The 144,179-nt window shown below is 39.7% G+C and overlaps 1 protein-coding gene across 1 annotated transcript; it reads left to right on the forward strand.

Annotated features, from left to right (window-relative positions):
* The first annotated feature begins 19,832 nt into the window (after positions 1-19,832).
* RPS9 (ribosomal protein S9) lies at positions 19,833-88,855 on the forward strand. The gene is made up of 2 exons (XM_089447115.1): positions 19,833-20,274; positions 88,326-88,855. The coding sequence occupies exons 1-2, from the start codon at positions 19,906-19,908 to the stop codon at positions 88,611-88,613; spliced, it is 657 nt and encodes a 218-aa protein (XP_089303241.1). The 5' UTR covers positions 19,833-19,905; the 3' UTR covers positions 88,614-88,855.
* The last annotated feature ends 55,324 nt before the right edge of the window (positions 88,856-144,179 follow it).

Consider the following 144,179-nt stretch of genomic DNA (forward strand, 5'->3'; position numbering starts at 1 on the left):
TTGCCACATCATCCAATCCTACCATGTGTCAAAGTCAAACCTGAACTTTGACTTGCTCTAACTTCTGCATATGAGCTCGGATTTGAGTGCCGTTCGTACCGTTGGAATCAGAATGACGAGGTCTCCAATCTGAAGCTAAGTTTATCAAGATTCTGATGCTTTGACTTTTTTTAGCCTAATTTTGAGCACCTGATCACTCCTCCCCACTAGAAGTCTTTTGGACCCCAAAAGATCACTTTCAATTGACTAGCAGGTGAGGGTACAGTTCCCTCACCTTTCCAATCTCGATCCATTGATCACTGAAATGGAACTTGTGATTCTTTTCGTGCCTTTCTATGTACTTGCCTTTAACCTTTTCAAGTTGTACTTGGACTGTTTGATGTACCATTTGGAGTCGTTCAATGAACTCTTTGGCCTTGTCCATGTTACTATCAGTAGCAACATCCTTCTTACCAAGATGATACAATACATTATGATGCAAACGGTAAATAAATTTCTCTACTTGATTCCTTTGACTCAAGCTTGAATATACATCTTGAAATTATGTATTTTTCTTAACATAACTTTCATGTAAAACAAAATGATGCTTGAGGAAAGTAGTTATACAAACTATAGGCCTAGAAATTACATCAACAAACTTGTCGCTTATACCTTTCTTATACCTTTTGACTGAGTGGAATAGTAGAAGAAAACCCATCCAATGGAAGTGCCTTTGTCACTGCAACTTAAACACTTTATCATCGAAAATTTTTGAATGAAAATAAATGGGCTTACCACATTGCAAAAAGACTACGCCCATGGCATAGTCGCATACAACAACCTGAAAATTTAAATGACTGTCTCAAGTCTAGAAAAGAAAGTATTGGAGCTGTACTGATATTTTGTTTTAAAGCATCAAATGCCTCTCGTTGTTTGCCTCCCCACTGGAAGACCTTTTGCACAACTGCCAACGAATGCAAATGAACTACAATAGAAGAAAAATTAACAAAATTTCTCCTCCAACATTGGGTTGCTCCCAAAAAACCTCTTATCCAAATGACTATCTTGAGCCTGCCTGCGTAAATTATGAGCAGAGAAAAAGCGTATGCGGCTTCACAGGGATGTATGATCTTTCACCCGTCTCTGTAGGAATGGAGTCAATACCACCACAGACTGTTACGACATCAATCTTGGAGAGGTCTAACTTCAGCTCACCTTCTCCATGTCCCACGCAGACTGCCAAAAAGCCTTTGGGAACCTGAACATGCTTGGAAGAACCAATTTCATGGCTCAAGTACATCAAAGAAGTTTTATCCAACATATACTTTGACATCTTCAAAAACAAATGTTCTTGACATACGACATCAAGTATTTTTTTCTCATACATGACATGTTCATAATGAAATTTTCTGAAAATGAAAATGTCATCCAAATAAACTGTCATGTCTATAAATAACTTCAACACATCTTTCTTCATATGTGTAAAAGTAGTAGGAGCATGGCAAAGACCGAAAAGCATAACAAGTCATTCAAACAAACCTTGCCTGGTTTTGAATGTCATCTTCCATATATCTCCTTCAACAACTCTACTTTGATGAAAACCACTTCTTGAATCCCATTCAAGGAAATGCTTACCATTATTCTTGGGCGCCAAAACAATAGGTGCACCACATGGTAAAGGAGTACACCGAATGATCCTTTTATTCAACAATCCCTGGATTTGTCTCTTAATTTCTGCGCTTTCCATCACTGACATCTTGTACATGCCAATGTTAGGAAGAAGACACTTTTGTTGCAACTGTAACTCAGGTTGGATTCCCCTCTTGGGAATTAATCCCTTTGATTCCTGAAACATTTCATCAGATTGGTTAACAACGTCAACCAAATCAGTTTTCAAATTCAAATTACAACCATCAAACGCTTCATAATCAATATCATTCTCGGGTTTGATCATGAGAAGCACAAAATTCTTGCTCGAATTCACTAGTCTTTTCATCTGCCCTGCATTAACAAGCGAAAGATTTGTTTTTTTGTTGTGAGCTCTCACAATATATTCTACTCCATTTTTTAATATGTGATATTTGTTTTCATGTCGATGGAAGATAGCTTTTTTGTCATAAAGGTATGGGCTGCCCAAAACGATGCCACAGATATCTAACAACACAACGTCAAGCTCCACTTCATCTATGAATTTTGCAGTGATTGTGAATTTCAGTTTACACTTTCTCGTAACCTGCAATTGCGCATTGTCACATACCCATCCAAGTGGATATAGTTTATGATGTGGAACAATTTCCAGATTTAAACTCTTGACAATGTTTTCAGAGATAAGATTGCCTTGAGAACCGCTATCGAACAACGTATCAATCTTGTTATGTTTCAATATCACCCTTATGTGAAAGAGATCTATTCTCCTCTTTTCATTTGGAATTTCATTATCTGAGTTTGAAGAACTAGTGTTGGCAATGGATTCCTTTCCTTGAAACCCCATGGCTGTGATTTTTGTTTCATCACCCGATTCGGATCACAAATCCTCTTCTTGAGTGATTGCAGTTGTCTTTCTTTTCCTTTGGTTTCATTTCGGGATGAAGCTTCCAACAGTGAGCTTCATCATGACCCTCTCTGGAACAATGTTTACAAATTGTTTTCTCTTCTTCCTTTTTAATGGATGCATTTTTATTTCCCTTGAAACCCTTTTATTTCTCTTTACCCTTAAATGACTTTTTACTACCTTCTTCTGGGGAGTTTTTCCCTCTTGCATCAAGATGAGTGGCTTGCACACACACATCATCTAGATTACTGGGATTAAACATTAAGATATTATGCCTAAGGTAACTGTTTAAACCCCCTATGTATTTCAGCAAAGTGTCCTGTGATTGCAAATCTACACCTAACATCAGAGACCTTTTCTGAATTCTTGGGTGTAATCTTGCACATTTTGACCTTTAAGTTGTCTAAAGTTCTACTAATTCATGACGGCTTTCTGCATATAAGCTAGGGGGTAGAATTGTCTTTTAATTGCAGCAATGAAATCATTCCAAGAAATAGAGATCTTACCGTGTTTTTTAATCTCCTCTCGGGTCTTTGATTCCCACCATACAAGTGTTGCACCCTCCATTCTCAAGGAAGCTAACTGAATCTTTATGTCATCCTCTTGAAGGTTTTGAATCTTGTAATAGACCTCCAACTGACGAATCCAATTATCAAGCTTCTATGCATTCACTTCACCATTATACATAGGCAGCTCAAATTAACATCAAGTTTTAAAAAAGGTGATTTACTAGTTCCTTTTGAAGAATGCTGATGAGTATGAGTAAGGGTTGTATTAGTGGAAGAGGGTGAAGATGCTTGTGAAGAAGAAGATGAAGAAGATGGTGGAGGTTTGTCTCCATTCCCATTACCTCCTTTTCCATTACATCCTCGTGAAGAGCCTTATCCTTTGGGAGGTTTGAAACTTTCTCCTTGCAACCTGTTATTCCTCTCTTCATAAAGGACCTTCACCATCTCTGTCATATCAAAGAAAGCCTTTCTGAAGGTCTTCTTATCTTCTGTCATGTTTGTAGGTTCTCCTTCATGAGACATGATCTTTGGAGTCTCAACTACAACTTGAGGCTGAACTGGTGTTGGATATTGTGGAAACATTTCTCTCCTTCCCCTTGACCCAACTTCAGGGCTTCCAACCAGCTTTCCTTCACCTCTTTTGAGTTTTAACCTTGTAAGCATGACATAAAATTGCAAACAATTAAATCCTTCTTTCACAAAGCAAAACCTAGTGCTCTGATACCAAATTTGATCTGATTTAGAATATTAGTTTGTAGTGCTAAGATATTCCTCAGATTATAAACAAAATGCTTTCATTGTGCTTAAGGATTCATCAATTTTTGCAAGTGAAATGAAGAGTTTTTATGTTAATTTTATGAGCAATTTAACATAAACAAGAAACTGAACAACAACATAAACATGTACATAACATCATCAAAAACACATTACAACAAGCACATGATAAAGGAGTTCACCCCTCCTGGGCTATGTCTCCTTGGTCCAGCTTCCAATGGCTTGGGCCTCTCTATTATGCTCAAAATTGTAAAAATATGTGTTTACAATGCTCAAATGCTTTTGAAACCTGCTCCAATCAGTCCAGAATGATAAAAAAATGGTTATCCAGCCTCTTTTTGCAACCAATTTGGTGTAAAACTGGAGAAGTTATGAATTTTCCTAGTTTTCCCACTATTCGTTCCACAAATTGCTCCACATACGACAGAGACCCACAATTTCGCTCCAAAAATCCGTTAACCGAGCGAGAATTTTACCACGTGGCGGCCATAATCTGTTGACACCAACTGTCCATCGCAAATCGCAATTGGTGTAAAAACCTGACGGTCTTATGATCTTGTGAACACAGCAGGTGATGTGTGATTGCGATGTGGCGGACTCGACGGGAGTATTAACTGGAACCTAAAGTCGCATTGCATCCAAGATCCTTTCGCATTTCGCACTCGGCGAATAACAAGGGTTTTATATATGCGGGACTTTGCACCGTTGTGATTTTCAATTGTGAGATAGCATCGCAACCCGGTACTTGCCGGGGGTCGATTCTTTAACGCCAACCCTTCGTCGATCTACGATTGTGCTCTATCGCATCATGCCTCTGCCCGATTCTTGAAAGCCTTCTTGCCTACCTTATCGCATCGCAACCCTTCCTTGCTTGGGGGCCGATTTATAACGCAAACCTGCCTGCGATTGCGATTTGCGACACGCGAGGGCCAATGGAAGCTTGCCACTTGGCGCCTCCTCATTCGTTGAAGGACCTTGCCACATCATCCAATCATGTCATGTGTCCAAGTCAAACCTAAACTTTGACTTGCTCTAATTTCTGCATATGAGCTCGGATTTGAGTGTCGTTCACACCGTTGGAATCAGAATGACGAGCTCTCCGATCTGAAGCTAAGTTTATCAAGATTTTGACACTTTGATTTTTTTTTAGCCTAATTTTGAGCACCTGATCAAGGTGCCACACAAGTTTCAAGTGGGAGACAAGGTTTGGTTGCATCTGTAGAAGTAATGCCTTGCAAGGGCCCATCAGAAGCTTCACCCACTCCATTGTGGACCTTACACCATCACTAAGGATTTGGGTGACAACGATTTTTAGCTAAGTATCTCCCCATTCCTTGGCATGCACCTAATGTTCAATGTGAATTATCTTCAACCATACTTTCCACCATTTTTGGACATATAAAAAATCACAGAGAAATTGAAACCATCAGAGCTCAACCTATATTGCATTGAACATGCCACATTGGATCAGATCATGGACACACATATTAAGAGTACTTGCCCAACTATATCAGGTTGTCAAAGTAGGTCAGCTCCTGCACGAAGGCAAGTGGCTCAACAGAGGCCAAGTTCAACAGAAGTTTCCCCATCTCATGGAGGCACTCAACACAATGGAGACCATTTCTTCTTAAGGGGGGAGGACTGATCCAGGTGGATAGTAGTGGACACCCCCCTATTCCACTGGCTCACAACACAGTTTTCCTATTTTGGCAGTTTTCTATTTTTGATAGTTTTTAGGTCCTGAACTTTAAGAGCCATTTTGAGGCCCTAAATGATATTTTTTGGGGAAATGGACCAAAAATGGTTGCATACTTTGTTGACAATTAGAAAATGTACTCCTTGAATAAACCATTCCAATGGGTTATCGTGCATGCCAAATGGAGATCATATGCCAAAGTTACAACCTTGGGAAGTTGTCGTTCTAACTCACCCCATTGGGGCCTATAAGCCTCTGGCACTTCATCTCCTAGGGTTAGGCTTTTGGATGTTTAGGGTTTCTCATTGCTTCTTCATTATAAAAATGCCTCTGAGCCTCATTGTAACATAGTTCATGAAGGCACGTTGCTATCACATATCTTCTCAGAGATAACCTACCATCATTCAAGCTAGTTTGCTTTTGTTCTGCATGTATACAGTTTCAACATTTTCCATTTATTAATTGAAGTCCAGTTTCACTGTATATTTTTGTTTTGGTTATAAATCTATATTTCATTTTGTTCCCTTCATAAATCCAAATCAACCACAAAATAGTTTGTGAGTTACTACATGATCTCATCCATTATCCACATGAATGTTGCTAGAGCATTAGTGAAGCCAAAATGCATGACCAACCACTCAAAAAAGCCTTCTTTATATTTGCAGGTTATCTCTCATACATCAGTTTGTTAATTTGGAACCTAGCAATAGCTTGAATTCAAATCAATCAAAGTTGACACCCTTAAGTTGATCAAGGATATCGTGAATCTGAGGGTTCATGAATTTATTCTTGAAAGTGGTTTTGTTGAGAGCTTTATAATCAATATAGAGTCTCAATATCCCTTCCTTCTTCTGCACCAACACAATTGGGCTCCTGCAAGGTGTGGAGCTCAGTCGAATGTGCCCTTTTTGGATGAGCTCATGAATTTGACGTTTTATTTCCTTAATCTCTCGGAGATAACATATATATATCAGACCACTAGGTAAAGGATCACTAAGTATCATGTCAATTGAATGGCCAACCTAGAAGTGCAAATGTACCTGTATAGGTGAAGCAAAGATATCTCTATATGACTCTACAATTTTGTCTAATTGCTTTTATTGTGTAGAGAGGCCCTGTGCTAAGGTTATGGTGGTTGTAGTGACCTTCCTTTCGCCTTCTCACTGAACCATGAAGAGGGCAAACTTTTTTATATGAGAAATTATCTTTTGGAACTATAATTTGAAAATATCAATGAAATTGTAATAGTTGGTACTACCTCTAGTACCTTAGAGAGCTAATATCTTAGAGTAATAATGACACTTTGAAGATGAGACTCATAGACAACATGACGTTTCCACTTATAAGGTTGTCCAAAAATAACATCACAAACTTCAAGTGTGGAATCATCGCATGGTACCTCATTTTTGAAGAGCTTGATGTCGTAGGACAAGCAACATTACTCACTGATGCATATGTCTCATCCTTGGCTCAACCAACCAATGGCACTGTATGGTTGGAAGGTGTGGCATTATCGATAGCTTCAATCTCTTTATAACCTTTTATAAGACTAGGTCTTCTAGCTTTTGCTGTCAATAATGAAAATTAGTAGGGTCCTCTTCACCCACATTTATGACTAGAAGAGGTGCGGCCACTCCTTGGGATATATAACTCTTCTCGTTAGATATTTGCAATCATGATGGTAGCACTGGGTTATGCATCAATGATATTTTTTTATTTATCATGTTCTGAATTAGAATTTAGCCATAGTCTATTTTTTTTCTTTAAGCTTAGCCAACAATGATAGATTCAAGTGACATTCATCAATGTTGTGCCAAGGGATTTTGTGGAACTCACACCACTTTCCAGTGTCCTTCTTCAACTTCATATTACCTTTCTTTTCTTGTGACTTGGGCTAATTGTCTTGAGGTTGGATGTCCTTGCTTTATCCATTATTCTACAATTTAGGGCTACCTTCTCTAAGTTGTTGTTATTATGGATTTACAAACCTTAACTTTTGCTTATTCCTCTACTTAAATTTATGCTCAATTTTGACAACATATCAATAAACGACTCCTAGTGAGGAGATGTCAAAGAAATCCATCTATTTTTAGATGTACTTGTGTAGGCCACTATGTTATCTCAAAACCAAGTGTCACTCAAAGTCTCTGATACCTAGCTTTGAGCACAAGGTATGGAAAATATTGGTGTTCTCCAACACTATTTGGTCTCTCTCATATCATAGAGTTGTCCATCTCGTGTATTGGCCATCATAGTTCCCTGCAGGGTAGAATTCCTCCTTGAGGGCTCAAGAAAAGATTCCCATGTGGGTCTTGAATTGAAAATCATAAAATCATCTTCATTGTGTCTCTCGTAGCAACCTTCCCACCATTCATTGACACGGAGAAGGGATTTTCAAGAGACTTGCGAAGGTGATCTTTTCATTGTCATATTTTTTTTGGATAGACTATCATTCATATTCTATCAAATTTAGTCCTGATGATGGACCCCATTTGGGGTTTGAAATGTCGATAGAATGAACACAATACTGTGGATAATCCGGATCATGCTACTCCAAAAAACTACCACAAAAGCTTGAAATCTAACAGAGTACTATCCCTCTAATATATTTAATTGTTTATCCAAAGCATCTTCATCCATTTAGTCTTCAAATAAGGGGATATCAAAGTTAATTTGTACCTTAAAGGGTATCACACCTTTGAAATTTCCACTTGTTGAAGGTGTCTCGGCTATTGTTGGTAGTTGTAAAAGGATCTAGGCGAAATTGGCTATCACCTCATTCCTCTCTTGCATGAGTGCTTCCTCAAGCAACAACTTGATAAGAACTTCTATTCCATCATCTCTCTTTTCTTCCACCATGGGAGGTTGCTTGGGTTGGTGAGAACAAACGTTCCCAAGTGAAACTAGCTTGAGACTCAACTCTCTGTACCTTACCTTCATTGGGGGCATGCACCGAGAAACAACATGGAGTATATTTCTTTGATATTGTTGATCTAGGTTGTATAAGGAATGAAATGAAAGGTAAGAGAGAAAATGGAAAACACACACATATATTGTAGAGAGAAAAATAATATAGTGAAAACCCAAGTTATATTAATAACAAAATAACATAATATTATAAAACACAAACTGGCTAGAATGGTCATAGCTTATCTTTGAAGAGAGTAAGATGGTGGCTACACTCATTTGCAAAACGTTATTACAATTGACCAAAAGAATGACCTTTTAACATACATAATGTAACACCATCCTCCCACATCTACCCAAGCAACTGGCAAACCGAGGTAAACATGCAACGAGAGGCCACTATGATATGATTCAACCTCCTAAGTCACATTAAGGAAGTGGAACCAACATAAACACACCATACAAACGTTAATCATCAGCTACGGGACCCTCAAGAACTAATCCAATACTTTATACATCTTGCCTTGGGGTCCCACTGAAATTTTGGACAACTTAAGGTTCAACTGCTCCCATGCTATAGCCATGAGGGCGACCAAAAACCCAAAGCCGCTCTCACAGGCCTGCTTGCCAGCGACCAGAGACCAAAAATGTCAGTGCTATGTCAGTGGCTCCGGAATTTGAGCCACTTTTTCATGCCTAGAGCCCAAGTCACTGCCCACATTTGAACCATCTCTTCAAATCAATAAAATAACATGGAAATGACATTACTAAAGCAATCACTTGTTCAAGACCTTGACTGGACCCCTACTAGCCATGACAAGCATTTCGTCAAACATATTACAAATGTGTAATCTACAGGTGTAATTATCAATTCTAAGCATAAGGGTCTCATACTTAGCTGAGAATTGCTAAGAACCATTGATGCCTCAACACATCAACTGCCATTCCATCTATTAGGTCATATATACATTGATCATTCAATTACAAGTAAAAACATGATGAGAGTCACATATGGCTACTGTCATAAAACACATACATAACCAGCATAATAGCAACAAAAATACTCATGAAAGTATAGCCATATAAACCACATACAATCCATCAAAATGCTCATAGAAATACAAGTAGAAATAACCTTTCATTAATGATGCAAAATCCAAATCGAGATGGGACTTCCACGTTCCACCCGATCGTCAAATGGCTGAGCCAAATCTCTCTTCAGCCATTCACCCCCATGCCATATTCTAAGCATGAATGTGGGATCTCATAGAACACATCAATCAAAACTCATCCAGGGCTTCCAGAGGCCATCCACCCCAACCCATCAAACATTGATTCCACCTCACTGTCATACATCACAAAACCATCATCAGATTGGTCCCCATCCAAGCCTTCTAAGGCTTCCAGAGCGTTTGTTCCAACTAAGGCTTCCAAGACTAGTAACTCAACCCACAGCTGTCGTCAGGCTTCCAGAGCGTTTGTCCAACCAAGGCTTCCAGGACTAGTAACTCAACCCACCAAGGGCTTCCAAAGTGTTTGTCCAACCAAGGCTTCCAGGACTAGTAACTCAACCCAAGTTGTTACAGGGCTTCCAAAGCGTTTGTCCAACCAGGGCTTCCAGGAACTAATAACTCAACCCAAGCTAAGGAAACATGATAACCAACCAAAAACAAACAATTAAATTAAACTCACAATCACCATGGTTATCCATGAAATGATAGGCTAGGCAATCCACTGTCAATCCAGACAATCCTCCATACCAATGACAGATCACAACCAAGAAACCACATGCATGCCAAAACTAGTGAAGGAAATATACATGCAACTCAGTACCTGTAAGCAAATTTGATGTAGTAGTTGATCTTGATGCCTTCTTGTGCTTTCCTTCTCTTCCCTTGCCTTCTTGCTCCAAAAATCCAAGTATGCCACACCCACCAAGGGTGCTCCAAGAAAAATCTAAGTCTCCAAGAGTATGAGAGAGAGAGAGAATAGAAGAGAGCTTGAACACTAAACTAACAAAAGGTTACCAACTGATCCTCATAAGCCTTTTTATGAATGAGACCTATAATTTCTTCATTTTCCATTGTTTTCCTTCATTTTCCTCCTCACTTGCAACTTATGACCTTTCACCTCCTTTTTTCGTAATTTCCATTATTTTCATAAATAAATGTGCCAAAAATGCCATTTTGCCTTTCTAAAGCCTTAGCCATTGCCTTTGCCAATTTCCTTAGCCATAAACAATCACAAGTGATCCCCATCACTAGGATTTTGCCCAACATTCAGCTTGGAATAAGTGTCCCATCATCCGTGGTTATTATTTTACCTTTATTTATTTTTATTACATGGAATTTTCACCAGAGTTGTTATAAACAAATAACCCTATAGGTCCAAAATCCTAATCTTAAAAGATGAAGAATCAAAATGTTTGCAAGTCCCAAGGTGGTTAGTTTATACATCAACTTCCCATGGGAGTAGCTTTTTCATATAATCTTTGTCTAGGGTGTGCAATAGATCATTTGAAAGAACTATTTGAGGATTACAACTTTTGGTTAGGGCTAATGAATATGATGGAAACCCTATTCGCCCCTAATAGTGATCCATATTGGATCATTATATTATTAGTCATCCAATTTGATGCTTTTAGAATGGAAAATGTGGAGGAATAAACTCACAAGACTATTTTTACCAATGACAAATTAGGGTTTGAAATCTTTTGAAAGCAGTTTGAGGCATTTAACAACATTTTTTTGGGGGTAAAACTTTGCCGCATAAGCACATCTTATTTTCATTCTACATATAGATACCTTTCCAACAACACAATAATCACCTCAATTGGAGTATGTATGCAAAAGTTATGTCACCTGGAAGTTGACCTTCCTATTTTGACCACCATGATTTGAGAGGATCCTATGTCATCCCTAACTAATCATGGAAAAGGGGCTAGCTACATGATCATGATGAAGAAGACTCTAGAAGAGTCCATATTGTATCTCTAGTTAAGATATGAAGGAGTCAAACTTAACCTTTAGTAGGCTATCAATATCTGTTTTAACTAGGCCATTAGGAGGAAAAAGGGTTCCATTCTATCCCAATACATTTTGTTCCATAAATGAGTAGAGTGGTCGATAATGGATAGAGAAAGAGAAAAAAGAGAGGGTTTGTGTACTGTAGCATCCCACGGGCCATAGGTCTCATTTCTTTGTACTTTCATCCATTTTCATTTGCAACCTCGCCTTCTAGTTAGGTTTTCTCCTGTAAGGGTTTTCCAGGTTATATCTTGTGTTTTTATGATTGTGAGTGATTGTATTTGTGTATCATCTTTATTTTTTTCATTGGGTTGACTTAACTATTCCAAGATGCCACAAAATATGTATATTTCACTATTATTTTACACATACCCATCAAACATGTCTTATGAAGAAAAAGAAAAAGGTTGAACAAACAAGGACACTCACCTAATGCCCAATCAACCATTATATTAGTGGAAGACACCAATTTATTGTATTCTTCCATGAAAAGGAGAGAAATAAAAACAAATAATTGATGATAGTCACTAAAACTATAAAAATATAGAAATATATAATAATATCTCATAATAAAACTTCATTCCAACTATGAGTGAAGATTAATAAATTATTAATCAATAAATTGGAAAACAACAAAAATGTTGATTATGGCACTTAATTCAACATAGATATCAAGCGAAGCGTGTAAAAACACCAATTGCCTAAGAAACCGACTTTGAGAATTCCCACATAAAGCTTAAAATACTTAACCACACAAACTAGTCCACCAAGCTAAATACATTAAGGGTCCCTTGTCCCACAAACAAAAGATTCCCATACATCAATCTTTATTACTAAGCCATATGATAAACTATTTTATAATAATAACATATCTAATTTAAAGTCAAAATTTAGCTAAGTACCAAATTAATGTATACTAGAGCAACCACTTAACTTGTGGTTGATGAATGTTGATACGTGATGACAATGGGGGTATGGAGGGGTGCTTAAAGCTATGTCCTGATGTCAACACCTATACAAAATTGTCTTCGTGTGAGATTATTACCACATGATGACGATAAGGACACAACTACAATATAGAGAAAAAAGAGCCACCTTCACTTTTAGAACAATTAATCTTGATTGTGATGAATGGCGAATGGGACCTAACCTTAACACTTACACCTTATGCAACATGACAACATGAAGTACTACATTCCTTATACATGAATGTCGATTTCCTTGGTTGTAACCAACAATGCATCACAAGTGAGGGAGGTCACCACTACCAACGCAATATGTTAACACTACCCAATGAAGGAGCCTACCTGATCTAGTTGGATATTGGTGGCCACCTACCTATTCCACCTAGACCCCCAGTCGGTTTCATATGTTTCCTTGATTATAGCATCATTTACTATTTTTAGCAGTATTTTTGGGTCTTGAACTTCCGGAGCTGTTTTACCCCCCTAAACGACGTTTTTTTGAGGTCCACTGCAAGCCCATTGTCGTGGGCAAGGGCTTGCCACAAATCCTATAGTACTTGGAGAGCTCTTTCTAACGAGGTATCATACGCGCCAAACGAAGATCATATGGCCAACTTACGACCCCAGGAAGTTGGCTGCCCAATTAACCCCAACGGGGCCCATAAACTCTTGGAGTTCCATCTCCTAGGGTTAGGTTTTCGGTTGTTTAGGGTTTCCCTTTGTTGTTCAATAATAAAAAGGCCTTTGAGCCTAATTGTAACACAGTTCAGAGGCATGCAACCGCCACATCTCTTCTCAAAGATAAGCTACCATCGCCCAAGCTAGTTTATTTCCATTCTGTATGTAAGTATATTTCAGTTCTCTGATGTTAATGAAATGCAGTTTTATTTCTACTACATCTCTGTGTTTATGTTTATATATGTGTTTTGTTGTGTTCCTACATAAGTCCATATCAGTGGTATCAAAGTGGTCTAGTCTTTCTCTTCTTTTCTTTGCATGTCCCCAACGAGGTCAAGGTATAAGGGGTTAGGGCTCAAACTGGTTGAACCTTTGCAAGAATTATCTCACAAACCTCGACAAACTCCCATGGCAAAAGAAAAGAAATACGAGGGAGAAGGAGATCCTTTCAAAATATTGCTCAAAGAATCCCTTGAGTGACAAAGGAACACGATGATGGACAACTTTGCCTAGATCCTTCGATGACTACCCACAAGTGACACATCTTCATCTAGTACTTTAAGGTACAAGTCAACTTTGACATTCCCATATTTGAAGGCCAAATAGATGCAGATGCCATAGATATATGGTTAAATCTCTTGGAAGGATATTTTTCGGTTCATGATTTTTCCAATCGGGAAAAGGTTACTTTTGCACTCCTCAAAGTCACCCCCTATGTCAAAGACTAGTGGGAAACCTACTGTGAACAGAAGGACGAGGGAGAACCTTCATTATTTTCAGCTGCACCCACTTGGAATTCTTTCTGAGACATCATCAAGGAACAATATTACCCTATCGAGAGCTATGATGATAAATACATAAAGTGGACCACGTTGCGGTAGGGAAAGGACCAAGACGTGCTAGAGTTCACAAATATTTTTCATACCCGTCGGACGAAGATGGGTATCAAGGATTCTAAGCGGCATTTGGTACTCAAGTACCGCAGCTGTCTACACAAGTACATCCAGGATGAGATGGAGTTCCTGGATATCTCTTCGCTTGGCGCCACCTATCAATACACTGCCAAGATCGAGCATAAATTTAAATAGAAGAAGCGAGACTTTGGATCTGCGAATTCGAAGCAAGGGAAAGACGCCCCCAAATCGTAGAACAAAGGAAAAAGCCAAGGCGGGGTGACCCAGGACAACCAGCCGAAGTTGCAAGTAAAGAACAACAACATGAAGACAAAGAAGGACACAGGAAAATGGTGTGAGTTCCATAAGAGTCCCACTCACAACACAAGTGAGTGTCAAGCCAAGCAGTCACTGGTGCCCAAGCTGAGGGCTTCTAAATTAGATGCACGTTTCGACTTTGAGTCAGAACCTGACAAGGGGAATAACAAAGGGAAGCAGATTATTTATGCAGAGCCCAGTGCCACCATTACCACCACCAATATCCAGAAGATTGAGCCCGAAGATCCAGAGGAGGGGGAGCGTCTCTTCCACTCACAGATGTGGTTGAAGGATTCTCCGCTGCCATTCATTGTTGACATTGAGAGCCAAAATAACCTCATTTCAGCAGAGGTCGTGAAGCGGTTGGGCCTACCAACCACACCACACCCGCAGTTCCACACCATCTGGTGGCTTCACCAAGGATGAGATCTCCATGCCAGTCAACAATGTTGCCTTCCTTACAACATCAAGCCCTTCATATATGAGGTACTATGTGATGTTGCTCCTCTTGAAGTTTGTGATGTATTATTAGGGCAACCATACTTGTGGAAGCGCCATGTTGTGTATGATTCTAGGCCTTGCACAGCTATTATTACTTTGGGCAATAAGTTATATAGGATACCGGAGGTAGCACCACCTATTGCCATCTCTTTGATCTCTGCGAAGCAATGCAATAAGATCATTTCCCAAATCGGGAAATTTGTCTTCCTTATGATTTGCCCTCAGGGAAAGAAGAAGATTGTGGCCACATCCACAACCTCCAAATAAGGCTCCTCCGCACGACAACAGTAGATGGACAAGGTCGTGGAGGAGTATAGGGACATCTTCACCTCACCCACAAGGGTACCCCTACACTGTCGGTCAAGCACTCCATCGATATGACTCCGGGCGCATCGCTACCCAACAAACTGATCTATCAACACTCTATTCTTGAGAACGATGAAATCAAGAGGTAGATTCAGGAGTTGTTGCAGAAAGGGCACATCAGACCAAGTTCGGGAACCCGATCATGTTGGTATAGAAGAAGGACGAGACCTGGAGACTTTTATTGAATATCAGACATTGAATAAGATCACTGTCTAGAATAGGTATTCAATCCCACAGATTGGTGACCTTCTGGGCTAGCTCAAGGGGGACAAATATTTTAGCAAGATTGACTTGAAGTCCAGTTATCACCAGGTACTAATTGAACCCTCCAATGTGTGGAATATTTCCTTCAAATCCAAGGACCGCCTTTTCGAATGGTTGGTCATGCCTTTCAGGTTGACGAATTCCCCCGAAACCTTCATGAGGTTGATGGAAGACCTCTTGCGACCCTTCACCAACTCATTCATGGTAGTGTATTTGGACAACATCCTGATCTTCAGCTAGAGTTGGGAAGAACACCTTCACCATATTCATCAGGTCCTCCAAACCTTGCGTCAACACAAATTGTGTGCCAATTTGGAGAAATGCACTTTTGGTATGACCCATGTTTAATATCTAGGGTACATTATTAATGAGTGGGGTGTGCATGTAGACCTAACCAAGATACAATTTATTCAGGATTGGCCAGCCCCAACCACTCTTATAGAGCTCCACAACTTTCTAGGTTTTGCCAATTTCTACCACGGGTTCGTGTTGGGTTTCTCTCATATCACTTGGCCTTTGAGTCAAGTCACCAAGGGCGGAGCGAAAACAAAGTTCTTTTGGTTAGAATCCCAACAAAAGGTGTTTACCAAGTTGAAGCATCACCTCCGCTCTACACCAATACTCACATTACTAGACCTGCAACAACCATTTGAGATTGAGATAAATGCCTTCGACTATGCTATTGGTGCAGTTATTATCCAGCAGGGGCATCTGGTGGCATATCATAGTGAGACACTTTCAAACACAGTCCGAAAATATCCCACCTATGACAAAGAGATGTATTCCATTGTGCAGGCCTACCAATGATGGAAGGATTACATTCTGGGGAAGGAAATGGTCATCCACATAGACCACCGAACCCTGCAGTTCATACAGACACAAGGAAAGTTGCAGAACGATCGCCATAAAAAATGGTCCACATACCTGCAACAATTCCATTTGAACATTAAGTACAAGAAAGGAAGCACTAATAATGTTGCAGACTGCCTTAGCCAACCATCGGTCTTGGCGCTGACCAGTGTGCTCGACTCTTATGGAGACGATAATTCATAATGGCCACATCTTTACAAGAGTGATCCAGAATTCAACACCACATACCAGATGCTCTTGGAAGGTAAGTAGGTTCCAGATTTTCACCTCTAGGACACGTTATTATGCCACCTGGGACATCTCTGTGTACCTTCAAGCAAGCATGGCAAGATGATTTGGGAGTCGCATTACAGTCAAGTTGCTGGACATTTTGGGGTAGAAAAGATAGTGGCAATACTGCAAAAGTATTTTTATTGGTCAAACCTTCGACAAGATGTTGGAAAGTACATCAAATCCTGCACTGTCTGTGCCATTGCCAAACCTACAAGAAAGAAGCAAGGCTTGTATACTCGTTTGCCTACTCCTATCCAACCCTAGGAATCCATCTCCATGGATTACATGTCGGACCTTCCTTCTACCAAGCATGGAAACGACTGTGTTTTTGTGGTTGTCGACATATTCTCTAAGATGACCATTCTGGCGACCTGCAAGAAGAGTATCTTAGCAGAAGCCACTGCTAAACTCTTCTTTGAATGAGTATGGGTACAATTTGGGATCCCACAATCCATTATCTCAGATCGAGACTGTTAGCTCCTAAGTGTATTCTGGTCAAGCCTCTGGTCATTGTTGGATACCAAGCTCACTAAGTCCATGACCTTTCACCCCCAAACTGATGGCCAAACAGAGGTCATCAACAGGATGATCATGCACATCCTGTGCATGTACAACTCGAAGCACCCACACACATTGGATGAGAGCCTCCCCTATGTCGAACACAACTACAACAGGGCTCTCCACAACTCAACTGGCCACAACCCCTTTCAGGTGGGACTAAGATTCTAACCATTATGTCCCATTTATGTTGCCATACCATTTGCAGCTTCTAAGGCAGATTCAGCTCATGTCTAATTCGAAGCTGACAGGGCTAATAAATTCATTGAGCGCATTCAACACATTCGCCAGCAGGTCCATGACATATTGGACATAGCAAATTCAAAGTGCAAGCAACGTCATGATCAACATCGGGTGACACACAAGTTCCAGGTGGGCGACAAAATTTGGTTACATTTGCAGAAGGAGCGCCTCACTGGGCCCCATCGCAATCTTCACCCACTCTGATATGGGCCTTACACCATCACTAAGGCTGCAGGGGACAATGGTTTTGAGCTCGACATTCCACCATTCCTTGGCCTACACCCAATATTCAATGTGGACCGTTTGCGGCCATACTTCCCCCCATTGTTGGACACATCCGACATTGCTTAGCATTTGACACCAACAGAGCTCAACCTAATTTGTATCGAACAAGTCACAACTGATAGGATCATGGACACACTAATCAAGAACACTCGCTAACAGAGGATCCAACTATATTGAGTTGTCAAAGCAAGCCAACTCCTTCACCAGGGGAAGTGGCTCACCAGAGACCAGGTTCAACAAAAAATTCCTCACCTCATGGAGGCTCTGCACCCAATGGGGACCATTGCTTCCTGAGGGGGGAGGACTGATATAAGTGGATATTGGTGGCCACCTATCTATTCCCCCTAGACCAACAATCAGTTTCATCAGTTTCCTTGATTATAGAAACATTTACTATTTTTAGCAGTTTTTCGGGTCCTGAATTTCGGTGTTGTTTTGAACCTCTAAACAACATTTTTTTGAGGTCCACCGCATGCCTATAAACTTAGGCAGGGGCTTGTTGCAAATCCTGTAGTACTCAGAGAGATATTTCTAACGAGGTGTCGTACGCGCCAAACAAAGATCATATGGCCAAGTTATGATTCGAGGAAGTTGGCTGCCCAACTAACCTCAACGGGGCCCACAAACTCTCGACATTCCATCTCCTAGAGTTAGGTTTTTGGTTGTTTAGGGTTTCCCTTTGTTGTTCAATAATAAAAATTCCCTTGAGCCTCATTGTAACACAATTCAGAGGCATGTAGCCACCACATCTCTTCTCAGGGATAAACTACCATCACCCAAGCTAGTTTATTTCCATTATGTATGTAAGCATATTTATGTTCTTTGATGTTAATGAAATGAAGTTTTATTTCTGCTGCATCTTTGTGTTTATGTTTATATTTGTGTTCTGTTGCGTTCTTGCATAAGTCTGGATCAGTACTGCTACTAGCACAAGATGCCACCACTACTCAACAAAGGAGCCTGCAATTAGAGCAATGTGAACCATTGGTAGGTAGACACAAGTGTGATATGTAGCAATTTTTTTTGCTAAACCCTAACATATATGCAATTAGCCTTTCATTAATCACATTAAACATACATTTATGTAATTACAACCTTCTATCAAACAATGACGACGAAAATATTCTTTACATCTTAAATCCTAACCACACATTTTTTTTAATGTGGTTCATAGACACTGAATGACCGCTACATCCACGGGAAAATCCAATTAGATCAACCCGAAGGGATCTACCTGTCGGCCAAACTAGCAAGGCCTAACCCCAAGGGTGTCAAGGAGATTTGATCTCGTGACCTCCCGATAGGCGAGGTACTTAGCAACATGAACCCAACCAACTGAGCTATCCCTTAGGGCTAAATCCCAACCACACATGTCAACACTATCATTAAAAAATACTTCCCTTTGACACCCCATTTCCAATAGGAGTACACATTTAAACATAATAATCTTTTATTTATGGGACAAGAAATCATTTTCAATAATTATTTCATTACTTAATTTATAAAGATACATGGTTGGAAAAATTGTTGTTGATCTTTTCTACTCGGGTTCTATTCGTGTAGATTGACATGTTAGCCAATTATAATAAAGTTTGCTGTCAGATAAGACACCTCAGCTCTTGTTAAGTCATATAATTCTTGCAAGATATTAACTTGCAAATTATTGACACTAGCCTACAAACAAACATGTACCTCACTCATTGCCAATTCTTCTAATTTTTTTTCTCCTTTTATTCTAAACAAAAATACACCTACTCAACTCTTATAAACCATATTATATAAACTAATAAATCACATTTCCACAAATTTAAACTTATAATACAAATTTATAAAATTTCCAAATTCCTTTATCCAAAGACATTTACTCCTTTATCAATTACTAATTCTTTTAAATTCCTTTTTCCACCCTACTAACTACTAAATCACAGCTCAACCAATTTAAGTTTATAATAAAATTCTAATAAATCACAACTCAACCAATTTAAATTTATAATAAAATTCTAATAATAAATCACAGCTCAACCAATTTAATTTTATAATAAAATTCTAATAAATCATAGCTCAACCCATTTAAATTTATAATAACATTCTAATAAATTTTACTTAACAGATATAAGGGAAGAGTTTTTTGCGACTCCAAACTCCCTTATCCAAACAAATTTAACCTGTATACAATTACGCACTGTTTAAAGTTTGATCTTATCACTACTATTAGAGGCGATGGTGCTAACTCCTGACCATCAATAAGGATGGCAGCGGCGATAGCTTCTCTGGCTGCCTCGTTTTCTGGCTTTCACGTAGCCGAAATCCACAATCCAGCAAAATCCCTTAACAAATCCTTCCTGGGATTATCTCTCAGAGCCCAGAATCTCAAAGCCCACAAAAGACCGATTGGACTGCATTTGAATGGTGCCCCTGCGATAAGAATGACCATTGCAACAATACCAGCACCAAGCGACCTTGAGATGCAGGACCTCCCAAAATATGTGAAGTCCAGGCTGCCCGGAGGTTTTGCTGCCCAGAAACTCATGGGGACTGGTCGAAGGAAGACTGCTGTGGCACGTGTCGTCCTCCTGGAGGGCTCTGGGAAAATCATCATCAATGGCCGTACTGCTCAGGTCTCTTGCCCCCTTCGAACCCTTATTGTAATTGGATTTTTAGGGAATGGGTATCTATATTTATACATATTCACATGAATGAAACCGGTATTTTACATGTGCTGGTAATATAATTGTTTTTCGATGAATCTAAGGGTGAATTAACAGTGTCTTCTGTTTTAGCATACATTTCTGAAAGTAGCGTTGTCTCTTGGAAAGAAACCCTTGCAAGATGCATGTCATGAAGAACAACATTTCAGTAGGGAGCCCATTTGACTAGGCTGAACGGTGGATGTCTTGTATAGAAAGCATTTGCCAATATAGTGTCCCTGCCTAGGTTCAAAACTCAGTTTACGAGTATAGTAAGGCAAGGCAATTGTGGCTTGTGGGTAGTTGCGCCAGACTCAAGGCAGTCCAGGATCAATACCCACTGCCACCACATTATTCACTCCTTTCACTTTACTCTGGTGCATTTCCAGCCTAAGGGCGGTATCCTTGAGAAATTTGGTTTGTCATTGAAGTTCTCGTACCTTGGATGTTACAATTGAATGCAGGTTGTATCGTGAAAAAGTTATTGGGAACACCAAAAGTAGAGCCTTTGGAGGGATGGAACAACAATGCACTGGTGCCAAGACAATAGGTTACGCAGTTAATGTATTACTGAATTGGGTTCCGAAGAATGATATGGAGAAATCTGTCGGGGGGCTGAAAAAGATCAACATATCCTACAGATCAATCCATGTTGATGAAAACAACAACGAAGGGGCTTGATAAGTAACTTACATCCTTCAACTTTCAGAAGTGACGGAAAAGTCAAATAAAACAAACAACCAATAACAACAATGCGCAAAGCCGTTTAGTTGCAACGTATTCTGAGTGATTTCAACATGAACCATTTAAAAGATTAGAATGAGAACTCAAGGGTTTAACATATGAAACACTTTCTTACTCTCATCCTCAATTACACACTTTGGGTTCAACAGCAGGATCCACGAGAACGTACAATCGAGAGTGATCTTCGAAAAACTCATAAATGCAGTCTCTAAAAACATTACTGAGATGGGTGGAGGATACTTGCAGACTTTAGAATACAGTGGTGGAATAAAGGCTAATGGCATAACATTCCAGGCAGAGAAGAAAAAACCTGTTTTGGTGGAGAAAATGTGCATATAACGCCTGTAGAGTTCTCTGCTGGTTAGTGAAGAGTGTCCTTTTAATTAATGGAAAGTAAACCATTTTTCTTGATGCAGCCATGCCTCAATGAAGATTTCATATGTTGATTGAGCCCTTCCATGTCTATGGATAATCAGTCGTTTCTTTTTCCAATGCAATCGGCCCTTCTTGTGCAGGGGTATTATAAAGAAAGCATGGGAACAATTAATGGCCAATAACCACTTCACATTTCATTATGGAGGGAAATGGGTAGCACTCTGATTCTTCTGTTTGAAGACACAGTGATAGTAAATTTACTACTAGGGCCAATGATGCGGACAACTTTATTAACCTTCCTCATTTCTTCTTTAGGCTTGCTTGTATAGTTCATGGGTGCCCCTGACTTCTTTTATACAAGATAATCGACCTTTATGATGACCGACTGAAGATTGGTTGTTGGGAGGACCTTTATTTTGTATAGCTAACTGCTACATCCTTCCAACGAGAAATATGCAAGCATGTCAGTTTCAAAAGTGCTTCTTACCTCCATGCATGCCTAGAATGAAGATAGTTGGGTTTCATCTATTAAAGTAATAGACCATGACATGTTTCATGTAAAGAGGGCACTTATTCTTTTGAAAATATGGTGGGTTCCACATGCATGTGGCATCAACTTCTTGGACCATGTCATTGGACTCTTCACCAAGGGCTTACTAATGAGCCATTACAGGCCTAATTCAACCATAGTTTACAAATTGGAACCGGGCTTTGAACTGGCTATCCTATTTATTAGAGTTCGAGCTGGGACTGGATCGAACCGGATTTGAAAAAAAAAACATAAACTAAATAATTTTTAATGAAAAGAAATATTATAAGATTTCAAATTCCAAACCATTAGAGACAAAATATGTAAAGTTTGCTCCTTTATTTACCATGTAATGGTAAATATATTAAAATGGCACTGAGTGCAGTACATATCAGCAACGAAATACATAATCAATGAGGCTCTAAATGGCCTCTAGACTCTAGAGCACAAAAACAATGTTGCTGCAAAACTTAGGGCTACTGCAGAACTCTCCAAGCTCACATATGCTCACAAAAACTCTAAATGAGAGGTGTGAGGCAAATACGAGGGGGAGGGTTGGTTTTATAGCCAAGGGAGGTTGTTTTGGGAGGGAAACAACCCTTGATTTCCTCCAAAACCACCTCAAAACCTGACAAAAACTGCCACCATGGGTCCCCCATATGTGTGAGAGCTGGCTGGCCAGTTATGGCCCATGGGTCCTGTTATCGATTCAATTACCTATGTTGCTAAGGTCTTGGAAACCAAAAAATCGTAAAAACCGGGAAAATATTGGTAAAAATCGACAAACATTGGCTTGGCGAAAAAATCGTGATTTGGAGATAAAATCGGGATGTTATCGAGATGTTCGCAACACTGTTGGAAACCTGCTGGATGGACACACACCGGGCAGGGACCCACTATCACCTCAGCCCAAGCCCCCGCCATTTAGTGCCAACACCATCTAAATGGCCAAGGGAGGAGTCCCTAATATAACCCCAAGTAACTTCAAAATAAGATCAGTGCCTTACATGGAGTTGCCTAGAGTGGAGACATTCACTTCCAAGAGCTATCTACTTGTAAATATGTGACAATAACAACAGAAAACTAAACAACAAAATTAGTAGCACCAAATAACTAAAAATATATTGTGTATCCTATGGTTTTTGGTCTAAAGGAAAATATCTAGCCAAATAATTATTTTGTGAGTTGGGTTGCTGGCTGGAGAGGTATGAGATGAAACAACTTTCCGTTCTACATAGCAGACTGTGAAATCTGCAAAAAACGCAGGAACAACAATCTGATTTGACTATAACAACCACCCTACAAGTGCCTTAGCACTTCCAGATGATTAGTCTAGGGGTTGAGAGGTATGAGGGTTAATTTTGAGGCATTTGGGGCCTCCTCTCAACCAAAATTTTACTGAAAAGTGAATTTCTAACAAGGTAGAAATTAGTTTTTAGAGTTCTAGGTGAAAACCTGTTGAGAAATCTAGGGCATCATATGGATTAGGTTTTTTAGGTAGATTTCTCTTAGACTTTGACATTTTCTTGTGATTGCTCTTTTCTCCTTCTTAGTTCTTCTTTTAATTTATTATGTTCCTTTCATCAAGACAAATGCCAAACAATGAAGATCATAACAAGAGACACAAGATGTAGGCACTCAGCCAGGGCTGTTGGACACCTAATCCTAAAGGGTTAGCGTGGAAGTTGAATGGACAAGCAGTCCAAGAGACCTTGGGATCTGAATCCCAAGAGTCACCTATTGTACTATAAATGTGTATCTTATGTTAATAAAAATATGCACTCACTGATTTATCTTTCCTATATTCTATGTTTTCCATGTGAGTTTAACATGGTATCAGAGCGGGCGAATTCTGGCCCTGCTCATATTTGAGCCACTTGTTTTGTGGTCTCTATGTAATTGTCATTTGTGCAGACCTTCCAGTTCTGCCCATTACCTATAAAGCTCCATTAATTCATTGTTGGCCAGAAATCTGCTGACTCTGGCTATTTTAAGCCTCTCTGTCTGACCGAAGAAATCATACCTGCGCTCTCTCTCTTCTGCGTTACTTGCGCCCTCTGTCCTTTAAATTATGCCTGCGCTCTTTACTGTCTATAAACCTGCTGTCCTGAGAGCTGCTGAGTCCTGAGCACTACTCTGACATTGATTCTCTGGCTCTGGCTCTGCCTGGCCTGCGCCTCTATCCTGAAGACTGCGCACTATCCATAATTATGCTGCTAAATGTGCGTTGTTCTCAGTGATTGATACTGAATGTATGTTGATGCGTTTTAAGTAAAATCGTTGCAAAGTCCGCCTTGGCTCTGGCCTGAATGTGCGTTGATGCATTTTAAGTAAAATCGTTTTGCAAGTCCGACTTCTTTTGCGGAATCTCTTCGAATTCTCCTCGGCTGGTAGGCGACTGAGAGATGGTTTATCGTAGGCCTGTGTAGGTTTGGGTATTTGGTATCGTATTCTCCAGAAGGTTACGGGCTGATACCATAATTTTTTGTGATCAGTAGGCGACCCAAAACGAGAACAAAATGCTGGTTCACTTACGGGCTGACCCAAAACGTGTAATGTCCGTATTTTGTCCATAATTTGCAGAGTAGAGGCAACATTACAGTTTTTTCAAGATAATTATTTGACCGTTTTTAAGAGAATCAAATCACCTTGTGGTCGTGGGTTCGGGCCCCACGGTGGGCGCCATGCCTTTCCTCCATGAAACTCGCATTGTGTTAACTTCTATTCCATTGGGATCTCGCAGAGCCGTGAGGGCTTCTAAGATCATGTCATCATAATCGCACCTCAGGGAATGATTTCTAGCACTTGCGGGAGTGCTCTTAGGAGTATAGATAACAATATCTGTTGAGGAGGGTATTATTGCTTCGGATTTTATGAGCATTGCAGTACCTGGAGCGGATTTAAGACCAGGCGACCAGCGGTAAACACCGGTTGTTTGCGGCGCTGTTTGACATTAACTCCAAGTTTCTTTTTATATATAATCAGTCCTTTTCATTTATTGCTTTCCATGACGTTGCTCGGAGATGGAATGTGAAGTACCAGAGGATTTAAATAAGCAGCGCATTTAAATAAGCACTTGCACAGTTTTTTGCTGTATTGAAGGACATGGTATAAGTTTTTTATAATGCTGTATCAGAGGATTTAAATAGGCAGCGCATTTATAAAAAAAAAAAGGCAGTTGCACAGTTTTTTTATAATGCTGTATTGATTGACATATTGGTGAAGTCTTTCAGAAGTTTTCTCTGCAACGAAGGTATAGAGATTGCTGCCGCTGCGTTGGAGGTCTCTATGTTTAGTGCGCGTTGAATAGTTTGTGTTGAGGAAAAGAATTGTTGGTCGTTTCTGTTCAAGTCATTTTGAATAGTTTGTGTTGACAAAGAGCATTTGTGCGTCGTTTCTGTTCAAGTCACTCTGTGCTGAGGAAGAGCATCATATCATGTTGAAGTGATTGGCCAGCAACGAATCACCACTTCAGGATGACTACCATCTTCACGATTATCGGCACCTTCCACTTTCAGGTCTGACGGACTTGTGAATCGGAACAACTCCCAAAAGCTCTTCAACTTCATGCAAGGTCGTGTTAATGAGATTAATAGTAAATACGCATTCAGTGCTTATGCAGAGGTGCTGTTGATGAAGGTTCCCATGCTAATGTTGTCTTTGAGAAATAGGTTGCATAAGTCTTGAGTTTGGATTCTTTGGGTTTATGAGTTTGTAGCCATATTGCAACTCAGACGCTGCTTTCAGTACAGGATATTGTTTCAATGCAATCTTTCGTATTTCTTTTTCATCCTTGTATACAACTGCAGCTATATTTCTAGTGAGAGCGCCCTCATACAAGAATTTTCCAACGGGAGTATCCTTGCCTGCAACCATGATCTTGGCTGTGGTGCCCCCACTTATAATGTTGACGGGATACCATCTGGGAACATTCTAAGTCTTGAGATTTTGTGTAATTGTGGGCGGGTGTATTCAGTTGGTTCTGCTGAGCTGCTGAGAGTGAACGCTTGATGACGAGGAGGTCCCTCATTCTGTTCTATTGCATCAGAAAAAAAAACACGAATATTCACATCCTATAAATCTAACGACTGTATATCTTACAGACATTTCATGTGGCTATCCAAGATTTTCGTTTGTTGTGGCCTTGACCCGTAAGCAGCGGCTATCGAATTTACAGAAGGCGGTCTCGGAGATTTCACCTTCGCCGTCGTCCTGCGTGCGCTGGAAGAGGCGACCAAAGAAATTGACAGAGACATACAAGGCCTGTAGGAATCAACAGAGATGTCAGGACGGAAACTCTGCCCGGAGTTGAACAGTGGCATAGATGCATCAAAATATGCATAGGCTATTCTCCATCTTCATGAGGGTTGCAACACAAACTTCAGTGATGTATTGATCTGTTTGGAGTTATTAGTTCATCAGTCTCTAATAATCTCTTGAATATTAGCTGTTCATCTGCTTCCAATCTCTGTTATTATTTGAGTTAACATCAGAGGTATATGTAATCCATTCCTGTAGTTGAAGTTCGGATCTCAAAGAAGGAATAAGTCATTTAGTTGTGCATCCATACAAAGTGTATCTTGGTATACCTGAGCATTTTAAGGGTGAAACATATCTATTGTATCTGTTTTGGAAGGACTTTGAACCCTTCATTCTTGCTGGACACAAATCTGTTTGTGATTGCCTAAATTCTTAGCTGGAATTAGTTGAGTGTTCATTTCTTTGTTGAGACAATGGCTAGATTTGATGATGTATTAGAGTTACTGAATACACTAATACACTCCACTATTGGTGGGAAGGTAAATGTTAGCAAAGAAACTCTTTGTGACATTCAGACATGCTTATATAATGCACAGGAAAAGATTGATTTTTTACAGCTTGAATCTCAGCTTCAGCAAGAAGAAATAAAACAAAGGAGTCATCATTCTGAACCTGTTTTTGTTCAGAACAGTGAAATAGACTCCCATAAGCAGCAAGTTCATTCAGATCCAGAAACCAATAAAGCAGCAGTTGTACATGCAGATGCAGAAACTCAGTTTGCATTTCCCAAGCCCATCATCAGACCTTGGGAACAACTTGTCCACAACAAGCACAGAACTGGTCTTGGATATGACAAGGACTTGTCCTTTCATATTCCAGACTATGCCAAGCCCATTCAGTTTCAGAGCGCTGGATTTATTCATGACAGTTCACCTGCTTCTCATGACAGTTCAGCTTCAGCTGTTCCAGATTCTGCCCCTCTTCCACAGCAACAACAACAACAAAAACAACAGATCGTGAAATGCCAACACTGTGATCGAGTTGGCCATTTGAAAGATCACTGTTTTGATCTTCATCCATGTAAGCACTGTCATAAAACCAACCATTCTTCACTCAGATGCTTCAAAAACAAACGTCCTGCAAGAACAAAAATTCATCTTGGATGGATCGCTTCTTGGCAATGGGCATCAACAACCAAGAAGATATTCCAAACACATGTCAGAACTTGTTCCAGAATATTGAACAGTCTTGCAGTTGAGTTTTCTCCATCTTCTCACCTTGTACCTGACAGGGGGGGAAATGATAGTCATCTACAAGCTTCAAAGTCACATCAAGCGAGCCTGAGCCACAACCTGCCACACCAGTTTCAGAGTTGCAGCCAGAGACAAAGATGCCCGTGAACATGACTTCAGTTGGATTGAGAACACTTCCTCTAGCAGAAGACTTCAGCTTCTTGCCAGTTTTGGAAGAGTTCAGGAATTGCATTAAGCATTCCAGAGTTGTTGGTCATCCTTAAACCATCACAGGTTGAGACTTCCCTTTACAGGTTGAAGTTTTACCTTTTATGCGGGGTGAGACCTCCCTTTCATGGTTGAAGGTTTCCCTCTTTAAAACAATAGGATCACTTCCTCTAGCAGAAAACTTCAGTTTCTTGCCAGTTTTGGAAGAGTTCCGAGAAATGCACTAAGCATTCCAGTGTTGGTGGTCATCCTTAAACCACCGCCCTTTTTTACCAACATTTCATAGAGCACATTCAGCCTAGTGCTGCCATGCATTTTTTGCACATTTTGTATTACAGCTCTCTTCTTGGACTCATACATAACCCTTCGGATTAAGGGGGGAATGTTGGACACCTAATCCTAAAGGGTTAGCGTGGAAGTTGAATGGACAAGCAGTCCAAGAGACCTTGGGATCTGAATCCCAAGAGTCACCTATTGTACTATAAATGTGTATCTTATGTTAATAAAAATATGCACTCACTGATTTATCTTTCCTATATTCTATGTTTTCCATGTGAGCACTCAGCCAGGGCAAAACCCCTATCTAGGGGAAAACCTAGTCCAGCTCTTCCACTAGTATATACAAATCAAGATGAGACAATCCAAGACCCTTTATACCTAGACAAAGACCTCCTCCAATCACCAAGTCAACCCTTCCTTCCAGTGGATGATCCCTGCCAATGTCTTCAAGTGTTAACTTCTCAGATGCAGCTTCAATCCAAAATTTTGGCCCCCAGCTACATAATTTTGGTCCCTAGCTTTAGAATTTTTGATTTGCAATTGATTCAGAAATTTTGCCCCTAGCGTCAGTCCAGTAACTTCGCATGTGTGAGAGAGAGATGCCCAAAAACTCGATTTTTGTCTTCCCCTATTTCTGTTAGAAAATTGGAAAAGCAGAAAGATTTTCTTATACTTGATAATTACTTGTGAGATTCTTGTGTTTTTATTAACTTTCTTATGTTCTTCTTTTATCTTAGTTCATCAAGCAATTACCAAAACAATAGCATGAAGATCAAGGACACCAGATGTAGGCGGACAACCATGGCAAAACCCCAATCTTGGGGAAAAACCAGTCAACAACTCTTCCTTCAATAGTTTTCCTGAGATAATCCAAGACTCTTGACATAGACACAAACTTCCTCCACACCATGTCAGCCCTTTCCTTTTCCATTAGACGATCACTTGGTAGTACTGTCTTCGACCTAGATGCGACAATAGTAGCAGCAACACTTCGATGCAGTAGTATCTTCACCCTAGCAACTTCGATCTTAATGCAACAACTTCGACCTTGAAGCACTTAGCTTTTCGACCTTGAAGCAACACTTCTACCTTGGAGCAACACTTTGACCTTGATGCCGTACTTCAACCTTGATGTTGTAACAAATCTTCTTGATGCCTATTACCGCTCAAACTAGCAGGGGACCTAAAGGGGATCTTTAAAGGGCAAATGCTAGACCAAGGGCAACAAATGGAGAGTTAGCCCACTGTCACCTCAGCTAAGGCTCCCTTCTATTTATGGACTTACACTGATGGGAGGAGACCCAGTATATTATGGAGTCACCGATGAAGGATAAGTCAATGAATGGATGCAGAGTGACCAAAATAATCCCTTTCCAGAAGAGTTTGAAAGAAAGAGCTTGCTTGCTTTTTAAGCAAGGTACATGTCTTCTAGGAGAAGGAAGGGAGGATTTGAGGGTTAGGTTTATGGGATATGACTTGTGAAGGATTTTCCCAATCCCTAAAATCCTTGTTGAAATTGGTATCCTGGATGGTTCTTGAAGAATTGTCTTTTCGAAGGAACGAGACCACACGAGACCAAGTGGACCTAGTCTAGGGTAGGAGGAAAGAGTGTGGGAACCAATGATGTTCTTACCCTAGACAAGGTGGGGAAAGGATCAAAGAAAGAATTTTCACTTAAAGGTGTTGAATGGATCTAATGAGGTACTAGCCTTAAGGATGCTAGGGCAAAGTTTGATCTTGGAGCTAGGGCTTGGCTTTTCTCACAACTCCACTATCAAAATGGCCTCAAATTTGGAGGAGGTTTTGAGGAAGCACCAACACAAGAGGGGCTAGGAGATCGAACTTTTTGGAGTTCTAGTTCATCGAGAAAATGATGCCCGAGGTGACCCAACTTGGCTAGACCTAGGAAAAGGTGAAAGAAGGCGGTTTAAGGTGACCACCTTTTGGTAGATTAGTGCCTTAGTCTTGGGAGAATGGAGTCTATGATGAATATGAGTGAGGACCTTTGGTTCTTGGTCAAGGAGGCCTGAAGACTACTTTGCTAGCCTTCTAGGTAAAAAAGAAGCAATCTTGCAGCTTTTATACTTCAATGTGCAAAAGGTGATGGCTTATAAAGATCAATTTGTTGATAAAATTACTCCTAGGAGATTTCTTTCATATTACATGGCCCACACATTGAGAGATGTTATAATAGAGACAAAATTCCACAATTTAAAGCAGTAAATGCAACAATTCGCCCTAAGAATAGCGAAAATCCCAGTCCAATGTATATGGAAAAGTAAACAAGAATAACATTTAAAAACATGTACTTACATGTAATAGAATATATCCAACCATCCACAATTTGACAAGAGAGAAGCTCCAAGATAAGATAGACCAAATTCACACATCAAAATTCATCCATAAAGCTCCAATTCATCCACCAAGAAAAAGTGTGAAAATCTCAAGAGAGAGAAAATATCCAATCCAAAGTGATGATGAGTAAATGAATTCATCTCACTTGTATTTATACAGTAATGAGGAGTTCAAATTAGCCTCCTTGGCCTACATAAGCCCCAAAAATAAAATAATGTTCTAATATTCTAACTTTTGGTGACAAGCCCACCAAACTAGCTCACAAATGAAAGAACAAGCCTCTCAAGAGGTCAAATAATAATCTATGCATGTCGTAGGGCCCTCTAAGAGGCCTAATGAGGTCCATGGGTGCCATAATGAAGAGTAAGACCCTCAAAAGTGATGGACAAGGAGTTGGCCCCTTGTTCTCCAAACAATAAACCTGTGGTGCTCCCAATGGGTGTGGGGGCACAATAATAATCTTGTGGGTCTCCAAATGAGTCGAGGATGCTTGTAGATTGTTTACAAGGGCTCTGATGATGGTGTAGGGGATGCCACATCATCCTACAAGTCCTGGGTCAGCTGCCAAGTGCATGATACATTTTTGGGGCCGACTAGGCTAAGGTGAACCAGGTGCATCATCCCCGTCCAATGGGAGTATCTCGAGCATCTCTGATCATCCTCAGGGATCCATGGAGTTCTGTCTATTGCTGTGGAGGCCCATGGCTCTCAACACACACCCTACATGTGCCAATTGAGCCCTCTGGAGGTTTAGGACCTGGTATAGGGAGACCAAACCCAAGATGGAGACCATCTGCAATCCTGCATAAGATCCAATGCTTCCCCTAGCCTTCCAGTACAACAAGTCATTAGAGAAATCGAGTAAATGAGCTTACCAATCATGGACCACAGGCGGGGACTTCATAATGGCATGGCCTTCCATAATGGGCTTTGGGGTGTGCCGATGTCTCATAAACTCCAAATGCGGTTAACCAAGAATCCTGTTAGGTGGTTTCTACTTATAAGGGGGATAATATGTTCAAGGTACATCCTTCAAAAGGTGGTGGCATGTGACAGATAGGTGAATGAAGTAGGGGATGAGAAGGGGCAGCCCTGGGCCACATGTTGGGGTACAAGGGTAGCTAATAAAAGAGAAGCCCACACTTGGGTTTATAATGTATAGGAGGGAGCAATCATGGTACATGAGGTGCCCCAACCTTGATTTTTCCACCCTTCTTTATATGCCTTTTGCCTTTTTATGATTTTCTTTGATTAACTGCTCGGGGCTCAAGGGGTAAGAGCATGATGCATAAGATATAGCAGTGAATACCCCCTTTTAAGGTGGGGCGGTTCATTGCCCACCAGAAGTTGGGACAATCATGGGTTCCTATATGATGAAGGAGGTTCATAAAACCTGTAGGAACCAAGGTGATGGCCATGATGATGGGGTAGAGCTCATGTATTGGCTTTTTCCCATGTGCTAAATGTGTTTGTCTGAGCCATCTTTTGCATTTTGTGGTGCATTTTCCTGTTGAATGTGGCCAAATATGTTTTTGTCTTTCTTTTTAGCTGTATCAACCTTCGGTCATCATTCCAGGCCATGACCCAATGTGTGGCCAAGGGGAAGGGGCAAGCTAACCCTATGTGGACCCAGTGGAGGAATAATGAGTGGAAAGGGAGTAATATAAGCGGATAAGGGAGCAGGACCATGGAACCAAAATCGGGGTTTCTCGTGAAATACCATCCCTAAAGCCAAATGGCCAATAAAAAAGATCCCACAGGACTAGAATCCAAGGTTAATATCCAAAAGGGGTCTAGGGGACAAGAGCACAACCCTAACCCATTCTTTCCGCCGAATCCTCCCATTAATCCATGCCCAGAAGTGTTCATGATAAGCAAACTACAATATTCAATTACCAAATGACAAGGCATGCATACCTTTAGGTTCGGGAGGCCCACCTTCAAACATACGATCATAGCAGATGGGCGAGGGACCACATGGCTAGCTTAGGTGGCGGAGACATGGCATGCATACCTTTAGGTTTGGGAGGCCCACCTTCAAACATACGATCATAGCAGATGGGCGAGGGACCACATGGCTAGCTTAGGTGGCGGAGACATGGCACAATGAGCTAGCTAGTGGCTGCTCGCTATCGGTTGAGGATTGTCTTGGAGAAAAAAATGTTCCTAGAGATATCACCCACAAAATGGTGGGTAACATCTGGCTCCAACTGGAACGTGATCTCTCTCGAAGTGGGCAAAGCTACTCGAACGGGAGGTCACGAAAACTCCAACAATCTCTTGGTTATCGTAGACTTGTCACCTGCACATATAATAGATGGAAAAACACGGGGTAGCATGCTTTTGCAGCGTCTCATGATCGCACATGCTATATGTTAGGCCATAAAATCAACATAAAATAAAACATGCAGACATGCACCTAGCTGTCATGAGAAATATCATATGATGTTAGTTCTAATGAGAAAATGAGCATGCAATGCATCATATCCTAACATGCAAGTAGTAAGGCTAATACTAAGTATAATCATAAAGGCAATGCAACCAACATATTATCAAGTCAATATAAATATGTGTGCCTAAATGATTACTCATGTAGCACATCCCAAAGCAAATGCAAACCCAAACACATGGAGGATGCTGTGGGCGGGAGGTGGGAAAATATGATGCCCACACATGGATGATTATGTGAGAAGAGGTAAGAAAAGGATGTAATCTAGTCCGTGAGATCTTCTCTTGCAACCAAAATATAGAGATGTCAACAACCAAGCTCATAAACTTTTGATGGATGGCAACCTCTGGCATATCACTTCCACCATTGTCCTTATTATTTATGTCATGGCTTATGACCTTCATTGGGTTATGATTAGTAGGAAAGGGAGGCCGAGGAGATGGAGAAACACAAGTAGGTTGCAGATGATGATTACATTGGAGGGGGGAGACTATGGAGTAAAAGTATAATCAATGAAGGGCTTCTCCTTGACACTATACTCGGGAGGGGGAAGGGCTCATAGTTACCTGAGGTCATATGACCAGGGGTGATGGAATCACTTGGTGAAGACTCAAGATGATGACCAATAGGAAAAAGGGAGAAAGAAATATTGTATTCAATGGGTTGTGCTTTCCCAAAATCATAATCTAAAGGCTCAAGTGATTTGAACATAGAATCATACTCAGGAGAAGTGGGAGCCTTATCAATTCCCTTAGTATCAAAGATTGGTTCTCTCCTAAAAGGAAAATTGATCACTTCTAATTGCCCCTCTTTATGCAAAGGAAAATGAAGATTCTTCTTCCCAAGGGTATCAATGGGTATGTCATCATAAATAGTGCTTGAGGGGAAGGGAAGACCAATCTCATCCTCATCCTCCTTGTCGGTGTCATAAATGGGAGCACAATCAAATTGAGGACCAACAATTTCCCATTTCTCCTTTTCAATGTGGAAATAATCTTCAATGTCATCTTTCAAGGGGCTAATGGGATCATCTCTCTCAAGGTTTTCAAAAGAGGATTCATTGGGAGTAATATCCTTGAGAAAGGTAGGGTCAATATCAATTTCACTTTCCATAAATTCATCCTTCCCAGCACGTGTCCTCAAAATCATCATTTTCATCATGCGGACCCAAGGGGGATTCGTCTTCTTACTCATTACCCAGATTCTTAATGTCTTGATGATGCGCGATGAAGGCTTCCTCTTGGATGCTTAATGTAGGGTGTACTTGAAAATGTCTAAGAAAGCCATCAACGAACTCTTCAATAGATGAGATGCTCCTAGGTTCATGATCATGCAACCATGAGTTATGACCACCTAGAGATCCCATGAACAATAACATAAGGACATATTGGTGGACAACCTTTTCTCTTGAAGCATGTGCATTAAATCTTTCTAAATGGTCAATTGCGGAGAGTGGATCACCATCAAACACAGGCACCCCATGTACCTTCCTTCCTGTGACATTATTAGGATGCCCAGGGATGCTAGCAATGTCCAAAGCGGGAAATTTATCGAAGAATGACAACCTATTTGAGGTATACATGAAAAACATGTAGAAGTCGCCAGGGCGAAATTAAAGATGCCTAGAAAAATGCTTGCTTCACCCAACAAGCATCAACCTTAAAGTTCAATGAAGAACTAGGGCTTTGTTCTTCCAATGAAGTCACTAATAATGATATGTCAATATGTCGTATGGGGAACAAAACACACGTTTCGTGTCCCCAGCAACAACGCCAAAATATTACCCCTCAAACTAGCAGGTGACCTAAAGGGGATCGCTAAAGGGCAAATGCTAGATCAAGCGCAACAAATGGAGACTTAGCTCACTGTCACCTCAGTTAAGGCTCCCTTCTATTTGCGGACTTTCACCGATGGGAGGAGACTCGGTATATTATGGAGTCACCGATGAAGGATAAGTCAATGAATGGATGCAAAGTGACCCAAATAATCCCTTTTCAGAAGAGTTTGAAAGATAGAGCTTGCTTTCTTTCTAAGCAAGGTACAATGTCTTCTAGGAGGAGGGGAAGATTTGAGGATTAGGTTTACAGGATATGACTTGTGAAGGATTTTCCGAATCCCTAAAATCCTTGTTGAAATTGGTATCCCGGATGGTTCTTGAAGAATTGTCTTTTCAAAAGAACGGGACCACACGGGACCAAGTGGACCTAGTCTAGGGTAGGAGGAAAGAGTGTGGCAACCAATGATGTTCTTACCCTAGACAAGGTGGGGAAAGGATCAAAGAAATAATTTTCACTTAAAGGTGTTGAAACTTGAATTTATCCAATAAGGTACTAGCCTTGGGGATGCTAGGGAAAAGTTTGATCCCGGAGCTAAGGCTTGGATTTTCTCACAACTCCACTGTCGGAATGGCCTCAAATTTGGAGGAGGTCTTGAGGAAACACCAACACAGGAGGGGCTAGGAGATCGAACTTTTTGGAGGGCTAGTTCATTGGGAAAATGATGCCCTAGGTGACCCAACTTGGCTAGACCTAGGAATATGTGAAATAAGATGGTTTAAGGTGACCACCTTTTGGTAGATTAGTGCCTTAGTCTTGGGAGAATGGAGTCTATGATGAATATGAGTGAGGACCTTTAGTTGTTGGTCAAGGAGGCCTGAAGACTACTTCACTAACCTTCTAGGTCAAAGAGAAAAGATCTTGCAACTTTTATACTTCGATGTGCAAAAGGTGATGGCTTATCAAGATCAATTCGTTGGTAGAATTACCCCTAGGAGATTGCTTTCATATTACATGGCCCATACATTGAGAGATGGTATAATAGAGACAAAATTCCACATTTTAAAGCAATAAATGCAACAATTACCCCTAAGAATAGTGAAAATCCCATTCTAATGTATATGCCAAAGTAAACAAGAATAACATTTAAAAACATGTACTTACATGTAATAGAATATATCCAACCATCCACAATTTGATAAGAGAGAAACTCCAGGATAAGATAGATCAAATCCACACATCAAAATTCATCCATAAAGCTCCAATTCATCCACCAAGAAAAAGTGCGAAAATCTCAAGAGAGAGAAAATATCCAATCCAAAGTGATGATGAGCGAATGAACTCATCTCACTTGTATTTATACACTAATGAGGAGTTCAAATTAGCCTCCTTGGCCTACATAAGCCCAAAAAGTAAAATAATGTTCTAATAATCTAACTTTTGGTGACAAGCCCACCAAACTAGCTCACAAATGAAAGAATAAGCCTCTCAAGAGGTCAAATAATAATCTATGCATGTCGTAGGGCCCTCTAAGAGGCCTAATGAGGTCCATGGGTGCCATAATGAAGAGTAGGACCCTCAAAAGTGATGGACAAGGGGTTGGCCCCTTGTTCTCTAAACAATAAACCTGTGGTGCTCCTAATGGGTGTGGGGGCACAATAATAACCTCATGGGTCTCCAAATGAGTCGAGGATGCCTGTAGATCGTCTGCAAGGGCTCTGATGATGGTGTAGGGGATGCCACATCGTTCTGCAAGTCCTGGGTCAGTTGCCAAGTGCATGGTACATCTTTGGGGCGGGCTAGGCAAAGTTGAACCAGGTGTATCATTGTTATACTCTTAACCTACAAAAGATACCCAAATACAAAATATGCGAAGAAAGATACCCAGAACATAGAATAGTGAGAGACAACAACAAATATTTTATTATTCAGAAAGCAATGTTCACTGGCCTCTTCGAGGGGGCAACCTCCAATAGAGCAGGGCTCGATACAAAAATAGGACACGATGCTCCTCGCAGGGAGTCTCTATCCTTTATATATGACTCATACATGTAATACCATGGATCAATACCATGGGTTTTATTAATACCATCTATCTAATACCATGGTCCATTTGCAACTAACTGTGGTCCCGTCATTAATTGCGGGTTAACCACTTACAATTATTAATATGGGCTTTATTGACTCTTTACTATGACTCGATCCCATTACATAAATAAGGGGGTTAGGGTGGGACCCTAACATGCCCTCCCCCTTAAGAATAGTCTTGTCCTCAATGCTGAAGCTGCGGAAACTGCTGAAGAATAGTGGCTGGTTCCCAAGTTGCATCTTTCGGAGAGGTGTCTTTCCACTTGACGAGAACTTCCCTAATCATGCGGCCACGCAGATGCCTTTCTCGTGTGTCTAGGACCTGTTCAGGTTGGAGCCAGATTGACCCTTCCTCGTCCAATTCAGGTAGACTGGTTTGAATTCTGCAATTGTTCCCCACTTTCTTGAGGCATGAGACATGGAAAACTGGATGGATTTTTGCAGTAGGTGGAAAAGCCAGCTTGTAGGCTACTTCTCCAATGCGCTGAAGTACTTGATATGGTCAGTAGAATTTTGGAGATAGTTTCTGACAACCCTTGTTTTTGAGTGATGTTTGCTTATATGGTTGCAGCCTCAAAAAGACCTGATTCCCTTCTTGAAATTGGCGCTCTGAGCGATGCTGGTCTACCTGTTGCTTCATGCGGTTTTGAGCTTGATGAAGATTCTCTCTAAGATGGGCGAGCATGGTTGCACGGTTTTGTAGGAGTTGATCCACTGCTTGTACCTTTGAGCCCAAATTGATATAAGAAGTAGGGGAAGGAGGGAGTTGACCATATACTGCTTCATAGGGAGTCATTTTGGTGGTGGCATGATAGTTGGTGTTATACCACCATTCAGCGAGAGGTAACCATTGTACCCAAAGACGTTGCTTTTCTGAAGTGAAACACCTAAGGTAGGTTTCCAGACATTTGTTGACGGCTTCCGTTTGACCATCCGTTTGTGGATGATAAGAAGTACTGAATTTTAGTTGGGTGCCTTGTAGCCTGAAGAGTTCCTGCCAAAAATTACTAGTGAAGATCGGGTCGCGATCGGACACAATAGAAGTGGGCATGCCATGCAATTTGAAGATTTGATCCATGAAAGATTGAGCGACCAAAGTCGGTGTAAACGGGTGGGGTAGGGCGCAGAAATGAGCATACTTCGAAAGTCTGTCCACAACCACCATGATGACTGACTTGTTTCCTGACTTTGGAAGACCTGTAATGAAATCCATAGAAACCTCCGTCCATATTGCTGTCGGGATGGGCAACGGTTGTAATGTGCCTGGTGCTTTGACAGTCTCCCCTTTGTGGCATTGACAGACATCGCATTCTGCTACAAAAGTGAGGATGTCCTTTTTCATGCCTGTCCAAAAAAATGATCTTCTGGTGCGAGCATACGTCTTCTGAAAGCCTGAATGTCCTGCAATGGGGGATGAGTGCAATTCTGCCAAAATGCGACTTTTGAGGGTGGATGTTGGTGATATTACGACTCTATCCCTGTAGCGAAGAATCTCATCTTGCCACGAGTAGCCCTTGGTGGAATTTGGATCCGCCTGCAATTGAGAAATGAGTTGGGAGAGCCCGGGATGTGAAAACCATTCCCTGCGAGCTTCTTCAATCCATTCTGGAATGGGAAGGGAAATTGCTAGCAGGGTACTTCCCTCCTCAAATTGGCGAGATAATGCATCTGCTACACTATTTTCTTGCCCTTTCTTGTAAATGATCTCATAATCATATCCCAACATTTTGGCGAGCCATTTATTTTGTTGTGGGGAGGATAGGCGTTGCTCCAAAAAATATTTAAGACTGTGATGGTCTGTGCGGATTTGGAAACGTCGCCCCAATAAGTAAGGTCGCCAGGTCTCTACTGCATGTAAAATGGCCATCATTTCCTTCTCATAGGTAGATTGGCCCAGATTCTTCCCACTTAGTTGTTGGCTTGTGAAGGCCAAAGGTCGCCCTTCCTGCATTAAGACCGCCCCAATACCCGTACCCGAAGCATCACATTCAATGACAAAAGATTTGGTGAAGTCAGGTAGTGCTAAGACTGGAGTGGAACACATGGCATTTTTGAGAGCTGTAAATGCCTGTTGTGCGTCCTCATTCCAGAAGAATGAATTTTTCTTCAAGAGTTGAGTGAGGGGCTTCGCTATGCGACCATAATTGCGGACAAATTTGCGATAATAACCTGTGAGACCCAAAAATCCTCTCAGGCTCTTCAAGGTCTTAGGTTGAGGCCAATCCTGCATTGCTTGGATCTTTTTGGGGTCCACCTTGACACCTTCACGCCCCACAATGTGGCCCAAATACTCAACTTCTTCCATGCCAAACGAACACTTGGACATCTTGACAAATAATTTATGCTTGCGGAGCAGTTGCAAGAGTAGATCTACATGCTGAAGATGTGCGGCCCAAGTGCAACTATAGATGAGGATGTCATCGAAGAAGACAAGGACAAATTTCCTGAGATATGGTTTGAGAAGGTGGTTCATAAGGCTCTGAAAAGTAGATGGGGCATTACAAAGACCGAATGGCATGACCAGGAACTCATAATGGCCTTCATGAGTTCGGAAAGCAGTCTTTGGAATGTCGACTTCTTTCATGCGAATTTGGTGGTAGCCTGAGCGAAGATCCAGCTTAGTGAAGAATTGAGCCCCATTGAGTTTATCCAGCAAATCGTCAACCACCGGGATGGGAAATTTATCTTTGACTGTCAACTTATTGAGGGCTCTGAAGTCTGGACACATGCGCCACTCCCCATCTTTCTTGAGCACCATGACCACCGGTGATGAATAAGGACTAATGCTGGGACGAATGACACCTGCTTCCAAAAGTTCCTTGATTATTTTTTCTATTTCATTCTTTTGGGTGAACGGATATCTGTATGGGCGCACATTTGGGGGTTGGGCCCCTGGAACCAAGGTGATGCTATGATCATGTTCCCCTCTCGAGGGTGGAAGCTCATGAGGCTTGTCAAAGACCGGCAAATGGTTATTTAAAATTTGTTGCATCTCAGGATGAATCGGCAGAGACTTGGTTTCGACTGCCTGGATGGCATTAAATTGAGCTATAACTCCATGATGGCCCTTTTTTAGCAATTTTTCCATCCTATGCGAGCTGATGATAGAGGGAGCTCCCGCCTGGAGTCCATGGAGGGTATGTGTGCAGTTGTTCTGCTTAAAACTCATATATAACTCCTGGAAATCCATTGTGATTGGCCCAAGAGTGCGAAGCCATTCAGCACCGAGGACAATGTCGTACCCTCCCATGTGTATGGCGAACATGTGGGTCTTCAACTGATAATCCCCCATTTGAAGTTTGACATTTTCACAGCGGCCTGCACATTTCATTGTGCCTCCATCCGCAATTTGGACTTGGAAGTTAGAAACTGCTCGTACAAAACAATGCACTGCTTCCGCGACTTTTTGATGGATGAAATTATGTGTACTTCCACTATCAATCAAGACTACTACTAGGCGATGTTTAATAAAACCTCTGATTTTGAGAGTTTGAGGTGAAGAAATCCCGGCCAAAGCATGCAGCGAAATAACTGGTTTGTCAGGGACATTGTCCTTTTGGTTGTCCTCTTCTACCGCCTCATGTTCCTCCAGTGGTGGATCTTCCTCCGATGAGCTGTAATCAGTGGCATCAATTTGAAAAAATTTGGGCTCCTTGCATTTATGACCTGGGGAGTATTTTTCATCACAGTAGTAACATAATCCTTGCTTTCTTCTTTCGGCCATTTCTGCAGGTGACACCTTTTGAACCTTAAGTGTTTGAGTCGTGCTGTGAGCCTGTGGGGGGCGACCCTTAGCGGTGAAATTTGGGCGACTGTACTGCGCTGCTAACGCACGTTCCACGTTACGAGGCTACCTTACAAGCCTCGGTCCATGTGGGAGGGTGGTGCAGTAAGACTTGGGCTTTTATGGCTTCTTTAAGACCGCTGATAAAACATTCCGTGTAGAACACATCTGAGAGACCCCTAGTGCGGAAGGCTAAGGCTTCAAAGGCTGTAATATATTCATCCACTGTGCCAGTCTGTCGGAGCTTAGTAAGACGACCCAAAAAAGAAGATTCCTGGTCAAAGCGTTCTGTAAGAGCTTTTTTGAAGGAGGTCCAAGTCATAAAAGGTCCATTGCAATGTTGATGCCATTCCCACCATTGCCACCTTTCATTGTCCAAGTACATGCTGCCCACCATACGCTGAGTCTTATTATCTAAGATGTTATTCAAATTGAAATACTGCTCCATTTGTGCTATCCATGCTGTCGGGTGAGAACCATCAAATTTATGCATATCCAACTTGGGAGGTCGCAGACGGGATTGTTGGTGGGGGCCCCCGAGGTGAAGAGAGTGGCTAGACTCACCCTCACTGTGTCCATTGCCAATATATGCCTCCTCATGGGCTTCCTCCTTGCCCTTCGGGATTATGCTAGTTAGTCGGTCAAGCTGAATTTGGAGGGATTGCAAGGATTCTTCAAGTTTGTCCATCCTCTCATTGGCCATAGCTTGAGCTCTAGTTTCTACCATGCACCGACCTGATGTTCTTGAAAATTGGGACCGCCCAAATTTTTTTTTTTCACTAAGAATTGAATGGTACCACCGTGCTCAGCTCGTCGTCCTGATTCTGATGGGCTAGATCACCAATAAGCGCCCCGGGAGATCTCAGTTTTTTCTGAAAACTCCTAACGGAGTTTTACTCCTTCCTTAGGAATACTGCAGTAGCCAAATCCTCAAAATGTCAATGCTACCAAAAGTCCTGCGAAAATCATGCCCCGGTATAGGAACCCCACACAACTACTTAGATCAGGTGGATCTGAGAGATCTGAATGGCGGATCGGATAGCTCTGAGTGGCGGAACAGATTGCTGCTGTGGATCTGATGGATCTAATAGATCGGAATGGCTGGTCTGCTAACTCGAAACTGCGGGACTGATGTCTGCTGCTGCTGCACCCCTTTGCGCGAGCGGATCTGGCAGAGATGATGCGTGATCCCCAGATAGAAAAGGGAACTATGGTCTCGAGGAGTGTCAGGTGCTACAGATCGCAATATACATAAGGGTCTGATAGTAGTACTCGGCCCAATGTTTCAGGGCTCTAACTAAGGAGGATCAACTGTACCCTTAGCCGTACAACCCGACTACCCTATCGTACGGGTGAGTAATCTCTCCGAGTGCTGTTCTCGGTGTACTGTAACAGCAAGACGACCGACGGTTTATTGATGGCGAGGTTGCAGAGGAGCTAGGGGGCTTCCGATATACCCAGAAGGTACTTGGAAGATAGCCCGTACGCGGTTCTGTCTAATGCGCTACTACTCGAAGGGGTACCCACAAGGGTTACAAGGGAGTCCAACAAGCGTGACCACCTCTTGTATTTCCTGCGTGCATGCCTCCCCAAATCCGTAGGTTTATGCGCTCAACGACAGATCCCGTGGTTTAAAGACGCCGGAACACGTCTCTAGCCAATTTTTTTTTTTTTTGCTAAGAAATGGAGATCCCACCCGCCCTGGAAAGTGCTCTGATACCACTTGTTATGCTCTTAATCTGCAAAAGATACCCAAATACAGAATATGCGAAGAAAGATACCCAGAACATAGAATAGTGAGAGACAACAACAAATATTTTATTATTCAGAAAGCAATGTTCACTGGCCTCTTCGAGGGGGCAACCTCCAATAGAGCAGGGCTCGATACAAAAATAAGACACGATGCTCCTCGCAGGGAGTCTCTATCCTTTATATATGACTCATACATGCAATACCATGGATCAATACCATGGGTTTTATTAATACCATCTATCTAATACCATGGCCCATTTGCAACTAACTGTGGTCCCGTCATTAATTGCGGGTTAACCACTTACAGTTATTAATATGGGCTTTATTGACTCTTTACTATGACTCGATCCCACTACATAAATAAGGGGGTTAGGGTGGGACCCTAACAATCATCCTCGTCCAATGGGAGTATCTCGAGCATCTCTGATCATCCTCTGGGATCCATGGAGTGCTGTCTACTGCTGCGGAGGCCCATGGCTCTCAACACACACCCTACATGTGCCAATGTAGCCCTCCGGAGGATTAGGACCTGATATAGGGAGACCAATCCCAAGATAGAGACTATCTGCAATCCTGCATAAGATCCAATGCGTCCCCTAGCCTTCCAGTACAAGTCATTAGAGAAATTGAATAAATGAACTTACTAATCATGGACCAGAAGTGGGGACTTCATAATGGCCCGCCCTTCCATAATGGGCTTTAGGATGTGCCAATGTCTCCTAAACTCCAAATGGGGTTAACCAAGTATCCTATTAGGTGGTTTCTACTTCTAAAGGGGATAATATGTTTAAGGTACATCCTTCAAAGGGTGGTGGCATGTGGCAGATGGGTGAATGAAGTAGGGATGAGAAGTGGCAACCCTGGGCCACATGTTGGGGTATAAGGGTAGCTAAGAAAAAGGAAGCCCACGCTTGGGTTATAATGTATAGGAGAGAGTAATCGTGGTACATGAGGTGCCTCTACCTTGATTTTTCCACCCTTCTTTATATGCCTTTTGCATTTTTACGATTTTCTTTGATTAATTGCTCGGGGCTCATGGGGTAAGAGCATGATGTATAAGATATAGTATTGAATACCCCCTTTTAAGGTGGGGCGGTTCATTTCCCACCAAGGGGTTGGGACAATCATGGGTTCCTATATGATGAAGGAGGTTCATAGAACCTGTAGGAACTAGGGTGATGGTCATGATGATGGGGTAGAGCTAATGTATTGGCTTTTGCCCATGTGCTAAATGTGTTTGTCTTGGCCATCTTTTGCATTTTGTGGTACATTTTCTTGTTGAATGTGGCCAAATATGCTTTTATCTTTCTTTTTAGCTGCATCAACCTCCGGGCATCATTCCAGGCTATGACCCAAGGTGTGGTAAGGGGAAGGGGCAAGCTAACCCTATGTGGACCTAGTGGAGGAATGTGGATCCAGGTGGGAGAGATGATGAATTGGGTAATAATGAGTGGAACGAGGTAATATAAGTGGATAAGGGAGCGAGACCACTCAACCAAAATCAGGGTTTCCTATGAAATACCATCGCTAAAGCCAAATGGTCAATAAAAGAGATCCTACTGGACTCGAATTCAAGGTTAATATCCAAAAGGGGTCTAGGGGACAAGAGCACATACCTAACCCATTCTTTTCACTGAATCGCCCCATTAATCTATGCCCAAAAGTGTTCATGATAAGCAAACTACAATACTCAAGGCATACCTTTAGGTTTGAGAGGCCCACCTTCAAACATACGATCATGGTGGATGGGCGAGGGACCACATGGTTGGCTTAGGAGGCGGAGACATGGCACAATGAGCCAGTGTTCCACGGGGACTCGCCCCCACCCCTAGGGGTTTAGATTCCTCGCTCCCCCACGCTCCGGGGACTTGGGGACGAGTAGGGGACGTTTCCCCACGCTCCCAAAAATGAGGAAACTCAGGGGGACGTGCCAGGGAGTTGTTTCCCTTTCCTGAGGGGGCGTTTCCGAAAAGGGGGACGAGGGGGGATGTGAGGGGACGTGGGGGGGCGTGGGGGGACGAGAGGGGATGGCGAGGGGGGACGAGGGGGGACGAGGGGGGACGTGGGGGGGCGAGGGGGGACGAGGGGGGACGTGGCACACGTTTATGCAAAAAAAAATGATTTTAATTAACTTAACGCTAAAACTAATCTTTAATTAACAGTTAAACTAAGCGTAGGGTTTTGGAATTTAGCTGTTTCATGTTATAAAAACCGCAGCGTGAACACAGAACAACACACTCACAGCCTTCACTGAGCGCTCCACTCACAGCCTTCGATTTCACTGTTCAGATTCCAGAACTCCTCCCTCCCTCCGGTCGAGCATCGTGCGAGCAGCACCTCCCGTCGAGCATCGTGCGAGCAACACCTCCCATCAAGCATCGTGCGAGCAGCGCTGCGTGCGAGGAGCGGACTGCTACAGCCTAACAGGTAAGTAACAGTTCATGAGCATTTGCGTAACTGCATTTACATCTCTGCGTTCACTTGATTTGATCAAGGATCGAGCTTCTTATTTTAATCGTTATACTCAGAAATTTTAGATGACCGGGACCATCAGATGCAAACAGGCTGCTGAGAGGTAATGCATTGTATTCACTTGCTCAATCCCATCCGCATGACACCGAGACCTTTTCTATAATCAACCTCAACGTGTATTGAGTTACTATGCTTCAAAGGGGATGAATATGTTTGCAAGTATTAGCTAGTCTGAAGTGCAAAAGTATGTAGCCTTAATGCCACCGAAAATTAGAGTGATCCACCTATAGTACAAAACTTAAGCTTTGATTTGGTGCTTCAGTAGAGAACAGAGAAATTCACTTCTTATTTCTGGAATTCGAGCTAACAAAAATTGAGCTCTAACTTCAGAGTTCAAGGCCGAAAGCTTGGGATAGACCTTCATCGTTCAAATGCTATTCTAGTAGACCTGTAATCAACCAAACAACAAGAATGAAGCCCTAACCCTTAAAAGATTCCTTCATTTTGCTCTTGTAGGGTGATCAAACAGTTCAAATGATAATTCGTTAATATCTTCACATCTTTTTATATTTTCATCAAGATACATCACATCTCAATTTATATTCTAAGTAGGAGCAAAGGATTTCTCATATGAACGTTGGAAGGGATTTCAATTTTCATGAACGTTGGAGGTAATACTTCCTTGTGAATGAAGAAAGAACCATGACTTTAGACTCCCATGTCCCTTATCCAAATGTAATCCTGTACTGTAGGAACCTGATATCTGCTATTGAATTTTCCTGATTTAGGCTGCTGTTTTTTTTTTTTTTTTCATTTTTTTTTAATTTCTTTTTTTATCATTATGTTTTGAGTGTTCACTGTGTTTAAAAAAAAAAATTGAAACTGTTTTTGTTTATAATTTGAAACTGTTTTTGTTTATAATTAGAATTTTAAATTTATTATTTTATATGATATTAGAAATTTAGATAATGATATTCATATCAATGATCATGCTTTGCAGCTTTTCAATTCAAACCAAATTGTCATAGTGGACTCAATTAATAAATTATATTTTATATTTATAAGTTTTTAAGACCTTGACGCTCCCCCACGTTTCCTAAAAAATGGTGGGGAGCTTTTGCATAGGCTGCTCCCGCGCCCCCTCGCTCCCTCGCCCCCTCGTCCCAGAACCTTGGTGGAGCATTGCAATGAGCTAGCTAGTGGGTTCTGGCTGCCGGCTGAGGACCATCTTCGAGAAAAAAATTCTCCTAGGGATATCACCCACAAAATAGTTTGTAACAATGCCGTCACAGAACTTCGACCTTGATGCCGTATCCCAGAAAATCACACGTTTGAGAGAGAGAGATAACCCAAAACCTTTAATCCTTCAATTCTCGTTCTTCCAATGTAACTTCACACTTTTTCATGACTTCTTCTAGGAGATCGAACTTGTGTTAATGATTGTCCTTCGAATGAATCAAACTGCTTCAATATATAGGCTTCTGGTGTGGTTGAATTACCTTTCTTGAGGCCGACTTGGTGTGGAGGTGACATAATTCATTTTTGACTCAAAAATAATTCTTTTTAAATGATTCAAAAGCCCAAGAAGGGTCTCTTTAAATGTACAACGACTCTATTGACTTAGAATAAATCTTAGAATTCCTCAATGGGGACTTTGACCTAAAATATGATGACCCAAACATTAAACCCATGCTTTAATAAGTCATAATAATAATAATAAAATTTCTTTTCATTCTTTTTCATAAGTACATTTTATTATCACTGAAATACAATTATGAAGACCGAACCTAGTTACATTTTTCAACAACTTCTTCCTTCTTTCTCCTCAACTTCGTTTTCCTTTTCTGCCTCTTTCTCTTGTAGATCGAACTTGTTTTTTGTGTGCGCCTCAAATGAGTTGAGCTGCCTCTCTATATATACTCCTTCAGTTGGGTCGAATAGCCCTAATCCAGGCCGACTTCATGAGGACAGGGTCGATTTGGTGTGGAGGTGACAAATGACACTTTTGACTCAAAAATATTTCTTTTTACATGATACAAAAGCCCAAGAAGGGTCTAATAAAAATGACAATGACTCTATTGACTCATGACAAAACCTAGAAGCCTTCAATGGAGTCTTTGACCTAAAAAATAAATAAAAGAGCATGAAACCCATGCTTCAATAATAGTTTTTTTTTACAATAAAATTTTTGTTTTGACAAATACAATTATGAAGATCGACACTAGTTACATTCTTCAACAAAATCCTTGTGGTTATTTCACCTAGAAATTCCGAGATTTAATTGTAAGCTTTAAAAGCGGTTGGAAATGACTTGAAAATTACTCTAAATACACAAAATATTGATTTAATCACTATAGAGTAAAAAAGAACTTTTTAGGATGGATTTACTTATTTGTATAGCTGAAACCCTCTCTGAAATTTGCAGATCCAACTTGGTATAGCAATGTAATCGTCAGATCTGCAGTGCCAAATCGCTAGATACAAGTGCAAAATTATCTTGAAATAAAACTTGTATCTATACTTGGTTAGATGTACAATAATTGAATAAACTCTAAATTCCCCAAGGAAAATGCTTCCTAGAATGATAAAAATGAAAAATTAGCAAGCTTAATAAGCTAATATACTTGCAGAAAAATAAACGATTTGATTTTTTAAATATAGAGATAGTTGTTGTATAATACTAGTACCCTTTACTTTACCTCACCTTTGCCAAAATACGAAGTTAACACCCTCTTAAGTCGATATTGCCCATTGAATTTAGGGGAGCGGGTTTGATCTCAGAAAAAGTCGCACCCACTATTGCTTAACATTCTTGGCGACTTTTGAATTTGGTTAGGAGCGGCCTCTCTGAAAGTTACATCTCTAGCCTTCAACTCCTGTTAAAATTGGCAACTAGGGCCAAACTCCATGTGGGTCAGCTTATTTATGGCAGCTGATATTTTTATTGGATCCCTCTCATCGAGAGGTGTAGGATTGATCTAAAGATCATCCGATTCCGATAAGTATTTATGGAGATATGAATTTATTTTGATTATGGAATTATTATCAAGCTGACCAGCAACTTGAGTAGGCTCAGAAGCCCAATAGACATGCCTATTCATCATCTACATTTTAGTATAAATTGGCAAGGACTTGAAGTCATTTGCACACACATTCTTGAAGTGATCTCCTCTCCATGTCTTGGGTTTTTGGAGAAGGAGAGAACAAAAAGAATACACTGGCCTAAGAAGGAGCCCCAGTTGCAGATGATGCCCTAGCTGATCCAACGCAATCAATTACTTATACGCTGTTCAAAAGGAGACCTCATATGCTGTTCAAATACGCTGGATGTGATATGCTGTTCATATACGCAGTTCATAATGGAAGTGATACAGTGTTTATATGCTGGACATATTACGCTGTTCATAGTTCATGATGAGGATATATACGAAGATATTTAAATGCAGGCCATGACATACATACGCAGGCAAATGGAGAAACCCTACATACGCTGAAATGGATGCTGAAATAGACTGCTCACCAACGCAGCAAGATATATACAGGCCATGATACATACAGGCAATACAACGCAGCAAGAACGTAACATGATATACACGCTGTAATATAGAACGCAGTTGTAGAGACTCTTGTACGCTGGCATAAGGGACACTTGGAGATATGTTCATGCAGTTAAAGGGAGCCACAGTCAAGGGTGAAAGCCGCAGTAGGAGCCACAGTCAAGGGTGAAAGCCACAGTCAATATAAGGATGCCATAGTCATGACAAACCACAATTGCAATTTGGACAATCAAGTCTCGGTCAACTACTTGATGATCACTACCTATGTCAATGTGAGAGAGGGTCATAGTAATACATCCTGGGCATAACTATACGGATCTGTCTATGTCACAAAAAACATAGCAAATGCAATGATGACATATACGCTGTCATCTATCACAGTGCATGAAGACTCATGACCTTGAAGACTTGATGGGCAGTAATGTTGATATAGTACTCAATGGTATGACTGTAATTGTGTCAGCATATTCATTGACATGACATGGCATGGAAGACACACTGTATAATATGGCAGACAACATATATGTCATGGGCAGCATGAAGCATAATGATCATGGGCAACATGATAGATGAGATCATGGGCAACATGATGCATGATGCAGCGTAATGGTGCTACACGATAATGTGCAGCAAATGGACGAAAGGCAGCACTACGATAGGTGAAGCCGTCACCTTGGAGAATCAGTTGAAGCAGAATGTCTTCAACTGATCTCATCGTTATAGGAGATGATCTATGCTCAGATCTAGATAAATCAAAGTGTTGACTTCTGTTGTAATTGTACTATCTCTCTCTCTCTCTCTCTTTGCTGAACTATGAAGAACATAAAAGAAGAATTGATCAAGGGTTTCCCCACATTGTGGGGTTTGTCCCTGGCTAGCGCCACATCGTGTGTCCTCTTGTCTTGGCTTGTCTTCTACGATTTATGTTTATGTTCTATCTGCAGTTTACTTTAATGTTGATGTGATTGCTAATCTGGAAAAGATGTCAAGCTAACTGTGAAAATTTTAAATAAATTGCTTTAGCATAGAACATACGTAAACTTAACATGGTATCAGAGCTGAGGTGAAGACAATGCCCAAGCAAGAGTGAAAGAGCAATCACCAAAGACAGTTGGGACAAGATAAAAGGATCAATGGGTTCCTCATCCCTCTTCAAATTCACCCTGGGTGAAGTCGAAGCAGAGAATATTATCAGAATGGCGCAGCGGAAGGTTCTGATGACCTACCTAAAGATCACTTCATTGGGAAGTTCGGATCTAAGGTTGGAAGGAAAGACAAATGCCTTGGTTACAAAAAGTTCGGTCATTATGCAAAGAAGTGTCTGAATGGCAGAGACACTTCTCTTGATGAAGATAAACAAATCATTCCAGGGTTAAGGGAATGACAGGTAATACAATTCATCAAGGAGAAATGGTCAACTCTTCAAAGAAAGCAAGGAACCCCAGGCACTTCATCGGATAGATGGGTGCACTCTCTAATTTGATAGAGATGGAAACAATCGTGGAATTATACTTGGAACCAATTCCACCTATCCTGGAAAGGGTGTAGGGAATGCTACCTCTCAATTGAATGTGGGTAACTTGATTCATTTACAAAATCTCTTTTATGTACTTGATCGCTAGAAGAACTTGATGTCCATTTCAGCAATGGAAGTCAAAGGTTACAGGGTGGCACTCATCGATGGAAAGGTACGTGTTTGGAAATAGATTTTTTTAAAAGATGTTTTTGAGTTTAGGGTTGTATCAAGTTGCAGGAAGTCCACTGGGAACCATGTCCATTGACACAGCACCGGAGGTCTGTGAGTCAGATGATGACAGGGATGCCTGAATTCAAAAGGAGCATGAAGGTACATGTCTGAAATGTACTGAAGGAAAATCTTATGAGGGGGACCATTCCCCTCATGCAGCAGGTCCACAGGTTTGAAACAACCCGAGGAGTTTGAGATTCATGATCGGGAATCTCATGTATATAGGTGGAAGAAAGTCCTCTATGGCTTGAAGCAAAACACCTCGGCCGTAGCATGAGAGGATTGATAGCTGTCTGATGAAGTTGAGATTCACTAGGAGTGAAACCGATCCAAACAATTACTCAAAGGTTGTGGATGATAGACCTCTCATACCAGCACCTATGTCTGACAGGTGCAGACCCTCTCATTTGTAGGAGACAGAGGGAGTTGGATTCCGAATGTGGAAAGATAAACTGCAAGCCTGTGACTACCTCGAGGATCTTAACTTTCAGAAGTTACATGGTAGTGATGTCGGACCAGATTTGGGAAATGCCTCTAAGTTTCATAAACTCATTCGCGTTGATGTTCTTGGTGAACCTCCGTCCGGACATATGTTTTGTAGTTAGTATGGTGAGCTCATATTTGGTTGAGCTTCATTGGAGGTGCCTAGAATCTTCTGAGATATCTTCAGGGCACAATCTCTCATGGATTGAGATACACTGCCGAAATATTTCAAATGCTGAGTGGGCAGGCAATGTGGAGGATCACTAGAGCACTTCTCAGTGCTGGTTCTCCTTGGGATCTGCTTCGATATCCTGGTTGAGCAGGAAGTAGAAGTCGGTGGCTTTGAGCACCGCCGAGGCAGAGTATATTGCTGCTAGCATGGCTACCTGAGAGGCAGTCTGGTTGTGGAAGCTCTTTAGTGAGCTGTTTGTACACATGATGAATACCCTGTGACAACCAGAGGTGGGATTCGATTATAGAGGAATCCCGTATTTGATGATTGCTCCAACAGATAAACATCAGCTGCTGCCTTATCTGGGATATGGTAAGTCGATCAGCAAGGAGGCTCCATCGCATTGAGACTGATGTACAGGTCGTTGACATTTTGACGAAACCCCGGGGAAAGATCAAATCTGTGATTTTCCCGTACGACTTGGAGTCGTCGAGAGACCCTTGTAAAAGGGTCCTGCATGTTGCATACATTGAGCTCTGGGAGCTCTGGGGGCTTGCGATTCTTACTGGAACAACATACGGCCACAGGGTGACTCACCCTCCCCTGGTGGTGTGCACTGGAACAAGATGATTCGCTCTCTTGTGGGACAAGATGATTCGCTTTCTTGTGGGACAGGATGATTCGCTCTCCTGTGTAGCAGGATGATTAGTTCTCCTGTGAGGTCTGGATGATGTGTTCTCCATGACAAATTGTAGCAGGATGATTAGTTCTCCTGTGTGGGCGGGATTGATTAAGTTCTCCTGTCGAGGCATCCTACCCATGTAGTCTGGGACTCATGGGAAGTATCTCTCATCTAATCAATGAGCAGAGAAATGAAGATAGGGACCATAGTAGTACCGATGGACGCATCACTGTATCTACCGTACTGTCACTACTCCCTATGCTAGGATGACCTTCATTGATCTAGGATCAATGATATTGGTCTGGGACCAGTGGTACATACTCTGAGACTGACTTCGGGTCGGTTGAGACTGGTCTGGGACCAGTGGTACATACTTTGAGACTGACTTCAAGTCAGTGGAGGACTGGTCTGGGCCCAGTGAGAGTGGTACATACTATGACACTGACTTCGGGTCGGTTGAGACTGGTCTGGGACCAGTAGTACACTCTGAGATTGATAATACTGGTCTGGGACCAGTAGTAGGAGTGGTACCCACTATGACGCTGACTTTGGGTTGGTTGAGACTGGTCTGGAACCAGTCGTATGCACTTTGAGACTGACTTCGGGTTAGTGGAGAATGGTATGAGACATTCTCGATTAATTCTTCTTCTTCATGGTTCAACAGAGTTGAGTAGAGCTGAGCAGAGCCAACAGAGCTGAGCAAAGCTGAGTAGAGCAGAGTTGAGCTGAGCAGAGCATAGTTGAGCTGAGCTGAGCAGAGCAGAGCTGAGCTGAGCAGTGTAGGGCAATGATGGCAGAGATGGTACAGTCGGACATATGGATCAGCGGATGGAGTTCTCCCTAGTTGAGAGGGAGTGTTAAAATTGGCAACTAGGGCCAAACTCCATGTGGGTCAGCTTATTTATGGCAGCTGATATTTTTATTGGATCCCTCTCATCGAGAGGTGTAGGATTGATCTAAAGATCATCCGATTCCGATAAGTATTTATGGAGATATGAATTTATTTTGATTATGGAATTATTATCAAGTCGACCAGCAACTTGAGTAGTCTCAGAAGCCCAATAGACATGCCTATTCATCATCTACATTTTAGTGTAAATTGGCAAAGGACTTGAAGTCATTTGCACACACATTCTTGAAGTGATCTCCTCTCCACGTCTTGGGTTTTTGGAGAAGGAGAGAACAAAAAGAATACGCTGGCCTAAGAAGGAGCCCTAGCTGCAGATGATGCCCTATTTGGTCCAACGCAGTCAATTACTTATACGTTGTTCATAAGGAGACCTTATACGCTGTTCAAATACGCTGGATGTGATATGCTATTCATATATGCAGTTCATAATGGAAGTGATACAGTGTTTATACGCTGGACATATTATGTTGTTCATAGTTCATGACGAGGATATATACGAAGATATTTAAATGCAGGCCATGACATACATACGCAGGCAAATGGAGAAACCCTACATACGCTGAAATGGACGCTGAAATAGACTACTCACCAACGCAGCAAGATATATATAGGCCATGATACATACAGGCAATACAATGCAACAAGAACGCAACATGATATACACGCTGTAATATATAACGCAGTTGTAGAGACTCTTGTACATTGGTATAAGGGACACTTGGAGATATGTTCATGCAGTTAAAGGGAGCCACAGTCAAGGGTGAAAGTCGTAGTAGGAGCCGCAGTCAATATAAGGATGCCACAATCATGACAAACCGCAATTGCAATCTGGACAATGAAGTCTTGGTCAACTACTTGATGATCACTACCTCTATCAATGTGAGAAGAAGGGTCATAGTAATACATCCTGGGCATAACTATATAGATCTGTCTATGTCACAGAAAACATTGCAAATGCAATGATGACATATATGCTGTCATCTATCACAGTGCATGAAGACTCATGACCTTGAAGACTTGATGGGTAGTAATGTTGATATAGTAGTCAATGGTATGACTGTAATTGTGGCAGCATATTCATTGACATGACATGGCATGGCATGGCATGGAAGAAACACTATGTATAATATGGCAGACAACATATATGTCATGGGCAACATGATGAGATCATGGGCAGCATGATAGATGAGATTATGGGCAGTATGATGCATGATGCAGCATAATGGTGCTACACGGTAATGTGCAGCAAATGGACGAAAGGCAACACTACAATAGGTGAAGCCATCACTTTGGAGAATCAGTTGAAGCAGAATGTCTTCAACTGATCTCATCGTTATAGGAGATGATCTATGCTCAGATCTAGATAAATCAAAGTGTTGACCTTTGTTGTAATTGTACTATCTCTCTCTCTCTTTCTTTGCTGATCTATGAAGAACATAAAAGAAGAATTGATCAAGGGTTTCCCCACATTGTGGGGTTTGTCCCTGGCTAGCGCCACATCGTGTGTCCTCTTGTCTTGGCTTGTCTTCTGCTATTTATGTTTATGTTCTATCTGCAGTTTACTTTAATGCTGATGTGATTGCTAATCTGAAAAAGATATCAAGCTAACTGTGAAAATTTTAAATAAATTGCTCTAGCATAGAACATACCTAAACTTAACAACTCCTATGTGTGGTGAATACCAACCCATGCACAAATCAAAGCTCCCCTCTAGAGATGGCCCCATTGCTTGGATTGACTCACTTACAAAAGAAAAGAACTCAATTGGGGTCATCCCCTAGTTGGTCCTTTCCATTTGACTAGATAGCACCTCAATGTCAATAATTGTTAGCCTTAGCGTAATTTTATTAATCACCAACAATAGTTAGATTAAAATAAACCCCAGAACAACATCAAGAAAAAGAGTGAAAAGTTAAAACGAAATTCATTCCACACTGTGCATAAAAATTCACACGAGGGTTTGCAAAAATGAGCTCTTTATTTTGATAACGCTTATTTCAATTGACACAACAATGTATTGAGGAGAGGTTAGCCTTTTATAAAACAATTTGCAATGGCTAGAGAATGGCTAGCTAACGACTAGTTTCGACGACTCCTCAAAAGAGTAATTTACTAGTAATCCACAAGTTGGAGTCTTAGTAATATTTTAAAATATTACAATATAATTTTTAATTCACCCATTAGGGGGCCGACTTGGACAAATTTCCACAATTTAGCCCAAGATTCTCTTTGCTCATAGTAGTGTTATCAGAACCGGACCGAACCGGCCTGTACGATCGGTTGGAGGGAAAAATTGGTTTGGATTGGCCTCTTGAACTGTTTTTTCGCTGGTTTGATATCGAATCGGCCAGTTTTGTAATAGAATTGGCCGGTTTAGTACTGAATCGACCATTTTCATTGAACCGGTTAGTTTGGTAAAGCCACGTACAATGCAACATGTGGGGCCTAATTTGTTGTTGTTGTTGTTGTTTTTTTCTTCTTCTTAGTTGACTATTGGCCGATAATAGGTGCCTAATATTCAAGCCTATGGCGCTACTATTGCTATGCAATTCATGGTAATGTTAAATTCTTAAAGTAAAAGTGACATTTTCCTTTATCTTTCATTTTCATCCTTTTACTTAAATTTTTAACGTTACAATGAAATGACTCAAGATGTTTGAGAGTGGTTTTGAAGTCATTGGATTTCATATGGAGAAACTAGAATTTTAGATTCCACTCAAAATCCAGTAGACTTCACAGTTTTTCAAGATTTTAGGATTGGGGGGATTGCAATATTTCCATTGGATTTTGTCATGTAGGAGGCTATGGAACTAGTATTTAATCAAGAGCACTAAGCCCTTCTATGTACCTTGATGTTAGTGGCATTGTTGTTAAACTCCTCTATCATGCTCCTACTAAAAATGTACTCATCACTCAAACAAAATTTTGAATTGACTTGCTAAGCATTTTCTATCTTATTTTAATGCTTAGAGGGTGATATAAATGATGAAGATCCCAATATAGACAAAGATTTTGATGATATGTAGGTAGTTGTTGTAGCATGATTTTTTTCTGGATGCTAGAGGCCATCTAGGGCCTGTTTTTGATGTATTTTCAGTTTAGAGATGGATTGCACTCGGTGTTATTTTGGTTATGTGCATCCTTACATGCTATATAAATGAGAACTTTTGCTTATTTTGCACATGAATATATATGTTTTTCTTTAAAATTTGAATGTTTTATGTTTTTTTGGTTGATCGGTTTTTTGGTCTGGCTTTTTATCAGTTCTAGTCCAATTCTAACCGGTTCTCGGTCCAAGGGGTTTGTCGGTTCGATCACTAGTCCTATTCTGATAACATTGACTCGTAGTCCATGATGGTTAATCGTCAAAATAGTAAACATTAGTAGCTCAACGTTCCACTTGGACATCATTAAAGAATTCACCTTTGAAGAAGAAATTTATTTTCTAATGGCTACTTTCTTGGTCCATTGCTCAACTAATTGGTCCTTTGGGTCTCTAATGGCTAGTTAGACCCTCTAGTGGTTAGTTGACTTCACCAACAATTATTTTTGACTTGACTTTTCCCTTTGGTAATTTGACTTAGCCACATGGAAGCTGGATCTCCAATGCCCTTGACTCTCTGACAATTCCGACACTTGGGTATGTTGAAATCGGCCTGGATTTGAACTAGGTATCTCTCATAATCTTCATATCTTGCCTAACATTGCCACATCATCACCTGCCTGCCACATCGTCATGCCCTGTGTTGGAGCTCTAACACTCGTGGGAATTTGGAGAAATTAAGACATGGGTTTTGTTCCTCTCATTTTGTAGACCAATTTTGACATATTACATGTCAAATTATGTCAATATTTGCCCCTATAAGCCTCTTGGAAACCTGTCCTGCCACATCATCATGCTCAAGTGGACAATCCCTAACACCCTTGAGGTTTTGCAAAATTTGAAACATGGGTTCGTTCCTCTCATTGGGTAGATCCCTTTTGACGTAATGCATGTCACAAACAACCCAATGTTGCCTTTGTTCTATCACTTGGAAACCTGTTTTGACCTGTTGACCAAGTTTGACTAAGCTATAACTAGCCACTACTATCTTTGAATGGAAAAAATTCGGTGTGGCATGGATTCCTCTCTTCAAACTACACATTTTGAGATGAAGTTGTCTTTTTGACAACCAGGGTCACTTTGCATTTGGAACCATGAATTGCCTTGAGAAATGTGAAAGGTTGTCAAATGAGGCTGCCATTCTCTAAGAGTTGTCATGCGGAATACTGCACTAAAGCCAAGGTCACCTACAAACTCCATAGACCACAACCATGTGGAATGACATAGGTGCACCTTGATGTGGGCTAGACCGACCCCTACACTAGTGATCACCCCTACAAATGCAGGCTCCCATAAAACCATGAGTTCACAAGAGAGGCCATACAAGGCCCTTTAATCCTGTATAGGACAAGAGTAACCTGAAGTGAAACTTCAAGGGACCAACCATGGTCTAACCAAGACAACAAGATACAAACTCTAAAGGCATGACACAAGTATGGGATACCTAATTATAGACCCTCACATGGTTTTTACATCACTTTGACTTGTGACCTTGGGCTTACAATGGTGATGATAAACGTGGATTTTTTTTATGTACCCTTGCTGACATGCGGGGTAACAGGTTCCTCGCGTGTGTGAGAGTTGGCTGGCTGATTAGGGTTGGTTTGTACAGTTAGGTAACAAATCGGTCCAAATTGGGCTTGTTTCCACAAAATCTAGTAGGCCTTGTGAGGGGACTCACAAGGCGAGGGCCAGGACCTATGGCAATAATGATGAAGGATTACCACTGTCACCTCTGCAATGTTCCTTCCATTGTTTAGTGGGATTTCACCATAAGGAGGCTTCCTTGTATTCACCTATAAGGATATTCTAATTAGAGGGCTCAAGGTGATATTAGTAGGCTAGGGAAGGATACCTTAATGATGGAAAAGGCTCAAATCTTCTCTATAAAGGAGCAAGTATACTAACCCTATACTAGACAAGGACTTACTACAAGCTAGAGCTTATTGGTATGCAGTGATAAAGGAGTACTTAGACATGTAGAAGTTAGAGAAAGAGTTTACTTAGTAACTAGATCAATAAAGCAATACGGGGAACTGTTAAAATTGGCAACTAGGGCCAAACTCCATGTGGGTCATCTTATTTATGGCAGTTGATATTTTTCATGGATCCCTCTCATCGAGAGGTGTAGGATTGATCTAAAGAACATTCGATTCTGATAAGTATTCATGGAGTTATGAATTTATTTGTGTTATAAGACAATTCGTCAAGGTTGGCCAGCAACCAAATAAACCCCTCATGTGCTCAATGTTTTAGGATAAAAGGAGATGACTTGAGAGTCATTTTACACACAACTTCTCTCTTGATTTCTCTCCACTTGTCTTGGGTTTTAGTGTGAGAGAAATCTAGGAGGAAGAAGCCCTAACGCTGCCCTACGGAGAAGCCCTAACGCTGCCCTATGGAGAAGATAAAGCTCTAACTGCAACAAGGGATAGGCTTGTTGTAGCAAGCCGCAGTCCCTTATACACCTACAGGTCTACGTTAAGGCTAATAAGGAGGGCGTAAGGGCTAGTTGTGACTGCTGGGGTATAACAAGCCAACGTGTGGTTTAGGAATGCTAGGGAAGGGTGATCATAGCCTTGGGACAGATGTTGTGAAGGCTGTCCAAACAACTGTTAGAATACCCTTACCAGTCCAACAATGTGGCAATCAGAGAATCCCCTAACAGTGAATTGATGTAAGTGCAACAACATGATATAATAAGGTGTGACAACATTGTAATAAAGGTGCAGCATGTAAGGGACAACAACAAGACATGGTGTTGCAATAGCAATTGGGACTGCAGCAAGACATGGTGTCGCAATAGCAATTGGGACAACAACAAGACATGGTGCTACAAGGGACAACAACAAGACATGGTGCTGCAATAGTAATTGGGACAACAGCAAGACATGGTGCTGCAAGGGACAACAACAAGACATGGTGCTGTAATAGCAATTGGGACAACAACAAGACATGGTGCTGTAATAGCAATTGGGACAACAGTATGGCAAGCAAGGTGCAGCAAGCACATGGTGGCAAAACAAGGTGCAACAATGGCACATGATGGTACATGATGTAGTACAGTGATGGGTACTGTCATGATTGATGAAGCATGATAAGATGCAACATTGTGATGATGGGTACAGCATGGTGCAGCACGGTGAGGTGTAGCATGATGACGAGATGCAGTACGATGATAGGTGAAGGAGTCACCTTGGAGAATCAGTTGAAGCAACATGTCTTCAACTAATCTCATGTATCATCTTCTTAGAGATGATCTATGCTCTTATCTAGATAAGTCAAAATGTTGACTTCTGTTGTAAATGTACTATCTCTCTCTCTCTCTCTCTCTCTCTGTGTTTAACTATTGAAGAACATATAAGAAGAATTGATCAAGGGTTTCCCAACATTGGGGTTTGTCCCTGGCTAGCGCCACATCTTGTGTTCTCTTGTCTTCTTTGATTTATGTTTAAGTTCTATTTGCAGTTTACTTTAATGCTGATGTGATTGCTAATCTAGAAAAGATATTGAGCTAACTGTGAAAATTGAAATAAATTGCTCTAAGCATAGAACATACCTAAAATTAACAGGAACCCTCATATAGGCTTCAAGTTGAAGCTTGGCTAGGCTTTAGGGTTTCTAGGGAACAATTTTATTTGGGAAGGATGACATCAACCCTATTAGGGGAGGATTCAGCACAACAAATGCTAGATTTTGCATTTAAAAGGTCTAAGGAGGCAAACCTTAGATTTTCATCCACAAACATCCACCCAAAATAACCCTACAAGCAAATCAGCCTTAGAAAATCCCTAGCAACTTGCCTTAAAAAGCCTAGGAGAGATAAAAGAAGGGAAAATATTTTAGTTTTAATGATTTTTGATCAACACAACGTTGGCTAGTGCCTATTCTAACTTGGGCAAAGGGTAAAGTGAAAAAGACCTAAGGATTCCCTAAGTCTTTTGTCCAAATAGATGTTGAAGAATCTAGGGCAAGATGATAATAATGATTCTTCTAACTACGATAACTACTTATGATGTCTTTTCACTTATTAGGATTAACTTCTTCTTCTTCTTCTTCTTATTATATTGTGTTCTTCAATCATCAAACGACTACCAAAAACAAGAAGATCAACAAGATACAAGTACACAAGATATAGTCTCCAAGCCAGGGAAAAAACTCTCCTCTTGAGAGGAAAACCTTTCAATCTCTTCTTATAGATTCTCTATTGGCGAATACCAAGACCTTTGACCAACACTAAAGCCCTTCCAAGACCAAGATCAGTTTCTCAAGAAATGTGCTTGCTTTACTGCTTTCCAAACCCAGCAAAATCTCTTCCGGTAGTACCTCTTCAACCTCCAGCCACATATTTTCGGCCCTAACTGCAGATCTGCAACTTCGACCCCTCGACAATAGCTGCTACTTTGCATGTGTGGATAAGAACTGCTTCTTCTATGCCTCCAGTTGCCTCGCTTGACCTAATTTGACTTCTGGATCTAGAAGGGGACTTTGTTGACCCTTCTTTCAACCCTTTTTCATCATATCGAGCCCTCACAAGGAAACCCTAGCGAAAAGCTACAGAATTTCAACCTTCTTCTTCGCACGTGTGGAGAGAAAGAGAGAGAGAGAGACCCAAAACAATTTTCCTTCTTCTTCTGCCTTCTCCGCTATCTTTTTTGCTTCTTCCTTCGCTTGAGAGAGAGGATTGATTGTGTCCAAATGAGGTTGAGTTGCCTCCTATATATAGGCTTCTAGGAGTACGAATTCCAACTTCTACGCCAACTTGACAGGTTGGCAGGCCGACTTGGTCTTGGAAGGCTCAGTAAAATACAAAAATATTTCTTCTTACAATTTACAAGATGCCCGATGGGGTCTTCATATTATGACAATGTCCCTATTTGACTTCTTGACCTAGGACACTGCTAGAAGCACTTTCAATTAGTGCTTAACCTATAAAACAAATTTCCTGGGCAAGAAACCCAAGCTCAATAATAATAATAATCATTTTTCTTTCTTTTATAAAATACAAGAATCAAAAGTACATTTCATATTTATGAAGACCGAACCTAGTTACACTTTCTTCAACACTCCCTCTTAACTAGGGAGGTATTCATAAATGGTACATGGCTATTCTCAATACTGAAGAGATCTCATAAGAAGAGTCAAACTAGTAATCCATCTGTATAGCATCATTATAACCAACATTGTCACATAGCAAGGCCTTGACTAACAACTCTATCTCTCAATAGATCAGAGCACAATGTTGGTGAGACCAATGATTATAGACACCTTCATCATTGTCTCTCAAGGTACATACCCACCCGGGTGTTCACCGAGTATGACCTTCTAGGACTATTCTTATCTTGGGTCCCCAACCCTCAAAGAATATTGGTCCTCTTGCCTACTCTTATCTTGGATGCCCTACACATCCTCAAAGAGTATCAGACGCCGGATGATTACTCAATCCTCCATTCTTTCTTCCAAAATGAAGAAAAAAATGATGTGTCTATCTCTCCCTCTCAACTCAACTAGGGAAGATATGTCAACCAATCCAAGCTTGTTTCTAAAATACACAAGCTTCTTATTGGGAAGAGATTTTGTCAAAATATCAGCAGTTTGATCATTAGCTTTCGAATGTAGTGATACTTGTTGTTTATGTGCTTTGTCTTTCCGTGAAATGCCGGGTCCTCAGATAGTCTTATACAACTGGTATTATCACAATGTATTGTGGTAGGGTCTAACGGTCCTACAAACAAATCAGATAACATCTTCTTTAACCAGACCGCTTCCCTGCTTACTTCACAGGTTGCAATGTACTCGGCCTCAACACTACTCAAAGCCACCGTCTCTTGCTTTCTGCTCATCCAAGAGACCATGGAGGATCCCAGTCTAAACATCCTCCTGTAGTGCTTCTTCCATCCTTCTCGCTGCCTCCCTAGTCAGAATCAATAAATCCTTCTAGATGAACATCTTTTCCTTTTTCGTACTTCAGGCAGTAGTGGATGGTTCCCTGCAGATATCTCAGTATATGCTTGGCAACTATCCAATGATTATGTCTAGGCTCCATTTGAAACTCACTGAGAGCATTCCCTGAAAAACATGTCTGGCCGAGTATTTACTAGATACATTAGAGAGCCAATCAGTTGTCTGTACTTAGTAGGATCCACTGGATTGGATTCAGAATTCCTTAACATTTTCAAGTTTGTGATCATCAGAGTTGTCATGGGTTTGCATTCCATCATATCAAATCTTTTCAATAACTCGATCACATACTTTCCTTGTCCCATGTAGATTTCATTTGGTTCCTGCTAGACTTCCAGTCCCAGATAATAATGCATAAGTCCTAGATCACATCGTATTCCGCTTCCAACAACTTCTTACATTCTTGAATTCTTTCTTCATCACCGGTTATTAGAAGATCTTCTACATATAGGAGAATGATGACAAGCTTATCATTCTCTACTTTGATGTAGAGATTGGGATCTGCCGTGCTTTTCCTGAAACCTAGTTTTTGCAAGTATGCATCCATTCTAGCATACCATGCCCTAGGAGCTTGCTTGAGGCCATAAAGTGCCTTCTCCAATCTGCAAACATGAGTTTCTCTATCCTTTACTTCGAATCCCAATGGTTGTTCCATGTAGACTTCATCATCTATGGTACCATTCAAGAATGTTGTTTTGACATCCATTTGATGTATCTTCCATCCCATTGATGTTGCCAGAGATATCAGAGATCGGATTGTGGTATACCTTGCTGTGGGAGCAAATGTCTCTTCATAGTCAATGTCTTCTTCCTGAGAGAAGCCTTGAGCCACAAATCTAGCCTTGAATGTATCTATACTTCCATCTGCAATATGCTTGATCTTATACAACCACTTAGAGGTTACCACTGATCTGCTTTCCAATCTTGGGACAATTTCCCAAACTCCATTCTTCATAATAGATTGGTATTCCTCATTCATTGCATTCTTCCATTCTTGGTGTTTGGCTGCTTCTTCAAAAGTGGAAGGTTCATCTTCAATGAGCTTCGACATGTATGCTGCATATCTTAAGTATATTTTGGGTTTCTTGCTCTCCCTGAATCTTCCTCTTGCGATGTGACCTTCTGCTTCTTGAAGTGTAGAAGTTAACCAGTTAGGTTTCTTTCTTCTTTTAGGGAGAGAGATTGGTTCACTGGGACCTTCTTCTTCATGATGAGAGACCTCTTCTTCCTTAGCAACTTCTTCCTCAAACATAGGAAGATCCTATCGGATAGGAGATCTTTGGCTTTCTTGAAGGCAATGCTCTCATAAAAAATTACATCTCTGCTTACTTCTATTTGATGTCCTTCCTTTATGTAGATCCTGTAAGCCTTGGAAGAGTTGCTATATCCAACGAATATTCCTTTCTTGCTTGCGAGATCTAGCTTCTTTCTTTTGTCCTTGGGAATGTGAATATATACAGGACACCCAAATATTCGGAGATGATCAATTTTTGGTTTCTTCCCAGTGAAGACTTCTGCTAGAGTTATATTGCCAAGTGACCTGTGAGGACTTCTATTTCTATGTATACTGCAGTCTTCGTTGCTTCTACCCACAAAAATTTCAGTAGATCTTGATCATGGAGCATAGCCTTGACACTTTCTTCTATGGCTCTATTCTTTCATTCATCTACTCCATTCTGCTTGGGAATGTGTGGAACTATAAACTCCCTCTTAATACCAGCCTCCTTACAGAAAGCAACGAGTTCTTTGGAAGTATACTCACCTCCATTATCTGACCTTAAAATCTTTATTTTTCTTTCTGTAAGATTTTCTACCTCTGCCTTGAATTCTTGAAATTTGATGAATACTTCGTGCTTGGATTTAAGTAGATAAACCCAAGTTTTCCTTGAATGATCATCGATGAAGGTAACATAATATAGATGACCTCCAAGTGATTTAGACATGGGACCACATACATCAGAGTGGATGAGATCTAGAATCTCTTGAGCTCTAGATGTACTATGTGCAAATGGTTTCTTTGCATTCTTTCCCCGGGCACAACTTTTGCAGACTCCTTCATGGTCTTGTTTGAGATTTGGTATCCCATTTACAATGGAGTTTAGAGTTGGTAAGATCTTGTAATGAAGATGACCTAATCTTCTATGCCAAAGTTCACACAAACTTATCTCAATGTGGACAAGTGCTTGACTTAGAGGAGATGAGAGTCTGTAGAGTCTTCCTTCTCGAACCCTAATGGTTCTAGCTTTTTCAATGCTTGAATCTTTAGCCTAAACTACTACTTTACCATCTATAAAAGCAACCCTATCTCCTTTTTCTTCTAATGATGAAATGGAAATAAGATTTTTGCACAAACCTGGAACATATAGGATGTTGTTGAGATGAATGTTACCTCCTCCTTCCAGCTCGATTGATGTAGATCCAATGCCTTCTACCGGATAACTCTTGTTGTCACCAAGCTCCACAGAGTATGAGGACTTCCCTTTGGATAGGGTTTTGAGTTGCTTGTGAGATCCAATCATGTATCTTGAAGCTCCACTATCTATCACCCATATATTTTCATCTTGAAATGTTCTAGTGAGGGCTGATAACAATCCTTCATTCTTTGAAGATTTGAGATCTTTGGAAGAGAAGAAACTATTCCATACTGCCTTGAAACTTTGCTTGATGAGACTTGCTAATGATGAACACTTCTTTTCAAGCCTCTTCATAAGAGAGTTGACCTTCTTCATGCCCTGTGCGAACCATAGCTCTGATACCATGTTGAAGAATCCAGGGCAAGATGACAATAATGATTCTTCTAACTACGATAACTGCTTGTGATGTCTTTTTGCTTATTAGGATTAACTTCTTCTTCTTCTTCTTATTATATTGTGTTCTTCAATCATCAAACAACTACCAAAAATAGGAAGATCAACAAGATACAAGTACAAAAGATGTAGGCTCCAAGCCAGGGCAAAAACTCTCCTCTTGAGAGGAAAACCCTTCAATCTCTTCTTATAGATTCTCTATTGACGAATACCAAGACCTTTGATCAACACTAAAGCCCTTCCAATACCAAGATCAGTTTCTCAAGAAATGTGCTTGCTTTACTGCTTTCCAAACCCAACAAAATCTCTTCGACCTCCAGCCATAGATTTTCGGCCCTAACTGCAGATCTGCAACTTCACCCCCCTGGCAGTAGTTGCTACTTTGCACATGTGGATAAGCATTGCTTCCTCTATGCCCTCTAGCTGCCTCACTTGACCTAATTTGACTTCTGGATCTAGAAGGGGACTTTGTTGGCCCTTCTTTCAGCCCTTTTTCATCAGATCAAGCCCTCACAAGGAAACCCTAGCTTCACTGTAGAAACCCTAGCAAAAAGCTGCAAAATTTCAGCCTGCCTTCTTCTCACGTGTGGAGAGAAAGAGAGAGAGAGAACTAAAACACTTTTCTTTATTTTCCTTCCTTCTTCGCTATCTTTTCTGCTTCTTCCTTCGCTTGAGAGAGAGAGGATTGATTGTGTCCAAATGAGGTTGAGTTGCCTCCTATATATAGGCTTCCAGGAGTACGAATTCCAACTTCTAGGTCGACTTGACAGGCTAGCAGGCCGACTTGGTCTTGGAAGGCTAAGCAAAATACAAAAATAATTCTTTTTACAATTTACAAGATGCTCGATGGAGTCTTCATATTATGACAATGTCCCTTTTGACTTCTTGACCTAGGACACTCCCAGAATCACTTTCAATTAGTGCTTAACCTATAAAACAAATTTCTTGGGCAAGAAACCCAAGCTCAATAATAATAATAATCGTTTTTCTTCCTTTTAGAAAATACAATAAACAAAAGTACATGTCATATTTAGTAGACCGAACCTAGTTACACTTTCTTCAACAATAGATCCACTCCAAAACCCTTGCACACCTAGCTCGACCATAAATGACCTCCATGAGATGGTTAGTACCAACCATAAGGGCAATGACTATCTTGAAATGGGGACTAAGAGGATGGGTTAGGACAAGCCACAATGGTCTAGAGAAACCACCTAGATGAAAAAAACACTTTATGTAAATCTTTAAGCAATGAGAATAGTCTACTACAATATATAAAATACAATGGTCACACTTTTGGCTGATCATGATGCAAAATACAAATCATCGTGATGGCACTATTGATCAAAGAACCCTAGGCTTTGACATCATCTGAATATATACATGAGATCAACTTAGATATTGGAACAAATTTGGTGAATAAATTAGGTACTTTGAAATGAAATTGAAGGATAACATGACGGATGGGGACATTTCCCTCAAATTCTTTGTTTTAAGTGGAGCTATTGTTATTGTCTTCCTTTGATACACTATCTTTACCCTTTTCCCTTCTTCTCAAGGTTGTAGAGGTTGCTCCCTTTTGTTTTCAATTGTTTTGTCTTCTACATCTAGGAAGGAGGCCCCCCCTATGATGTAGCCAAGATTTGATTCCTTGATTATTAGATTAGATTTACCTACTTTTCTACCCTCTACCTTAGCTGTTTAGGATAATTGAGGGCCCTGGACTTCATAGGGATGATATTGGGGCCCTGCTTGCTCCTCCTTTCTTTTTATGCTTGTGTCTTGTTACTCATGTATATACAGGGGTAACCATAGGAGAAAATTTTCACCTATGATGTAGATTCCATCCAGTAGCCTCATGTGCCCCTCTGGCAGTAGCCTCTTAGATGCCTCTCACGCATAATTGGTTAGCCCATTCATTTGATCAACATGTTCATCTGATGAAGGTGGGTCAATAACCATGATGTACATTAGCCATTGTTAAATACAAAGTGCGTACAATTAATGTTTTAGGCCTCTAGGAAAGGATCGTGGGTTGAAGTCAAATAATGGATCATGATGTTTGGAAGTCACACTTGTTGCCTTATTTCACCTTGCCAATCATCTTTTCCTTCTAGTCCAATGTAAGCACTTTGGGGCTTTTCTTTCACTATCCAGGAGGTGCACGAATAGGAGGCCTATATAGAGATATCATATCCATATCTTTCCATATTTAACACTTTCCATCTATTTCTCACTTTGTTGTCCTCTCTTTTGGGTTGGTTCTTCGTAGTCACTTGTACTAGTTCCTTGCTTGGCCTCATCCTATGAGAAGAGGGCTTAGAAATACGCAAAGGTTGATGCAACTGCAAAAAGAAAGAAATAAAAAGCATGTGTCAAATGTTAAAATGCAAAAAAGTGGCAGGATGAATTATGATTAAGAGGCAAGTTAACTTGAACTCGACCCCCTCATGTAAGGCCATCACCTTAGCCCCATGCATGTCATGATTTATCAAAATAAAAGGGACTTCAATAAACATCCCAACCCCTATGAGCAATGAATTGTCCATACTAAAGGGATTCTGAAAAGAAATTGAATAAAGCATGCAATGCAAGGCAATTAAAGCAAATAAAAAGGTTAATTAAAGGGTGGAAAAAGTAGTGCCAAGGAAAAGTGATCCAGGGGGATATTGGTGGCCACCCACCTATTCCACTTGGACCCCCAACACTATTTCTTTCAGATTGTTTCTTTCAGTTTCCTTAATTGTGGCACAATTTACTATTTTTGGCAGTTTTTTGGGTCCTGAACTTCAAGAGCCGTTTTGAGGCCCTAAACGACATTTTTTTTGGAATTGCAATCTAAAGTTGTAGTACTCGGATACTAGATAGATCTTTCTAACGAGGTATCGTACGCGTCAAACAAAGATCGTATGCCAAAGTTATGACCCTGGGAAGTTGGTGTACCAACTAATCTCAACGGGGCCCACAAACTTTTGGCACTTCATCTCCTATGGTAGGTTTTTGGATGTTTGGGGTTTTCCCTTGTTTCTCAATAATAAAAAGAACTGCGAGCCTCATTGTAACACAGTTCAGAAGGCATGTAGCCCCCACATCTCTTCTCAGAGATAAGCTACCATCGCCTGAGCTAGTTTATTTCCATTTTGCATGTAAACAACATTCAAAACTTCGTTATTAATGAATTGAAGTTCTGTTTTCGCTGTATCTCCATGTTTCTATTTATATCTGTATTTCATTTCATTCCTGCATAAATCTAGATCAGTGGTATCAAAGCGGTTTTCTCTCTCTCTGTTTTTCTGTGCATGTCTCCAACAAGGTCGGGGTATAAGGAGTTAAGGCTTGAACTGGTTGAACCTTTGCAAGACCAACCTCGCTGACCTCGACGACCTCCCATGGCGGAAGAAAAGAAAGACGAGGGAGCAAGAGATCCTTTCAAAACATTGCTTGAAGAAGCCCTCGAGCAACAAATGGACAAGATGATGGACAACTTTGCCCAGATCCTTTGGTGGATGCCCATAGACGACACTTCTTCATCTAGTAGCCACCCTGGAGGCGCCACTCCCTTAAAGGTACAAGTCAACTTTGACATTCCCATATTTGAAGGCCAGATAGATGTAGATGCTGTAGATAAATGGTTAAATATTTTAGAAGGATATTTTTCGGTTCATGATTTTTCCAATAGGGAAAAGATTACTTTTGCACTCCTTAAAGCTGCCCCACGTCAAGGACTAGTGGGAAACCTACTGTGAGTAGAGGAATGAGAGGGAACCCTCACTGTTTTCAGCCACACCCACTTGGAATTCTTTCCAAGACACCATCAAGGAACAATATTACCTTGTTGGGAGCTATGAAGATAAGTACATAAAGTGGACCACACTGCGCAAGGAAGGGACCAAGACGTGCCAGAGTTCACAAATATTTTTCATACCCTTCGCACGAAGTTGGGTATCAAGGATTCTGAGCAGCATTTGGTACTCAAGTACCGCAACTGTCTACACAAATACATCCAAGATGAGATGGAGTTCCTGGACATCTCCTTGCTTGGCGCTGCCTATCGATATGCTGTCAAGATTGAGCAGAAATTTAAACAGAAGAAGTGAGACTTTGGATCTGCAAATCCAAAGCAAGGGAAAAACGCCCAAAACTGCAAAACAAAGGACAAAGCCAAGGCAGGATGATCCAGGACAACCCATTGAAGCCGCAAGCAAAGAATAACACTACGACGACAAAGAAGAACACAAGAAAGTGGTGTGAGTTCCATAAGAGCCTTACTCACAACACAAGTGAGCGTTGAGCCAAGCAACCACTGGTGGCCGAGCTAAAGGCTTTAGGGTCACATGCGTGTTCCGACTCTAAGTTAGAACCTGACAAGGGGAATGACAAAGGGAAGCAGATTATTGATGTGGACCCCAGCGCCACCATTGCCACTGCCAAGATTTAGAAGATTGAGCCCGAAGATCCAAAGGAGGGGGAGCGTCTCGTCCACTCACAGATGTGGGTAAAGGGTTTGCCGTTGTAGTTCATTGTTGACATCAGGAGCCAAAAGAACCTCATTTCATCTGAGGTCGTGAAGGGGTTGGGCCTACCGATCACACCACACTCGCAACTGTACATCATCGGGTGGCTTCACTAAGGACAAGATCTCTATGTCAGCTAACAATGCCACCTTCACTACAGCATCAAGCCCTTCACGGATGAGGTACTGTGTGATGTTGCTCCTCTTGAAGTTTGTAATGTATTATTAGGCCAACCATACTTGTGGAAGCGTCATGTTGTGTATGAGTCGAGGCCTCGCATTATAATTATTACTTTGGGTTGTAAGTTATACAAAATACCAGAGGTAGACTTGCCTACCACTAGCTCTTTAATCTCTGCTAAACAATGCAGTAAGATCATCTCACAGATTGGGAAATTTGTTTTCTTTTTGATTCGTTCTCAAAGTAAGGGGAAGATCGTGGCCACATCCGTGGCCCCCGTGAAGGGTTCCACCCGACAATAGAAGCAGGTGGATAAGTCGTGGAAGAATACAGGGACATCTTCTCCTCACCCACAGGGGTACCTTCGCACCAGTGATGATAATATCAACGAGATATTGCTGATAATCGAAAATATTGCGATATTTTCAGCATGCCGGAATATCGCCGAGAAAATATTGTGATATTTTGGCTCCCAAAAATATCGCGATATTTCCGAGATATCGCCGATATCTCGGCAAAATATTGTGCGACGATAGAAAATATCGCTGGGCAGGCTAGGTCGTGGCTAGAAAAAGGGAAATTTGTCTTTTTTTCTTCATTTCTGTTTCTGAGTGTTGGAGAAGGAAGGGGAAGAGTTTTTTGGTGATTGTCAAGGAGGGATTGAGGATCAAACAACGATTATCACCACCAACTAAGATTTTTTTGTGGATCAAAGATTGAAGAACAGTGAGACAAACTTCATTTCTTCCATTAACCGGTATGTTCTTAAAAACCCCTATGTTAATGATTTTTTCATAGATTTAGGGTTATGCTTGCTTGCCTTTTTGCCTACCTACATTTTATTTCTTTGTTTTTTTTTTCCATTTGCTATGATTTTCATGCCCATGAGCCAATGCAAGGGTTTTCTCCATATTTGGACAACAAGCTTCATTTTTTTTTTTCAACTTTCTTATGCACCCTCTTATTTCCATTTTTCATTCACATTGCAAAATGCAAATAATGTGGTAATTTTTTTTAAATGAGGTGGTTATTACTTATTATTTTTTGTGTTGGGGGGTTTAATGCCAATTTTTTGTTTTTTTTTTTTGTGCCCTAGGTTTGAATTAGTTCACTACAAATATCAAATATGCCAAAAGCCTTGGACCCATTTTGGGAGTATGGGGAGCTTGTTGGTGGGGCAAATCGGGGATATATATCATGCAAATTGTATGGGACCAAGATGTCAGGAGGGGTTACGCGATTGAAATACCATATGGCTAGACTCCCTGCACATGATGCTGATGTAATGCCTTGTATGGTTTCTAGTGCGGAGGTTATACAAAAAGCTCTTGAAGCAATTGCTGAACAAGACAGAAAGATAACTGTTAGGGAGAGGGCATTGGTCTTAGATAGATAGCTGCTAGTTTTATTTGTTTTGCTACATATAAGTTTATAACTCATGATGATGAGATACTTTTATATATGTGATGTTATTTTGTTTGAGTCCTTGATTGGACAATTATCAGGGATCAGCAGGATATGTGATGTTATTTTGTTTGAGTCCTTGATTGGACAATTATCAGGGATCAGCAGGATTTGGTATCACCTTTGAAGTTTGATGTATCATTTCTATTTGACATCATATATATCAGTGCTTTTTTCATATTTATGTGCCATTGTGTTTAGTTCATGTTGTTATTGCTTTATATGTTTAAAAATCTGAAAAAAAATGAATATATTATGCATTTTTTATGCTTGCTAATATTTGCCGATATTGCCGATAAGATGTTTTCTGGACCCTTGCTGATATTTTGCCGATACCGATATTATCAACACTGCTTTTCACTGTCAAGTCAAGTATTCGATTGATCCGACTTCCAAAGCACCTCTACCCAATGGGCTGATATATTGCCACGCTATTATGGAAAATGAAGAAATAAAGCGGTAGATCCAAGAGTTGCTGTAAAAAGGCACATATGACCAAGTTTCTCATCTTGTGGGAGCTCGCTTGTACTTGTACAGAAGAAGGATGAGACCTGGAGACTCTGCATTGACTATTAGACACTAAATAAAATCGCTGTCAGGAACAGGTATCCAATCCCACATATTGATGACCTTCTTGACCAGCTCAAAGGGGCTAAATATTTCAGCGAGATCGTTTTAAATTCTGGTTATCATCGGGTTCTAATAGAGCCCACGGATGTATGGAAGACCGCCTTCAATTCCAAGGAGGGCCTTTTTGAGTGGTTGGTCATGCCGTTCGGGCTGACAAATGCCCCTGCAACTTTTATGAGGCTGATGGATGACATCTTGTGACCCTTTACCGACTCGTTCGTGGTTGTATATTTGGACGACATCCTTATCTTCAGCAAGAGTTGGTAGGAACACTTGCAACACATTCGACAGGCCCTTCAAACCTTGCGGCAGCACAAACTATGTGTCAACTTGGAGAAATGCACCTTTGGCATGGGCCAGGTCCAATATTTGGGTTACATCATTGATGAGCAAGGCGTGCATGTCGATCTAGCTAAGATTCAAGTCATTCAAGATTTGTCAGCCCCGACCATTCTAATAGAGCTTTGCAGCTTTTTGAGCCTTGCCAATTTTTATCGAAGGTTTGTGTTGGGATTCTCTCATATCACATGGCCTTTGAGTCAAGTTACCAAGGGTGGAACGAAAGAAAAGTTTTTCTGATCCGAGTCCCAACAAAAGGTATTTTTTGAGCTGAAGCACCACCTCTGCTCTACACCAGTACTCACATTGCCAGACCTGCAACAACCATTTGAAATTGAGATAGACGCCTCTAACTATGCTATTGGTGCAGTTCTCACCCAGCAAGTGCATCCGGCGGCCTATCATAATGAGACACTTTCCAACACAATTCGGAAATACCCCACCTACGATAAAAAGATGTATTCCATCATGTAGGCTTGTCGGCAATGGAAACATTACATTCTGGGGAAGGAGACGGTCATCCACACAGATCATGGACCCCTGCAGTTTATAGTATATACAAACCCAAGGGAAGTTGCAGAACGATCGCCAAAAGAAGTGGTCCACATATATGCAACGATTCCATTTGAATATCAACTAGAATAAGGGCAACAACAATCATGTTGCTGATTGACCGAGTTAGCCACTGGTTGCAACATTGACCATTGTTCTCAACTCTTGTGGCCATGAGACGTCTAGATGGCCGCAACTATAAAAAATGATCCAGAGTTTGCCACCACATACAAGATGCTAGTGGATGGCAAGCAAGTTCCAGACTTACACCTCCAGGATGCATTATTATGCTACTTGGGCCACCTTTGTGTTCCTTCAAACAAATGTGCCAAGCTGATTTGGGAGGCACACTACAGTCGGGTCACAGGACACTTTGGTGTGGAGAAAACTGTGGCCGTACTACAAAAGCATTTTTTCTAGCCAAACCTTCGATAGGATGTTGGAAAATACATTAGATCTTGGACTGCTTGTGCCATCGCCAAGTCAACTATTAAGAAGCAAGGCTTGCCTACTCCTAACCGTCATTGGGAATCCATCTCCATGGACTATATGTCTAGCCTTCCTTCTACCAAGCATGGCAACAACTGTGTATTTGTGGTCGTCGACAAATTTTCTAAGATGGCCATATTGGCTGCCTATAAGAAGAGTATCATAGCCGAGGCCACTGCCAGAGTCTTCTTTGAACGAGTGTGGGCACATTTTGGGATCTCGCAAGCCATTATATCAAATTGGGATAGTAGGTTCCTAAGCGCATTTTAGTTGAGCCTTTGGTCATTGTTGGACACCAAGCTCACCAAGTAAACTGCATTCCACCCCTAGACTGATGGCCAGACAGAGGCCGTCAACCGGATGATTGTGCACATACTACACATGTACAACTCTAAGCATCCGCAGACATGGGATGAGAGTCCTACCTATGTGTTGTTAGGATATTTTGACACATAGGAAATAGTTCAACCGATGATCAAGTTGCAGAGATCTTTACAAAGGCTCTCACAGAGGTGAAGTTTACTAAATTTCGATTTATGGTTGGAGTTCAGGAAGTTGTCATTAAGGGGGGATAGGCTCTAATGCCTCCTTCATTCTCCTATTGTGTCATATTTGTACATCCTTCAATCCTATCACAAGTTGTTCTTAAGGTGGGATGTTAGGATATTTCGACACATAGGAAATAGTTAAGTATAACTTGGTCTAGTGTAGAGTTAGGTAAAGTGTGTTTCTTTACTATGTACTTTTGTAACTTAGAATTTGACGGTCATGATATGTTCTAGACATGAAGTGATCCGACGGTTCATTCTCTCCTTGGTATTACCGACACTTGATTCGTGGCTTAACACCCAATTGGTCCATGGTCTCTATTTAAAGAGCATGGAGGGTCATTTGTAAGGTGACCGTTCATGAGAGAAGCTTGTGTAAATTTTCTTTCTTTTACATTAATAAATTGCCTGAAGTGGGCGCGTTGGCTCAGTCTGTGGATTGTTTCCCTCTTTGAGGGTTTTAACCACGCCAAGAATACTGGTGTATTGACCTATGATCTGTTTGTGAGTGGTGTCCTTTGGTGTTCTGTCCGAGGAACTTACCCTGTAAATTCCTACATGTGTAACATAGCTACAAAGCTCTCCATAGCTCGATTGGCCACAACCCCTTTGAAGTGGGCCTGGGATTTCAACCATTATGCCCCCTTGATGTTGCACTATCTTTTGCAACCACGTATGAAGAATATGCCCATGTTCAGTTCTAAGCTGATAAAGCCACTAGGTTTATTGAGCACATTCAACACATCCGCCAACAGGTTCATGACATCATGGAGAAAGCCAATGCCAAATACAAACAATGACATGATCAACATCGGGTGCCCCATGAGTTTCAGGTGGGCGACAAAGTTTGGTTGCATCTGTAGAATGAGTGCCTTGCCGGAGCCCATTGTAAGCTTTGACCACTCCGATACAGGCTTTACACCATCACCAAGGCTATGGGAGACAATGCTTTTGAGCTTAGTATTCCCTCATTCCTTGGCTTGCACCCGTATTCAATGTAGACTGCCTTCGACCGTACTTTCCACCATTGCTGGACACATCAGACATTGTTGAGTAGTTGACACCAACAAAGCTTAACCCGAACTGCATTGAACAAGCCACAACTGCTTGGATCATGGACACACAGATCAAGAACACTCACAAACAAAGGATCCCACTGTATCGAGTTGTTAAAGCTTGCCAACTCCTGCACCAGGGCAAGTGGCTCACCAGGGAACAAGTTTAGCAAAAATTTCCCCATCTCATGGAGGCACTCAATGCAATGGGGACCATTGCTTCCTAAGGGGGGAGGACTGATCCAAGTGGATATTGGTGGGCACCCACCTATTCCACTTGGACCCCAACATTGTTTCTTTTAGACTATTTCTTTCAGTTTCCTTAATTGTAGCACAATTTACTATTTTTGGCAGTTTTTTTCGGGTCTTGAACTTCTGAAGCTGTTTTGAGGCCCTAAACGATGTTTTTTTGGAAAACGGGCAAACTCGTTGCTTGTGGTAGGGGTTTGCAGTCGAAAGTTGTAGTACTTGGATAAATCTTTCTAATGAGGTATTGTACACGTCAAACGAATATCGTATGCCAAAGTTATGACCTCGGGAAGTTGGTGTATCAACTGACCCCAACAAGGCCCACAATCTTTTGGCGCTTCATCTCCTAGGGTTAGGTTTTTGGATTTTTGGGGTTTTCCCCCTGTTTCTCAATAATAAAAATGCATGCGAGCCTCATTGTAACACAGTTCGGAATGTAGCTGCCACATTGCTTCTCAGAGATAAGTTACCATCGCCTGAGCTAGTTTATTTCCATTCTGCATGTAAACAACTTTTAGTACTTTGTTATTAATGAATTGAAGATTTGTTTTCGCTGTATCTCTATGTTTTTTTTTATATATATCTTTCATTTCATTCTTGCATAAATTTGGATAAAAAAGGTAACTCAAGTAATGCAAGCGATCCCTCCAGAAAGGTGCTCATGGATGATGGTCTTGCATAAACAATGTATAAGACTATGACACCTCTCATAAAGTCCATCCTTGACCATATCACTTATTCACTTATGCCTATTGATTGAAGGGTCGGCCTAGGAACTGTTCCTCCCCTCGTGTTTGGAAGCACCTAATAGGGGCAATTGATGACCCTCTCGTACCTAATTTTGTCAACATCTATGAGGTCTTAAACTGTTGTGAAGTTTGAAGGAGATACTTAATGTGATATACTTTATGGCTTTGACTTTAAATATAGTCCACTTTTTATGCTTCATCGAATCTTGTATTCATGTAAGTTAATCTTACTTGATTCCTTGAGCTTATGTTTGATTATGATCTAGACATGGTTATGGTCCTTTCGGTGGATATTGGTGGTGTTTCTCTTGCACTTCATTGATGATGCTACATACACTTTGGAGGGTGTTCCACTTGATGATGGCGTGGCACACTTCTGCATCATCTAGACCTGGGAGATTTCATTCTTGAGCTAGGACATTGCACATATGAGATGATATGGTACCTTGTACATGACACGGGGGCTTGGATGGATGATGTTGGGCTTGGGGAGGCACCTTCTTCATGATGAGATGTGACCCTTGGACGAGGAGACATGCCTTTTGATGGTTCATTGTACCTTTTGAGGAAAGATATGTCTTTTGAAGATGACGTTACCCTTCTTGAGGCTTTACACTCACGTATGACCTTTTTGAGGGCATTTTTCATTATATTTTCATTTTTGAGGCTACTTTGGGGGTTAGATTTGGACATATCTACCTTGTATCATGGATTTTTATGTTTTTAGGGATTTTAGTCCTAATTTAGGCTAAGTGCTTGGTTTCCCTAGTATAAATAGGGGAGTGCTAGCCTTCATTTTATCATTGCACACTTGAGAGATGTACTTCTCTTGGATTATTTGTCTTTTTCTCTAATTCGCTATGGAGCACTAGTTGAGTGACTTTTTTGGGGACTTGTTGAAGTGAATTTTGCACTCTTTCATGGATGGATTATGGTGAAGCTTGGATGAATGCATGACAAACCTACAAAGTGGACTTCTTTTATCTTGGTTGTTTATGGATGATTGCAATTAAGTATTAAGCAAGTGGGCATGGTATTTTGCTTTCATTATCCTTCTTAGACAAACCATTCTTCCAAGACTTTGAGGAAGTAGCAAGTGGGCTCCTTCCCTTATCTCATCTTTGAAGATTGAGAACCTTGATTCAAACCCTAGGAAAGTGAGTGGAGCTACCCTATTCTTTTGAGTCTTGAATCTACTCCAAATCTATCAAGTTTGCTATTCCTAGACTCCATTAGCCCTAGATGAAGAAAGACACTAGTCCTATGTCTCGTGTCAATCACTTAAAGCTCTAAAATTATTTTCTATATTTGTTATAAGGTAAATTAGGATATAATTACAGCAAAATCAAATATTTGTAACATTTATTGTCTTATATGTTATTTTCTTAGGGTTAGAAATTGTTTAAAACATATTGGAAAAGCAAAAGTGTCATATTGGGTGCATTTTTCAGCCATAAATTAGGGCTGATGTATAGGGTTTTAATTGCTGTTATATGTCTTTTAACAAGAGAAATTGTTGTAATTAATTTCTTGTTTAGTCTTATATTTAGCCCTCAATTTTCACTTTATTATCATAGTTTCTGGGGCTAAATTTGCTGCTGTTTTAAACTAGTTGATTTCTGCAATTGCTGATTTTACATGCTAGTTTACTTCAGCTAAAGGTGATTTCTTGATTGTGTGTTTGGGGACCTTCTTTGAGCCTTTATTGGTTGACCTAAGCTTCTAGAAGAGCCATTGGTCCCTTTGAACTCTATTTTGGAAATTACTTACAAATCCACCTTAAACCATTATTGCTTAACCTTATTCCTTGGTAGTAAATCCTGGTAGAACTCTTAGAGGGAACTTAACTTAATTTGATTGGGTTATTTGATCCGTCAGATGTACTAGAGAAGCCTCCCTTGTGTTGGATTGTATCCATCACTAAAATGAAGGGAGTAGTTGCTAAGGTGACAGTGGTGACACTTCCATTGTGGTACATTGACTAGGTCACTTACTGAGTCTTTGCACTAAGTTGCTAGATTTTGCTATAACATGTCTTAAAGCCATATCTATTTTGGCTTTTAAGCCACCAATCTCCAAGGTTACACTCTTTTGTAACATTATACATCTCATTCAAAATTCTTTTAGCTACAACAACCTTGTCTAACCTTGATAACATGAAGGATGGTAGAAGTTCCTCCCCCCTTACTAGCCTAGTCATCTCCCTTACCAGCTCTACCTAAGCTAACATGGTATCTAGCTTCTTTTCCATATCTTCTTAGAGTTTGTTTGCACAACTTGAAGGAATGAGCATGAGCAACATATCATCCATAGTATTTTCTTATGGCCTCTTGGGACAAGCATGTTTTAAGTGCTGACATGTCTTGCACTGCCACACTTGAAAGGCATGTTTACACAATCAAGCATTTGTCTAAACTCTATCCCCACTTCTATGTCAATCCCATTAAGGAGACCATCCCCAACTCAACGTAAATGATATCCATGGAGGTGCTCTCCATTCTTTTAGTCTTCTTAGCAACAATGATGAAACTGCCAAATCTATTATTAATAACTATAAAAATTTCTGAACGCCAGAGTTTCAAAGATAAATAGGGTGGCTTTACCCATATAGTGGCTAGGTTAGTTTTCCATCTCAATGGATTGAACCTAGATTGCTGGTAGTTCAGGGTTAGGACCGAATTCTCCCATAATTATGTATCTTTACCAATTTTGATTTTCGTGTTCTTTGGATATTAAAAGGAAATTTATGTATCCTTTGAGTACAGTGAAATTTTTTGGAGTATAACCTAATTTATTTTCCCATTTTTTATCTATACATTGCTCAAGGATTTCCCCCTTATCCTTTTAGCAAAGAAACACCTAATCATTGTTGTCTTTGGTATTGTAGGGTTTTCTCTTGGATTGATTCATAATCTACACAGTCTTCTTCTTCATTTCTTTCCTTTCTAAGTTTGAGAACGCTTGCCTTCTTTCTCCTCCTACTTCTTTTATAAATTTATTCTTTCGTCTAGGGGAATATGCTTTTTATTTGGAAGCCATTTCCTTTCTTTTGTGATAAAAATCCTTTTACTTCTGGGGGATCCAATACATTTGGGATTTATGTTTTGACAGGTTATTGTATACTACTTGTTGAAAATATTGGACTCTACTTTAGCTACAAAGGAACCATAAGGGAAAAGACATATAAGGCTTAATTGTAAGGGTGTTGTGGTCCTGTAAGGCTATGATATTCAGAATGGCGCTGTCAACACAGGAAGCTCTTTCAACTGTGAAAAGCTTCAGTTGCAAAAAACAATGGTCTCTGCAATTCATCTAGCCATTTATGGGAGGATGTATTCGTCTGCTCGATCTACCTTCCTCTTGATTTATGAATCCACATTTTCCTTCAGGAATAGGCGACCTTACAATTCCCATTTCATGATCTACTGTAGTCATGTCTTTGAGTGGATGGACTAGACCACCGCTTGCATGATTGAATTGATGTCCTGGGGGTCAAAATTGTTGAGAAACCTATAAGGCAATAGTTAGGATGTTTCTCTTATACTTGATAATTGCTTGTGGTGTCTTTTTACTTTTTCTTACTTATTAGCTTCTTCTTGTATTATTATGTTATTCTTATCATCAAACAACTATCAAAACAAGAAGATCAATAGTACACAAGAACACATGATATAGGTTGCAAGCCAGGGCCAAAACCTCTCCACTTGAGAGGAAAACCCACAAATCTCCTCTTCTTATAGATTCTTCAATTGACGAATTCCAATAACTCTAGACCAAGACCAATACCCTTCCAAGACCAAGTTCGACCTTCTTGATGATGTGCATCCTTTGTCCAATTCAAGCCTAGTCAAATCTCTTCCAATGTCACAACTTTGACCCCCAACTACAAAATTTCGGCCTCTACTGCAGGTTTGAAATTTTCGGCCCTTCCAGCCACTGCTGCCTTCACATGTGTGAGCTGAATTAGGGCTTCCAGGGCATCTCTAGACCTTCGCTTGAGTTTCTCTTTCTTTTAGGGCTTGCGGATGACCTAATGAGCCTTCCTTTGACCTTCTTTCTGCACTTTCTCCAAGTTCTATCCCGCAACAGAAAACCCTGGCCCAACAGCAGAAACCCTAGTCCCCTTCCTTCACATGTGTGAAGAGAGAGATAGAAATAACCCAAACACTTGTCTTCATCCTTCTTCGCTGGCCTTTTTCTTCTCCTTCACTTGAATGATGAGAGGATGAATTATGTCCTAAGGAGGTCGAGTTCCCTCCTATATATAGGCCTCCAAGGTGGATGAAATGCCCTAAAATAGGGCGACTTCTTAGCTGCCAGGCTGACTTGGTCTTGGAAGGTATCTTGACACTTTAAAATACAAAAATAATTATTTTCACAAGTTACAATGCTTTGATGGGGTCTTCCTTATATGACAATGACTCTCTTGACTTCTTGACCTAGGACAAACCCTAGAAGCACTCAATGGGTGCTTGACCTCTGAAATAAAAGACCTTGAGCATGAAATCCATGCTTCAAAAATAAAAATAATAATTTTTCTTTCATTTTACAATATACATGACTCAAAAGTACATTTCATATTTAGGAAGACCAAACCTAGTTACACATTTTTCAACACTCCCTCTTAACTAGGGAGATATTCATAAATGGTACATGGACATTGTCAATTCGAAGAGATCTTATAATAAGAGTCAGAAACCATCTGTTTAGCATCATACCAACTAGCATTGTCACATAGCAAGGCCTTGACTAACAACTCTATCTCTCCACAATTTCACAGCACAATGTTGGCGAGACCAATCACTGATAGACACCATCATCATTGTCTCTCAAGGTACATACCCCACCCGGGTGTTCACAGGATATGTCTTTCTAGCATTGTTCTTATCTTGGATTGCCAATCCTCAAAGAATATCGGTCCTTTACGACTACTCTTCTCTTGGATGCCCTACCTCATCCTCAAAGAGCATCGGATGCTAGTGCTTACTCAATCGTCCATTCTTTCTTCCCAAAGTGAAGACAAGAATGATGTGTCTACCTCTCCCTCTCAACTAGGGAGGATATATCAACCAGTGCAAGCTTGTCTCTTAAGTACACAAGCTTCTTATTAGGAAGAGATTTTGTTAATATGTCAGCTACCTGTTCATCGGTGGAGATATACTGTAGCTGCAGCACACCATCCTGCACCAGCTTTTGAATGTAGTGATACTTGTTATTTATATGCTTTGTCTTTCCATGAAACACTGGGTCTTCAGACAACCTTATACAACTGGTGTTGTCACAATGTATCACTGTAGGGTCCATTGGTCCTTCAAACAAGTCGGACAACAACTTCCTCAACCAGACAACTTCTCTGCTTACTTCATAGGCTGCAATATATTCAACCTCAGACTACTCAAAGCAATTGATTCTTGCTTTCTGCTCATCCAGGAGACCATGGAGGATCCCAAACTAAAACATCCTCCAGTAGTGCTTCTTCCATCCTGCTCACTGCCTCCCCAGTCGGAATCTATATCCAATCAAGTGGACATCATTCCTCTTATCATACTTTAGGCAGTGGTGGTTTGTTCCTTATAGATATCTCAATATATGCTTGGCTGCTATCCAATGATCATGCTTAGGCTTGACCTAGAATTAATTGAGAACATTCATTGTAAAACAAATGTCTGGTTGGGTATTTACCAAGTACACATGTGAGGCAATCAATTGTCTATACCTGGTCGAATCCACTGGGCTTGATTCAGAACTTTTTAGCCTCTTCAAGTTTGTGATCATGGGAGTTGTCATAGTTTTGCAATCAATCATGTCAAACCTCTTCAACATCTTGATCACATACTTTCTTTGACCTAGATAAATCTCATCAGGTCCTTGCCAAACTTCTAGTCCCAAATAATAGTGCATTAGCCCTAGATCCTTCATGTTGAATTCTGTTGCCAATTGTTTCTTGCACTCTTGAATACGACCTTCCACACTTGTCATGAGAAGATCATCCACATACAGAAGAATGATTACGGGTTTTTCCTTCACAACCTTGATATAGAGATTCAGATCAGCAAAACTCTTCGAGAAGCCCAATCTTTGTGGGTATGCATCCATCCTTGCATAACATCCCTTGGAGCTTGCTCAAGGCCATACAATGCCTTCTTTAACCCGCAAACATAAGTTTCTCTATCTTTGAGTTCAAATCCCAAGGGTTGCTCTATATAGACTTCTTCATCAATAGTTCCATTCAGGAATGCAGTCTTGACATCCATTTGATGGATGTTCCATCCCATCGATGCTGCGAAAGAGACCAGTGAACGTATAGTTGTATACCTTTCTGTAGGTGCAATTGTCTCTTTATAGTCGATGCCCTCTTGTTTAGAGAAGCCCCTAGCCACAAATCTTCCCTTATATTTATCAATACTTCCATCTGCTGCATGTTTAATCTTGTAGAGCCACTTGGAAGTTACCACAGGTATTCAGGCCTAGGTACAATCTCCCAAACTCCATTTTTCATCAATGATTTATACTCTTCATTCATGACATCTTTCCATTCTTGATGTTTGACAACCTCTTCAAAGGTGGATGGTTCTACTTCTATTAGCTTTGTCATATAGGCTGCATACCCAAAATATCTTTTGGGCTTCTTATTTTCCCTAAATGTGCCTTTGGCTGCTCCATGTCCCTCTGCATCTAAAAGAGTAGATTTCAACCAATTAGGTCTCTTTCTACTTTCAAGGATGACCACAGGTTGCACGGGTTCACTAGGACCTTCATTTTCATGATTTGAATCTTCTTCCTCCTTGCTACATTCCTCTTCAAATATCGGAAGTTCTTTGTCCCATCGGGAGGTCTTTTTATTTCTTAAATGCAATACTTTCATCAAACATCACTTCTCGACTGACTTCTATTTGGTGTCTTTCCTTTATGTGGATCCTATATGCCTTTGAAGTATTACTATAGCCAACAAATGTTCCCTTCATGCTTGTAGGATCCAACTTCTTTCTTTTATCCTTCAATATGTGATTATAGAGAGGACAGCCAAATATTCAGAGATGATCCATGCTTGGTTTCTTCCCAATGACTGATTGTTCAAGAGTCATGTTGTCTAGTGATCTGTGAGGACTTTGATTTTGAATATATACAGTAGCCTTTGTTGCTTCACCCCACAAAAATTTTGGCAAATCTTGATCATGTAACATGGCTCTTACACTTTCTTCAATAGATCAATTCTTTCATTCTACAACTCCATTTTGTTCGAGATTGTATGGGACTATCAACTCCCTCTTAATCCCAGACTCCTTACAGAAAGCTATGATTTCCTTTGAAGTATATTCTCCTCCATTATCAGACCTTAGAATCTTTATTCTTCTTTCTGTAAGGTTCTCCACTTCAGCTTTGAATTCTTGAAATTTGATGAATACTTCATCCTTGGATTTCAACAAATAAACCCAAGTTTTCCTTGAATGGTCATCAATGAATGTCACATAATATAGATGACCTCCAAGAGACTTTGTAGACATAGGACCACAAACATCAGAATGAATGAGATCCAAAATTTCTTTTGACCTTGAAGCACTGCTTCCAAATGGTCTCTTGACATTTTTTCCTAATGCACATCCCTTGCATACTCCTTCATGATCCTCCTTGAGTTCGGGGATGTCATTCACCATTGAATTTAGAGTTGGTAAGATTTTGTAGTGAAGGTGACCAAACCTTCTATGCCAAAGTTCACATGGGCTTACTTCAATGTGAACCAAAGCTTGAGAGAGAGGAGTTAGTAATCTATAGAGTCTTCCTTCATGAATCCCAATCATCTTTGCATTTTCGATGCTAGAGTTTTTATCCCATACTACAACCTTTCCATTTATAAAAGCGACTCTATCTCCCTTATCTTCTAGACATGAAATAGAAAGTAGATTCTTTTGCAAACCTGGAACAAATAGGATGTTGTTGAGATGAATATTTCCTCCATTCTCTAGCTCTAGCGAGGTTGATCCAATTCCTCTTACAGGATAGCTCTTCTTGTCACCAAGCTCAACGGAGTAAGAGGATTTTCCTCTTGATAAGGTTTTTAGTTGCTTGTGCTCACTTGTCATATGTCTTGATGCTCCACTATTGATTACCCAAATATTCTCATCTTCAAATGTGTCAGTAAGTGCTGAGAATAGTCCTTCGTCCTTTGTAGATGTCTTGGTCATATCATTCTTGATAAATAGAAGATTCCATAATGCCTTGATGCCCTTCTTGAGATGACTTGCTACCATAGAACACTTCTTTAGAAACTTCTTCAAGGGAGTAGTGATCTTCATCATGCCCTTAGCCAACCTTAGCTCTGATACCATGTTGAGAAATCTATAGGGCAATAGTTAGGATGATTTCTCTTATACTTGATAACTGCTTGTGATGTCTTTTTTACTTTTTCTTACTTAATAGCTTCTTCTTGTATTATTATGTTATTCTTATCATCAAACAACTATTAAAACAAGAAGATCAATAGTACACAAGAACACAGAATATAGGCTGCAAGCGAGGGCCAAAACCTCTCCACTTGAGAGGAAAACCCACAAATCTCATCTCTTCTTATAGATTCTTCAATTGACGAATTCCAAGACCTTTAGTCCAAGACCAGTACCCTTCCAAGACCAAGTCAAACCTAGTCAAATCTCTTCCAACAACACAACTTCGACCCCCAACGACAAAATTTCAACCTCTATTGCAAGTCTGAAATTTTCGGCTATTCTAGTTACTGCTACCTTCGCACATGTGAGCTGAATTAGGGATTTTAGGGCTTCTCTAGACCTTCGCTTGAGTTTCTCTTTCTTCTAGGGCTTGAGGATGACCTAATGAATCTTTCTTCGAACTTCTTTCTGCACTTGCTCCAAGTTCGATCTTGCAGCAACAAAACTCTAGCCCAGCGACAAAAACCCTAGTCTCCTTCCTTCGCACGTGTGAAGAGAGAGAGAGAAATAACCCAAACACTTGTCTTCGTCCTTCTTCCTTCTTCGTTGGCCTTCTTATTCTTCTCCTTCCCTTGAATGATGATAGGACGAATGATGTCATAAGGAGGTTGAGTTCCCTCCTATATAGAGGCCTCCAAGGTGGATGAAATGCCCTAGAATAGGCCGACTTCTTAGCTGCCAGGCCGACTTGGTCTTGGAATGTATCTTGTTAAATACAAAAATAATTATTTTTACAAGTTGCAATGTACCTGATGGGATCTTCCTTATATGACAATGACTCTTTTGACTTCTTGACCTAGGACAAACCCTAGAAGCACTCAATGGGTGCTTGACCTCTAAAATAAAAGACCTTGAGCATGAAACCCATGCTTCAAAAATAACAATAATAAATTTTCTTTCATTTACAATATACAAGACTCAAAAATACATTTCATATTTATGAAGTCCAAATCTAGTTACACATTTTTGAACAAAAACTCGGGGGCTTGAGTTGTGTTCCTGTCACTTTCTCCGTATTTGAATGTATTTATCACATCAGCTGGGTTCATTATTGAGGATTCGACATTGCACCTTGAGTTCAGCCCGGAACTCTCATTTCCTTGTGATATTGATCATTCTGTGGTGGTTTTCTCCATGAACTTGGCATGGAGAGTTGCAAAAATACCTGGGGTGTACTTCTAAAGGTATTTTTCTTAGGGAATAAACTGAACAACTTCTTCATCTCACCACTTACACTATAGTCAGGATCTTCCAAAATGCCTTGATACTTCTCCTTCCAAGCCCCAGGCACCTCCTACTGGGTTGCAAGATGAGATTTCATTACTAGATCTCCATGGGATCTTGCAAATAGTACATCATTTCTTCATCTTCTTCCTTTATTCCTCCCTCAAGATCTCCTGGCATATTCTACAAAAATGGCAATTGAACATTACTAGTAAACCTTGGTTGTCCAATGTTTCTCTTGTTTTGATGCCGTAATTGCTTGTGCAGAATGAAATTTCACTAGCCATCAAAGTTATAGGACTGTTAAATGGAGCTCTGTTTCGTGGATCTGAAGCATGCACTTCATATAAGTTTAAGAGGAAAATATGGATCCAGAATGCAGATCAGAACATCTGGAATCTTCCTCAGAAGGCCAACTTAGCATCTGGTGTCAAAGAAGGCAAGGGCAATTTCTCTGGGAATGGCCACCATGTCTTCCTTGCTTCCTTCCATGGCTAGCAAATGCAGATGGTCCTATGCCCTATTGAGATGAGAAATCCTCTTCCATCCTTTGCTTAAGCAGTACACTGCCTACCCATCTAATTACATCTATGCCCACCTTTGTTACAAGGGTCACACAAGTTGACTCTTTTCATTGTTTGCTACTGTTAGCACCTATCAATTTTCGGAGCTAATATGGAAAATTGAAGTAAATTTGCTCTCAGCATAGAACATACCTAAAATAAACACTTGTCCTTTCAGGCATTAATGCACACATCTCTGCTTAACTATAGAAGCATGACATAAGTGCCAAAACCATAATTTAAGGTATGTTGTCCACTGTCCCGCATTTCATCATTGTTGTCAGTTATCCTTTCATATTTGATTCTTCTCTTAGGAAGCTTCAATACATCATACCACAATGAAACATACCTGTACTGATCTCTGACCTTGATTGCAAGAGATTCATGCTCAGGATTGTGACATAGGAGAGTTCAAATAAGAGCGGAATAAAATGGTGACTGTAGCTATAAGAATTATAGAAATGTGACAAAACTTGAGAAACCAGACTGTCACAAGACTTTGGGCTTATTGTGACACTGCCTTCACGTGCTGCCTTAATGTAGTCACAACAATCTCAGGACCGAATGTTTTATTCTTAAACCACACTTCAATTTCAAATACATACCTGGTGATGCATGCTTCAGAAATTCAGATGGCAATTATGGATCAGGATTTGTAGATCAAATAGTGTGTATTCCTTCAATCAAGGATTCTAGCCCTGCTGCGACAAGGAGTCCACAGATTCACAATGTCTCTGACTCATTTACAATAAGGACTGCTTCGGAAGTCTGTCATAATTAAGGGCTAATCCATACCATAATTCTGAGCCTCAATGTTTCAATCACTGTCTCACCTAAGTGACATCAATAGGACCGCAGGCATATAAATATAAGCTATTAAGAAATCTAAACTTTTCTATTGAAGCAAATTTCCAGAATAATATCAAGCCAAGTGATTAACTCTAATATTGATTTTCATGACTTTCTTCAGAATTTGCTCACAGCTGTAATGGCTTTGTCCTGGTCCCAGGATGATTCAGAGATCTGAAATGGATCCATGCTTTAAATTAGGTACATAACTAAGGCTGAAAATATATCCCTTGGTCCTTGAAATAATCCTGTATGAGAATAGCTAATGAATGCCCTTCAATTTACTTCAGGATTCTGCTTCAGACTTGATGATACGAACAGTAACTTCAGGATTTGAAGATGGCAGAGTTGAAGGATCTCGAATTGTTCAAAGTATTGAGCAAGGATTGTTACTTCAGAGAACTGCAATTTCCACCTTCAGATTTCCAGAAGGAGATCATGAATTCTTATCAACAAACTTCTAAGTGATTGCTCTTTCTCTTACTTGGGCTTGTCCTCACCTGAGCTCTGATTCCATGTTAAATTTTGATTAACATGTTCTTTGCTTAGGACATCACTTCAATGATCTACATCAGCCCATGAATTAGTCCATCTTATTTCCATTAGCAATCAAATACATCATCTCATTGACAGTAACTGAAGAAAGAACATAAACAATAAATGAGGAAGACAAGCCAAGACATTAGAACACAAGGATATGGCTCAAGCCAGGGAAAAACCCTTGATCAAATAGTACAACACTTAGATAAATAGATGGCTCAAAATGCAAAGCTGATGACAAACTGTTGTAGAAGTTTGATCAAGTTAGGGTTACATTCAGTCTACCACAGTCTCACATAATAGGATCAAAACACCTCCTTTTGACTGCTTCAATCTCAGTGAAAACACCTGTCACTCTTTGCTGCCCTTCACGTCCTTTCTCAATACTGTTATAGGCCTTCACAATGACCCTACAGCAATCTGATTGCTACAGCAAGGAAGATCAATCTTCTAACCAAAGAAAATATCCCTAATCACTGTGCTGCTCCTTGGAGTGACTGCGGCAAGGGTGTGTGAGCCTACCTAGCCTTCTCGGCCTACTCAAACAGTCCCTCCACCTGACTGTTACCTGCAATAAGGACTGTGGCCTCCTTTTAATGACAGCGGCTCAGAAAGGGAGGCCCTAACCGAGGCCTTTCGTCCATCAAACAATATGCCAGCTGCTACAGGTTCAGCTCCTACCTGCGGCCTTAGGATAAGGCAAATGTCCACACAAATATGCATAGAAGATACGTGTAACATGCCTCTAGACTGCCCAGCTGGTGCGGCTTCATCTCCACAGTAAACTTGGATTATTTGCTCTCAAAATGATGCCCTATCTCAAGCTCAGACCTATGGCAATACACCAGTCCTTCTGCGGCCTTCAGTCTTGTGGAAGATAAGCCACAACTCATCTCAAAACAGCCCAGAACTATACCCATAACCTCGAATCTGATTGTTTCAGCCCTAAACAGTCTTCAAGAGGTGCTCCAACAGCCCTCTTCTGCCTTCGCTGAGTTTGCCTCTAATCTGCGGCCAAAACAGAGATTAACCCCTGCAAGTGCAAGCTCCAAAATACTCAAGAAAATATGTGTAATGAGGTTGGAATCCTCCTCTATTTATATAAATCGTGGTGGGTGAAGAGACACGTTGCTTGGGTTTCATGAGCCTACATAAGGGTGAGGCTGATCTTGGGAATTAGCACAAGAGAATACAAAAATTCAAAATCACACTTCTGCTTGTCCAAATGAGACAATCTTTATATCGATTTTGGTCCTCTCGAAGAGAGGAATTTAATGCTGCAATTATCTTCCCCAGAGGAGCTGTCCAAAGTGGAATTTGGCCCTAGTTGCCAATTTTAACAAGGGCTATATTTCATGAAGACACCAAGGACAGCAGTGATGCTACTTGTAACTGAGGTATGACATGAGGCAGCAGTCATGCAAGACCCAAACATGACATGTCACGTTCATTTAATACTGTAATACAAAGTGAAAGTATAACTGCACCTTAGCTTCACTTGTGGGTTCCACTGCCAAATTTAGCACATTTCTAAATTTAGCAGAACCCTTCCATCTCTAACTTCAATTAACTGGTGCTGCAACTCGTAGCTACTGTTGGCTTTTCTTTTGTTGTGAGTGCCATAGAATCTGTTATCAAATCTACTGCTGGAAAATCACTGGAATTTCTTTTTTAAATGCTGAAATCAGTGATGCTGGTTTATGATTATCTCTGCTGTTCTTTTCGTTGTTGTTTGCTTCTATCAGTTTCCAGATTTGCAAAAGAAATATAACAAAATTAGATTCCAGGTTTGGCTGATAACAATATTAATCACTAATATTTACTCAATTTATTGGTTTGTAATGTGCAGGAATACCTTCAAGGAAATCCACTTTGGATCCAGTATCTTAAATATCCTCTTGCAACTCTAGGTTATGAGACCAAGTATGATGTCTTTGTTAAGGCAGAAGGAGGTGGGCTTTCTGGTCAGGCACAGGCAACTTTATTAGGAATTGCTCGTGCTTTATGCAAAGCAAATCCAGACAACAGGGACCCTCTCAAAAAGCAAGGGCTTTTGACAAGAGATCCTAGAAAAGTTGAAAGAAAGAAAGCTGGTTTGCACAAAGCCCGCAAAGCTCCACAGTTCTCAAAACGTTGAGTATTTCACCTTACAAGTGAAACCTCTTCGAGCTGTGTTCAGTTTATTTGCATGGAAGGTCTTGTACTGCATATTTGTAAAGTTGACATATTAACCTTTGATCTCTAGCAGAGTTTATTCAATTTTATGTCTTGAATTTTTAATCTCGGGAGTTAAATGCCTAGTGCCAGGAAACATGCTGAGAAGAATAATGCGGTCTTATCTTAGAATTGGTTTATGTGATGATTTTCTGATTCTGATGATGACTTACAATATGTTGATGGCTCGTCGTGTGACTGTACTGCTCTTTGGTTTCCATCTTTCTGTATTAACTGCCCATCAACATTTATTGAAAGCCATTCAACAGTGATGAGCAAAGATGTGAATCTCTTCCAGGCAGAGTTTATCTCCTTGAATATTCAGTCACCTTTACTATAGGAAACTAGAAGCCTAAAGAAATTTTGTTTAGAGAACTATTTTAATACTGGATGCAGAGGTTTTCCTAGAATGCTTTACCTAATTTTAAAATAATAGATCGTTGCATCCTCACTTGAATGCAGCTGTATCTGTTTCCATTTTAAGTTCCAAAATCTATTATCCATATTCATTGTGACAAGGTCTTTTATTCTGGTTAGAATTGCTATGTGGATGTCCTTTTTTATAGCACCTACCATAAGCAGAATTTTCAATTTTTTATTCAGCAGTTTGCAGAAAAAATAAATTTGGTGGGGAGAATTTAATTTATGGGTATAAAATAATTGCTGGGACTATTAAATCAGACCTGGTATTAAAAAATTAACAAGTTTCTCCTCTACAAATGATGGCTAACTAGTAAGGATGACAAGATGAATAGAAGGAAGCTAGTAGGTTTGAATTGATCAAACGTTGCTATGTCTTATGGGATCCTAACGAACAGGCAGATCATCTGGCTGATATGGCCACTCAGGTGGATAATGGACTTTTAAGAACCAGAAGTGGGGTTTCATCTTTTCATATTCCTTAATTGTTCTATGGTTATGAAAACACTTTACTGGAAATCCAAGTGGCATTTCATGTGGCAAGAGCAATTAAATAGGGGAATTGGGCATTCAAGGAGCATTACCCCACCGCTACAATACCTTCATACACTCATGGTTAATGCTGAAGCAAGCGAATCAATTGCAAAATGCTCAGATTCTTTCACATGTAGGATAATGGTTTTGGAGGATTATCCTAGAATGCCTATAGGGGAGGTTCTATGGTTTCTTGAATTATGGTGGATTTCTTTGTTTGGAACTGGTTTGAATTGGGCTTTTCTTTCCTCCAACCTTGAGGTGTCAACACGGCTATGTTTCTGGGATCCCAATTTGCTTGGATGGCTCATTTGGTGGCTTGTTGAACCTCATGTTGTTTGCCAATTGGACTTGCTTAGGTGACCTAAATTTGTGGCTCATATTTTGCTGTTTCCTCTGAAGGCTCTTGTGAAGCACCTCCCTTAGTGTGAAAAAACAAAAGTTAGTGTTGCAAAGTTATGTGGAACAAACTTTGATTTTGAAGGTCTTTTGCTTTGTTGTCGTTTGTTTGAGGGGATGTTGGAAAAAGGTCTGGTCATTAAAATGGTAGTCTATTAGTTGACCCTCTGAGAATTGGAAGGGGGAATTTGCAAGTGTTATTTAGTGATTCCAAAATGGAAAATCACTCACATTAAACATGCCCACTGTCAAACCACTGATATCCATTGAGTTTTAAGAGGACAGAAAGTCTCATTGCAAAAAATAGGAAATTGATTTTCTTTGTGACTGGTAGGATGCACTCTCAGGAAGAAATTAAAATGATGAATATGCCTTCATCATGGAAACTAGGTACAGTCAGAAGAGGCAAATAGAACCCCTTCAAGCTGAGTGCATTCCTCTTTGTCAAACAGTTGTGAATCTAGCTAGAGGTCCCACTTATGTTGCTTCAAATGCCAGACTGTTTTTGGGTTGGTTGATCAGAAATCCAAAGGAAAAGAGGTTGTCCATCAGCAGCATGACAATGTGGAAATGATGGGTATGTACCAGGATGTCAAGTCATATCAAAGAAAGAAGAGGAAGAAAACAATCAACATGCCTTTATCCGGTATTACTGTTTAATATTTAAATGTTTTGCAAATTTTGTTTAATTTTAGGTGTCTTCTATAGAATTTATATCAGTGGTATCTTTTCAGGCTCCTCTCGAAGGATTGCAGTTTATTTAATTGATAAGTTTCAAATCTTTTTGACAGTTTCAGAAGTTCAATTTTTGGAAGAGACTATTTTTGTGTTGTTATGCTGACCAGTGCATCTGCAACAATTTCTGATGCAACATAGCCCATTCTTGTTAAAAAAATAACCCATGCTCTGAGAATCTTCAATGAGGAACATCTTGAGCAAGAAAAGGTCCACTTCAGAAAGTTCTTTAAGGATAATGGGTACAAAGAATAGTAAATAGGGAAGGCCCTCTTGAGGGCACATGAATAAATAAGATAGCAGAACCCAGAACCCAGAAAATTCAGAAGCGGCAAAAAAGGTTTTTCTTCCTTATATACAAGGAACAATAGACAAGAATGCTTGGATTATAAAGAGAAAACACATCAAGATTATAGTTTTTCCTCCTAACACTATTCAGAAATTACTCAAATCAGTTAAGAATCTAGTGGATCCTAAGCAGTACAAGGGGGCCTATAATGTCCATGCAACAAGCCATGTGTTGGTGCAAGGGAGTGTTTGATTCGAGTTAAGATGAAAGAGCATGGAACATACATTCAACATAATCACACATGCTCTTTGTCCCTTGAGGAGCATTATAACAAAACCATCCACCTCGTTTGCTTGTAGAACATCCCAGGGTAGTGAAAGTAAACTACTTCTCAAACAGGAGCATAAGGGAGGCAATAGAAATTGAGAAGGAACACGATAATTTGAATTGGGCTAACACCCTCAAGATCAGAAATATTTGGTTGCCCATCTTACAAGGTCAGGGTAACAGGTAATCAGGTAATGTATCTTCCATGATTAGCATTTCGATTCAATTACAACCAGCAAAGATCCATCATAGCTCTAGACCTATCAAGTGTCAAGAGGACCAAATCTGTTGATATCCAATCTTCCTCAAGTTTTTCTCCCTCAAAAAGGTTTGCAACTCGATGGATTTGATCCTTCTCAACACTTGATAGATGCACAGTTAAGATGGATCTAGGATGGTTATTAGCAATTTAGACTTATAACATGTTAAACATTACATATGGGTCAACACGATATCTCATGAAGAAAGCAGAAGTCTATTTCATATTGATTTAGAAATTACCTACATTAGAATATATAGCAGCAAATCGCTTTGTAGTTCTCATAATTGAATCACTGAACGAAAAAATAATTGAAACCATAAAAAAGCAATAGATATTATTTGGGAAATTAATTACTAGCATATAAATTTTAGAATATTACTTTATAGTGATAATGATGAGGCTGGCAGCTGTTTTTCTCCCTTCCTTGTTTATTGACACTAAAATAAACCAAAAAACAGACAAAAAATACAATATACCTTCTAATTGTTGAAATTTCGAGAATCGGGCAATTAATGCAAATCTGAAATTAACCCTCACATCATAAGTTTCCTGAAACTAATCCCTGTGAACTTTCAGGCTTGGGGCTTAATTGAATATTAATTTACAGCAGCAATCAGCAGACATTATTTCACTTCACTTCAACCCAACACACTAGTCAGCCGAAAAGAAAGATTCAAACAAGTGCCAACAAATTTTATCCCTTAGGGCACACTTTTGCAAGCATATACAAGATCTGAAAATCACTTTAACCCAAGTAGATTTCACAGTAGAAAATACTCTCTCTTATCTTTAAGTTATATTTCAAAACACTTTAACAATTTCAACCCTATGTTATTGTAAATCAACATGAACAAGTGCTAGAAATGACCTAATCTTGAAGAAAACACATGCTAAAAATCAAATCTGCAAAAACACAATTTTGAATAGCTAGAAGCTTCTCATATATATATATATATATATATATATATATATGAGCTGAAGCACATGTACATACCACAGGTTTATCACAAAGTTAGCAGAACTCTATCCCTCCAAACCCTAGTGAGGGAAAAGCATGAAAGCCCTAGCCACAACCAAAGATCCAGAGCAAGCTAGCATCAACACGGGGAAGCCCTCTCCTTGACATCAAAGAAAAGCTTGTATCACATAAGCTCTCCACACAAGCGTCGTTGCCTTCTTGATGGTTTGTAAACCTTATCTACATTGCATCACACAAGTACATGACAAGACAACTATAGCACTAGCCTCCATCTCTACATGTCCATAAACCCTAGGTCTTCAACTCATGCATCAACACAAGTACCAAGACCTCCATGGAACATCAAGGAGACAATAACTGAGTCTTCTTCCAAGCAAAGCATCATACCAAGCTCAAGACTCATTAAGCTCATCTCTCCATGATCTTGTCCTAAAGTCACATCCCACAAGAACAAGGCTCCAAAAACATGCAATTTGTTAGCTAAACTCTCCATGTCTTTTACTAGGGTAGAAACCCTATTGCTAGAACAAGAGCCATGATAATCATCATCATCCCCTGTGTCATGTTCTTCTTGAGGGTTGACATGCATAGCATAAAACCTAGCATCACACAAGAACAATCTCTTCATGAACATCCAAGGTGTTTCTCCCTTTGTCTTCTCCTAGGGTTTCCTCCCAAACCCTAGCATCATGCTCCTAGGGTTTCCTCATGAACCCTAACGTCTTATTTCCTACAAGACACCTCCAAGGCAATAAAGTATAATAATGAGAATGAACATAAGAGCTCTCTCCTCCCTTATATATACAATAGATGAGGGAGGTTAACATAAAATAAAGACATGTCTCCATACAAGTAACCAAGAAAGCAACCCCACATGAACCACTCTGCAATATAAGAATGTACATGTGTCAAACAAAGATTTATCCAACTTGCAAACTAAAATGCCCTTCAAGCATGATCCTCCTTGGGCTCAATGCCCCTCCTTTGTTGATTTTTCTACAACATGAATAGTAGAAACCAATTTCCTGATCTAATAATTACTACCTAATGATCTTTAACAATTTATCTTATGCCACTGATATCATTGGGCAATTATACACGGAAAATCTCAACAATGAGTGCAGTAAAAACAATAAGATTATCAAGGGACAGTCATGCACAATAGAGACTACACATTTTTCCCTAGGAAACCCAAACTTGGGAGAAAACCCCGCAATTTTTCTCCTAGGAGAAATTATTCTCGAGCAAGGTCTACAATTCCAAATTGACTAGAAATTTGTGCCAAAATCCAAGTCCAAATAGCATTCAAACCTGGTCAATTCAACCTCTATTTGCTCCCATGTGCCACTGATTTAGAATAGAGATGATGTGATGAGTGAGTGATCAAGTTGAAGTGTCATATCATGTATATATACAAGTCCAATGGGTCAATTTTAACTGAGTGACACACCTTTTCATGGTGGGGTTGACTTGTCTTTTTTGACCCTACATGATGCCCAAAAGTTTTTTGTTTTTTGTTTTTGTTTTTGTTTTGTTTTTTTTTAGTTTCCACAAATCTTCTAGGCCAACTTAGATAAGCTTTTGGCATGTGGGAATACCTTCCGATGCTACACAAAAATTAACACTCCCTCTTAGTGAGGGAGGTATTCTCCTTGGTTGCAACAAATTTCCCCTTAGTTGAAATTTCTCCTCTGTAAAAAAAGTTCACGAGCTTGCTATGTTATGCAGGTCTATAAATCACTCCATCCTAGAGTAAGGAGTGACTCTTCACATGCAAGTCTATAGATCACTCAACCCTGGAGTAGGAAATGTGGGTATCCTAGGCCATTTATCCCCAGCCAAAGTCCTTTATGGCTTCTCAGGTAAATGTACTAATCTCCTCTGGTCAAATCAGCATGACCTAGCCAAAGTCCTTTATGGTTTCTCAGGACAGATCTTCTCTTGGGCAATTCACCCCTAGCCAACTAGCCCAACCAAAGTCCTTTATAGGTTCTCAGGTGAATTACATCTATCTCTTCTGGTCAAATCAATATGACCCAACAAAGTCTTCTAGGTTTTTAGGAGAAGATCTATCCAATCTATAATTGCCCTAGGCCATTCACCCCAGGTCGAATCAACATGACCCAACCAAGTCCTTTAGCTTCTCAGGTGAATGTATCCATCTCCCTTGGTCAAATCAACACGGTCCAGCCAAGTCCTTCTAGCATCTCAGAAGAAGGTTTGCCCGATCCTGCAAAGACATCAACACTCCCTCTCAACAAGGGAGACATTGTTTATTATGCCAAGATTTTCTTTGAAGTATACAAGCTTCGCTTTAGAATGTCTGCAATTTGCTCGTCTGTGGATATGTATTGGAGCTTCACTTCTCCCTTCCGCACCATGTCTCCCACCATGTCTCGGGTGAAGTGATATTTGATCTTCGCTTGATCAAATAGCCTTGCGAGTAGCTTCTAAAGCCAAATTGTTCACTGACTTGCAACATTGGCTGCGATATACTCTACCTCTATTGTACTGAGTGCAACAGAGGTCTACTTCCTACTAAACTAGGATAGTCAATCCCAAGCTGAAACAACACCCCTGAGGTGATTTTTCTTGTCCTCTGAACTCCCTGATCAATCTAAATCCGTACATTCTTTCAACCTCACTCCACCACCTAAGACATATCTCATACCATATCCAACTGTCCCACGCAGGTACTTCAACACATGCTTTGCTGCAACCCAATGCACATGCCTCAACTCAACTATAAATCGGCTTTGGGTGCTCACTGCAAAGCAAATATCTAGCCTTGTGTTAATCAAGTACATCAAGGATCTAATCAACTTTCTATACATTGTGGATCCACCAAATTTGAATTTGAAGCAGAATCACTCTGCTTCTCCAGATTGGTCACCATAGGTGTAGTCATGGATTTGCAGTCCATCATACCGAATCTTCTCAAAATATGGACAATGTACTTCTCTCGAGGAAGATCTCATCTAGTCTCTGATACACCTCCAATCCTAAGAAATGTTGTCTCTAGCCAAGATCTTTTATTTCAAACTTTGAGACCAACTCCCTATGACACTGAAGTAGGTCTTCCTATGGTAATCTTGATCACTTCTTCTACCATAGAAGGAAATCCTCTAGCCATTGTTGCTCCCTTTGTCACGTAAGAAAATCCTTCTACTACTATTGCTACCTTTGTCACGTGGGCAAATTCTTCATCCACTATTGCTCCCTTTGTCACATAGGCAAGCCCTTCTGTCATTATAACTCCCTCTATCATTAAAGCATATCATGTTGTCTGATGTGGTTCCTTCGAGGAAGGCATATGGCTCCTAGAGCCCTCCTATCTTTGAGCATCTTGATAATCTCAACCCATGACATCCTCTTGGAAGGTTGCTCCTTTCACTGTACCTTATTGCCTGCTTCCTCAGAACTAGAAGCTCTTTTGGTTGTCTGGCACAGTCCTAGATGTCCTAACAATCTATGCAATCCTCCCTCTTGAACACCAATAACTTTGTTGAGTCTGTGCTCAAGCCCTTAGATCATACAAAAAACTAATCATCTAGTGACTAGAGCAAAAAATATCCTTGTAGTCCACTCCCTTTTTTGGGAGAACCCTCTTTTCCCAAACTTCTTAATGCTACCAGCTGCAAAAAAAATAAACATAATAGTAATAATCAAGGAAAAAATATGAAGTACTTATCTCTTGATTAAGGAAGAAACTCTTGAGGGTTATAGGGAATTGTCAACTCCCTCTTGATCCTTGCCTCCTTACAGAAATCAATGAAGTCCATCTACAACCTCATCAAGCTTGGATTCCTTTGACGTCTTTTGAGGTGGATGCTCATGCTCAACATCAATTGTTGACACATGTTGTTTTCCTTTTCTTTTTCTTGCATGAACTGTAAGGGAAAGGGTTTCTTCATCCTGCAGATTCATAAAGCTATCTAACCTCATCAAGGGATCAATAACAAGCCAACACCAGGTCATTCCACATGCTATCAAGGAGATAAACCAAGTATGCATCACATAAATTCCACTTGCATCCAATAGTCCAAGTCTTGCTCTAAGATTTCATCCCACAAACCCTAGGAATTTCTCATCTAAGACTTCAATACAAATCATAACCTCCAAGTCTCCTCTAGGGTTTACAAACCCTAATTCTTCCAACTCATGTACCACACAAGCATAAATGCACCAAAACAAATACATTAATAAAGACTCCTTAGCTCCCTCTTGCTATAGAATAACTTCCTTTTGAAGTATATCTTCCATTATGGGCTTGTTCCTTCAGTCCACGATCTTCAATACCACTTCTTGTCCTTTTTGTAGCTCCTATCCTTTGGCCGCTAAAGACTTCTTTGGTCCACAAAGATCAACTCCTTTATACCTCTTTCTTGTGGCCTTGGTCAACTCCTTTAGGCCTATAGCTACCTTGTAGTCTTTTGTTAGCCCTTTGGTTCCTTATCAATTGTTGTACCTTGAGCCAAACTATTCTGTCCTCGGCGTGCACTCTGCCAACTCTCGTTGTAGGTCTTGTCCTCCAACCACCAAAAAATTACTCCCGAGTCCTTTCTTGCCTCAACAAACTACTACAACAACCTAGAACCCCAAGCGACCTCCTTAACAGACCTTGGCTAGGTCTGATTTGACTTGGGCTTGTTATCTAGGCTATAGCTAGCTTTAAATAGCCTTCCAACAACTCCTAGGCCTGTGGCCTTTACTCCTATCGCAGTCATGCCCTTAAACTCCTTGTGGATGCCCTTGTCAGGCCTACTAACTTTACGGTCTATACAACAAAACTTAGATTAGCCCTCCTAACAACTCCACAACCTCCTCCTCAACCTCGTCCATCTATTTTAGGCCTTGGTTGCCTCCTTGTAGGCCTCGGCCTACCCTCAACAACCCTCGACCCCATTTTGTCCAGCTGCTATCCACGAGTGGCCACCTTTTCTACAACTATAGCCAGCTTGCAGCGAGGCATGCAATCAAACAAACAACAGAACCCTCAGAGTCCAAAATAGAAATATGCCTCAACTTGTCCTCTTGATGCTGGTTGTGGTTACTCCAAGGTTTGCAGCTATTCTACGACTGACTTTTGTAGTTTCTCTTTCAACAAAGCTCTGAAACCATGTTGATCTTTTCTACAACATAAACAATATAAACCAATTTTTCGATTTGATAATTAGTACCTAATCATCTTTAACAATTTATCTTATGCCACTAACATCATTAAGCAAGTATACATAAAAAATCTCAAAAGTAAGTGCAGCGAAAACAATAAGATCATAAAGAGACAACCATGCACAATAGGGACAACAAATTTTTCCTTGGGAAACCCAAACTTGGTAGAAAACCCAACAAATTTTCTTCTAAGAGAAATTATTCTTCAATAAGGTTTACAATTCCAAATTATTTAGAAATATGTGCCAAAATCCAAGTCCAAATACTAGTCAAACCTAGTCAATTCAACTCCAGTCAATTCGGCCTCTATCTGCTCCCACGTGCAATGGATTTAGAAGAGAGATGATGTGATGAGTGAGTTATCAAGGTGAAGTGTCATATCATGTATATATACAAGTCGAATGGGTGAATTTTGACCAAAGGACACACCCTTTCATGGTGGAGTTGACTTGTCCTTTTTGAACCTACATGATGCCCAAAAAAAATAAAAATATTCCACAAATCTTCTAGGCCGACTTAGGTGACCTTTTAGCACACGAGAATACCTCCCGATGCTACACAAAAATCAACATCCTCCAAGATGGTGCACTCTCCAACAAAATGTTAGTTCAATGCTCCCTCTTCCACAATGGTTTACTATCTTTAAAGGGGAGGGGCATGTTAAGCCCTATATAAGACCATGTTAGCCCTAAAACCGCTTCTTAAGCCTCAAATATTGAGTGGTTACATTTCTATTGTTATATTGTTATGTAGGCTAGAACCTCTTATTGCTCCATTTTATTATAATTGTACTTGTACCCTTTGTCTCCTATACATATATATACTAAGAAGACCTCTTCTTAGGATCATCAAATATTGTCTTGTACATTGTCTTCATTATAAAAGGAGGTATCCCCCTCAAAGAGGACTATAATTATTAGTTTCCTATCATTTTTAAGGTGCAAGGTTCATAATAGAGCTCTTCTAATTGTGTGCCAAATGCCCTCTCATGTGTGCAAATGTGATGACAAAGTTCCAATGCCCCTTCTCAACATACATCTGAGCCCATCCTTAACCTCCATTAAGTATGCCTCTTGCCCCAAGCATCCTCAAGTCAAATGTCCAACCTACAAGGTATATATCACATTGTCCTAAGCTCCAAGGTCTAAGTGCCCTCCTCCAAGTGCCCAATACTCCTAAGTAGGTACCTACCCTAATCGAACAACACAATCCCCTACTGTGTTCGCCCAATGGATTGATCATCATGTCGATTAAGGTAAAAACCACCTAGGTAAAGGCATTATGCCAACTCTCTAACCAAGGTTAGGCATTCACACAAACTGAGCCATTCATAAGTGCATAGAGCATCCCCAAGGAACTCGAAGAAACAACACTCTTCTAGCAAGGTGAAAACAATTTTGGAGTTACCCCAAAAGCTTACACTCCCTTTACAAGAAAGTGTTTTTCATAACACCCATTAAGTCCCTCTAAATCTATATCTTGTAACTCTAGTGTGCCTCCACAAGTTGAAAGAATACTCCTGCATCATGATAGAAAGTCATACATGCTTTGCAAGAGTTACACCCTCCAATATAAGTCCACACACCTTATCATCCAATCAATCAATGTTGATAAAGGTGTGTCACTCTCCAAGTAATTAACAAAGAAATTTGCAACTCAGTCTCCAAATGGGGAACATGAAAGGAGAACACAGCAAGACAACTTAGTTTACACCACCAAACTAAGCTACTCTGCTAAAATTGGCGACTAGGGCCAAAATCCATGTGGGTCATCTTATTTATGGCAGCTAATATTTTTCTTGGATCCCTCTCATCGAGAGGTGTAGGATTGATCTAAAGATCATCTGATTCCGATAAATATTCATGGAGTTATGAATTTATTTGCGTTATAAGACAATTCGTCAAGGTTGGCCAGCAACCAAATAAACCCCACATGTGCTCAACGTTTTAGTGTAAATAGAGGTGGCCTTCAAGTCATTTCAACACACTTGGGATCTCTTTCTCTCTCTACTTGTCTTTGGGTTTTAGTAGGAGGAGAGATGCTAAGGAATAACGTTGCCCTGATCCAGACTGCCGGAAAGCCGAAACTGCGGGAAAAGCCGGAAAAGACGGAATTGCGAGAAAAGACGAAAAATCCGGAACTGCCAAAAAAGCTGGAAATGTCGGAACTACCATAAAAGTAGGAAAAGCCGGAAATGTCGGAAAAGCTGGAAAAGCTTGAAAAGCCGGAACTGCCAGAAAGACGAAATTGCCGGAAAAGCCGAAAAGCCAGAAATGCCGTAAAATCCAGAACTGCTAGAAAAGCTGGAACAACCGGAAAATCTGGAAATGCTGGAACTGCCTGAAAAGCCAGGACTTCCGGAAAAGCTGGGACTGCCGGAAAAGCCGGAACTGCCGGGACTGTCGGGACTGCCGGGAACAACCGGAACTACTGGGAATAGCCATAACTGCCGGAACTGCCAAAACAGCGGGAGCATTTGTCTCCAAAGGAGAGCAGCATGCAAGGGACAACTAACTAACATTGGGACACTTGTATGGTACTTAGCAGCAAATACACCAAGCATGCAATGTTACAGCTAGCATGCAAGGGAAAACTAGCATGCAACAAAAAGCATGCTAAGGACAACAAGCATGCTAGGGACAACAAGCAAGCAAGGGACAACAAGCAAGCAAGGTTCAACCAACACATAGGTCAGGATGGAAACATGGTGCAACAATGGCACATAATGCAGTACAATGATGGGTGCAGTCATGATTAATGAGGCATGATGAGATGCAGCATAGTGATGTTGGGTGCAGCATGATGATGAAATGCAGCACAACGATAAGTGAAGGAGTCACCTTGGAGAATTAGTTAAAACTGATCTCATGTATCATCTTCTTAGAGATGATCTATGCTCTTATTTCGATAAGTCAAAGTGTTGACTTTTGTTGTAAACGTACTATCTCTCTCTCTGCTGAACTATTGAAGAACATATAAGAAGAATTGATCAAGGGTTTCCCCACATTGGGGTTTGTCCCTGGCTAGCACCACATCTTGTGTCCTCTTGTCTTGGCTTGTCTTTTGCGATTTATGTTTATGTTCTATCTGCAGTTTACTTTAATGCTGATGTGATTGCTAATCTGGAAAAGATATGGAGCTAACTGTGAAAATTGAAATAAATTGCTCTAAGCATAGAACATACCTAAAATTAACATGGTATCAGAGCTGAGGTGAAGACAATGCCCAAGCAAGAGTGAAAGAGCAATCACCGAAGACAGTTTGGAAAGGAAAAAAGGAACTGTGGATTCCTCATCCCTTTTCAAATTCACCAAGGGTGAAGTCGAAGCAGAGAATATTATTAGAATGGCGCAGCGGAATATGGCCTACCTAAAGATCACTTCATTGGAAGACCGGATCTCAGGGTGGAAGGAAAGGCAGATAACTAGTTCGGCCATTATGCAAAGGAGTGTCCGAAAGACAGGGACACATCACTTGATGATGATAACAATCATTCTAGTGACATCTTCATTGATCAAAGGAATGACAGGTAATGCAGGTCATCAAGGAAATGGCCGAATCTTCATAGAAAGCAAGGAACCCTAGGTATGAAGAATCAAATATTGTTTCTGATAAGATAAAAAAGCGTTATCTTGTATTGGCCCTCTCCTTCAGACTCTTTGGAAATCTGGCTTATAGATTGTAGTGCTTTAAGGCACTTCATCGGATAGATGGGTGCACTCTCTAATTTGGTAGAGATGGAAACAATCATGGGATTATACTTGGAGCCGATGCCACCTATCCCTGAAAGGGTGTAGGGAATGTTAACTCTCAATTGAATAAGGGTAACTCGATTCATTTATAGAATCTCTTTTATGTACCTAATCGCAAGAAGAACCTGGTGTCCATCTCGGAAATGGAAGTCAAAGGTTTCAGTGTGGCATTCATCGATGGAAAGGTACGTGTTAAAAAATATAATTTTCAAAGATGCTTTTTCTCATGGGCTTAGGGTTGGCAATTTGTATCAAGTTGTAGGATGGTCCATTGGGGATCATGTCAATTGACATATTGCATCTATAACACCAGAGGTCTACCTGTGGGGCCCTACCTGATGTGAGTCAAATGGTGATAGGGATGTTTGAATTCAAGTAGAGCATGAAGGTACATGTCTGATATGTACTGAAGGAAAATCTTATAAGGGGACGATTCCCCTCATGCAGCAGGTCCACAGGTTTGGAACAACCCGAGGAGTTTGAGATTCATGATCGGGAATATCATGTATACAGGTGGAAGAAGCCCTCTATGGCTTGAAGCAAAACACCCCGGGTGTAGTATGAGAGGATTGATAGCTGTCTGATGAAGCTGAGATTCACTAGGAGTGAAACCCATCCAAACCATTACCCAAAGGTTGTGGATGATAGACCTCTTATACCGGCACCTTATGAGGACGACCTATTTCTGACAGGTGCAGACCCTCTCATTTGTAGAAGTAAGAGGGAGTTGGATTTCGGATGTGGAATGATAAACTGCAAGCCTGTGACTACCTCGAGGATCTTAACTTTCAGAAGTCATATGGTAGTGATGTCGGACCAGATTTGGGAAATGCCTCTGAGTTTCATAAACTCATTCGCGTTGATGTTCTTGGTGAACTTCCATCCGGAAATATGTTTTGCAATTAGCATGGTGAACTCATATTTGGTTGAGCCTCACTGGATCGGTGCCAAGAATCTTCTAAGATACCTTCGGGGCGCAATCTCTCGTGGATTGAGATACACTGCCGGAAATATGAAACTGCATGATTATTCAAATGTTGACTGGGAAGGCAGTGTGGAGGATCACTAAAGCACTTTTTAGTGCTGATTCTCTTTGGATTCTGCTTCGATATCATGGATGAGCAGGAAGCAGAAGTTAGTTGCTATAAGCACCACCGAGACCAAATACAAGCTACGAGTATGATCTCGTGTGAAGTTGCATGGTTGCAGAAGCTCTTAAGTGAGCTGTTTGTACACATGATGAATACCACTGTGATTCTCTGTGACAACTAGAGGGGGGATTCGATTATTGAGGAATCCCGTATTCAATGATTACTCCAGCAGATAGACATCAGATACTGCCTTATCTGCGATATGGTAAGTCGATGAGCGAGGAGGCTCCATCGCATTGAGACTGATGTACAGGTCGCATACATTTTGTCAAAGCCCCGAGGAAAGGTCAAATCTGTGACTTTCCTGAACGACTTGGAGTCGTTGAGAGACCTTCTTATAAGGGCCCTGCATGTTGCATGCATTGACCTCTGGGAGCACTGGGGGGCTTGGGGTCCTTACTGGAGCAACATTCGACCACATGGAAACTCACCCTCCCTGGTGGTGCGCTATGAACAAGATGATTAGTTCTCCTGTGGGTCGGGATGATTAGTTCTCTCGTGGCAACTGTGGAACAAGATGATTAGTTCTCCTATGGGCCGGGATGATTATTTCTCCCGTGGCAACTGTGGAATAGGATGATTAGTTCTCCCGTGGCAACTGTGGAACAAGATGATTAGTTCTCCTATGGGCCAGGATGATTTGTTCTCCGTGGCGACTATGGAACACGATGATTAGTTCTCCTGTGGGCCAGACTGATTTGTTCTCCGTGGCGACTGTGGAACAAGATGATTAGTTCTCCTGTGGGCCATGATGATTAGTTCTCCATGGGATCCACTGATAGGATGATTCGTTCTCTTATGGACAGGATGATTAGTTCTCCTGTTGAGGCATCCTACCCATGCAGTCTGGGACTCATGGGAAGTACCTCTCATCTGATCAATGAGCAGGGAAATGAGGATAGGGACCATAGTAGTACTATCGATGGACGCAGAGCTGTATCTACCGTACTCCCTATGCTAGGATGACCTCCATTGATCTGGGATCAATGAAACTGATATGGGATCAGTATGAGTGGTTTGAGACACTCTCTTGTGACATTGATCTGGGATCAATGAAAATAATCTGGGATCAGTATGAGTGGTTTGAGACACTCTCTTGTGATATTGATCTGGGATCAATAACACTGAATTCGGGTCAGTAAGAGTGACGTGACACACTCTCTTCAGATGAAATTGACTTCGGGTCAGTAGAGAATGGTATGAGACATTCTCGATCAATTCTTCTTCTTCATGGTTCAGTAGAGCAGAGCAAAGCAGAGCAGAGCACAGCTCAGCAGATCAGAGCAGAGCAGAGCTCAGTAGATCAGAGCAGAGCATAGCAGTGCAGGGCACTGATGGCAGAGATAGTACAATCGGACATATGGATCAACGGATGGAGTTATCTCTAGTTGAGAGGGAGTGTTAAAATTAGCAACTAGGGCCAAACTCCATATGGGTCATCTTATTTATGGCAGCTAATATTTTTCTTGGATCCCTCTCATCGAGAGGTGTAGGATTGATCTAAAGATCATCCGATTCCGATAAGTATTCATGGAGTTATGAATTTATTTGTGTTATAAGACAATTCGTCAAGGTCGGCCAACAACCAAATAAACCCCACATGTGCTCAACGTTTTAGTATAAATAGAGGTGGCCTTCAAGTAATTTCAACACACTTGGGATCTCTTCCTCTCTCTACTTGTTTTTGGGTTTTAGTAGGAGGAGAGATCCTAAGGAATAATGTTGCCTTGATCCAGACTGTGGGAAAGCCGAAACTGTCGGAAAAGCTGGGACTGTTGGAAAAGCTGGAACTGTCGTAAAAGTCGGAACTGCCAGAAAATCCAGAAAAGCCGGAACTGTCGGAAAAGATGGAACTGCTGGAAAAGCTGGAAAAGCCAGAACTGCTGGAAAAACCGAAAATGCCGGAACTGCTAGAAAAGCCGGAAAAGCCAGAAAAGCTGGAAATGCTGGAAAAGCTGGAAAAGCCGGAAAAGCTGGAACTGCCGGAAAGATGGAACTACCAGAAAATCTGGAAAAGCCGAAAAGCCGAAAAGTTGGAATGCCGGAAAAGCCGGAATTGCTAGAAAAGCCAGAAAATCCGAAAAAGCCAGAAATGCTGGAACTGCCGGAAAAGCCGGAATTGCAGGAAAAGCCAGAATTTCCGAGACTGCTGGGAACAAACGGAACTGCCGGGAACAGTGGGAATAACGAGAACTGCTGAAACAGCCAGAGCATCTGTCTCCGAAGGAGAGTAGCATGCAAGGGACAACTAACTAACATTGGGACACTTGTATTGTACTTAGCAGAAAATACACCAAGCATGCAATGTTACAACTAGCATACAAGGGACAACTAGCATGCAACAACAAGCATGCTAAGGACAACAAGCATGCTAGGGTCAAAAAGCAAGCAAGTGACAACAAGCAAGCAAGGTGCAACGAACACATAGGTTAGGATGGCAACATGGTGCAGCAATGGCACATAATGCAGTACAATGATGGGTACAGTCATGATTAATGAAGGATGATGAGATGCAACATAGTGATGATGGGTGCAGTGCAGTGAGGTGTAGCATGATGGTGAAATGCAGCACAACGATAGGTGAAGGAGTCACCTTGGAGAATTAGTTGACGCAACATGTCTTCAACTGATCTCATGTATCATCTTCTTAGAGATGATCTATGCTCTTATCTAGATAAGTCAAAGTGTTGACTTCTGTTGTAAACGTACTATCTCTCTCTGTGTGTGCTGAAATATTGAAGAACACATAAGAAGAATAGATCAAGGGTTTCCCCACATTGGGGTTTGTCCCTGGCTAGTGCCACATCTTGTGTCCTCTTGCCTTGGCTTGTCTTCTGCGATTTATGTTTATGTTATATCTGCAGTTTACTTTAATGCTGATGTGATTGCTAATCTAGAAAAGATATGGAGCTAACTGTGAAAATTGAAATAAATTGCTCTAAGCATAGAAAAAAAATTAACATACTCCCTCTTCCTCTCTAGTAGGAACTCCAAAAGAATAATGAACATACATGAAACTAAAGGAACATAACCTTGGATCACTACTTGCTAAACTTTGAACTCACTCTGGAGTCCAAAACAAGAAGACAACAACGACTTGTAAAAACTCCAGAATTCCTAAAGTCACCATCACAAGATAAAAACCTTTTGGAACCACAATAATAGTTGGTTAATGCATCTGACAAAGATATTCACTTCTCCAACAATCTAAGAGAAGTAGATTGGATCTATAATATGCGCAAGATAAAATATGGATACATGTCAACTCAATGATCCTAAAATACATGTCTGAGGGAAAAGATAACCACAACTTATAAAGGGTCGTCATCAACTTCAAGCACATGAATCCCTCTCATTCGCCTCATAACCTCTAATAAATAAATCAACAACTTCAACAAGGTCACCTCCCTCTTATTCAAAAACTCTTGAAGCAAAGAGTATCATCAAGGCCAACCCCCTCTACCTAAGAAAATCCAACTTGTCATTGGTACTCATCATTACCCCCATTAGCTACAAGCTTCCAATCACTCATTAAATCCACCACCATAGGTTTTAAACCTATCTCCAAATTAGATCTTCTATACAATCCTTCAATGCCAACACTCCAAGACAAAAGTTCGTATATAAGGATACAACATGAAAGATCCACTTGTCAAAATCGAGCACAAAGTACAAATGCACAGGGGCACCAATAGATTAGTGTCACACTAGCTAATACATTCATGATCAATATCTCCATAAATGTACAATATGTACAACCAATACTATCCCCAAGGGATGTTGGAAGCTCCCTTCATTTGCAACAAGCACCAACACTAGCAATGTTGCCATTCTTGAAACCCTTGTGTCACAACTCATTAAAACATGTCTACCGATGGTGATCAATCTATCACAGAATAAATCAGCCCATGTTAGTCTCCAAAAATCAGAAAACAATTAAATAGTCAAACATGCCCATCATAGGTATCAATTCACCCCAAGCACTACTATTTACTAAACAAGTCATCCACCCATCATAGGTTATTCTTCGCATCACACCCACTAAAATAGAGATCACATACCTGCCATCAATGAAGTGGATCCTCCACCTATCACGAGTGGAAGCACAATGACATCTACTAGAACAAATCAACCACCTACTGCAAGTCCTTTGAAAATAAGTCCATGACATCCATAAATGAAGTAGAACACACTAGTATCTATATGAACAATCAACCACCTATCGTAGGTCCTTTTGGGCATCTCACCCACTAAAAAGAATTCCATAGCAACTATCCATCTAGTAGATCTACCATATATCACAACTGAAAACACACTCATCACAAGAGTAATGAGGGTTTCAACTTTCAACCCATCCAACCCTTTAGGGGTGCACGTGCTCATCTTAAGCAACCTTCACCACCCAACCACTGCCGAGTACAACAATAATTGAAATATCCAGCCTTCAAATTAGTAAGAAGGCAATCTCAGTCAAATCAACTTTGGTTCCATGTTGAAATTTTAATAATGGGGGAATTCATACAAATTTGAAATTTCACCTCACACCAAAAGTTTCTCAAATCTAACCCAAGTAACCTTTCAGCCTTGGGTTGATCAACAATAAACAATAAACAATATTTCACTTCACTTCAACTCAACACACTATGCAACTCAAGAAAAAAGATACCAAACCAAACAAATTCCAACAGGTTTCAACCCTTGGGGCATGCTTTTCCAAGGATGTACTACATCTAAAAATCACTTTAGTGCAATAGATTTTACAACAAAAAATCTACTCTAATATTCAAATTATATGTTAAATTACTTAACACTTTAAGCCAAATGTTAAGTCAAATCAACATGAATAAGAAGTGCTAGGAATTACCCAATCTTGAAGATAATGCACGCTGAAAATCAAATATGCAATTACAAAATGTTGGACAACCGGAAACTTCATATATATAAATAAGAAATGAAGTTCATGTACACATCAAAGCTTTGCCACAAAGTTGGTATAACTCTAGCTATCCAAACCCTAGTGAGGAAAAACCATGAAAACCCTAGCCACCATCAAAGATCTAAAGAAAACTAGCATCAATACTGACAATTTCTCCTTCGCTTCAACAACAAGCTTGTATCATACAAGCTCTCCACACTAGCATCCCAATCTTCCTTTAGGGTTACAAACCCTAGCTATGTTGCGTCACACAAATATAGGGCAAGAGAACTCTAGCACTAGCCTCCATATCTACATGTGCATCTTAGGGGTTCAACCCTCAAACCCTAGGCCTTCAACTCTTACATCAACACAAACACCAAGACCTTCGTGGAACATCAGGGGTACAATAATCAAGGCTTCTTCAAAGAAAGGCATCACACCAAGCACAAGGCTGATTAGTCTTATCTCTCCATGATCTAGCCCTAGCCTCACATCCCACAAGAGCAAGGCTTCAAAATCATGCAAGGAACTACCTCAACTCTCCATGTCTTACTAGGGTGGAAAACCTAACACTAAATAAGAGCCATAACCATCATCATCCTCGAATTCATGTTCTCTAGGGTTTACATGCATATCATAAAACCTAGCTTCACAAGAGAAAACCCTAGCATCGCATAAGAACAATTTCTGCAGGAACATTCAAGACATCTCTCTCTCCCATTGTCTTCTCCTAAGGTTTCCTAATGAACCCGAACATCATACTCCTAGGGTTTCCTCATGAACCCTAGCATCTTACTCCCTATAAGACTCCTCCAAGGCAATATAAAGAATAGAGTACAATGATGGTCTTGAATAAAAGAGCAATCTTCTCCCCTATATGAAAGATAGGTGGGGGAGGGTAACATAAAATAAGGATATGTCCATACAAGTAACCAACAAGGCAACCATACATGGACCACTCTATAATACAAGGATGCACATATGTCAAACTAGGGTTTATCCAACCCCCAAAGTGAAATTCCCTCTAAGAATGGTCCTCCTTGGGCTCAACACCCCTCCCCCAAGATGGTGCATTTTGCAATAAGTTGTTAGTTTAACACTCCCTGTTCCTCGGTAACTTGATACACAAGGGCCAACTATCCTCATGTAAGGCACTCCTCTAACTGTGTGCTACATGTCCTCTCATGTGCCTAATGCTAATCTCTTCTCTAAATCTAGGCTTACCTTAATTAGATGGATTATGTCAAGAGATTAGACTCTTTGGGAGGATAAACTTGTAGACCCAAGGAAAAGAGCTTAAGGGAATGATTGCACCTCCGATGGGTGATTAAAAAGGGAGGAAAATAAAACCTATTAGAGATAACCATCAAGGAAACAAACGTGCACTAGTTGAATGAGATATTATGCCAATGTGATAAAAAAGCTTCAATGTTCCTCCTCAACGCACGTGCCCAAGTTCATCACAAACCTCCATGAAGTATGTGAAGCATCCTCAAGTCAAATGTCCAACCTCCAAGATATATATCACATGGTCCCAAGCTCCATGGGCTAAGTGCCCAATGGTTCTCCTCCTAGGTAGATACCACCCCTGATCAAGCAACTGACTCCCCCATTCTATATGGCCAATGGTTTTGTCATCATGTTGATCAAGGTAACAACCACCTAAGTAAGAGCGCCATGTCAATTATCTAACTAATGTCAAGCATTCACCCAAATTGAACCATCCATATGTCCATGGGTTATCCAAGGCAATGTTGTGAACATCGCGAATTTTTCGGTGATTTATTTATTTGCAAAAAATCGCAATCCGATCGTTAAAAATCGTGGACGCGGAAACAATGAGTTTAAAGGACCGATTTTTTGGTTTTTTGTGTCTTTTTTTTCTTCTTCAGACAATGGGAAAGTTTGAGAGCTGAGGAGGAGAAGAAGTCATCTACAAGGTCAGGAGAGGAGAAAAGCGAAGGAATTTAGCATCCAAAGCAATAAAAAATCGAGTTTGGACCAAGTTTCTTCAGCAAAGCATGGTTTCCAGGTATGGGCATCAAATTTGGCCATTTTTTTTTGTTTTTTCTTGTTTTTGCTTGGGTTTCTATAACCCATTGATTTTCAATGACTTTTGAGTGGATTTGATTGTGTGTTTTTTTTTTTTTCATTTTTGTTACACAGAGTGGAGAGGGTTCATTTTGGTAAAATATGAAAAAGCTTGATTGTTAAATTTATAAGTTTAATTTCTTCTTATGCCCTAGTTTTTTTGCATAATTTTTGCTTGGGTTTGAATGTGCATTTTTTTCATTATTGTTGCATTGAGTTTAGTTTTTTTTTTTTCTTTAAAAAATTCAATGTGTTGTATGTAAATTTTATTTTTATTTTTTTAACTTGCAACTCTTCTTGTGCCCTAGGTTTAAATTCAAACTTCATCTTACATTAAAACTCAAGAGTTCAACAAAGTTACAAACACGCCAATAAAATTGGACCCTCTGTGGGAATTTGGTGAACCTGATGGAGGGCTTGACAGATCAAACTTGACTTGCAAGTTACGTGGGAATCACATGACAGGGGGGGTATACAGTTTGAAGTATCACCTTGCACAAATCCCTCGGCATGAGGTAGGGCCTTGCTCAAATACAAATCCGGAAATAATCCAAAGAGCCCTCAGATCATTGGAAGAAATAGAGCAAACCTGTAACGACCACTAGTCGTATACGCAACGGAAATATTAAAAAAATTTGTAGAAAAATACATCTGTTGTAGGAGTGTAAATTGTATATTATATACAGAATTGATGTAGGATGATACAATACAGGGTCCTGTATATATAGCCATGTAAGTACCCTTTCACTAACGGTCATTTCCTTAGGGACATACCTTTTCATTAATTTCTAACTAATTAATCATTAATCTTATTTGTTGTCTTTTCATTATTTGTGTTTATTTTATATAAATTTAGTTTGTTACATTGCCTTCCCCTTCAAAAAGCTTTGTCCTCAAAGCTTACTGATGAAGGATCGATTCTCTTTTGTTGATCAACATATCTTCTTATTTCCGAGTTTTCATCTTTGTTGATACAAGACAATATGATGTTCTGACCGATAAACATAATTGTCGTACTGAAAACGGATCAGACCATCCTAGATTAATCTTCTCGAAAATCTTCTGACCCTTGGAGCTATGTGGTGAATAGTTACCGTATGAATGGATTGAGATCACTTCAGTATTATTCGGAACATAAGTTTGTTGTTTATGTTCTGCGTGATATATATTTGTAGATTTATTAAGGCGTCTACTCTTGTGATTCAGATGTAGATAAGGAATTTTTCTTGTTTGAACTCCCTTAAATGTTTTTATGGAAGTTTCTTGATTTCCATTAGGCATTGTTGTTGTTGACTTAAATACTGAATCCTTATTTGGGGTGTCTTCTATTTGAACGACAACCTCTGAGTATGTTTTTACTTCAATAGGGTTTGGATTTTCCTAAATTACGAGATTAGTGGTATTGATGTTTGTTTCTTCAGTTTGGCCTGCTACAACTGGAGATTTTGATGCTTCCTTTGCGACAAGTTCTTTGAACCTATTCGTCAATGATTTCTTTTCGTCCTTAAGTTTTTTAATCTGTTTGAACAAATTTTGATTATGATTTTTGAGACGTAATCATTCATCATTCTCTGAACCAACTTTATTTTGGCCTTCACGCTTCTCGTCTTCTAAACACTTGATTTTTCTACTAATGTTTGGCTAAGGCTATTTAAACGTAAATTGTCTTCTTATTGTTCTAATAAATGCTTGTTGAGTTCCTTCTTTGATGCTTTAGCTTTCTTGACTTGTTCGAGTAGTTTTTCTTGGTGATCTCCGAGGCGCGAAATTTCTTTGTCTTTGCTGCAGATGATTTCTTCAAGCTCTTTTTTCTTCTTTGATAAGTTTTTTTGTTATCTTGAAACATCAAGTCTAAGATATCCTGAAGGTCTTCTAATGAAGATTTTGTTGATTTTGATTTACTTGTTATGTCTCGAAACATGACCATCTTCCCTTTATAAGGAAACATCAAAACTTGTTTCTCTATGTTTAACATGAATGTACCCAAATCCTTAAACCACGGTTGGCCGAGTATGATGTTTGTATTTTTATCTGTCCTTACAACATGAAATCGATATATGTACTCATAATGACCTATTGTCACTTGTAGATCACTAATTTTATACTCTTTTTGGTCAATAATATTTTTCTTTACACCAATGCTTAAATTTGGAATTAATAGTCGATTTTCCAAGTTGATGTTGATATAATTTTTATCGTTTCTTGGGTTGATAACGACATTAACTTCTCTTCCTTGGATACTTCCTTTTAATATAATTACTCTGTGATCTATAACTGAAAAACCATTATAGGAAAACCTTTCTTCCTTCGTCATTTTAGAATTGAGCTCCATCATTTTTTTTCAATGATTGATCCCATTTGTTTTGTCGAGATGACTTAAGGTATTATGTAATCTAAATATATAAAATTTCTTTTAATTTGATGGATTGTGAACACTTAGCTATCAATTGGAATATTCTCCAAATTCACCTTTTTATGTTTTATAAGAATATATATCTTCCCTTTAATCCACTAAGGAATAAAATTTAATACTACCCTTTTCTTATATTCACTTATATATATTTGAATGTTTCTCTTTATACTTATATAAAGAGATATGCTTTCACGTAACCTTCTTAATTTTTAATATATATATATATATATATATATATATATTTAAACTTTATATTCTCTTTTTTTTGACTTGAACTTTTCTTTAAAATACCCCTTTATAATATAAAACTTCTCTTTATATATCTTTTATTTATAATCTTTTCTTTTTCTTTTTGAAAAGTTACAACCCTAGTGAAATGGGCTATTCATCTCTTTGGGGTATAATATAAAATATATGTCCACTTATGTTCCTTTGACTCGGTTAATTTTCTCCACGTAAAAGTAAAACTTACCATTCACATATAGAGGTTTTTTATTCCTTTTGTTTTTCTTTTACCTTGAAAATACCACGGGAAATTACCATGGGTTGCTAAAACTGTTAGGCCCTTATACTAGTAGTGTAACACCTTATTGTTATTATTACAACCCCCTTATTATATTGTTGTACCCATGTAGTCCCCATATTGTTATTATTGTGCCCCATAGAAGCCCACTATTGTTATGATTGTGCCCTTACATTATTATTGTTATGTTTGCTCTGATTATATTATGACCCCTTAGACTCCTATATATAGAAAGGAGGCCTTGTCATTTGTATCATCAAAGAATTGTTCATTTGTGTAATGTAAAGGAGGTTGTCCCCTCGAAGAGGCTTATTTCTAAGGCATTCATCTATCTTTTCTATATTTTTGTGAGTTGGTTTCATAACATTTGGTATCAGAGCTTTGGATTCTAGGGTTTCGCTGCTCCAAAACAGGTCAGCGTTGAATTTTCACTATAACGTCTTTTCTGCGATGTTTCAGAATCTACAAAAAAAACTCATTTGAGAAGAAATCATGCTGAATATCGTGTCCGAATTTCAGATCTTGTCTCGCTAGATTTGCGGAGATATGATCTGCGGAAGTTAGGGTTTTTTCAAGCTCCAAAATTTCATCTAAAACAGGTCATCGTGGAATTTTCACTATACCTTGTTCTCTACAAAGTTTCAGAAGCTAAAAAAAAACCCATTTGAGAAGAAAGCGGTCGAAACCTCGGGTCTGAATTTCAGATCTTGGCTCGCTATATTTTCGGATATATGATCTGAGGAAGTTAGGGTTTTTGCAGACTCCTGAATTACATCTTAAACAGGTGACCTTGGGAAAATCGTCATAACCTTCTCTCTGAGCATCATATTGAAATTTCATAAGAAGTTGCAGAAAGAGGACGAACTGTAGTTTTCTCTATATCGGTTTCAGGTCCTAAGGTTGTGTTGTGGTCACAACCACCACCCTATTAAAACCTGCTCTGGTAGCAAATTTGAATGGGGCCCCTAGAAGTTTGATCTTTCATTTCTCCAAATGATAACTCTTCGAATGATTTGGTTTTTATCCCAGGGATTTTAACCATCTGCCAAGTCAAATCTTCAATTCTTAATGGTTAAGACCCCCTTGAATAAGTCTCTGCGACATGATTCATTTATAACCCAGTCTAGCCCTTCATTCATATCCTTCATCGGGACTTTTTCAGTCCTCATAAACCTTCATGGTGCTCTATGCCCACACATATAACCAACCCCCACTCTTTACTATGAGTGTATGTGGACTCAACCCACAAAACCTTCTATTGTGCCTTTATCTCTATTATAACGCTTTTGTAATAGAAATACTTTGCAAGCATATGCAACTTACCCTTTCTGTGCTTTTTCGGTCTTTATACATCTCTCGATCCATGCCTCCATCGCATATTGCTTTTCGCATTGGCAAAGGCTAAAGGTCCATCTTCCATGAATAACTGCGATGCGATCAAGTCTCTGATCGCATCACATCTCAAAATCGGCGCTCTCAACCAATATATAGGCCCAAGCTTCAAACATTTTGCGATATGGCGGACCCGCCGGGATCATTAACTGCATCATATATATTTTCGGGTCTGGCCTATCGCATATTGCTTTCGGCGGAACCCAAGGTTTGTACATAAGGTGCTCTGCGACATTGGTGGACCCTCCAGAATTATTAACCATAACACATATACTTTTCAGGTTCAGCTTATCGCATATTGCAATTGGCGGAACCCAAGGCCCATACATAAGGCGCTTCGTGATGTGGCGGACCCGCCGAGATTATTAAGCGCAACATAATATGATTTCGGGTCCGCTTCCGCCATCGCAATATCGGAGTTCGGCAGTTCAATAAGCCCGGTTCCTCTCCACTGAAATGATGTGATGCGATAGTGTTTCGTGGACCCGATAGGGTATGGGTTCCCGTCTATAATATTTCAAGTCCGGATTTTGGATCCGATCTGTGTTATGCGCTGATTTTAAATGTAAATCGGATATATGCTTGCGGGAATTAATCAATGCATGAATTAAAAACCCAGGGCTGACCTGCTGTTAACACGACTTAAGAAATAAAAAGAAACATGCCAGATCTATTAAAACTCAGAGATTTCAAAGGTAAACTGATATTCCTCTAATACATGGAATGATGCGATATGGCGGACCCGCCGGGATTATTAAACACCGCACATATATTTTCGGGTACGGCCAATCGCAAATCGCAATCGGCGGAACCAGGGGTGATGTTGCATGTGACTGCTCGCTATGATGTGCGATTGCGACTTGATCACATCGCCACCTTGGCTGAACCAGGGGCCGATTCTTTCACACTTGTTCCTTTTGATTTTATAAAAACTTTATTGAGGGCAAGATGTGTTTTTTAGGCATGTTTGTCATATTTATCATAACCATAGCTAATATGAACTATTTCTGCAGGCGAAGACCAAGATAAGAAAGGTGAGTTTGAGTGGACCCGATAATGGATAAATGCGATTTATATCAAGACGACACCTCTGTGCCATCGCTGTCAATATTGCAAAGACATACTCTGTAAGAAAGGGATACGAACCGCCATAGTACATAATGGAGGCACACTCTATGTTCAGTGGAAGCACTCATGATAGCGCTTATCCATCAAGATGTCATTTCCTCCAGATACACCTTAAAGCATGCCAGATGTAGGATGATGAGCACAATGTCTTCAGTTTCCTTCAGGAAATGATAGGGAATAACGTTCGCTCCATACAGGTGCAGAGAGATGACACGCAGTCATGCTCTCTTAATCGACATCCTTTCATTTCCCCCAAAAACTAAAAACGCCCCAGCAAATGTAGCCTCAAGGTGTCGGCAGTCGGACGGACCGTTCTACATCCGTATATTTAATTTGTATATTGAATAAGCCGGGAGATGGAGGGTCAGGGGGATACAGAGAGTCAATTTCTTCCTACATAAGTATTACCTCTGGAGATGGAGGGAGGACTTTTTTTTGGGCAGAACAAATTTGATTTATTGTGCTAATAAAGGAGACTGTTTGGGTCAAGAAGGAGCCTTTTTTCAGATTTATTTTCCTCTTCTTTCATGTGTTTAGAATTAGGGCGTTGTTACTGGCATAAATATAAATGTGTTTTGTTTTGTGCATATTGACAACAGAAAGTTCGTGACTAGTCCTGGTTATTCAAATATGATTTGTTACCATGGTTAATTCATGAGCAGTTGCTGATTCGAAACCTTGTTAAACATCAGTTGCAAGTTTTATTTGTATGGAAAGGAATGTGTATTTCTGTATAAGTGATTAGATTGCAATAAAGATTTAATACAATGTTTTTCATTTGTGAATCAATAATTGATTCATTTGGACTTGGAATCTATATATGATGTTTAATCTCTTTTTGTTATGCTCCTGCAAGATAGATTAGAATAGTTAGGATTAGCATAAGTAGTTAAAATTAGTGAAGATAGGATTTGATACATATAGGTTAGCTGTTTCTTTTGTTGATTTAATTGAAGTCTTCTTCCAAGAAGCAATCTTTCAACAACTATAAGAGTTTACGGGATCCTTTAAAACCTGTTGGAACTAGCCACTCCAAACAAAAGCGGATTTAATTAGGGTTTGCGATCGGGTTAGTTCCCCTTGTTGGCATAGCGAACATTCGCCGCATCAACAAATTGGCGCTAGAAGGAGGGCCTGAACCACCATCCACAACTTTTTATGATTTCATCTGTAAATGTCACGCATGGATTTGAAAAGATTAATATATGGATTGTAAAGGTCAAAAAGATCATTTCGCTCATTCAGAAGATCCTCATTTCGAAGAAGTAGAGATCCCTCTAAGTCTCGTGTTTGGGTCACCCAAAGAAGAGAGACTGTGGGAATATCCTATCACTCAGGAACAACCAGTCAGAGTACTTACTCGGGCTTACACTCGTTCCCTCTCTCAGCTCCCAATATTTCACTCTTTACCTCCGACAATTAAAAGAAAGCCAAGGATCTGTCCCATAAACGAAGAGACATTTGCAGCCCCTTCTCTTGAAGATATTGTGCTAAAGTCCTTGCAAAGTATCAACACTCCTTGGGAAGAAATTCCTAAGGATCCACTCTCTGAAGGTAATCCCTGGCCCGATTTGGGAAATCCTAATCAAGAAAGCCTCGAAGAAACCTTCAACCAGAACCTCACTATCCATAATATGGCTAACGTTTCTCTTCCAGGAGGAAATTAACTTCTACTGGGTGGGAACCAACCCCCACCTCCCACGAGAGCACTCCCTCCCTGGCTTGCTTAGGACACCGTAGCGATACCTGGGCAGCAGCATGCCTTACCCAAGAATACAGAAAGAGTATTGCCTAAATTCGACCCTAAGTGGGGAGACACTACTGATAACCATATTCACTCTTTCTTCCTAGCCGTGCGCATGTTGGGGGTAGCCAATGAAGATGTAGTATGTCTCTTATTCCCTTTTAATTTGATTGGTGTGGCCTCCACATGGTACTTTATCTTGAGAATAGGATCGATCACCTCATGGGTCGCCTTTCTAGAGGCCATTTTAGACAAGTTTGGCAATGAAAAAACACCTGCGGCCTTAGTTTTAGAACTATCCCATTTGAAAATGGAAGCCAAAGAAAAGGTCAAGGATTTTAACATCCGGTTCAACACTTTGTTCAACAGAATCTCGGCTAACGCTAGACCTACTAAGGAGATGCTCATGGAATTCTACATCACTGCTCTCCCTATCCCTACTGCGATGTGGGTTAAAAGGAGTAACACACAAACCTTATAGGGTGCTATCGATGAAGAAGTAAAAGTCGAGAATGAAATGATCAGTCTCACGGCATGTCATCATACAACCGAAGAAAAGAAAGCCTCTCAACCATCCAAGAAGAATAATGGGAGTGATAACAAAGCGGCTGAGATCAAAGAAAAAGATACCACAGATGTGGAAGGTTTGCATCAGATCATTAAGAAATTGATGAACACAGTCATCGATATGAAGAGGAACTCTGGAGAAAGTACAAATGGGAATGGAGGAGATTATAACAACAAAAAATCCTTCAAACCTTTCTATCGTAAGAAGATAGAAGGTGGTCATGGCCAACTTGCACTGCCTGCTCCACCCAATGAAGGGATTTTAAATACGGAAGAGCTAGCTCTTATCGGATCGCTCCTTACCAAAGAAGAACCTATAGTGGAGCTGGAGCCAGAACAAGAAAATGAGGAAGAATACCAAGTAGAAGAGCCCTTGGACGAAGAATCTCAAATCAATGTACTATGGGATTTCTATACAAATGAGAACGATGACGACAAAGGAGTTAGTATGGCAGAAATCCACACTAATGAAATCCACACACGAAGTAAAGGGCCACTTGCGGGCGTGATGAAGCCTGTAGACCAGACAAAGAAAGATGTTCGCCCTTTGAAGGCATCTGCTCCCAAAGTTCCTGTTGAGAAGGGTAGACCTAGTGGTGATTCCAAGAGTACTCCAATTGCAAACCATCCAGAGAAAGGTAATACACCTTTGACTACAACGAAGGCAACTCAAAATGGTAAACTCCCACCTAAGAATGGAAAAACCGGTATGTTTACTTTGCCCTACCCTGTTTATAACATTGATTACAACATTGTGGATGATCTTAAGAAATCTCGAGCTAATATCACATACTTCGATTTGCTAAAATTAACGTAGCAAAGAGATCTGCTCTTGAAAGCCATGAATGAACGAAATTGCAAATCTTCCACCATTCCGAGCAGCCAAACCAAGAAGTCGGTGTCCAAACCTATTAGTACTCCCAGTACAACCCAAACACCATCAGCTATGGAAGCCACTCTATCAAAAATGAATCAAACCCCCCAAGATGTCAGTGCAGCCATGATAGGAAGGAAATCAAAATCCATGACTCCACCTTTCCTTATCACATTTGAGATCTTCAACATGAACGTACACAATTGCTTGGTAGATTTTGGTGCCTCGTCCACTGTTATGCCTTATGCTATTGCTAAAAGACTTCACGCAATACCCGAGAAAACTAGAACTCGAATTATGCAATTGGACAGAACGAATGTGAAAGTAATTGGGGAATTGAAAGATGTGTTGGTTTGGATGGCTACCAAACCATAGTACACACAAGTCATTGACATAGTGGTAGTCGACATACCCAAGGCTTATGGAATGCTGCTTAGTAGGGACTGGTCAGCAAAACTGAATGGATATTTCTCAACTGATTGGTCCCATCTCTTGCTGCCTCAGAAGGGAAAAGGTGATATGCTGAGGGTTGATCGAGAAAGATACATGAAGTATGTGGTGACGGAACTAAATGGCCCCAATGAACCTGTAATGTTTACCAACTCTATCCTTGGGAATTATAGTTTCGACATTTGTGCCATCGAAACTTGTTTCGGAGAATTCCATGCAGAGACAGTTGAAGAAACTGTGACAAACACACAGTTGGAAGCTCTCCCCCATAGTCCAATTGATGAGCCACCCTGTAATATAGTAGATAATAGGACCAATTTCGTAGGAAGCAGTTCATTTAATGGAACATTAGTTTCTATTTTCTGGACACTCTACTTTGATGTCTTTAACTGCCTTGAAGGTGCAGGTGCTGGGAGCATCTCATTGACCCGCAAGGAAACCAACATCTGATGGCCAACCGATTGGAGTTCGCATGCACCAATAACAAGACTGAATACGAAGGCTTGCTGCAGGGCCTGAAAAAAGCCATTGTTATGAAGGTAAAAAATCTTAAAGTTTTTGGTGACTCACAGATAATTGTGGACCAGGTAAGGAAAAGGATACACTGCAATTCGCCACACCTGGTAAGATACCAACATGAGGTATGGAGCTTAATTGACAATTTTGATTCTTTTAATATCACATACATACCTTGAGGGAAAAACAAGATGCCGATTTGATGGCTGGTATGGCTGTGAAACTTTTGCCTGATCTTAGACTAAACAAGAATAAATGTTACTTTGAATTGATTTTCAGACCATCTTTGCCTAATAACATCTCGAATTGGCAGGTTTTCGAAGGTGACGAGCAAATCCTTGAGTTCCTGCATGGTGAAAAAACATTCAAAAACACAGTCATTGATGAAAAAGAGCATGACAAGCTTATGAATGGGAGTGGATGAGGAAAAAAATTAGCTCAATATAATTCCCAAGTCAGTTGTCAAGATGGAGCACCTGTATGACGTGCATGATAAATTTAAGAAGTTGACTAACTGCACAACGCATAGCTCATCCATGAAGTATGAATCGGTCAACCTTGGAAGAGAAGAAGGCCCAAAAATTGTTAATTTGGGCTTGGGATGCTCTCCACGAGAAAAGGCTGCATTTGTTACGTTGTTTAAATAGTACAAGGACGTCTTTGCATGGACATATGGCGGCTTAAAAACCTTCGATACCAGCGTTATGCAACATGTGATTTCGTTGGATAAGGATGTTAGGCCATACCAACAAAAGCTTCGCAAGATGCATCCAAGCCTGGAATCGTTGGTGAAGAAAGCATTAAACAAAATGCTGGACGTAGAAATCATTTTTCCTGTCAGGCACACCCGCTGGGTAGCCAATCTCGTGCCAGTAAGAAAGAAAAATGGAGACATCAGGTTATGTATCGATTTCAGAAACCTGAATAAAGCATCACAGAAAGATAACTATCCTGTCCCTTCTATGGAACATATTCTTCAATGCGTTTCCGGGTTTGAAATGTTGTCCCTATTGGATGGTTTTTCGAGATATAATCAAGTGTTGGTATCGAATGGAGATCAGCTTAAGACAACCATCAACGCTAAATGGGGCACTTACGCATACCGTAAAATGCCGTTTGGACTTATTAATGTGGGTGCCACATTTCAGAGAGCTATGGACATAACTTTCTGAGGATTGATTAACATATCAGTAGTAGTGTACATGGATGACATTATTGTGTATTCGTATCACAAAAGGGATCATATTTATCACCTGAAACGGGTTTTCGAAAGATACCAAAGATATAGAATATCGTTGAATCCCAAGAAGAGCGTCTTCGCAGTTGCAGAAGGGAAACTATTAGGTCATATCCTCTCTAAAGAAGGGATTGTTATTGATCCTGAAAGAATAGACACCATCATGAGAATACAACCCCCTGCAAATAAAAGGGCAATGCAATCTTTCTTTGGGAAAATTAATTTCGTTAGGAAATTCATTTCAGGTTTCGCAAAAATAGTGTGTCCCATGCAGCTAATGATGAAGAAAGACGTTGTGTATAGGTGGAGCGATGAAGCTAAGAAATCGTTTCAGCGAATTAAGGAGGCCATCGTAGAAGCTCCTGCGTTAGTCAACCCCAATTTTGGACAAGGAATTCTTATTGTACACTTTCGCTTTTGATGTTTCATATTCCGCAATCCTCACCCAAAAAAAAATGATGATGGTAATGAAGTCCCTATTTCTTATATGAGCTCTAATCTTCAGGGAGCAGAACTGAACTACCTAGATGCGGAGAAACAAGGTTTTGCGGTTTTTAAAGCCGTAAAAAATTTCCGCCCTTATTTATTAAAGGCTATGACTAAAGTAATCGTTCCCCACCCTGCTGTAAGAGCCCTCTTCGTGCAGAAAGAAATGGGTGAACGAAGAGGGAATTGGGTAATCGCCCTTCAGGAATAAAACCTTGAGATTAAGCCATTGAAGATAGTTCGAGGGCAAGGATTGTGTGAGCTTGCGGCAGAAGCCTTGGCGGATAAAGAAGGGGCGTCCGAAGAACTAGAAGCGCAGAGCATACATAATGTGGATTAATGAGACGCTGATGTGTGAGCGCAAAACGTCGGAAGTCCCTTTGGACCTTGAGTCGTGGTATTATGACATACACTTTTATTTAACATGGGGATCATGTCCTGAGCACATGGATGCATCACGAAGGAGAGCACTCAGATTAAAATCTAATCAGTATCACTTGGCCAATGACACATTATACAGGAAAAATTATGATGGAGTTTGGCTGAGGTGCTTGGAAAAGGATGATGCTGATCATGTCTTGAAAGAAATGCACGACGAACCAACAGGTGGTCACTATGGAGGAGAGACCACTGCTCACAAAATATTAAGAGCTGGATATTATTGGCCCATAGTGTTCAGAGACTCGCATGCCTACGCTCGGAAATGCAAGGTATGTCAAACTGCCGTAGGACGAGAAAGAAAGCCAACCGTTCCCCTCAGGCCCGTTATGACCTATCGTCCGTTCCAGCAATGGGGCCTAGATGTCATAGGTGAGATCACTCCGAACTAGCAGCATAAGTATATACTCACGGCAACCAACTACTTCACCATATGGACCGAAGCCATCCCGCTTCAGAAGGTTAACGAAGACGAGGTAATATATTTTATTAAGAAATTTATTATCAACATGTTTGGCATCCCGGACGCGCTCATATTTGATAATGCTTCTTACTTTTCATCACTAAAATTGACTGAATTTGCTATTGATAAATCAATTCGCATAAGGTATGCATCAAACTATTACCCCCAGGGAAATGGAGTTGTAGAGTCCTCAAACAAAAACCTCATCCACATAATCCGTAAATCTGTCGCCGACAACCAGAGGAATTGGCACAATGCTCTAACAAACACCCTTTGGGCCGATAGGGTCACCCCAAAAGTAGCATTAGGAAACTCCCCATACTTCCTCGTCTATGGACAGGAAGCCATCTTACCTCCTAACGTTACCCTTCCCTCTTTACAGCTCTCCCAAGCTTCGAGAGGGACCCCTTCAGCCTTCAAAAAAGGATCAACCAACTGGTGAGGTTGGAGGAATTGAGAGATAAAGCCAGAAATAAATTTAGAAATCACCAAATGATTGTAAAGAGATGGTTTGACTGTCATCTGGCAGGAGATAAAGATTACCAAGTAGGAGAGCTAGTCTTGAAATGGGACAAGTTGAGTGAGCCAAAAGGTAAGCACACGAAATTCCAACACTTATGGCTGGGCCCATTCCAAGTTGAAGAAAAAATCGGTCAGGGAACTTACAGATTGAAAACTTTACAGGGAGAAACTGAAAAACTCCTTGTTAATGGCCAGCATCTTAAGAGATACTTCCAGTAGCCACCACATGGTGGCTACCTCCTGAGTAGGTTAGGATTCATTTTATTTTTTCTGTTAGCTTAGTTACATTTTCGTCCCGTCCTTTCCTATTTTACGCAAAGTTTATTTTCCTTTTGAATTTCAGTTCTTTTTTGCCAATTGATTTTGGTCCTTCAGTCTCATTTTCACCTTTATAACTCTCTTCAGATTTCCCTCATTCCCCACCTTTAGCTTTTTGCCTCCCTCAGTAACCTGCTGATGAGTCTGCCAATCCAAAATTCATCGTTACCTTGCAAATAAAGCAAACTTTCAATGAGCCTATGAGAATTGGAAAATCAGTGGTGAAATTCAAATTAGAGCCACTCATTGGCATCTGTTGGGAACTAGGTAGGATCTGTTGATAACCTGGATACCGGAGCATGTAGGGGCATCTTTATAAAACGAAAAATGTGTAACCACAGCTGGACTGGCATGGTGGAACGCTGCATTTTTAAAATCCCATCCAGACCTAGCCTATACTTGTCTATAAGGTTTACAGTCATTCTCCATTGGTTCTGTTCAACACACTAAAATTTCCAATATCTGTCATATACAAGTAAACCTCCTCTCATGGGCTAAGCTCACTGTCGTATATCCTGTGGCAAATTTAATTCTGCTCTAGTCCTTGTGCCTAAAACTAGAAGGACTTTTGTAAAAGAAAATGAAATGTTGAGTCCTTGTGCCAAGCTGGAAGGACAGGTTGTTTGGGAAGCCGGTTAGAGTAGGGACTGTTGTTGGACTCAGAGTACCGGTTGACACAGCAAGCCCAACCTTCCTTAAGCGGTTTAAAAATATGGCATGATCCATGACTGCACCCAATTCAATCACACGAAAGTATAACACTAAAATTCTTACATAAAGTGCAGATAAACATATCTACATCAAGTTTGATGAGAAATAAAGAGCTGAGGTACACACCTAAATAGGTATTTACAGACCGGTAATGGTCTCGAAAGGATTTTGAAAGTAGAAAATAGTTAAAGGAAGGTCAATAAATCCCATAATACGACCATTGGAGAATGCCTATCAAAACCCTATCAGTAAGTAGAAGCTATTTGTCTTTATCTTGCCTAAAGCTATTAAATGCTGAAGTGGAACCCATGCCTATCTGTCTATACAGTTTTCATTTCAAGTTTATCTTAACATCCTGATGTTCTACGGATCCAGAGTTTATTTGGTAACAAAGATAACTGGTTCGCCCAGCGGTTCGCCATTTGTTGTGGTCACAACCACCACCCTATTAAAACCTGCTCTGGTAGCAAATTTGAATGGGTCCCCAAGAAGTTTGATCTTTCATTTCTCCGAATGATGACTCTTCGAATGATTTGGTTTTTATCTCAGGGATTTTAACCCTTTGCCGAGTCAAATCTTCAATTCTTAATGGTTAAGACCCCCTTGAATAAGTCTCTGCTGCATGATTCATTTATAACCCAGTCTAGCCCTTCATTCATAGCCTTCATCGTGACTTTTTCAATCCTCATAAACCTTCATGGTGCTCTATGCCCACACATATAACCAACCCCCACTCTTTACTATGAGTGTATGTGGACTCAACCCACAAAACCTTCTATCATGCCTTTATTTCTATTATAACACTTTTGTAATAGAAATACTTTGCAAGCATATGCAACTTACCCTTTCCATGCTTTTTTGGTCTTTATACATCTCTCGATCCATGCCTCCATCGCATATCACTTTTCGCATTGGCAAAGGCTAAAGGTCCATCTCCCATGAATAACTGCGATGTGATCAAGTCTCCGATCGCATCACATCTCGCAATCGGCGCTCTCAACCAGTATATAGGCCCAAGCTTCAAACATTTCGCGATATGGCGGACTCGCCGGGATCATTAACTGCAACATATATATTTTCGGGTCCGGCCTATCGCATATCGCAATCGGCGAAACCCAAGGTTTGTACATAAGGCACTCTGCGACATTGGTGGACTCGCCAGAATTATTAACCATAACGCATATACTTTTTGGGTCCGGCCTATCGCATATCGCAATTGGCGGAAGCCAAGGTCCATACATAAGGTGCTCTACGATGTGGCAGACCCATCGAGATTATTAAGTGCAACATAATATGATTTCGGGTTTTCTTCCGCCATCGCAATATTGGAGTTCGGCAGTTCAATAAGCCCGGTTCCTCTCCACTGAAACGATGCGATGCGATAGTGTTTCACAGACCCGATAGGGTATGGGTTCCCGTCTATAATATTTCAAGTCCAGATTTCGGATCTGGTTCTGTGTTATGCGCCAATTTTGAATGTAAATTGGATTTATGCTTGCGGGACTTAATCAATGCATGAATTAAAAACTCAGGGCTGACCCGCTGTTAACACGACTTAAAAAATAAAAAGAAACATGCCATATCTATTAAAACTCATAGATTTCAAAGGCAAACTGATATTCCTTTAATACACGGCGCGATGCGATATGGCGGACCCGCCGGGATTATTAAACGCCACACATATATTTTCGGGTCTGGCCAATCCCAAATCGCAATCGACGGGACCAGGGGTGATGTTGCGTGTGACTACCCACTATGATGTGCGATTGCGACTTGATCGCATCACAACCTTGTTTGAACAAGGGGCCGATTCTTTCACACTTGTTCCTTTTGATTTTATAAAAGCTTTATTGAGGGAAAGATGTGTTTTTTAGGCATGTTTGCCATATTTCTCATAATCATAGCTAATATGAAATATTTGTACAGGCGAGGACCAAGAGAAGAAAGGTGAGTTTGAGTGGACCCAATAACGGATAAATGTGATTTATATCAAGACGACACCTCTCCGCCACCGATGTCAATATTGCAAAGACATACTCTGTAAGAAATGGATACGAACCGCCATAGTATATAATGGAGGCACGCTCTATGTTCCATGGAAGCACTCATGATAACGCTTATCCATTAGGATGTCATTTCCTCCAGATACACCTTAAAGCATGCCAGATGTAGGATGATGAGCGCAGTGTCTTCAGTTTCCTTCAGGAAATGATAGGGAATAACGTCCACTCCATACAGGTGCAGATAGATGACACGCAATCACGCTCTCTTAATCGACATCCTTTCATTTCCCCCAGAAACTAAAAACGCCCCAGAAAATGTAGCCTCAAGGTGTCGGCAGTGGGACAAACCGTTCAACATCCGTATATTTAATTTTTATATTGAATAAGCTGGGAGATGGAGGGTCAGGGGGATACAAAGAGTCAATTTCTTCCTGCATAAGTATTACCTCCGGAGATGGAGAGAGGAATTTTTTTTGGGTAGAACAACTTTGATTTATTGTGCTAATAAAGGAGACTGTTTGGGTCAAGAAGGAGCCTTTTTTCATATTTATTTTCCTCTTCTTTCACGTGTTTATAATCAGGGTGTTGTTGCTGGCATAAATATAAGTGTGTTTTGTTTTGTGCATATTGACAACAGATAGTTCATGACTAGTCCTGGTTATTCAAATATGATTTGTTACCATGGTTAATTCACGAGCGGTTGCTGATTCAAAACCTTGTTAAACATCAGTTGCAAGTTTTATTTGTATGGAAAGGAATGTGTATTCCTATATAAGTAATTAGATTGCAATAAAGATTTAATACAGTGTTGTTCATTTGTGAATCAGTAATTGATTCATTTGGACTTGGAATCTATATATGATGTTTAATCTCTTTTTGTTATGCTCCTGCAGGATAGATTAGAATAGTTAGGATTAGCATTAGTAGTTAAAATTAGTGTAGATAGGATTTGATACATATAGGTTAGTTGTTTCTTTTGTTGATTTAATTGAAGTCTTCCTCTAAGAAGCAATCTTTCAACACCTATAACAGTTTACGGGATCCTTTAAAACCCGTTGGAACTAGCTACTCCAAATGAAAGCGAATCTAATTGGGGTTTGCGAACGGGTTAGTTCCCCTTGTTGGCATAGCGAACATTCACCACGTCAACAGGGTGAAACTGTGACATGTGGCACTTCGTACCAGTTCACTCCACTGAACCAGTCTATAATCAGGTCATCGTGGGAGATTTGACATAACTCTTCATTGTCGAATCCAATATTGATAAGACTTGTAGGGTTAGAAAGATCGCTCAGAGGGCTACTGCAGCATGAAATTCCAAAACTTGGAGTTCTAAAATTACAGATTTACAGTCATTTCAAGATCGAGCTCCAAAAATTAAAAAAAAGCGAGATGAGGAAGTTAGATGGCAAGGGTCCAGTAAAATGGATACTACATATGGAGAAATATTTTGATCTACATGGTTTACCATTGTTACAAAAGGTACGTATTGCATCTAATTATTTAGAACCGAATCAATTTTTATGGTATAAAGGGCTTTGTTCTCATAAACCACTTGTCACATGGTCAATTTTCACGGAGGAAATGATAGCACATTATGAGGATACAAAGAGAAACACCAAGTTCTTTCGCCAATTGATAAATCTCAAACAAAGGGTTTCAATGGCAGAGCACATTGAGGAATTCCAAAAATTGAATATAAGGGAAAATGATATTCCAGAGAAGCAGAGGATTGATGTCTCCATAGGGACTTTAAAGGATAACATTCAACATGAGGTTCGTCTTTGGGAACCTGATTCATTGGAGAAGGCATTCAGGTTGGAAAGAAAAGTGGAAAGCAAAATTATGGCAACAAGGAAGTCTACCCCTCACAACTATAAATATGGAAGTGTTGTTTCTCCTAGCCTTCCATAACCTACAAGGTTTACACGACAACAATTGGAAGAAAAAAGAGAAAAAGGGCTTTGTTACGTTTGTGATAGCAAATACACTAAAGGTCATAAGTGTGCTGAGAAGAATTTTTTTACATAGATTGTGAAGAGGTGGAAGAAAAGGATAAAGAAACATCAAAAAAAGAGGATATACACCAAGAACCCACCCCAGAGAAAGAAGAAATGAATGCGACCATATCTTGTAAAGCATTCGAAAGAATTACCACTCCTCAAACTATCAAGATAGAAGGACATATCAAGAAGAAAAATGTTCAAGAAGTGAAAGATCACATCGAAAAAGAAGAAATGAATCCAACCATATCTTGTAATGCATTGGCCAGAATTACCACTCCTCAAACTATCAATATAGAAGGACATATCAAGAAGAAAAATGTTCAATGAGTGAGAGATCACATTGAGCATCAAGAAATGAATCTGACCATATCTTGTAATGCATTGGAAGAAATTACCACTCCTCAAACTATCAATATAGAAGGACATATCAAGAAGAAAAATGTAATAGTGTTGATTGATTCAGGTAGTACCCATAATTTTATTCATTGTAAGATAGCCAAGGAATTGAATTTATTCCTATATCCAACACCAGAGTGTCAAGTTATGGTTGCAAGTGGAGGAACCATAAATTTCTCTGGAAAGTGCCATAATGTCAAGCTATCCATGGGAGAATATGTATTGCAGGCCCAATGCTTTCCATTCCCATGGGCGGTGCTGACATTTTACTAGGAGTCCAATGGCTACAATCTTTGGGTACGATAGCTTTTAATTTTCAAGAACTTTTCTTGAAATTTTTTTGGGAAGGAAAGGAAGTTGAATTGAGGGGTATTGAAGGGAAACCAGGAAAGATAATCAACTCTGACAGCATGACAAAGCTTCTAAATAAAGAACAACAGGGTGTAATTGCACAATTATGTTCACTAGAGGATCCCACATCGAAATCATGTATTTCTCCAGATCTCCAAAATGTTTTGGACAATCATTCCAAGGTATTTGAGACTCCCAAAGGCCTCCCATTTATTTGTGATCATGATCATGCTATTCATTTGATTCCAGGAAGTGTTCCTTCAAACATCACGACTTACAGATATCCATATGCCCAAAGGAGTGGGAACTCATTCAAAAGTTGCAGAAGATCCCAGTTCAAACAATATTGTGAGAACTTGACAAGGAAGGAAAAATCATATTGGAACTTGAAGAAGTCATAAAACCGAGAAATTGACAGCTACGAAATAGATCAATTTCAGAGTATCTCATCAAGAGGGGCATGTTAGGCCCCTATACTACTAGTGTAACACCTTATTGTTATTATCACAACCCCCTTATTATATTGTTGTACCCATTTAGTTCCAATATTGTTATTATTATGCCCCATAGAAGCCCACTATTGTTATTATTGTGCCCTTACATTATTATTGTTATGTCGGCGTTGATTATATTATGACCCCTTAGACTCCTATATATAGAAAGGAGGTCTTGTCATTTGTATCATCAAAGAATTGTTCATTTGTGTAATGTAAAGGAGGTTACCCCCTAGAAGAGGCTTATTTATAAGGCGTTCATCTATCTTTTCTATCTTTTTGTGAGCTGGTTTCATAACAAAAACCCGGGCTTGTAAACCACTTAATGAAGAATCAAGATAATATTATATACTCTTCCTTCTTTTACATATAGTTTTAAAGATATTTGGAAAGATTCTCTCTTAACTTTATCATGCACTTTTGATTAATAATGTAGAACCTTTATATATATATATGAATGTTCTCCTTCAAATTTTACACTAGACTATATATATATTTTTTTTAATAGCATATTTTTTTATGGATTTTTTCTTTAATTTTTTTTTAATCTTTATATGTACTTTTTTTTCTTTGACTATCTTTTTTTTTCTTTATTTATTTTTTGTTTAATGGCCAAAGGCCTCTGACGAATTAGCGATGGAGAAACTCCGAAAAGTGTAGCAAAACGCTTCAATCTTGATGACAATAGTGTTGACGAAACCTGGATGGCCAGGGGCCTGGATTGGAGAGCCTAAATCTATGCAGCAGTGGAGCGACCAGAGGATCGAAATGCTTTGATACCAATGTAACGACCACTAGTCGTATACACAACGAAAATATTAAAATACTTCATATACAAATACATCCATTGTAGGAGTATAAATTGTATATTATATAAAGAATTGATGTAGGATGATACAAACAGAGGGTCCTGTATATATAGCCACATTGTAAGAAACCTTTCACTAACGATTATGTCCTTAGGGACATACCTTTTCATTAATTGCTAACTAATTAATCCTTAATCTTATTTGTTGTCTTTTACGTTATTTGTGTTTATTTTATATAAATTTAGTTTGTTACAAAACCAAACTGTCCAAGTAAGCTTTGAAGAGTCAACTAGCAGAGAGTAGAGTGTTAGGAGGTGAACATGAGAGTGGCACTAGTTCTACTTCAACATCAATATCTACAACCAACCCTATACTTGCCTCATCATATTTTGTTCCTAGAACCGCCTCTGGTTCACAACCATCTATCTCTTCAATTATTAAAAAAAAAGAGAAAGAAGAAGCTGACAAGTTGTTGGGAAAGTTTATTCTTTGGAGTGATATTCCTTTCAATGTTGCAAGGAACAATCCATTTTTCCAGCCCACTGCTGATGTTATTGCAATTGTTGGCCCAGGGTACAAAGTCCCTTCTTATGATGACTTTATAGGGTGCATTCTTCAAAATGAAAAGGTTGACTGCACCAAGAGATTGGAGGAGTTTAGGGAATCATGGGCACACACAGGTTGCACTGTGACGTTAGATGGTTGGAACGATCAAAAGGGTAGAAGCCTTATAAATTGCTTGGTTAATTTTCCCAAGGGGATAATGTTTATGAAATCTGTTGGTGCATCTGCACATATCAAAGATGCACGACTATTATGTGATTTGCTGGATGTGTTTATTTTGGAGGTGATTCAAGAACATTTTGTCTAAGTCATAACGGACAATGCTGCAAATTATGTTGTTGTTGGAAAGATGCTTATGGAGAGACATCCTATCTTATTTTGGACACCTTGTGCTACACACTGCATTGATTTGATGTTGGAGGACATAGGAAAAATTCCTTTTGTCAAAGATATTGTTGACTAATCAAAAATCATTACAAAATTATATATAATCATGCATCTGTGCTTTATTTGATGAGAACATTCACCAAAAACAAGGAGTTGGTGCGCCCTACCATTACACGGTTTACCACCAGTTTCATATCTCTTCAATCTCTTGAATTATATGTGGGATGTGAAGAGAATGTTTCTTTCAGATGAGTGGCGTGCTTTGGCATTTAGCTACAAACCAGAGGGAAAGGCCATATGAAGATTAGTTTCATACCAGGAAAGCTTCTTGGCGGGAGTGTAGGAGGTGTGCAACATTAATGAACCTTTGGTAAAGGTTCTTCGATTAGTTGATGGTGACAAGCCCGCAATGGGCTACCTGTATGAGGCCATGGACAAGGCCAAAGAATCCATTCAGACCTACCATGATGATAAGGGAGATGAGGGGTTTCAAAAACAACTCCTCCTATGGGAAGTAATTGATGAACAATGGAACAATACACTTCATCGTCCCATTCATGCTGCATGGATCTACCTGAACCTCGCATTTGCTTACTCCTGTGAGTTCTTATTTGATGCTAAGGTCATGGATGGATTCTTCACCTGTGTTCAGAGGATGGTGCCATCTCCAGCAGAACGTGCATAAATATCCAAAGGAATGGAGATATATAGGATGGCAGGTGGCACATTTAGCTTTGGCATGGTTGTGGTTGATAGGAAGACTAAAATCCCAGGTATGTTTTAGTTTGTTTCAAATTTCATTCTCTTCAAGTTCATAGTTTCATACTTTGCTTCAACTTTCAAATTTCATTTTTTTTTTCTTATGTTTATCTTATTTGTAATTTTGTTGTAGATGCATGGTGGAGAAGTTATGGTGGCAGAGTACCCAATCTGCAAAGGATTTCCATTCGAGTGCTCAGCCAAACACATAGCTCCTCAGGATGCGAGCGCAACTTGAGTGTGTTTGAAAAAATACACACCAAGAAGCGCAACGAGTTAAAACTTAAAATATTTCAAAGTTCCAATTATTTTTTTGAATTCATTAAATAATATATTTTTTATAATTATTATTTTATGACCCTTGTACAAGTTGGAGTCCCAAAGACTTAATGACATGGTATACGTCTACTAAAATATTTGATTGTGGGTGAGGCAACTTGAGAGGACACCTGATGTGGAGGCCATCTCATTGGATGAGAATGACACCACTGCTGCATGGAGGGTTGAGGCCGATAGGCCTCTCATGGAGTCTTTCGCTGATTGGTTAGAGAAAGAGGTAGTAGAGGGGGTAGAGGAGGATAAGGTGACACCTCCTACCCAGGCTACCCTTGTCACTAGTAGAGGACATGGTATACTTCCTGTAGCTCCTAATTCTTCAGCTTCTAGAGCACAACAAAGTCCACTGCCAACTCCATCACCATCTGCATCTAGAGGGAAAGCTATTGCATTTTCTCGCAAGAGGGGCAGAGGAAATCAAAAATATTAATTATTTGTTTCATTTCATTGTATATGACATTATGGCTCATGATATGAGATACATTATTATATTTTTTGTTGATATTTTGAGGCTGAGTTGGGATTCAGGACATGATTCACTGTTATGTGTGATGTAGCAATAGAAATGATATTACACATCTTATATATTAGTTCTTTAATCATATTTATGTGTCAATGCATTTTTTTGATGTCGTAGATGCTTTATATATTAAAAAAATTGATAAAAAATAAATATTTTTGTATTTGCTAGTTTTTCCCGATTTTTCCCTATTTTCCTAATTTTTCCGATTCCCCCCTTCACCAATTTAATCCTGATCACGATGTTCAAAACATTGTTTTCAATTGCTTCAAGCTATGTATAAGCTAAATATATGCGGAGTGTTTCTCATCCAAGTTGATGCATTTGCCCTACTTGTGACCTGCATATTGCCATTCAACCTTCGTTTTAATTCAGTGACATAAAATGGCTTCCAAAATTTTTTAAAGGGAGAGAATTAAGAGATTGACTTACTCTCTTGGGGCCTTGAATAAGATATCATTTGCTATTTTTTTTGTACAAAACTATATGTTCCTGAAGAAATCGAAGGTCTTTGATCATTGAAGTTATGCCAAATGATGATAATAATGCAAGTGACTGCTTACAATGTAATTCCAAGTCTAATTCTAATCTTTTCATTAAGATAATAGTGATAAAATTCATAGTTTAAATGTTTTCAATGAGTAAGTGGGATGATGTGTGATTTCAGTGTAGTTGCTCGTTTGGACTTGACAAGCTTTGTGCTTTTAAAGGTAATTTGGTTGAAGTGTATGATAGAATGTGAAACCTTAAACTGTTTACAAAAAATTGTTTTGGATATGAAGTCAAACTTGTCAATTAACTTATGCAAGAATTTATAATACCCATTTTTGAATAAACTTATGCAAGAATTTATAATACCCATTTTTGAATATATGGTAGAAATTTGTCAAATTCTGTCACTCTCATTTCCTTGACAACACTGCAATAACTAATATACAATATAAGCCTTAACTCATGGGTACATGAGGGACAATTCTCACCACATTCATCCTAGTAGGAACTAGTAACTCATACTAGCTCATAAGGACCAAATGTATGATTTATTAAAAAGTGCCCTGATTCAAGTCCTTACTATTGTCCAACTTATCAAGTTTGCGGTTTTATTTTCTTAACACTTCTAGTTTGTTTTACTTGCAAAAAAATGGAGTTGTTTTTAATGGGACTTTTTGGAGATTCCGGTGACGGAATCTAGCGGAAAAAATTGAGGTTAAATCTTGATTTGTATTATTTAAAATGGTTTTTTAACTGCATATTTGGATTCAGCACCCTGAAAAACCCTAGGATGCTTTGATTGTGCAGAAATTAACTATTAAACTTACCATTAGCTATCAAACTTACCATTTCAATAAATTGCTGCCAGATTTTAGAAAAATTTGACCGAAAAAACCCACCAGAAAAACTTCCAAAAAATCTTACTAAAAACAACTCCAAAAAAATCACACATTTTCAACCTATTCTAAATAATTGTTTATTCTTTTGATGCAATTTCAAAGGACAATCATCTCATTCCTCGTAACATGCTTCTTATTATCCTTCCACAGGCAGGTATTGTATTCAATAACTTCGTTGACTTTAAATTAATATCCAAATTGCAATGGTAAAAATAACATTATAAAACAAAAATAATTTTTTTTAATAATTTTAATTTTATTTATTTTAATTCTTTTTGGTTCATTTGAATTCCTTCTTATAGTGTAATCAAAACTAATATACAGATGTGGTACAAACATTCCTTTCTCAGTCATTGCAATTAATATACACTGCCATTTCATGGTTGCCAAGTTTTATTTGGAGTTGTTTTTAGTGCGATTTTTTGGAGATTCCGGTGATGGAATGAAAAAATTGAGGTTAAATCTTGATTTGTATTATTTAAAATGGTTTTTTAATTGCATATTTGGATTCAGCACCCTGAAAAACCCCGGGACGCTTTGATTGTGCAAAAATTAGCAATCAAATTTGCGATTTCAATAAATTACTATCGGATTTTGACCAGAAAAACCCACCAAAAAAACTTCCAAAAAATCTCTTTAAAGACCACTCCTTTTTATTTCAGATTTATCAAGAATTTGTGTGAAAAGAGTTTGTATTTAATGTGCAGGCTGAAGCTCTAGAACAAGAGAAAATATCAAAATGATATCAAGAAAGAGCTAGAGTCGGACGCCGTCATCCCAAAAGGGAAAATCTGGAAGGAATATATGTTCAGACCTCGGGGAAATAAAACAAAATGTGCCAAAAAAGTGTCATGCAGCCGGAACAAGGGAAGCTGGAAAGAAGAAAATGGTAACTGGAAAAAATTCCAAGTCTACCACCCCACAGACCGCGTCTCAGGTGGTCACCTGTGGTGGTGCAGCAATACAGACAGCTCCCAAAAAAAATTGGGTGACAGTTACTAGAATTATTATTATTATTATAAAGGAAGAAAATTATAATTTTAAATTTGTATATCCTCAATCTTGACAGTTACTAGAATTATTATTATTATTATAAAGAAAGAAAATTATAATTTTAAATTTGTATATCCTCAATCTTGAACAGAGATGAAACAAGGCGATGTTCTTTAATGATCCAACCTCTCTGCATCTTCCATATGATTCTCTTCATAAAAGAGAAAGATTGGGTACAAAGACAACGACTAAATGGACTGTAGTGATATCAACAGTAAGTAAATCAAACAACCCTTTGATCAGCGGTGGAGTTGTAGGGAGGCATTAGGTTACATTGGGATACGGTGGAGTTGCAGAGAGGCATTAGGTTACATTTGGACGATGTTTTGCATCCAAAACGAATCCATGACCATAGAGAATATCAAAAGTCCAAGAATAATATCAGAAGTCCAAGAAGCTGCAGTGGAGCTGCGAAGTGGCATTAGGTTACATGTGAATGAGGTTGCATTCACACAGAATTCGTGATCATATAGCATATCACAAGTCCAAGAAGGATTTACCCAACCATAGAGAGCTCTGTATCAACTGCATTGTTCTATTTGAAAGTATAGAAGTTGCACTTCGTTGCATCTGAACTGATTCGTTGATTAATTCAAGTTACCCTTGTCCTGTGGCTTATTTTATGCTTTTGGAAAATTTTATCCATTGATAAGAGACGGTAGGTATATCATTGATAAGAGATAGTAGGCCTATTAAGAACCATATATTTAAATTATTCTATTTTTCAATAGAGTGTAGTTTAATTAATAAATGAAATAGTATTTTTGAATATATTTATTGAATAATTTTTTGTGTTTAAATGTTTAAGAATTTTTCAGAAGGGATCTTTGAAAATGTATTTTAAATAATAAGAAATCATAATCTTTTTCAAAATTATATCACTAGAATCTCTCAAAAGAAATACTATTTTCATCTATTAGCTAGATTGAGTATTCTAAAATTGATAAACAATAAATTGTGGATGCCATATTCATCATTGATAACTCAAATTTCAATTACATCTAAATTAACTTAGTACAAACTCTCTCAAATTGTAATCAAATCTAAATATTAAGCACTATGTAGTAAGCCAATCATTGAGTTATTGTCTATCTATCTATCTGGTCTATTGGATGAGAATAAAGTGATATCCAATAGACATAATGAAAAGATAGTAAACCAATCATTAACTTAGATTTACTAAAGTTTAATAACTTACAAAATGTTTTAACTTTTTCAAATAATCTGAAACATTAATGCCTAGTCTAACGAGGCCTTGTTTTTGTTGGGAAAATAATGGAAATTGCAACACTATTTGATAAATCAGGTGGAAATTTTTGGAAATCTGGGTTTAAGCTTTAAGATTTTGGGTGTTCCTGGAGTTTTTGATGATGTTGAATTCATTTCCATATTCAAAAACAAGATTCAAAAGACCCTACTGAAAAACCCAAATCCCACTGATCTTTGATCATCCTAACAAAATTGATACCACCATTATTTGAAAACAACGCGAAACATTAATCCTGTGTAATTGACTACAAAGTAATAAATACCACAGCATAGTCTATGAAAAAAAAGATAAACACCCAACGACAAGTTCATAAATACCATGATAGAATAACATAGATACGATTGAATCTGAAATGTCCTTAAAAACATCTATACAGTCTGCCATAACATTTGATAGTCTCTGGTGGAGAGTTATCATTGGCTATAGGGATCGCATGGATACCATTCAATATGAAATGTACTTCAAGAACATCTATACAGTTTGCGAGAACATTTAATGGTTTATGGTATAGTGGTGTGGGGTAGAATTTGAAGCCATTTTTTTAGCAAAATAGGAAAATTTAACATAACAGAATCATTAATCAGTCAAATTTATTGGTGATTTGTAAATGGTAAGATTTCACTTTTATCAAATATTTTTGTATCTTGTATTGTTAATCTATTTTTTGAAGTCCAAAAAACACAACCTTTTAGTCAAATTCAAGCAGTTTTAGGTACACTCCAAGTCCAAGACAAACTCTTAGGAAAGCACAAACACTTTCAAAGCATACTCAAAATTTAGAAATGGAGTGAGGTTGAGGAATTGCCCAGACTATCAAAAGTGGTTGGAATTAGCGCAAAAAAATTTGTGTTTGAATCATGTTTTTTATGGTGGAAATGGATTCAGCACCATCCATTTCTAAAATTATTCAGCCTATTATGAATTGTGTAATTGTGAGAAATGGATGCAAAAATGGATTCAGCCTAGTGTAATTGTTCTAAAAGTTCCTCTCCATCTATGCATAATCTTCCATTCACATGCATGGATAGGGTCGTGATGAAAACTTTGAGTTCTATGAGCCATTTATGAATTACAATCTTTTATTTTATTATCGTCTACTTTAATAGATTATATAGTACAAATTAATAATAAAAATAATGTATTTAACAATAACATATATTTTAATTTAACTATATTTAAACTAAGTTAATTTAACTATATTTTAATCTAATACCACACATCCATCTTTTCCCATGAGAGCCTTTCTAGAAGGTATTTGTACCTTTTGTCGAAAAAATTATAATGTTTCCATACAAAATTATGCAAATAATAGATTAAAATGAACAAATATGATATTAAAGTTTATAAAAAAATCATCCACAAATAGAGTTATTATTATCTATGTCTGAGAGATAATGCAATCATGAAGTATCTTGTTATTTTAATTGTAATTTTTATTAATATAAAGTTGTATATCTTTATTGTTTCTTACTCTAATCTAACTATATTTAAACTAAGCGAGAATACCTATATTGTAGCCTTCATTTAAATGTGGACGCTAGTTCATATTTTTCAAAGTTCAATAATTAAACTAAGCAGCAACAACACTAGCTATGCAGCCTTGTTAAATTATTGAATACTTTTCATGGTTTAATATAAGCTTGCTTTTTATTCTACTCTCGTTACCCTTATTGCATTTAATTTATGTTATCTAATCTCTTTCTTATGTATAAGTTTAGAATTATTTTGCATGCATAGAATCTTATCCTAATCAATTGTATGTACAACCCCCCACCTTATCTCTTTAATGTCTGTTATGTATTTTTCACACCAAACATATAATAAACATTAATATATGATGAAGAAGAATCCATGAAAAAAATCAGTAGTTGACATCTACAAGGTCCGAGAGGAAGTTGGTTTTCTCACTATCATGAAGTTTGTAATTTTTAATTTTTCCTCACTTAATAGAGTTGGAGTTAGTCACAATATATATTCCATTTATTTTGAATATTCTTGATATGAACCAAATTAGTTCGTCACATTTTGTAGCAAATTTTTGTTTTTTTTGGCCCTAACCTTTGGCCACACTCTTATCAGAACCATCCTAATCCAACTTTTGCCCATTGTTTCTAAAATTTCTTTGATTTAAGTTATTGATTGCAACTGGTCTTTAGCCACCTAAAATTCCAAAATTACACTAAAGAAAAATTATTCCATGACTCTATAATAGATAAAAATATAGGAAATTTAAGTCTTGTATAGAGCTTAAAATTTAGATGCACATTCCCATTCTAAAGATACCAAGCATCAACATGCTTGCAAAAGGTTGTTAGCATGGGATACTGGAGTTAGGTTGAATCATCAACAAGCACTACCAATAAGACACTGCACTCATTGTCGCCACTTAGGAAAATTCTGAAAAGAATCCCTTCAACTAGGTGAAACTTCTACCCAATCTACTCGTCACTATTCCAACGACCATCAAATGATAGGCTTGACCATTGATGCATGAAAATATTGATGTCCACCTTCGGGGCATTGAGTCTCGATTGTGGTATTAAAAGCTACCACTGCCATAATTATTCACGTTATCCATGATGGATATGCCAAAATCGTTGAATAGAGTGAATGCATCAGTAAAGCCGTGACTTTTGGGACAATCATGACCTTCGATTTTGAATAAAAATAGAAAATTTGTACATAAATTACTTAAGTTCTTAGGATACATTAAGTACATGAAAGTAGTATATAGTGAAAAATATATATAAATCTTTTAATATAAACCATCAGGATTGCAGGCAATTGGAGTCCTTGCAATTGGAGTCCCTGCAGATTTGAAAGCATATTTTACATTTGCTCTAATTTATGTTTATGGCAATTAAGACATTTGCAAAATGTGCATAATAGATAACCATGTCTCTTCATCCAATTTATATGGAAGTGCTTGTTGTTGCACTAATTTCTTACTCATCTTGCTTTTCTGCAATCTCATTAGAATCTCTATATTCTATAAAAAGTTCAGTAAGGAAATAAACCAAATTTCATAGCATTCAATGAGAGTTATTGTTGCTCTTCCAAGAATACAAGGAACTTGCTCTGACTAGCATATATCATCATGACATTATTTTGTGTCCAAAAAGGTTTATAAAGGTTGTGGAGGCCGATGAAGCACATAAAGTTCTAACCTGGAATGTTGACATCCATGATAAAGGAAAAGGATTCAAGTACTTAACCTTTTATGATGTAGTTGGTGTGCCAGAAAACATTAAGTCTAAATTAAGATAATTGGTTGTACTAAGCAAGTCTTACTTGATGTTAATACTTACAAAGTAGAAACACTCTTTTTTATGTGCATGTGGAAAGTGTTGTAATTTTCCAAATACTTTTTATACACACAGCCAAAGCCCAAAAATATATACACACATAGCCAAAGCCCAAGAATATTTTGTGAAAAAGCATACATTGGACATCTGATACTTTATTGTTTCCCTACGGTTGCTACAATAAATTGAAAACATAATCCCTCACTCTTCTGTAGATTGATTTGTAAATTGAAGATACTTTCCATGACGTGTTAATGCTTCAAGTGATAGTCGATACAGTCTAAAGCATACCTAAAACTTTAGCAAAAAAAAATATAAAACCAAATCCTTGCATTATAAATATTATTGCTAGACCACATTTACTTGTATATTGCAACCTTCGATGATTTCAACGACCCCTAACAAACATCATTTCCAAGTTGATTCATTCTGCACCCCAAAATGTTCGTCTAGCTTTCACTATACTCTATTGCATATTCTTTGCTTTGTGTTAGATATATTGTTTACTTTTTGACATTGTGTTCATTAACATGGGGAAGGGGTAGAAATAATACAGGTTGGGGCTTGTTAGACATATTGTCTATGTTTTGACATTGTGTTCATTATAGGGAATACATACCTACAACTTTTAATTGAGGGTACAAACGAGGCTAACCACTAGAATTAGGAAATCTCGCACCATCAAAGAGGAATAATGAGTGATAGGTGGGTGAAGGAAAAGATCTAGACAAAATTGGGTTAGGCACCGTGACTGTGAGAGGGGTCAGTAATAAAAAGACAGGAAATAATAAAAAAATGAAATAATTATAATAATTAAAAGAAAGAGAAAATAATTACAAATTATATAAAAAATATTAAATAAAATAATATGATATTTAGAAGATATATATATATATATATATATATATATATATATATATATATATATATATATATATATATATATATATCTTTCACCTAGACCTCATGCTTCCACATGAACCCCACGTGCCACCTCACATGCCCTCGGCCATGTAAACTCACCTAAACCATCTTCGAGGCTCATTTGCTAGCAATTTTAACCAGGCTTAGAATAAAATGAAGCGGCTCATACAAAATGGGAGACCTTTATTGTAGGGTAGGGGAAAATTTTGAATAAACATGGAGTAAATCCCGAGTTGTAGGAAGATTAATTAGAGTGTTTTGACTTAGCTTACAACACAAAAATGCACCAGATGTTCCAATAAGTAATCGAGTTTATTCAATTGATAGAGCAGTCTATGAACCATACCAACATACCAATCTGTTCCTAATTTATGCACGTTTCATCGAAAGCTTGTTCCAACGGACCTTGATGACCTAGAGTGAGCACCAGAGACAAAGGTAAAGGAAACAAATTCAAGAGTTACTTAGGTAGATATTTTCAAAGCACTGGCGACATGTTTATTACTTGAGACTCGAACCCTAAAATAGCAAGGGTTTAATATATTCATCTTACCCAAGGTTTGGGTCACTACGGACAACCCAACTTCTACTTGCTTAACAATCTCCTTGCTTACACGCTGAAAACGACTGACTTTCCCATGGCTAGTGATAACCATTTCCCACCCTCCTTGCTTTGTATGGTGAAGCAACAACATGAGAGAAGATTAGCAGGTGTTTGGGTCGACAACCTCCTGGTCGAACTATGGGCTCTTCTGACATCCTTCTCGTTAATTAATTGATTACCTTGCAAATGAGGCGATATATAGAAATAATAGAGTTGCCCAATTTATGTCAAAATGGGAGAAAAATATTAACCTTCAATCCAAACATTGACCTTCAATTCGTTTCACCTTCATATGTTTGCTATAAAAAGGAAACATATGGTAGCGACATATGGTCACCATCCGGGATAGGTAAGGATGGACATTGAGGTAACGTAGGCTTCTCTTCGTCCCAATCCATTTTCACACTCAATGTTGTGGGAAATTTCTTTTATTCGATGTCGTCCTCGAAAAAATAGAAAGAAATTAATGGTGCCTTAGAATAGTAATAAGCCAAGTTCTTAGTTCAAACCTTGAGACAACTTGGTTCAACCCACTTTTTCATGTATTCATTAGTCGACATCGCAACTGCCCTTATTGGATTTTCAGCATGCATCAGAGAATTTGGATCAAGCATTCACCTTCAATCCAGTTCACCTTCATACATTCACCATCAGAAAGAAACATATGGTAGATGTTGAATTTCCATGGTCTTGGGTCTAGGTTAGAATCTTAAAATCATTTACGCTACCAAATCAAGAATCTCAACCATAAAATACTTTACACAGTGGAAATATAAAATAGGAAATCAGATTTGCACAAGTATACACAATTTTAAACAAATATTGTACAATAATGTACAACCCAATCTGAATAATAGAGTAGTTTATGGTATATAAGATACAATGACAATCTTCACTGCAACTTCCATGTCGTATCTTGTCCTGCCGATCCTTTGCTTCCATACTGCTCTCTAGCTGCCCCTTAGTCCTTTAAAGGAAAACATATAGAGACTCCAGGAGGGTTGCCACCTAACACTGTTACAAGTCACTTCTATAGCATGTACATGGGCTGATCCAATCTTCTCTCTGGGTAAGCCTAATTCCTCAGCTCCAAACTGCCAGGCTAACAATCACCTTTTTCCATCAAGGTGCTACACTTTGACACCAAACTTCACCCAAAATTTAGCTCCTCTTCATCACTTCAAGATAGATCGTCTAGGGCTACTTTGGGCTATCAACACACTTTCCTCCACCAGACCAATGATGCCCAATCCTCCACTGCAGAATCTGCTCCTAATTGACATCTTTCCGACACCCAAGTCAAATCCAATACATGGCTTCAACAGGTTGCAATACAAACTGATCCAACTAGAAATATTTCTCAACACAAAACCATACTAACCTCTTCTTATGGGCTGATGTGTACTGTTGAATGTTTGCACTATTGGTTAGGGCTGAAACACATCCTGCTACAACACCATTCTCCACATCCAGTCCTCTTCCTTGACTGCGACTTCCCTTTAGATATCTCAGGCCACTTCCTGTTGTAATTATGGGCTATAAACAACTCTCCAACATGCCTCTACACTTGCCAAAACAAAGGTATGGGCCTGCGGCTAGTTCTGCTCCTCAGAACAGTCTCTCGACCTCCCTGTTTAGGGTACTTAGGGCCTGTGGCTTACCAAAATTAACCTCCAGAATTGCGGCCTATTCAACAGGGGTAAACCCTCCTCAAATCACAACAAAACCACACCATAAATATGCCTAGGCTTGTGGCTGCTTCTCTGGCTTGAAACTCGGACCTGTGGGAGAGAGTAAACCCATACAAACACACCCCACACTTGTCTTTGTTTCTCCTCTAATTTGCGGCTGCCTCAGAGATAGTTTTCTATGAGAAGATGCACATTTGGATGAGAGAAATGACTCTTAAACACATATTATTTATACACATAAGAGGGATCTACGAATTAGATGAAGATACATGTCTTTTGGACCAAGCCTACATGACTTGAATGTCCATAAAATAATTGTCAACGTAAAAAATTCATAACTTCATTTTTAGAGCTTCTATTTGAGTGATGTTTGTAGTGTTGGAATCGACACATCCATATCTATCACCTCAAAATTTATCATGCTTAGATTCTTCATGGTTTTGGCCCAAATCTCGATGGGTGAAAAACCCCATGCTTGGGTTTCAAGCCCACAAGTGACCCTTGTGGTGATTTTCCCTCCAAACCACGAACCCTAGGGCTTGGAGTACCTCCCCAGCTACACAAATCAACACTCCCTCTTAGCGAGGGAGGTACTTGCAAGATTAGGAAGTAACTCATCATCATCATCACTACTCGTAACACTTGCCCAACTGTTGGCGCTCACAATCACAACAATTGCTATTCTGTGAACTATGTCTCTCTTGGAAGTGTCACTGTCACTGCTGGAAGCACCCTGCTTCTTCTTATTTTCCTGTAGTGTCTTCCACTCTCTCCATGATTCCTTCTTGTCAGTTGTAGGAGCACCTTTTCTCCCCACTGACCATGCTCTCTTCTTGGACTACAGAGTCTCCCCCTGAACATGTAATCTCTCTCTCGAACTTGACTCCCTCTGAGTCTCAAGAACCTAGACCTTCTTCTCGAGAACTTGTATCTGCTCCTCTAAAGCTTACGCCTGCACCTGTACCTTCTCCTACTTCTTTGGAACCTGCACCTACTTCTTTCCATGACAAGATTTTCCATCAACCTATAGAGACCATGCTCTCTAATTCCGAGTACAGTCTCATTGGACTTAGAGCCTCTGGGCTTGAGTCTTTCCTTCCCATCTTAGAACAAGACTTAAAACCCATTCCTCTCAATCATCGAGACACAATTCACACTATATCTGAGTCTTGGTACAAACAATACAACTTGGATCCGCATCACACATCCTGTCTCTATCTTGAATGGTACAACACCTGGTCCTCGGATCTCCAACTGACTATTGTCACCCAACACCATGTGCAACTTCAAGTCCCATTCAACTAGAGTCTCAAAAACCTCCTGTGACCCTATCATATGTTTCGTCACACCACTGTCCACGTACCATCCATCCTCATTGATAGTACTCTGTGAGAAATGAGAGATTATAGCAAAGTCCTCCTCCTCCAATCTCTTGGTAAGATCATCTATCTCAGCTGAAGTGGCAACACTATTGACCTACCTTCCTTTCTTCTTCTTGTCATCTCCCTTATTCTTCATCGGTCATCTTGATGAAAAATGACCCATCTCACCACATTTGAAACACTTGACCTAACTCAATTCCTTCTTCTGCTTACCCTTCATTCACGCTGCAAGTGCCATGTCATCATCGAAAGTCTTCTTTGGATGAAGATTCTCGTCTCGCAACTCTTCTCGAATGAATTCGTCCCATAGCCTATTCCAGTCTAGTAAATTCTCTCTGGCAACAATCCCTTTGATGAAGGGCTTCCATTCCTCAATGAACCCTTTCAAAGAAATCATCACCATATATCCATCCGAAATAGTCACACTGATGGC

Source organism: Pinus tabuliformis, chromosome X (assembly GCF_031772625.1).
Source record: "Pinus tabuliformis cultivar Carrire ecotype Pingquan chromosome X, CPIR1, whole genome shotgun sequence".
NCBI lineage: Eukaryota > Viridiplantae > Streptophyta > Pinopsida > Pinales > Pinaceae > Pinus > Pinus tabuliformis.

Bases quoted from the DNA above. Each gene is read 5' to 3' on its own strand.
- RPS9 (XM_089447115.1), top strand. From the start codon at position 19,906: ATGGCAGCGGCGATAGCTTCTCTGGCTGCCTCGTTTTCTGGCTTTCAC. The intron at 20,275-88,325 runs GTCTCTTGCCCC...TGTAATGTGCAG, and splicing joins TCAATGGCCGTACTGCTCAG to GAATACCTTCAAGGAAATCC.